Source organism: Crocodylus siamensis, chromosome 15, assembly GCF_052110815.1.
Source record: "Crocodylus siamensis isolate JL-2025a chromosome 15, ASM5211081v1, whole genome shotgun sequence".
In the NCBI taxonomy this organism is placed as follows: domain Eukaryota; kingdom Metazoa; phylum Chordata; order Crocodylia; family Crocodylidae; genus Crocodylus; species Crocodylus siamensis.
In genome coordinates, this window is record NC_143409.1 from 44,230,137 (window position 1) to 44,374,315 (window position 144,179).

The 144,179-nt window shown below is 45.6% G+C and overlaps 2 protein-coding genes across 3 annotated transcripts; one reads left to right on the forward strand and one right to left on the reverse strand.

Annotated features, from left to right (window-relative positions):
• Positions 1 to 797: 797 nt before the first annotated feature.
• Positions 798 to 88,948, reverse strand: ARIH1 (ariadne RBR E3 ubiquitin protein ligase 1). 2 transcript variants are annotated; one of them, XM_090028680.1, is made up of 14 exons: positions 88,379 to 88,948; positions 53,952 to 54,019; positions 41,469 to 41,613; positions 33,579 to 33,671; positions 33,201 to 33,256; positions 25,405 to 25,471; positions 23,512 to 23,618; positions 19,791 to 19,833; positions 18,987 to 19,058; positions 9,210 to 9,340; positions 9,042 to 9,100; positions 6,959 to 7,230; positions 4,775 to 4,887; positions 798 to 1,561 (listed from the first exon to the last, which is right to left on the reverse strand). In XM_090028680.1, the coding sequence occupies exons 1-14, from the start codon at positions 88,748 to 88,750 to the stop codon at positions 1,477 to 1,479; spliced, it is 1,683 nt and encodes a 560-aa protein (XP_089884806.1). In that variant the 5' UTR covers positions 88,751 to 88,948; the 3' UTR covers positions 798 to 1,476. The 2 variants fall into 2 exon arrangements, with proteins under 2 accessions (XP_089884806.1, XP_089884807.1); XM_090028681.1 differs by having other exon boundaries at positions 6,959 to 7,219; positions 9,043 to 9,100; positions 88,379 to 88,946.
• Positions 88,949 to 109,546: 20,598 nt separating this feature from the next.
• HEXA (hexosaminidase subunit alpha) lies at positions 109,547 to 129,958 on the forward strand. The gene is made up of 14 exons (XM_090028836.1): positions 109,547 to 109,819; positions 116,307 to 116,405; positions 117,111 to 117,176; positions 117,322 to 117,368; positions 117,917 to 118,027; positions 118,463 to 118,564; positions 119,683 to 119,815; positions 120,312 to 120,492; positions 121,213 to 121,299; positions 121,775 to 121,847; positions 123,256 to 123,433; positions 123,884 to 123,974; positions 125,559 to 125,663; positions 127,964 to 129,958. The coding sequence occupies exons 1-14, from the start codon at positions 109,564 to 109,566 to the stop codon at positions 128,025 to 128,027; spliced, it is 1,593 nt and encodes a 530-aa protein (XP_089884962.1). The 5' UTR covers positions 109,547 to 109,563; the 3' UTR covers positions 128,028 to 129,958.
• Positions 129,959 to 144,179: the final 14,221 nt, after the last annotated feature.

A 144,179-nucleotide genomic window follows, 5' to 3' on the forward strand; every position in this document is an offset into this window, starting at 1 on the left:
ATTAATTACTTTAACATAGCTCTTGTTACAGAAATCATAAAAATGGATTCAATAGCTAAAATTCATTAGTTCTTCCCCCTTTTCATTGAAAAATAGCTCACTGACTTCAATTTCTACTGTACTAGATGGAGTGTTAAATATCTGCCAGGACAGTTTGCCCAGTAATTGAACCCAATACAAACACAAGGACAATTCCACCATCTTCCTTTTCAGTGTCACGATTTGTTATAATGCAAGTGAAAACAGCAAGGAACGTTCCATCTGACAGCTGCAAGTGGAAGGGAGAGGAGATCCACACAGTTGAAATCTTTAGATGCTCTTTGACAAGTCCTGTAAAAACACCCCCCCCTTCCTTTCCATCATTAAAAATTCCTAAATATACACTTCCTATAGGTTTGACCTTCAAGCTAGGAGCAGAGCGCATGTCCTAGGTGCATGGGAACAGCTAGGTTTGATTTGGGCAGATAAAGTGGTGTCATTCTGGGCTAAAAAGAAGAAAGGCAAAGCATTCTGAATCACGAGGTACATTCATCTCTAATGAAACACACACCAGGTTAAATCAGTTTGTAAGAAGCTGGAAGGAAAGGGATGGTTCTGTTGCCAGCAATGGAAACATATAAACCATGGAGGCCAAGGACAAAAAAGAGCTGCACGAAGAGGAGAAACCCAACTTCTCTGATAAAAACCTTCGACAGTCACTAACGCCAGCACACGCTCCCCCCACCCCTGTCCCAGGGAAGGAAAAAAAAAAAAATCAAAAAAAATCAAACTGAAAGAAAATGCACAGCAAATAGACATAATCTTGAAGATTTTTAAAGAATAAATATTTTTTTGTAATTAAACATTATGCAAACACGTGCCACGCTTGCTCTTTGTCCATGCATATGCGCTATATACAATTTTGAAAAATACTGTGTTGTCCTCTGTTTTAAAATTCATATACAAAGGTTTTTTTCCTTGCTGTGTACCCCCCTCCTCCCCTCCCCAAGAACGGTCTTTACAAGAGCCAATCAACATTCATTCATGTACTTGGGTGCGTGAGAGGAGGAGGGACGGGAGGGGAGAAACCCCTTCCCCCTTACCAAAGGTACATCAAAATGGCTGGTTTGGACATGAAAAGCAGTGTCAAGAAACTGGTTTAAATTTCATCTGTACTACACACAGGAAAAGATAGAAAAGAAAAAGGAATCGGCATGGAGAATGAAGCTACGTTACAAGTTAAAGTTGGAGGGTTTGTTTTTTTTTAGTGCGTCTGTCACACTCTTATTGGCCGCCTAGAATACTGTTGTACAATGGTTTATCTACCTTTTTTATTACAATATAATTTACTTAAATTTTCTGTTAACAAAACAGAATCCCGGTACTACAGACCCAGCGGTGTAATAGGCATAGTGCCTCTTTTGTGTGTGTTTTGTTTTAATTTCATGAGCACTCTAGATGGTAAAGTTTTCAGAGTTCGTTTTATGCAGGCCCGTCTCAGTCCTCAATGTACTCCCACAGGTCTTTCTCATAGCCTTCATGCACATGCTGCAACAAAACCCTTCGTCGGCTCTCGCAATATCTGTAGCAAAGGGGGAGAGTACGCAAGAGAAACAGGTTAGAAAGAGTACACTATATCCACTAGTGACTGTACAAGTGACCTGCCTTGGAATGCAGGCCTATTTTATACCTGAGCTTAAAACGGTGGTGCCAGGTGTGACCTATGGACTCACAGGGAATTTATAGTTTACTATAATTAAGACCTGGGAGTTCCCCACGGTCACTCTGTCAAGGTGTGCACCAAATGCACATACTTAAAAGCACTTCTTACCCAATGATCTCAAAGCTCTCTGCAAAGATGGGTAGTATTCTCCCTATGTCACAAACAAAAATGGGCACACAAAGATTGTGATTTGTCCAAATTGAATGGCAGACCTGGGAACAAAAGCAGGTTTTTCTGAATGCCAACCTGGGACCCTACCCAAGGTTGCTACATTAAGATGACAAAATAAAAACCAACTACAACAACAATTATCCAACTGCACTGGGCCTAGTTTTGTTCAGCTCCAGGACTTCCACCTTTACCATTCTGAAGGAAAGCACTACTTGGCTGTAAAAGTAGGATACTGGCCTAACTGGACCAAGCCTCAAAAGAAGTTATTCAGTAGGTCTGTTTGCACATGTTTCTGTCATGATAATTTTCCTGTCAGGGATGGGACAATTAAACTGAGCCCAGAGACAGGGACACACCTAGCAGTAATAACACCAGCTGTATCAAAGGAAGCCATACTCAATTCAGATGTATTACAACTAGAAAGAAGAGAAACAGACTTACAAAGATCTAAGTGCAGTTTATAAACAAGTTGAATGTCAGGGTCCCTTTAATATTTATTAGCACATCTTTGGTGACTGTCCCTGTTCACTGGTTATGCCTTATTTCTCCCACCTCTTCTTTGCATATGGGAACAAAACCATAACCCCTTAAGCGCATCCCACTGTGCCAGGTACAGCCATGCCAATGAATCGGTGGCAAACAGGTGCAGCCAGGCAGCACAGGCACAATACCACCAGCAGCAGTTATTTGAGGCAAACCTATTCAGATGTAATATGAGAAACTGGAGTTCAAGAGCCAGTCTCCCAATGGGGGTAGAGGCATGCTGTTCAATTTCCAGACGTGTATCTGTCACTGTCAACTGAAAGGCTCTCACAGCTGTGAGCTCTCTCAGCAAGTCAAAATCGTTCTTCTCAACTAAGTCCAGAAACACATTAGCAAATTAAAAAACGCATCTCTTGCAGACATTTTGGAACACTGGGCAAGCTATGATTACCATATGTAGGCAGATAAAAGTGAAAAGAACATCAGGTTAGCCTGAACTCAGAATTGCCTTGCTACAAGTTACAGCTTTAACACTTAACATTCAGTATCTGATCCAGTTGACAGATTTATTCAAATGAACTATTCTAGTTCTTATTGGTATCAGCTGTTGCAATACGAGAGCACACAAAGTTCCATTCATTTCATGAGGCATGTGATAAATGGAACATGCACAGTAATTGCTTTCCAAACTTCAGTTAATTTTGCTAGGTTTTTAAATCCCATTTTCCAGAAATGCCACAAGCATCACAAGCTGAAAGACCAAAAACAATCACCTCTCAGCTGAATGGACAGTCAGTGCAGTTTCTTAAAGAATTCTCTACATCCTGCAGTTCCCCTTGCAATTCTTCAGTCCTTTGTTTCATCGTGGCCTTATAAAATATGGCCAGCAAATGATGGACATCAAGTTTAAATATTAAAAGCAGGCAACAAAAGTAGTATTTGTAGTGCATGACCAGATTGGTGAATTAGGGTCTCCTGCATACCTAAAAAGCTCACCATTTTTCCCCAAAAATAACAGTTGATAGGTTTGGGAAGCTGTGTTTCCATACACTCCAGCCCACGTTTATTTTTAAAATTGCTTTGGGTAGCTGCTAATACCCCTAAAAGAATATTCAATATTAAGAAGTCAATGGAATCAGCAACTCTGAATCAGAGCTGGAATCTCAGCCTAACACCAACCTAAATGGTGCAAGCTCCTCACAAAAACCAGATTCTCACAAAACAAAGTCCTAGCAGCATTCTAGACATACAACACAGTGGGCAGCAGCCCCACTAGGCATATTATTAGCAAATTAATTTCCCTGACAAAGCTCCAAACACTAGAGCTCATTTTACTTGCAAGTTTCTTTCTCTTCTGATAGACCTAACAAATGCAGCAATTGAGGCCCGGTACCTCCAAACTAAAACTTGTAATCCTGTAAACTCATTTACGTTTACAGTCCTGTATTTTTCCATACTGTAGATGAGTTTCTCTAGAACACTGGTCCCCAATCTGTGGTACAGGTACCACCAGTGGTATGCAGACAACCTGTCCGTGGTACGCATTAACAGATTTTTTATAATTACTCTATATGACAAAAATTTGCTGGTGGTACATAAGGTTATATTATTTTAAATTGGTGGTGTGCAATCTGTCAGTGTAGGAACCACTGCTCTAGAACATTAAGCAGCCACTGAATGTGTGCTATCTGAGCTTCACTGCTCCAAAAAGATGCATTTGGGGGGTGACAGTTGGTACAGAAGGGTTATATTAGTCTCTCCACTTTCTTTATAATGCATCTCTCTTCTTGCTATACCCTATTGACAGGTTAATTTGCGCACAGGGCAAGAAGCCCCCAGTGAACACACAACCATCTCAAGGCAAACGTGTTGGCCAACAAAATTAAGTGTCCTCCTCCCTTGTGTTTTGCCCTCATCTACGGCCTTTTCCTAATGCTGTTGTTCTCTGGTTACTCCTTTTTTACTCCTACAGGAGAGGTTGAAGGCAACAGTAGTTAATACAGACATACTATACAGGGACTGCAAAACTCTCTCTGTTATTCAACAGAACAGATGCTCACAACTTGGGAAGCTCTGTATCCCCTTAATTAAGACTCATTTCCTAGAAGGTCAGAGGACATGGGGTTGAAACCAGATTAGGATCCCAGCATTGCTAATGCCTATTTGATTTTATGTACTAGAGAAGATCAGTGCTCACTCTCTACCTCTGGCCTCAGCTGCCTGGTTACAGGTTGGCTGCTGACCAAGAACTTTGGCTAGAGGCCCAAAATGAGCAACTCTCTAGAGATTTGACTGAAAAATGTATAATGAAGCTATTACATTTGCCTTCCCTCTAGACTGTTACCTACCATATCAGAAGTGACAGAAAGGTAATGGTACAATGTAGTATTTGAGTTAGTGTTTACTTCAAAAACATACCTGTACTTATCTTGTACTTTCTGCTTTATGTCTTGCAGAGAATCTTGGGATATATCTCGCTCCAGGTACCCAGAAAGCACCTCTGTAGCATTCTCTAAGTCTGCTTGGTTATTCTGCAAAGAATGAAAACATGCCAATTTCTTTTAGCGAGACACTTCTTCAAACTTACTAGCATCATCATGACCTAAATAAAAAAAAGTAAGAGGGGAAGTTCTGCACTGTGTTACACACCAGAGTGAGCCATTAACTCCAGATATCAGAACTGAGAAGGCAGAGAATTCATTTCATGATTTGATGGGCAGAGTCACCAGCAAACATTTACATTTTATTTTACAGTCTTCCTTGATTTGCAACACACCTAAAAGAAACAAACAGCTCTTTCCTTATTTGCTTTATCCTGTGGGAAAGACAGGTGCCTCTCTCCTTCTGTCCCTTTCACACTTAACTCCTCGAAACGTGAGCAAGGCCTTTGTCAAACCTTCAGCGCTGTGCTTGGTTATTAATGCGGGCACACCAATGGTCTGCTATGCCATGTGGCTTTGACTGACTACAGATGTAAATAATGATGAAAGGCTATTTTAATTAGAAAAGGCCCAAACTGCTTCAGTCTTTGTAGCAGCCAGAGGCACTATTTTACTACCATTGTCTTAAAACCAGGAAATATTGGACACATGTAAGAGATTAAATCCAAGGTCTAGAAACATTTCCAACTACCTCAAGTCCCAAATTTGATATTTACTTTTGTAGGCCTGAAAATGCAATGGCTGTGTTATGGCATTAGACTGTGGTTAGCCAGTTATCTATTGTGTAAAGGCAACTTTCCTTTCTCCAGGAGGGAATGCTGCATGCAATCCAACTCCTACACTACTTCATTATCATCCATGCTGTGGATGTAGTCTTTCTGGACTTCCGGAAGGCTTTCGACACTGTCTCTCACCCTGTCCTCATCAAAAAGCTGGGAGACTGTGGTGTCGATGCCCACACGGTCAAATGGGTCGCCAACTGGTTGGAGGGCTGCACCCAGAGGGTGGTAGTGGATGGGTTCTTCTCGACCTGGAAGGACGTGGCCAGTGGGGTTCCGCAGGGCTCGGTCCTCGGGCCCGCACTGTTCAACATCTTCATCAGTGACTTGGATGACGGGGTAGAAAGCACCCTGTTCAAGTTTGCTGATGACACTAAGATGTGGGGGGATGTGGGTGCACTAGAAGGGTGCAATAGGCTACAAGCTGACCTTGACAGGTTGCAACGGTGGGCGGATGAGAATAGGATGGGGTTTAACACTGATAAGTGCAAGGTGTTGCACATGGGGAGGAAGAACCGGCACCACACTTACAGGTTGGGGAACTCCCCTCTTGCCAGCACGGAGACGGAAAAGGATCTTGGAGTCGTCATTGACTCCACGATGAACATGGGCCGGCAGTGTGGGGAGGCAGTCAAGAAGGCCAACCGTACCCTGTCATGCATCCACAGATGCGTCTCGAGCAGGTCCAGGGAGGTGATCCTCCCCCTCTATGCGGCACTGGTCAGGCCGCAGCTGGAGTACTGCGTCCAGTTCTGGGCGCCACACTTCAAGAGGGACGTGGACGATATGGAAAGAGTTCAGAGGGGGCCACTCGTATGATCAAGGGTCAGCAGGGCAGGCCTTATGAGGAGAGGCTACGGGACCTGAACCTGTTTAGCCTCCACAAGAGAAGGTTAAGGGGGGACCTTGTGGCCTGCTACAAACTGGTCAGGGGGGATCAGCAGGTATTGGGGGAGTCCCTGTTCCCCCGTGCTCTGCCAGGAGTGACCAGGAATAACGGTCACAAGCTGGCGGAGGGTAAGTTTAGATTAGATATCAGGAGGCGCTACTTCACAGTCAGGGCGGCTAGGGCCTGGAACCAGCTTCCAGGGGAAGTGGTGCAGGCTCCTAGCCTGGGGAGTTTTAAAAGGAAGTTAGATGAGCACCTTGCTGGGGTCATCTGACCCCGGTGCTCTTTCCTGCCAAGGCAGGGGGTCGGACTAGATGATCTACCTAGGTCCCTTCCGACTCTAGCTACTATGAAACTATGAAACTATAAGAAAGAGAGAGAAAGAACACAACTCTGTCTTTCCAGTTTCTTACCAACTGTGATCAAGTTTCCCTATTGCATCTTAGTAATGTAATCTTTATTCCCAACAAGCCAAAAGCACACATTTCCCTACCTCAAAGATAATGGACTGATTATTCTTTTTGAGGTAGAAGGCAAAGACGTAAGTGTACATGAGTGTGGCACGACACTGGCAGAGGACGTCAACTGCTTTCTTCAGGAACTGCACCTCGATCCATGACATGTTGTGCTGCTGCATCTCCTCCATTTTCTGCTTCACCTGAGCATAGAGTTTGTGCTCAAAGCGCAGGCTTTGCATGTGGTTCATATAGCGGTTGCAGTAGAACAGGTACCTCTGCAGGGCTGCTCTGGATCGCTGTGTTAATTCCCATTATATAAAAAGAAAACAAATAGTTAAAACAAAGTAGGGGCTGATAACTAAGAAAACAAGAAGTCTCATAAGGGTTCCAAATCTGACCAACAGAAAGGAGTTTCCTTTCTGAATAGGTTCCTTGGCTCCTTAGCTGGTCACATTCAGATACAAATGTAGCACTACTCTATACAACTCTGCAGAAGCACACCAGTCATTGTACAGCTCTGAGTAGGCAAATCCACACCCTCTGCAGTGCTAAACAAGATCCCAATCCATGACGTTTGAGAACTGAATCACACTTCCAAAATAATCCATGCAAGTAAGTATATATATGCCCGAATCACCACCACACGGCTCCTGCTAACGTATACCAACCTCAAATCTCCATTACCTGCACACACACAGGACAGAGTGCAACACTAGCACTAAAGAGCCAAAATAAATCTAGATGGGAAATGTGTCCTACCATCCCACTCCTGACAGGAGGCCCTCTATTCTCTTGCTGGATAGCTGAAGAGTTGTGCCCTAATTTTAAATCCCTTTTATGGCCCTTACTGCCAAGTTCAAGCACCCCCAAATGAAAATGGTTATGAACAACGCAAAGCCAGATCTTTTCCTTCCCTAGTCCATCATCCTTGTCAGTCTCTAATATTTTAAAAGGAGCAAAACAAGTCCAGCCAGACCTTTTATGCAGTTTATTTGAAAGTCTACAGACTACTAAACTAGTCAAAATTCTCTTTTTATGGACACACATCTACTTCCTCAATTTGGCAATGGAATTGATCTACTTCATTTCAATTACATCTGCTTATGTAGGTGGCTCGGGGTCCTATTACAGAAGAAATGAACATCCTTATTAGGATTTTAGAACGCTGATTTATCTGTCCAATTTAATGTTGTTTTAAAAATATTACTTCCAGTATGTTTTTAAGTAAACACCGTGATTAAGGAATGGGAAAGAGGTTTAAGATATTAAGCAGCCTAGGATAAATTATTGATCATTATTATAGGTACAAGTCATATGCATAACCATTATTCTTAGTAATTTCTTTGTTGGCAGATTAACTGAAGTATTAAGGATGCGCACAGGATAAATCTCTCAATGTGAAGGTGATGGCTATATTCTACTTCAGTACATGCTAGTATGGATTTGTATTAGAATGTATTTCAAGAAATATTTAAGTGCTTGGCTACAGGAATGCTTAGCCAAGGCGCATAAAATAGATTTCTGCAACCCACAGTATGCATGAAAGACAATCCCTCCCTGTTTACAAATGCTCTGGTATGAATACAGGCAAAGTAACTGGTATTTAAAAACACAGCTAAACCTATGTCCAGGACTTCTACTCACTGAGCCAGCCTACTTTCCAAGAACAAAGCAATCCAGGAAAGCTCTTGAAAGACCCATTATAGACAACTGCTATGAAAAACCACCAGGAATTCCACTACATTTACATGCAAAAGGTCTGCTCCTCCTCAATACACAGGGCCATAAACGCCAAGAATTTTGCTATACAGAACACTTTACAAAGCACTCAGGACCATCTCGGATTCATAGCTCTGTTGAGATTACATTCCATAAGAGCCAACTATATTTAACGCCAACAGAAAACAAAAATGACAAAGGCACCTATCTTAAAGTGTTCAAAGGACTTTATATATCAACCAAACAAGATTCCATTGTTGTGATGCAAGCTAAATGCCTTTTGCTCTCTGTCCAACAGTTCCACGAGTGGGTACATCTCTCTAAAATGCAGGTTTAGAGCCAAAAAGCACTTCCCAGAGCAAGATATTCCTCCAGACCCCACCAAAAGTTGTGGACTCACCTCCTGTGCATCCCTTGCTGCCTTTGCATCATCCTCATTGTAGCGATTACAGTTGTACCTGTAACAAACAGACATCTGACGCTTAAGAATTGCCTTTCAAAAAATGTACACAAAGGTCTGTAATGCCACTTTCATGTCCAGCCATTAGGTTACTGTTCTAAACCTACCAGGCAGATCCATGTGGCTCCCAAGGGCCAAGACACACCCAACAGAACTCTGCTTTACAGTTCTGGTTCCGACAGACCATGTGGTTGCAGCCGCCATCCTTTTCGATGGTCACATGACATTTTGGGCATTCCTGTAAACAGAACACAGACAGTCAGCGTTAAAATCAAGGCAGGGCTTTTTAATCCTCTTAGAAAACCTGCTGCTCTCACTCTACCTTTATTCAACCTAATGAGCCTCACACAGCTGAAAAACTACCTCCCTTGGAGAGCTGATGATCAAAATAGATAAGAGCAAATTTTAAAAGATCTTCTGCCCTCAAGTCAGGGCCCAAATGCTTTCAAACACTAAAGATGCACAACAACACAGTTTTAAGGAATGACTCATTTTGCTTGTATACCCAATTATGGTTAGCTGGTTGGCCAGTGTCACCTTAGCAGTCCAGCAGAAAGGCAGTTTTAAGATCATCATAGAAAAATAGACCTAGAAGGGATCTCAAGAGGTCCTTTAGTCCAGGAGACAGGAAGTACAGCAGCAGGTAGGAAAGGAAGCAGAAAGCAGAGCAGGAGATCAGGCAGGGAGGAAAAAGCAGAGAAAGAGATTGGGCAGGGAACACAGAGCAGAGGAACAGAAGCAGCAGCAGACTAGACAGAGGAAAGAGACTAGAGTGGTACTCCAGGAGGGTATGGGGCTAATTTGTGACACTTCTGCCAAAAAGAGTGACCCCCACTGCTCCCCTTGCCCAAAGTAGGATCATCCCTATTTAAACCTTTATAGTCAAGTGTTTCTATCTAACTTCTTAGAAACTTCCTAGAATAAAGATTCCACAGCCTCCATCATTAACCTATTCCAATGTTTAACTATATTTATAATTAGAGCATTATTGCTTTCTGTAATAATATAACAGTGGTTCTAGTGGAAGCCAAATAAATGGTCTACCACCAGCAGCTCATGGCAAGGCTAACAGAACAGGTGAGTGTTTTGTACGATGATGACATAGCCTGCTTCATACATGTTAGAAAACTTTTTTTTTTTTTTAAACTTAGCCAACGCCGCAGTATGCCAGCAACACCAACTTGCCACAGGCCATCTTGGATTGGCTATGAAAAGTGAAGCAAGGAATGCAATCTGGCTGCCAACTGCTGCAACCAATCTGTGTATACAGACACCTCATTTAAAAGTCACCAATATGGGAAGAGTCTTTATACTCAGAAATTTCCAGTCTGTTTGTCTAGGTACCTTTATCTTCCCAGCTGCAAGTGAGAGGGAAAGTTTTTTGCTGGCACTTTCTGCAGAGAACACCAGAAGTGTTTTTTGCAGCCTCCTGTTTTCTTTGTAGAATACATGCTGAAATGGACAAAAATGTTCCTTAATCAGTTTAATAAGGTGCCCTGAAGGCTGTTTTGGATCAGTGACACAGCAGCTGCAATGAAGCCCCCCTTCGTGCCCCCCCCAAGTATCTGAAAATCTCAGACAAAGAAAGCATCATCCTGCAGTTCAAAAAAGCCTCTATCAACTAGAGTAATTATTTGACCCAGCATGTTTATAATAAAATAAAACCCACTTTTCCCACCCAATACTCCAATCCCTCCATGGGGCCTTTGCACTGCTGTTGCATATTCCCTCCTCTCTGTGCACTACCCCTAGACAAAGCTTTTATTTACAGCACAGGACAGAATGGGAACCCGGCTGGAATCCATTAGTTGGCTATAGGGTCACTGCTGAACAAAGGGGGGCTAGAAAAGTAGAACTGCACATAGAAAACATTTCCAAAACCAGATTTTTCCAGAATCTGTGTCCTTCCTATTCAGCAGCCACATAAGCCATCTCATCTTAAAATATCCATTTCATTAGCAAAATGCACGCTTTTCCTTCACTGCATTCACAGACTTCCGCCACTCAGGAAATCACACATTATTCTTATAAATTTAATGTTTGTTACATATGACATATGAGGCAGCTTAACACAAAATAGCGAATAGCTGACGTAGGATTCAAAGCAATTCCCAGATAATCTTATAAATCAACATACAAACTGTTAGGCAGCTGTTGGGGCAGGCAGAGTATATTATGCTGCCATTATAAGCTACAACCCCGGCTCTGCAACGCGTTTTCCAAACTAAAAAAATGTCAAGAATGTGACTTCCCTTTTTGTGCACTGCTGGGGCACTTCTGTGCAATACGGACGTTCTCCCAAAAACACAAAAGAGGCTAGCAGTTAGTTGGTTTATAGGTACAAGTTGGCAGTCACTGAGTTTACTTTGAATTACAGAATAAAATGTAACCTACTTTATCCAAAGCCCCTTTTTACAACCTATGCTTAAGTTCTGCTCATTTAAAATTTCAGAAGAGAAAACCTGCATTGGCATTTTGAGACTAACACTGAATTCCTAAACAGACCTGGCTTGGGAGCAGGGCATGAATGCCACTTCCCTACTTCAGTAACAAGGTAACAAGCCAAACTTCATGTTACTTATGTCCAAGGCAACAGTGACATTTTACAGAAAGAGTGAACAAGGTAGGTAACCAGTTACTCTTTTCACTCACTTCCTCCACTCAAGAGCAGCTTCTAGTTTAGGCACTTGCATGGCACATTCCCCAAGTGCCTCAATTTTTTCCCATCTTCTGTGTTTCCTAGAGGTAAGTGCTGACGCCTCCTTTTTGCAGATGGTGGAACTTTAGGTATTGATGGATTAAGAGATTATGAAGACTTAAAAAGGTGCCAGGGAGAGTGTGTGTGAGGGGGAAGAAAGGAGTTACCACAGGTCAGTGAACGTGTGAACTGTTCTGTATCTGTGCTCTATCCACAGCGAGACTCCTTTATCCAAATTTAAACTTTGACTTGAATTCTTCCTCAGAGAATTCAAACTAAAAGGTTCAGCCTATCAAGCAGACCAGTGATTTTCAACCTGTTTTGTACCAGGACCCATTTGCAATCAATGGCCAGTCCTGACCTAGCACCCCTCACTCCTGGCCTGGTGCCTCCCACCCTCAGGTCCCAGCCCTGCAGTGTGGGGCATGGAAAGCCCCAACCAGCCCCTTGCAGGCTGGATCTCTGCCAGTTTTCAAGGGGGAAAAGCCACCGTTTCCCACATTTTTCATCTTTAAAAGGAGAATCCATTCTTAAAAGTTTACTGATCCATTTTTAAAGCTTGTTTGTGGCCCTTTTGTATATTCTTGAGACTCACAGGTTGAGAAACACAGGAGTAGACAGCTTCGCTTTTGCTTCAGTCTACTGCTTTCTTCAGTACCGTTAAGTGCCTAGCCACTTTGGCCACCACCACACACGCTCTTAAAGCTCAGGATCAGTGGCCGGTCTTCCACATCAGCATGTTTGAAGTCAAAGCCCACCCTATTTTCTGCCTGCTTCCCCTTCTTCCTGGGGGGAGAACAGGGCTTGCAGTGTGATGTCACTGAAACAAAGTGTCTCCTCTGTCAGCCTAAGTTCTTCTGTTTTCAACTGCTACAGTACCAGCCCACAAGAGAAGCATGCATCTCAAGCCAGAATGTAATGCAAGTAAGGCATTATTCGGGAAAGTCAACTGAATTCAAACCAATTCCTGGGTACCAACTGTGAAGTGCAAAGTCTGTTTGTACTGGCGTAACATCTGCCAGCTCTAGCCATGGAACAGGCCAAACCCTGTTCAAGAAATACCATTCATCTGTCCATGGCGCTCCACACCAGTGAACTTCAACTACTCTGCAGATGTAGATCCACTTCTGGCACACTGCAATAATTCAGTCTTAATAATTTGTACTACCATAGGGGGATCATAATCTTTTGGTCAAAACCACACAAGCAAATCTGAAAGAACCAGACCCCCCTCAACTGAAGCAGCAAAACTTAGCCCTGTTTTTTTCCAGCTGGTTCTCTTATAACATGTTCCTCCAGCTTGAATTGTTACCAGCTTACCTTAGTCAAAGCCCCCAGTGTCAGCAGGGCTCTAGCCAAGCCAATCAAGTGGAGTAGCTGGATCGAAGGTAGAGCCAAACCATTTAGAAGATTCTCACCCTGAACTACTTCAGTATCTCCCACTGTAAGGACCCTGTAAGGCAGATCAGGAACACTACTATGGTCTGATCAAAAGGAATCAGGTCCTTTGCACTTCATCAAAGACCACCAGCCATGAAACCAATCCATTTTAGGCTACACATGAACTCAGAATTGATCCAGATTATGGAAAACTGAGTGCCCTGTATACCAACAAAGATATTTCAGTACCACCACTTCCACAACTGCTTCTTTAAAAAAACAAAACCATAACAGTTCAACAGGACAGTAACTGGCGATACTTTAAACATTGAAGCAATTGCTTGAAGAAAGGCCTGTTTCTTTAAAATAAGTTGGTAGGATATAACTGCATCTGTTTGGACAGTCACCCCCTTCCAATACTGTCTCTTGTGTCTTAACACCTAGGAGGGATTCTGCTCCCGTAAACATTTGTAGCTCCTCAGCAAGAAAAGTGGATAGTAACTGAGTTTTCACCAAAGATAGAAGATCATGGAAGGTGACTTCTACAGTAAAGTTACACAACCCTGGAAGTGGGGCCCCATTAGGCTGGTGTTCATAAGAGTACAATTGCTCAATGACATTAAGAAAAACCATGGGAGGAGGTCGGTGAACACCAAACGCTGAAAAAATGCTGAGCAGTGGCAGCAATAGGACCAGAAACCGTTCAAACTATTAATACAAGGAATGGAAAAGCAGTATTTCTAGATTGAAGAGGTTAGGAAATGAGGCCCCTACTAAGAACTGCAGCCAAGCAACATTATGAAAAGGAAGTCAAGTTACCAAACCAGAGGATTATTCTGGATGGATCATCATCATGCTCTGATGCAAGGGGTCACCTAATTAAGATATTCATAATCCGGAGAATTCTACTATTTTAGGGTAGAAAACTACTATTTTAAGGTTATAAAAAAAAAACCCAGGGCAAACCTGTCCCCTTTTTGCCATGCTTAGTCTTTATTAGCTTTATATTTTGAATACAGCAATTATTACCCTATTCAGGAACTGCAGTTCCAATATCAGCAAAGGTGAAACAGCTCGAGTGCTTCCCATAGCCCAGGGATGTCCAACCTTTTTGAATGTGGGGTTGAATGAACTTTTTATCACCCAGTGGGCCAGCAGGAGTAGGCGCTCATGCGGCTTGTCCGGTCCGACCACAGCCTGGGGGCGCAGGGGTCAAGGGGTGCCACCTGACCCCGCCATGTCCTCCCTGACACCTGGGATGCTCCCACAGCTGCGCGCCTGGACTCAGCAGCCAGGGAGACATGCAGGGGCCCTACAGGAAGGTGCAGGAATGCACAGGGACACCCCCCTCCTCTCTCTCCCCTGGGGCAGCCCGAGCCCAACCTGCAGGGCTGCCTCCCTCCCTGAGGCCTGCAACTCACCACCCCCAGCACAATGTCTGCAGGCATGGGGGGATGTGGGGAGGCAGGAGCAGTGCCAGCTTCCAGCCCCGACAGCCGCAGCAGCAGCAGCATCTTCCGCGGGCCCAGCCGCAGCATCCCTCCGAGCCAGCATCCGCGCCCCCCACAGCACAACCCGCTCCAGTCCGCATGGCCAGCGGGGGACTGGTGCAGGGCGGGGCCGGCATGCAAATGAGGAAGGGATGGGCAGGGCTAGGAAGAGACACTGTGAAATGAGGGGGGAGGGGAGGACCTGCACCACACTGGCAATGTCAAGCTGACATGGTGTGTGTGGGAACCTTGTCCCTTCCCCAGCCCTTCAGCAGCCATTAGGAAGCTGCTGAGGGGCTGGGGGAGGGACAAGGGGCATGAACGAAAGTAAACACTGTTTACTTTCGTTTCCTGTTGCAGCACCTCAGGCCTCAGAAAATGGCTTGGCGGGCCACATGTTGGACAAGCGTGCCATAGCCACACTATGCTAGGAGATTTGCCCTCATTGCTTTTCCAGAAATCTCACAGGGAACTGGAGTTATGTCAGTACTCCTGCTCTGCCCAAAGATACCTGCACTTAAGTTCCAAACTTAAAAATGGATTGTTCAACGCCCCAAGGATGCTCAATGCCTACCAGCGTTCTCTTGACGTTCTGGATTCTGCACGTTCTATTATACATGCTCATGCAAGACAATTTAGTGTAATTATATGTAGAAAACACTGAGCTAAACGGGATGGTTTAAATGCTTGCTCATTCGAAGAAAAAAAAAAAAAGAAAAATAGCAGTTCTACATCCGAGACGAGCTACTTTGTGGCTGTAGCACTGAAATGTATTGGCATGAAACGAAAGAGATATTCTTAAAAAGTCTGAAGCTGGTGCCAAAAAAAGGACTTGATGGGATGCCAAATTTATAGGCACTAACACAAATGCAGCTTTTCCAGACAGCAGAGAGAGAGTGGAGCACGCAGTCAAAAGGGCCTGAAAAGGAAGAGAGACCTGGGCTTGTGCCCTCTTGCATTTCTTTATAATGGACGAAGGCCTGAAAGCTTTTCTGAAAAAAAAAAGATTCTGCTCGTTATGTACGCAAGAAATTCAAGTCTTGTCTGGCCTGGAAAATAGTAGAGAAGTGACATCATGTCAACCAAGAGAGCAGAGCAATAGCAAAGGGAAGGAATTTTTACTTTGGTGACTCATGTTTCAGATGGAGGAAGCCTGGTCTTCAGTGCTGAATGCTTCTGCCCCTTCCATTTAGCACACTCAAACTGCCCAGGCACCCTATAGTAACAGCCAAGGAATTCTTTTGATAGTCCTGATATTTACGGCTAAAATTTCTACTGGTTTTTATAAAGACTCCTAGTTAATATTCTTTGGAGGGTTGCTTTAAAGAAATAATTCACCTTTGTGAATAAGTGTTTCATGTCCCAAGCTATGCCTAATAAATAGAACAAGAACATTAAGGATTTAAGGCCTTAACATAAAGTTGTTCTTGGTTTAAAATTGCACCTGAAGTGAATCAATGTCCATCACCATTTAGACACATTTCAGTTTGAAGTCAATTTGTTTTGGATTAAACTACTTAATCCAGATTTTGTTCTGTCTATATGCCACATTCTGTGCAATGGGCTCCTGTGAGGTATAATCCTACAAACCACATTACTATCCCTCAAACTGAAAACAGGAGTGTCAATACAAGGGACCAGAAAGCTCCCTGCTAAGCCCAACATCGATTTCAATTTCATGATGCTCTGCACATAAATAAATTAGATTATCGATCAAGTCCATGTAAAAGTGACTTCATTACACCACACCAATTTCTGGAGACAATCTTTTAGCTTGCTTTCGTTTTTGTGTTCTGTCATAGGGCAGTTTTCTAATTTTCCCTCATGGCACTCCTGTCTCTTAAGGCAAGCATGGACAAATGTATCATATTATCCCACTGTTCCTCCAACAGGACCACCAATTGAATATACAGCGCGTAAAGACTGGTACCCATCCAATTCTTTGTTGACCTACACAGGAGAGGTCCTGAATCCTGTGGGTATTCAGAGTAGCCAGTAAGGCCTTATTTGATGGAATTTCTCACAAGCTAAAAAGCTGCAGCAGGAAGAGGAAGAAATGTGAAGGCACACACAAAAAGCAAGATTAGTTAAAAGACAATGGAGTCAGGTTTTCTAACTCAACAGGGCATTTCATAATTGACTAATTTCAGTTTCTTTCACGGTTCTTTACTTCAAGAAATGTCTTGCGTTCCTAAGCTGCAGTATTAGTCTGAGCCTGAATGCCCTTCTGAGGTTTTTCTTTGCATGGAGTTATTTCTCCTACACCCCTACCACCTCCCGCCATGCCCGAGCAGGAAAGGATTCTTTAGGATTATACAAATATTTGGGTCCATTTTGAAGGGTGGTAAACACGTGCCATGGTCAGATGCACTCAGATTTCTTTGAGAATTTGGACTGCAGCCAACAGGCAGCTAAGCCAGAAGAGGGAGGCTGTTGGCAGGCACGCTGCTCTGCTGGAGTGCTGTGCTGTGCTGGTCCTCCTGAGGAATGCCAATAAGTGCTGGGCAGAGCTCAAACTGTGCGTGTTCCAACAGTCACTATTGCTAATATTTAAACCATTAATAGTGTAAAATTACACTCTTCTACATTGTCAATACCCCTGAGAAGGCACAGAGGTCATTACCGGGGGTGGGTTACATTTCCTGCCAGCTTTTCCTTCAATTCAATCTACCGTGAGGTCTGAGAGAATAACTGACATTGTCCCATAGTTAATCTAATTGATACAGATGCTGCAAGACTCCGTGACAGCGGGTCTGCTCAGATGTCCGACGCAAATACTCTGGGTTCGTTTCTACTGTACAGTCTGGGCTCTATCAAAGTATTTTCTTGCTGAAAAAAGGGTCTTATAAAATATTACCAAGCGTAGTTTAACAGATGTTCTAGGACATTTCCTTTCACTAACCTTCTCAACATGTGGATTTACCAGGGATTCTCCCGCTTGCAGCTAAATCCTGATTACTGACAGCCTGCACTGGGTTCCAGCTTCCTGCCCACCCCACTACCAAAATGGCTCCTACTAGTAGATTTAGGATCCCAAGAAAGTTGTCTTTTCCAATGTAAACGTTATTTTTTTCCCCCCACAGCTGAAATTTTGGACAAATTGAGGGAGGAAGGCCCACATCTTTCAGCATTAGAGGAGAGCCAGGAATAGTTTACTGAAGTGCCTCGTAGTACCCCAAGCTATTTTAGATTAAAAGGCAATACCAACTCAGTCTACTGAGCATACTTCCCTCTCACCTTTCAGCCACAAGGCAAACAGAAGCCCACGGAGGATTACAGCAGAAAAGAAATCAATCACATCAAGCCCACTGAATCATTGCTCTCTTTAGTAATATTTAAGGATCAAGCAAAGTTTGAACAAAAACCTGAGTAACCTCTCGAGTGAAATGAGGAGGTTTCTCAACACTGTATGAAGCTTGTTAAACACGCTTAAAATATAAATTTTGCTGAGTTTTCAGAAGTTTGCTTCCGAGCAGAGACCAGGCATAAACACTTAAAAAAGTGAACGGAAGTACCTTCAACCATGCATCTCCACACAGTGGGAAGTTCTTCACCCGCTACCATGCACCCAATTCTACTTCACTGAAAAAGATGCAAAGTGCCCCAAACCAGATCCGCTTTCTCTACAGAAAACAATGCCCTTTCAGAGATTACACAGCAGAGCTAAGAAAAACAGAATGGTCATTTCTTAGTTGTCTTCCCCCATCACTTTTCTTTGCCCTTCTGGCTTGGCAGCCTATAGGCCCAGGTCTGTTTCTAAACTGGAGTCCCCACATGGCAGTTATAGGCTTTGTTTCCTTGCCACTGTGTCAGCCTCTCTGTTTTTATTCCTCACAAAAGCAAACAAAAAAGAATATTTAAAGTTTTATGCAGAGTTGGGCTATCTGGAACCAATGGATTTACATAATAAAATCTTAACAGCTGTTCTGCCAGTTTCCATCTGGAATTCTGCCCAACGGAAATGAACAGCCCCTGAAAAGGCGAATGTAAATTAACACAGCCTTACCAAACCAACAGTGCTGCATGTTTCTCACACACAGAATCAAATACAAATTTGTTAGACAGAAGACTTTACGTTGCTTTGGGTTTCCAATTAACCCTTTTAGTATGAAAGTGAAACCCTGAACTGGAATTCAAAACATTACCTGTCCACAGGAAGAAGCATTTTAAGTGTACTAGCAACTTCAGCACCTTATACTGACAGCAGCACAGGGCTGGGGAGGAAGATTCCCCTGGTAGCAAAGGATTACATTATTGTGCTAGCTTGCATCAGGGTTTCTGTAGAAAACAGGTTTCTGAGAGGAAGTGAAACCAACCTTTGTGTTTGCTGCAATCCAATTGGAAGTTTCACTGTCATCATCACACTTCTTAATCCACTTCTTTAACCACTGTTAGGAAAAGGATGAAACGGAATAGACTTTAGATATTTCTAGTAAAATTAAAAAGGTCATAATAAGCACATAACAAAAAAAATGTGCAAAGATATATTTACATACTGAATGCCACTGCTTGTTAATCAAGGTGGGTATGGTTTTTAAAATTTGTTCATGGCAGATAATGTATCAGAATCACTTGACACTTAGCAGAAAACAGTATCACAGTACCACAAATCTTAGGCCCAGCTTTTGGGCACTGTCCTACTGTAACAAAACAATCCAACCCTGCAAAGCTCACTATACAGCAGCAGTCCCTGGAATCAGGGCCAGCAAGATTAAGTATGAAAACCGGAAGCAACCTGTGAACCCACTGAGGTGCTAAGCACCTACCTGAACGCTGTGAGCATGCCAGTGCTCCCTGGAGAGCAAATGTGAATTTCTGAGGCCATAGCTTTCTACTGCCAAAGGCAAGGAGAGAGACTACTATAACATCATAGGTCAGAAATTTCCCAAACAACAGTAGTAGCTCTGCCGTGAGTAGGGGACATCAGACTACTTGCAGATTTCAAGTGCTGTTTGTCCCTTTTTTTTTTGGCCCAAACAGGCAGAAATCTATTACATACATTGATGTAAGTGGTTTAAGGTTCCCTTCTACTTTGCCAGATGACATACACAAAATAGGACTATATAGTCCTTTAATGCCACAATGCCCTAGATTCAGTGAGGAAGACAGATGGTTCTTACCTTGCACTTAACAGGATCATGCCAATTTTCACCACAATTAAAGCTAGAAATGAAAGACTCTGAGTTAGTTTACAGCATTTCATCTATTACTTTGTGACAGTGATTGCATTAAAAGATAACTCCAACAAATTTACTTCCAAAGTGGGTTTCTTCTTCTGGCTTACTCTAATGAAAGTATCTCGCCACCAGATCTTGCTGAAGGCAATATGCTGTAAGCGCATTTCAGATGAACCGAAATTCCATGCCCCCCAACAGGTGTATGCCATAGTTTAAAGTAGAGGTAGGCAACCCTCACACAGGTGCCAGAGCATGGCACCCAAAGGCATTTTGCTTTGCATGTGTACCTCCAGGCAAACGGCAGGGAAGGGGCTGGGGCTGCACTGCCAGAACAAGGATTGGGCCCCTCGCAGCTCCCCCTGTCCACCCCTGGCACACCAACATCTTACAAATTGAGGCTATGAGTGTTTTTGGCACTATACCCAAAAACGTTGCTGACATCTAGTTTAGAGCGTGCTCAAGAAGGAGCCTGACTACTAACATTCATTTGATATGGATTCATTTTCCATTTATCCATAAGAGGCAGCTTTGTATGTTTTACTTTACATCTGTGCTATTATTCATAAACCAAGCATATTGGTAAACACAGAGGACTATGCCTGTGCATTATACCCCAAAAGGGTAATAGGTGTAAAAGTAGATGCTTAGAATAAGGGATTTCCTGTGTTAATTATTCACAAATTGGCTTAAACGCATTTTCTCTAGTGAACACACCCTTGGTGATGTTCATAACCTAAATAAAAATGCAACCTTGCATCCAATTCAGACCTCAGTAGGGGTGCACCAATAAAGATTTTTTGGGCCCAATTTGATACCAATGGCCAATTATTGACCAGCCATATTGGCCAATACTGATCCAATTGCTGACATGCAGCCCAGCAGCTTGGAGAGCAGAATCCAGTTGGTAAGGCAATATGCTGTTAAACCAAAATTCAGTTAAACAAGTTAAAATTCAGTTAAAATTCTATTCGGGGGGTGGGGCGTGCAGGAGACTGATCAAGGACCCCATAGTAAGGAAGGGGCTGGGGCTGAAGCAGGGGCAGGTGCTGTCCTGCCATGGCTTGTTTGGAGGGCGTGGTGGGGAGTGGCATGGGGAGGCTTTCACTGCTGTGCACACCCCTGGGGGAGGCATGGGGGACATGTGTCCTCCCAGATCTATGTGTTGGGTGACAGCAGGCTGCCTGCTGTGCATATGGGCCAGGGGCTGCGCCAGCCTCATCCAAGAGGCTGCGCTTGGGCCAGGCAGCGGCAGGAATGGGAGGAGGGCTATGGCAAATTTTGGGGTGGCTACAACCCCCGCTCCCAGTGCCACTGCATACCCTGCCCACCCCAAGCACAGCGACCTAAGCACACAGTTCACCCTGGCCCCACACACAAATCCAGGGGGCACGTGCCTTGCACACCTCCCCCAGGGATGCACACAGCAGTAGAAGCCCTCCCCCCACAAACAAGCCGCTAACTCTGTCCTGCACCCTGTCCAGACAGCATCTGCCCCTTTCCCCACTCCCTCCCTCACCATGAGAGCCTCAACCTGCACCCCCTTCCCTCCCCCATGCCCCTTAACCCCCAAACAGACCTACCCACTGGACAACGGTCTTCAAGCTGCCGGGCTGCTCTCCTAGCCGTGTGCATGCTGCAGCTGTGCACATGCATATGGTATTCATCAGTGGCATTAATCCATCACATCAGCCAAAAAAAGCCAATTGCCAATAATGTAAATTTTCTTTTTATTGGTGCAGATACAATATTGACTGATGCACTGGTACACCTCAGTGTTCCTTGCCAAACCATTTAAAGAACATTTTAACTTTTTTCTTGCTTTTTGGCTACAGCTGCCATTTCTTATCAACAGAGTGAAAGATTTTGTAGTTGGGGTGAAGGCCATTTAATAATAGTTTGCATAGGTGGTGGAAGAGGGGGCTAACCAGGCTCAGCCCCCTCAAACACAGGCAGGAGGTAGGGCCCCATGGCCTGGCTGCAGGCTGCTGCAGCAGGGGTGAAGGAGTGCCCACACAAACATACCCTGCACAGCCAAGATCGCAGCCAGCTGAGCAGGCAGGTTAGTTTCTTTCCATTTTCTTTATCTGGGCTTCAGGGGGCAGATCGAGACCCCTGCCCTGCCCCCTGCTGCACTGTGGGGACTGCCCCATGACCCGGCCTGGCCAGGCCCTCGTTTATGGGACAGGGCCGGGTCATGGGGCAATGGGAACCCGGCAGCTGGTTCAGGGGCACGGACAGGCGGCTCTTGCCTCTGTGCGCACTGTGGGGGAGCCAGGGGAGGGAGCACATTTTCCCCCTCTTGGCTCCCCCGTCCCATGCCACAACCCTGGACGAGACACGAGGCTCCAACTGTTCCGCAACCCAGCCTGGCCAGGGCTCTGTTCATGGTGAATGGGGTCCCGGCTGGGCCAGGTCATGGGACAATCAGAGCCCCACTGCCCAGCCCGCCCAGCGGTGGGACTCGCATAGCACCGCACCACTTTCAAAGGCAGCAGCAAAGCACAGAGCAGGCAAAGCGCAGCTTGCACCTTTAACCTGCCTTGCCCTGTGCAAAGATCCGGGGGGGGGGGGGGGGGCACCCCTTCGGCTGCCTGGTGCCGTGCCCCTAGAGGGGGTGCTGGGCTCTTCCCGGGGACAATGTCATGTGGGAGCAGGGGGCCCACAGGCTCCATCCCCTCCAGCCTGGTGGTGCAGCCGAGGCTGGCTCTGGGCCCCTCTGGGCAGTGCAGGGCCAGGGCTCCGGCCAGTGTGGGGCAGTGAATTTACAGGGGTCGTTGGCACCGATCAATGACTTCAGGCACAGGGGTTGAGATGGGTGCAAAGGGCCCCAGCCACAATCCCAGGCCCGGCTCTGTTCCAATCCCTTCCTAGTCCCAGCCCCATTCCCCCCAACACCCCCATGGCCCTTTCTCTTCCCCCTGCAGACTTTGCTTTGGTGGGGAGGAGAACGTGCATGCATGCGCACACATATTCAGCCCCCCCCCCCCAGTTGTTTCTCTCTCCTTCCACCTATGGTAGTTTGTGTACTAAAATAAACAATCATCTCCCACAGGACAATCTCCCCTGCTTTGGAAAAGAGGGGCTCAACCTCAGCCTCTCTGAGCTAGAACTATCTCCAATTCCCAGTCCTGTGCATTACAAGCTATCTTAAAAATGGTCACATCAGTTCAATTCTAGAGAGAATATTCTATATATTTTAATCTATGTCAACTTCAGATTTTATTTCATGAAGGCCCATAAAACCATCTCTTAGGTAATGAAGGAGCCAATTTATGCTTCTTCAGGTGCCGATGATGGCTCCCACTCCCTGGTTAAATGAATCAATCGAGGAGAGGATGCAAGGGGGTCAGAATGGCTCCAGTAATTTCTCCAGGGTAGAATATTCAATCTCTTGTGGCTAGCATCATGTCTGTGGCAGATAGTTTCAAGGGGAAGGAGATGAACATTTCGGGCTGAAGCATGAGGAAGTATACACAAAGCTAATTACAAGCTACTTTGAAAATCTCTCCCTCGCACCAAAATGGTGACTCAGGTTTCCCTCCTTCCCGCCATACTATCTTCTGCAAAGTTTAAACTACCTTTTAAACTAGGATTCTTTTTGTTTGCTAAATAAAGTAGCCTTAAGGTAAAGTAGCCCTGCATTGACTCATTTGAGTGCTCTTACCAAAACTGACGCCCACACTTGCAGCGAACAGGTTTAGCATCAGGATACTGAACTTTAACAACATGGTGGCAGTCTGGGGCAGGACACCATTTTAACAATCGATTACACTAGAAAATATGAAGAAAAAAGCATGGTGCAAAAATTACTAGGAAAAAGAGATGCCATTTATTTTAGCCTTTCCCCTCCCAACATTGTTCTTGTGTCCTTTAACTTCAAGGATCTTCCTGTCAAACTTTGACACAATGAATTTAAGACCTCCTTATTCCATGCATTTACTTCATTAACTACAGGAAGGAAGGAATATAGTGTCTTTAAAGTGATACTGTAGCTAGTTCTCCTTTCTGGATATACAGAAGAACAGTTACTTTTGTCTCCTGTAATTTATGTACAAAGTTATCTGGAGGACACTTTTGAGACAAGTGTTAAAACTTTCCCACTGAAGTATTATCAGTGAAACTTGCATCCACAGAATAGGAAATTTTGTGGAACTACCATATAAATTATCAATTATCATAAATATTAAATTTAAAATCTAATTCTCTATTCTGGTAAGCATTTTTGGGGGTCAATTCCATGGGAAATCGTGGCCAGCATCATTTTTGTGATAACTGTGAAGACTCATATTTCATGGTTTCTGCAAAAATCGTGAAACCATGATTTAGTTAGGTAGGCTCCTACCCAGCATGTAATATACCAACTTCCTGCCATGTCTGTATTTTCCTGAGGCTACACATCGGCCTGACAGCACCTAGGACCTTTCCTAACCTTTAATAACCCTTCTGCTTTTTAACCACGGTGCAGCTCCATCACTACATTTGAACAGGTAAGTGGCCAATAAACAAGTGAGTTATGATTAGATTGCGACTAAACTGTACAAACTACTTCTAAAAATTACTAGACAGACTAGAGTAGCTAAATACTGTCCCGACCCACAACTTTGTCCCAATGGATTTCATGCAAGTTGGAAAATTTTCCTGCATCTGTGTTACCTTTTTCTGCACACTTTCAGCAATTTTCAGCTGAGGAGCCACTGGTTAAAACACACGAATATTTATTCAAAGCAATTCTATATCTTAATGCATTAAAAACTGGCCTTTGAAGTACCTGCCACAACTTCAGTGGCTTCCAGTTTCGAACCAGCCCCCTTGAGGACAGGCAACACAGCACACAAGTCCTAGGAAGCTTTTATTACCAACTGCATTTTCCTCATCTACCATAACAATGCTTTCCTAAATCTTCACGTAACATCCCGCTGTGCTTCCCTCTGGCCAGCATGTAACTGACGGGGTCATGGGATTTCCCACCGCTTTAGAGATGGCTACTAATGTTTCTCCCATAATTAATTGGCCATAGACTAAATGGTCTATAACAACTCACTGCAAGATTCTGCCTTGTAGCTGCAACTGATTAAGTCATCTCCTGTATAGCTGTCTGTATCTATTAAAAACTTAAGGTTCTGAAAGCTTCATTTTCCTGCCAGCTTACTGCATACTACCATACGCATGAGTCAATACTAGCTCATTTAGTGACAAACGCCTGCCTATTTCAAGAAAAATGCACCAACGTAAAGGGAAAAATGTCACCACTGGCTCATTTATGCATATATATTTCTACCATGATTTAGAAGTTTACACTGTCAGCAAGTACCAAGCCCACCAGCACTTGATTTATACTGAAAATGTTTATAAGTGTGCCTTATATCCAACCAGAATCAGCCCCCATAACACCAATTCAAATCAAAAGCTTGTTCATGCCACCACTAAAAACCAAACCCTAGCAACAATGTCAAAAACTAGTAACTAACAATCCCATATGGTGGTCTGCATACAAAAACAAAAGCCTTAGGCCCACATTAAATAATTTTCACATAAAAAAAGAAAAGAAGAGACTCACCTCTACAAAACTATTAGTTATTAAATGCTGGTACTTTAATTTAACCTTTGAATCTGTGATCAGACGCCTACGGAAAGAAGAAAAATGCAGAAATTACTAAACCTGTAAGCTCATTTTACCCACATAAAAAAACCCAACAAAAAGCCAACAACCAAAAAAAGATATTGTATAACAATTCTACCTGCTTTATTATGCTTGCTGTTACACTTTGGCTGCATCAGGATCCCCTGATCATAAATAGTCACCTGTTTCCTATGTCTTTGCCATAGCCATACTAATTCTGTGACTGTTTTTATTTTTAACTATACAACTTTCAGTCTTGATTCTAATTTCTGAAGCCCAAATGAAAATAATGCAGGTCAACAATATTTGGAGGATGAGACCTGGATTTTTTCTAAGTTCAGGAAGTGTAGTGGATAAATCTCCCAGTTTTTAATCATATTAGATGTAGTGGTTTGTTGCAACCTATTTTCAAAAGCCCCAAAACATATCTGCAGTGTTGTAACAGCACCAGGGATGCCAAAATGTTATTTAGATTTCAGTGAAAATTAAGGATTAGCTGCTGAAAAAGTTAACAGCTAATACTGCACTGTACATGCAAGGAAGGAAAAAAAGCACCAAAATGGGCATAATCTGGGATCTCCTACAAAGTGTGAAAAGGAAAGAATCATTTGAAAGCTAGTAATTTCAGTTTTGCTACTGACTGGGTGATAACAGGGAGATCAGGAGGCTTGAATAGGTGGGAAGTCTTTTGGGGATACAGGGAGCATTTTTAGTTATGGACATTAATGGAAACTTAATGCTTCTGGATTTTATGCATATGGAGGTTGGGTTCAGTACGTTTGAAATAAGTATATTATGTAGTATGGAAAACAACTTAAATATACCCAAAAGCACTTTAACACTGAATTTTCCTCAAGTGTTAGAAATTTCAACCTCTGACATTGGACTGGTACACACACCACAACAAAGAGGTTTGTCTTTATTTAAAGAGAGACTTTGATAGTACACTGAAATAAATACCCTAATGGCACTTTTTTTTTTTTTTAATCTGGAAGGCCACTCAGTAAGTAGATCTTGAAACTAGTGCAGGTGTTCACTTCTTTTCATGGTATAAATCGGAAACAAAACGTTCTTCTATCTGAAGATATGACACCTAACTGAAATGCAGGCGCATATATGATTATTCAGTGCACTACACCAAAACTGACATGTAAAAATACTGGGAGTTTCTTATCTACTGACAAGCTGAGCACTGTATAGTTACAACACAAGATACTCAGACTTTAATGCTGCTAAACTAAAACATCTTCTAATCTATCCAAGCCATTTACCATTGTGGACCAAATCCACAGCAAATTCACAGTTTTAAAATTAAGATGTTAAAGAATTTTTATTTTGTAACAGACCGACTTCCCTTGCCTATTCTCATCATAAAGATGAGCTTCTTAACATAATACCATTTCACTCCCCAAATTTCCAAAGCTAGAAAACATCTACTCTTGCAAAGTAAACTCTTCTATTTGCTTAGTATTTAAGCCAGTTACACAAACAACCTTTACAACTACACCCTGCTACTGTCTGCTGGATTTGATTGCAACACTTCAAATAAAAATGGAATTTCTACAGTGCTGTTCATTTCAGAATCCCCAAATCCTGCAAAGAAGGATTCACAAAACCAAGGCAAAGAGAGTTAATACTTGCCCCAAGTCACAAGCAGTTTGGAATAAAACTCTTTATTTTTCCATTCCCAGACCCTACATGTGCTTAATTAATGAGCAATGCTACACATACAGGAGACTGACCTCACTATCCAGCTGAAAAAGCCAGCTGTTTGATAAATCTCTAATAGCAGGACCTGCTACATCACTGGAAATTCAGCAGACTGCATATATATGGAAAGGTGCAGCCACCTTGCTATAAAAGATCTTCTAGCAAGTACTCAGGACAAATGTCCATTCTGTAGTAGCCTTCTTGCCATACTTTGAGGGTTAAGTGGCATGACAGCAACTAATTGCAACTGCAGACAGGCAAGGGATAAAAATAAGGCCACTGATGCTGGAGAATCAGTAGTCCATGACTTCCATTCTGCTGTATCATAAATGTAACCAGAGGTTGAACAGAAGCTGAGTAGGTAGATTCTTGCAGGTTGCTGTCGGCTGCAGAGACATGACAGCAGCAGCTGTTCAGCACCAGTAATAAAGGCAGTTTGCTGTGCTTATTAATTAAATGAACAACTCTGCACACCTGTTAAAGCAATTACCACCAGCTTTATCAAGGGTGAGCAAGGGACAGAAGCAGATTACCTTCAGCTGGTCTGAAGGTCTTGAAAGATTTCAAAGACCCTCTCCCCCCACACCCTCTTCCCTTGAGTTCACCAGCTGAAAGAGAAAGTTGTGGGGGAGGCTTGTTTTGGAAACCATCCTCCCTTGCTGAAGCTAGCCTGTTCACATGCAACACTGCTTGGGACATTCCCTCCTTCACTTAAGGTTGGGAGGGAAGAGGAGAGATTTGGCTTATGAATTCTCTACATTTATGTCAGGAGGGCGGATTTTTAAACTATTTAAACCTTTTATGAATACCTATTTAATGTAAATGGATTTAGTATCTTATCTGTACAATGTCAGTTATAAGTTACGCCCCCCACTCCAATCCCATCAACGAAGATGTTAGGACTCAAAGTTCCTCAAATGCTGCGGCTGTGAGTGGGGAAAGACCCTGTTCACTCTCCCTTTCAACATCCACTCTCTGCCACCATGTGATACATGATACTGGGCAAGATGGATCTATGGTCTGACCCACTAAATGGTAATTCTTGTGTTATTATGAGCCCTTTCAGATATCCTTCTGGGAGACCTAGGAAAGAGTGGCTTTCATACCTGATGTTGTGAAGAGCTTACTAAGATAAGGTAAGATGTGTATATACAGTTAAACTAATGAATCACCATTAGGTGCTTGCATCTGCAAAGTTACGAGACAGCGGTGCATTAGTCAAGTCATCCTCGTGCAATTTCCCTCCATTTCAAACAAAACATGGAGGTAAAAAGCAATGGTGGCCAGTCAGACCTGTTCTTACTCATCGAGCAGAAATCCAACCCCAACCTTACGATTATGTGGAGTTACTGAGATATTACAGGACTGGGTTATTCAGAAAGCCAGTTGGGGGGTGGGAAAATCAAGGCTACTAATCATCTCTTCTGCAGCAACTTTCAGTACAGGTTGGCTGACCTCCTACATCGGGCTTTAAACTAAGTACAATGAGGGACAGGGAGGCAGGAAATGGAGAGAGTCTAGAACCTACAAACTGCGAGACATGCAGCAGTACACCCAGTTAAGTACTAAGGGGCCCTTTGGGCATCAGAATGGGGGGGGGCACTAAAGGCATCATTTGGAGGGCTCAAGTGCCTCTATACTAATGCAAGGAGCATGGGGAGGAAACAGGAAGAACTCACACTTCTGCTTGCAAATAATAACTTTGATTTAGTGGGGCTAATGGAAACCTGGTGGGACCCTACCCATGACTGTGTGGTACACACTGAGGGCTAACAGGTTGTACAGAAGGGACAGAGTACGGAGGAAAGGGGGTGGGGTTGCTATCTATGTAAAGGAGCATTATACATCTACCCTAGTCAAAATGGGATCAGAGGAAGAGAAAGTTGAGGCATTATGGGTTAGGATACATGGAGGTTGTGGGCAAAGGAACTTTGTGGTGGGGGGCAACTCAGAGGCCATACAGTTTAGGGATGTGGTCGTCATGGGGGACCTAAACTACCCTGACATCTGCAGTCAGCCAAATCCAACTGTTCACGTAGGTTCTTAACCTGTGTGCAGGACCTTCACCAAACGCAGGAGGTATATGGTCCCACTAGGGGGAATGCCTTACTGGACCTGGTGCTGGCTACGGGGGAGGACCTGGTAGGGGAGCTGAAGATTTGTGGTCACCTTGGGGACACTGACCACCAATCAACTGAATTCACCATACGGCATAGGGTGGGTAAAGTAACTAGTAGGGTGGAAGTGCTTGACTTTAGGAAGGCTAACTTGAATGTGCTCAGGAGTATAGTCAATGGTGCACTGCAGGATAGGAGTATTGGCGAGATGGGAATCCAGGAAGGGTGGTCGTTCCTAAAGGAAGTGATTGTTAATGCACAGAGGGAGACTATCCCAGTAAGAGGGGAAAGAGGGAAAGGAGCCAAAAATCTTCCTTGGCTAAAGAGGGAAATCCAGGGGAGCCTAAGGATAAAAACGAAGGCATATAGGCAGTGGGAGCAGGGGGAAGCTACCAAGGAGGAGTATACCTACTTGGCCCGCACTTGCAGGAAGGCAGTTAGAAAGGCCAAAGCAACTAAAGTGCTGAGGCTGGCAACACAAATTAAAGACAACAAAAAGTCTTTTCTTAGGTATGTAGTAGTAAAAGGAAAGTGCAGGGCAGCATAGGACCCCTACTGAACAAGAAGGAGCAATCAGTGACAGAGAGGGGGGACAAGGCTGAGCTATTCAATGAGCTTTTTGCCTCAGTGTTTGTTAACAGGATTCAAGGTAAGTCGCCTAAGGGGTTCTTAAATGGGCGTCAGAGAGACATAAACCTAACAGGTGTCAACACTGACTTGGTGCAGAGCCACTTGGGTGTACTGAATGTGTTCAAGTCAGCAGGCCCAGATGAGCTGCATCCAAGGGTACTGAGGGAATTGGCCGGTGTCATAGCAGAACCAGTGGCACAGCTGTTTGAGTGCTTGTGGTGCTTGGGTCAGGTCCTGGAGGACTGGAAAACGGCCAATGTGGTCCCTATTTTCAAAAAGCGGAGGAAGGAGGATCTGAGTAATTATACGCCAGTCAGTCTCACTTCCATCCTTGGAAAGGTCTTTGAAAAATTTATGAAGGATCATATTTGTGGCAGTCCAGTGGGAAAAATAATGCAGCAGGGAAACCAGCATGGATTTGTAACAGGTAGATCATGCCTGTCCAATCTGGTTTTGTTTTATGACACGGTCACAAAATGCTTAGATGCAGGAGTAGAAGTGGATGTTGTTTTCTTGGACTTTAGCAAGGCCTTCAATACAGCATCTCATCCTATTCTCATAAATTAATTAAGAGGCCATGACATAGATGTTTACATGGTCTGGTGGGTGGCAAACTGGCTTAGTGGTCACACCCAGAGAGTGGTAGTAGATGGGTCAGTATCGACCTGGAAGGATGTGGGTACTGGGGTCCTGCAGGGTTCAGTCCTTGGACCTGTGCTCTTCAATATTTTCATCAGTGACTTGATGTGGCTGTGAAGCGTACTCTGTCCAAGTCTGCAGATGATACTAAATTGTGGAGTGATGTGCACACTCCCGAGGGTAAGGAATGATTGCAAGCAGACCTGGACAGATTAAAAGTGGGCAGTACACAATAGGATGCAGTACAACAAGGAAAAAAGCAAAGTGCTGCACCTAGGGCACAAAAATATCCAGCACACCTCCTGCCTGGGAAGTGACCCTCTCAGGGTCTTGGAGTCATAGTGGACTCCAAGATGAACACGAGTCACCAGTGTGAAGAAATCATCAGCAAAGCTAACCGCACTATCATGCATCAGCAGATGCATGACAAATAGAACCAAGGAGGTGATACTTCCCCTCTGTGCGATATCAGTCAAGCCGCCATTGGAGTACTGCATCCAGTTTCGAGGGCCATACTTCAAGCAGGATGTTGATAGACTTGAGGGGGTCCAGAGGAAGGCCACTTGTATGGTTAGGGGCTTACTGGACAAACCCTATGAGGAGAGACTGAGGGACCTGGATCTCTTCAGCCTCTGCAAGAGAAGGCTGAGAGGTGATCTTGTGGCCGCCTACAAATTCATTAGGAGGACACAGCAAGGGATTGGATTGGAGATGCTCTGTCCACCAGGGCGCCTCATGGGGTAATAAAGAACAGTGGTCACAGACTGACATACAGCAAATTTAGGCTAGATATCAGGGAAAAAAAAACTTCTTCACAGTGAGGGTGCCTAAAATATGGAATGGGCTTCCAAAGGAGGTGGTGCTCTCCCCTACCTTGGGGGTCTTTAAGAGAAGGCTGGAGAGGCATCTGGCTAGGGTTATCTGACCCCAGCACTCTTTCCTGCCTAGGCAGAGGGTTGGACTCTATCTGTTGAGGTCCCTCCTGACCCTATCATCTATGAATCTATGAATGTGGCACAGTATGACTAAAATGGCATCTGATCAGTTGGTATGAGCAAAGTCCTTCCTGAAACTTGTTGCACTGAGTAAATTAGGATCCCCCCCACAAAAAAGGGATTCTGATAAAAGGTTACATCTAAAGTACAAGGCAGGGACTAAAATATTTAAGTGCCATTTAAAAAACAAGCTAGTTGCTCTTGTTTTGCACTTCAGGTTCCCCTTCATTTTCTTCCCAATCCTGGTAGGATCTAGAGGCACATAAGCAGTAACTTTCTACGTACATTCAAGCTTCCTTCCCATTTTATACCCAACTCAATAATGTCTCCATGCAGAGCGACATGGCAATTTGCTACCTTGCAAGGAACCGATGCAAGACAACAAATGAAGACCAGACAACAAACGAATGCCAGCAAATGGCTCCAGACAGAAGGTGGCTTAGATTTAAATACTATTTAGCATGAAGAGTAGGAACAGACTGGGTTTAAGATTATAAATAGGGATCTACTGAATTCCTGCTGAACTAAAGTAAAAATTATGGGCTGTAAGCAGTGCCATTTTTGCAGTGGTCCTGCCCTCACTACTGATTGGCCAGAGGGCCCAAGCAGCCCCACCCCTCACTGTTGATTGGCCAAGAGGGCTGCCCATCACGGAGCCCCAGCCCCCACTGCCGATTAGGAGAGGGGTACAGCTGCACAACAGGCAGTCCTCTTGGCCAGTGAGCAGTGGGGGGGGGGCACCATCTTTGCTGCTCCTCTTCAAGTCAGTGGCTCCCCCACCCTGGCAGGCTGTGAGCCCAGCCTGCAGCAGCCCCGAGGACTGCTAGTTCTCACTGGGGAGATAGCATACTTTTAGTAAGTGTCTGCACTCCCACCCCCAGTGATTCTACACCAAAATTGTGGAGACTGCCATTTTTGTGGGGTCCACAGAAACCACCTTTCCCCCTGCATTTTTCACAAAAAACGTAAAATCGTGAATAAAGTAAATCCCTAATTATAAAACACATTGCTCGTGTAATGCCTTGCAAATGCCAAGCCTTGCAAAGAAAGGGAAGCCCAAAGAAGTTAGTGCTGCATGACAGCCACCCAATATAGCTTAATAATTGTTTGAGCAACACCACTTAGAGCAAGAGACTCATGCAGACAGTTAAATCAAATCTCATGACTCAGGGTGTGATTTTTTTTTCCAAAGGGGCTAGGAATGCACCTCCCACATCATCTGGTAGGCGTAACTCTGCATAACTGGCTAAATGCACTATGGCAGTTTTCTCTCTTCCTCTGAAGCATCAGGAATTTGCTGCCCAAGGCAGAATACAGAACTTGATAAACCAGTGTGCTGACCTACCTTGGGAATATAGGACTTCCTAATCACAAGTGCACATAGTAATTGAATGGGATTTTAGATGAGTGCATGGTGTTTATTTTTTCAGTTTCCCAAACAGGTCAGAAATCCTGTTCTCTCAATAACTGAAGTAGGATTCCACAGCTAAGAGTATGCACACACAAACACCAATCAGGGACCTTAACAATGTCTTGACACCTTGAAATTTTAAAATAGGCTTTGACCTAGGCAGATCATACATAGTGTTTAAGGGACAAAATGAAGAAACAAAGAAAGGTTACCCATCAACTGTGTACTTACATAACTGTGTTGTCATCAACTAAGATATCACAGCCATGAGCTGGGCATGAAATAGTCTGAAAGAGAAGAGAGGGGTCAAATAAAGCCTTGAAACAGTTTTCATGCCCATTTCCTTGAAGCAAGAACCCCAGGGCCAGAATTTATTGCAAGTAGAAGACTTTGCACAGCAAAACTAGAACTCAGGATGTTTCATCCAGACACGCTAGCAAAACGCTCTTTAGCACTGAAAGTTTTGGTCCCACAAAGCACCATTAGACACTTCAACAGGTCTGTAAAGAACTTGTCTCCTGCAGTATTATTCTTTCAGTATATGCAAAAAAGTTACACTTCTCCCCACCTACCTTCCCCAGCATAAGGCACACAGAGATAAATCCTTACCTGTCCCATGCCTTCCTCCATTATTTTGGTAGTTAAATATTCACTCCAGCACTGCATACAGAACTTATGTCCACACTCTAGGCCAGTGAAGTACTGCAATGACAAAAAGCACATGACATTGTACCCATTCTGTCCTTCCTGCTGCTGTGAAGTTTAATTTCACCTTACTTACTCCCAGGACAGAATTTGTAACTGCTCCAAGGATACTGCATTGTTTCCTTTGCATTGCCACCACCTCAGTATGTTGCTATAGCAGCTCTAAATGTGCACTCTGTGTAGCTGCACTCTGCATCGCTTAACAGCAGCAAGAACGTAGAGAGAGGATTTTCTCCTCCCACCCCCACTGCCTTTAAATTATGGCAGACGCATGAGTCTAAAAGAAAGGATAATTGCTTTCCTCTACCTGTATTACAGAAAGTTGCTAACAAATGCTGCATCTTGGAATGAAGGTTAAAGCAGTAAAATGATACCCACAGGATTTTTCCTGCATTTGCATCTCTCACATAACTGTTCAGCTCCAGAATAATTACCAACCACATTGGTAAGAGGCACCTAAAATATTGCCCATGCAGGTGAAAGCAGCTAACAAACAGAGCAAGTAGTAGGGATTATGCATTTAATAAATCATATGAGTTTAGAACATGGGTTGGAGGCACCTTTGTGCTTACAGCTTATCAAGCAATATAACTTGCTCTAGAACCCAAATGTCTATCCGATGGCAAGGCTGAACAGCCTAACTGGCTGAAGCAGTACCCAGCTAAGATTTTATACAACTGATTAGCTGACTGTCATGCAGAGAGCCACCTGGCAAGGATGACATCAGCTTTGTATGCATCATCCTCTGCAGTGTGCCAAGACATCTGACTGAACAGTTATGTGAGGGACAGGGAAACAATAAGACAGCTAGAGAAGAATAACTTTGAAATGAAGGTGGTGTATAAGTGAGAACTATGGGCAGGACTAAACTATGTCTGAAGCCTGGGGGGAGGTACAGACATGCCGGACATTATGCTGTTCCAACAATGGGATGTTAGTCATGAATTAAAGGTTTGTTCACAGCACAGTAATTTCATTTAAAGGATTCTTTGGCATCTGTAAAGATATCTGAAAATCTCTACAGTATTACTATGATATCTCCAAAAACATACGATTAATGCCCTCTCTCTCCTTCCACTATAAGCTATGAAAACTCTATTCCAAAAGCAAGTCCGTTATATTAGTCAGTTCAAAGGCAATCCCAGTTCTGCTGAGCTTGCTGTATGTAAAACTCTTCAACCTCCCTACCTAAAAACTGAAAACACTAGTGCTCATGTAGTGCTATAAACAAACAGCATTATAATCTAGGGTCCTATTTTAATCACCGATCATGAATGATTCAGTAAAAGCTGAAAAGTTGAAGTCAAGCCCCTCCTTGACAGAAATGTATTGAGATAGTTTATCTTCCTGGTAGAGATGCTTTATTTCTTAACTGTAACATTATGAAGAATTCTGGAAGTCATCAAAGAAACTGGCAAACAATTCAAGACTATTTTTGGTGGGTTTTCTTTTTGGGAGGGGGGAGAGAACTCAAACCCCAGGGTGCAAAAGCAATACCCTAATGCCTTCGCTCTCTACCTTGAGCTTCTCCAGCTTTATCTGCTATCAGCATGGTGTACTCAGTCAGGACAGTCCAAATCAATGCAGGGTATGTTTATGTAAAAATATTATTATCATCCACAAACATAAGATGTGTATAAAAAGGATGTGGAGGAAGAAATATGGAAGGTACCGTGATAATGGGGAAGGTACACAGAGATAGTAGGAATGGATGTAATAGATGTAAAGAGCTACTTGGGATGGGGGCTGCAGATGAATTTACTATAGTCCAGTTCCTTGACAAAGAACACAGAAAGAATATTTATCCTATGTTCTGAGAGTTATGGTGATCTGTTAGAGGGAAAAAAGCAGGACTAGTGCCCTTTCTGTTGCCTTTTGATGGATAAAAGGCATCAGATTAAAGAAGGTGGTTTCTTTGCTTTAAAATAAACTTTGTATTAATGGCAAGCCTGGTTATCTCTAGGAGACTAGGAGGTTTGCTAGGAGACTACCTCAGTACCCCCAGTGCCAACATCCCACCAGTTTGAATTATCAGCAGGGATCCAAGGTTTTCAATTTCCCACGGGAAAATGGAGAAAATGGTGGATTTTACCTTTCACTGGAGGCTAATGCTGATTTCTCATTTTACTGGAGAAACCCGCAGGGAGCAGGAGGGCAGCCCCAATGCAGGGGGCACCATGTGCATGTATAGGCACATGACCTCCAGGGAGCCTGGAGAGCAGCTCCTGCAGGTAAGTCATGGGGTGCGATTGAGGCCCCCATAGGAAGGGAGGGGAGGAGTTGGGTAGGGCAGGGCAATGCCTAGGGCTTGGGGCCACAGCCCAGCCAGGCAATGCCTGGGGCTTCGGGCCCAGGGCTGCAGTGCATGGCCACAGGACCCCAGCAGGGAACGGGACAGGGCCACAGACAGCTTGTCTGGGGGAAGCTCACTGCTGCTGCGTGGACTCTTGGGGGGCAAGGGGGAACCACTGCCCCCCAGATCTGTGCACAGGGCATGAGCTGCCCACTGTGGGCTTCGGCTCCTGCCCTGCTGCCCTCCCCCAGGGCTCTGCAGTCTGGCAGGTGTGACCTGGCACCGCAGACCAGAGCGGGGCCATGCAGGAAAGCTGCTTGCCGCTGTGAGCTCCACACTGCCCTGGCAACGTGTCCCTTGTGTGCAACCCTGCACCACCGCCCCCACTGCAGCCATGTGCAGGGGACATGCCGCCAGGGCTTTCATTTTAATCACGGATTTTGGGGTTTTTACCAGAGAATTTGCAAACTTTTGCCAGGAAAAACTAGGATCCCTGGTTATCAGACCTTATCCAAAAATCTCTAACAAAAACCACAAGGTTGAAGGCTCTTCCCCACCCCCTTTATGCAAAGCAACCAACATGACAATTTCCTTTTTGCATATCATTTTTACAGGGGACATGGGAGTGCTGAAGGAGAGGGGAAATGAGAGAGGGGGAGAAGTCTGTCTTTGTTGAACCACTTCTTTGCATTTCTGAGGACAAAAGTTTTCTTGGTTACTGACCAATGCCTAGGAAACGTTTCCAGCACAAAATTGAGACTCTCAGCTGAGAAAGATCTGCCCTTAGATCAATGTTTCTCAACCTGTAGGTCATGGCCCAGAAGTGGGTTGCAAGAATGTATGAAAGGGTCATGAACTAACTTTAAAAATGGATCAACAAACTTTTAAAATGGATTCTCCTTTAAAGGAGAAAAATGTGGGAAATGGTGGCTTTTCCCTAGCAGGCTAGCAGAGTTTCAGCATGCAAGGGGCTGCTTGGGACCCCCTAGGGCCCACACACGCACCCCTTGGCACCACACACGTGGGGCTTGGGCCTGGGGGTGGGGGCAGTGGGTCAGGACTAGCAATCTATGTTTAAAAATAGGTCCGGATACAAAATAAGGTTGAGAACCACCGACTTCAAATCACCCTTCCACATAAGGTCTTGTGCTGCTCATTCCAGGGAAGGGAGTCTTGCCTCCACAGCTAGTCAGCAAAATAGTACTTTAGTCAAGGACACTCCTAGACCCAAAGTGCACAATGGAAACCTGAAACGTAAGCTAATAAGACACACCCAAATTAAGAATGGAAGCTTATGTAAATAGTTTAAACACACACACATGCGCGCGCGTGCACACACACACACACACACACACACACACACAGAGTCAGGCATAGGTGTCACAGTTTTGGGATGATTAGAACAATTTACGTAATTGTGAATTCAGGAAAAAAGAAATAAGGGGGAAAAAAACAACAAGTTTCTGGCAAATTTAGGCATGTTAGCTGCTAGCAAAGCCATGGTCAAAAGAGACTTATTTTTCTGAAATATTTCATCTTCCTACTTCCTGTTTGTTTTATACCCATGTAATAATTCCAGAGGAACATCATGTTACTTGTCTGTATAAAGCTCAGAAGGGGGGCCTAGGTCTCAGCTGGTATTCCTGAAGCCACCAGAACACAACTGGCCTACATCTCTGAACTTCTGCAAAACGCAGCAGGCTGGCCAACCACTTCAGGAGGATGAATGAGTGTAGGACCCAATCCTCTAAGGCAGGGATCAGCAATGTATGGTGCATAGGTCAGATGCAGCCTGCTAAGCAATGTTATCCACCTGAGAATCTAGGGTGGCAGCAACAATTTGGAAGCGGGGGAGAGAGAGGGAAGGAGGGCTGTGAACAATAAGGCTAGGGACAGACATTACACATAAACCAGTTTAACTGGTCAGAAATTGGTTTAAACCTGCAACAGAACAGTTATTCAGTGCACATAAACCAGCCTGAAGATGATTTAAGATAAACCTGGTTGAATGTAGTATCAGACTTGAGTGATATGGCTCAAACTGGTTTATGCAATGTCTGTCCCAAATCCCTTAGCGGTTTAAGTTAAATCAGACTCTCTCAGCTTGCTCTCTGGGCTGGGCGGAGTTCTCTGCTCCCCAGCAGGGCTGGCCTCTCCCCTCTGCTCCCTGGCTGGAGCTCCAGCAGAGACTTGCAGGCACACCAGGGTCTCCTGCCTTCCCCATGCCTCCCTCCCCTCCCACCACTTGCTCCTTAAGCAGAGATCCCTTCCTCCTCTCTCCCACAGCACATACTGTAGCCAGCAGAAGTGACCTGAGCAGGGTGCAGGGCCCAGGGCAAAACAGCCCAGGTGAGGCCCTGCCCCCACTCTGATCCCAGCCCCAAACAAGCTGCCATTGACAACAGCAATGTCGGGGGTGGGGGGCACGTAGTAAGTGGCTGGAAGCAGAGCCACTGCTCCGCCCGGCTCTGCAGGGCCCCCCCAAAACACAGGGAGCAGGGCGATCACCCTAATTCACCCTCTTGCCACCCCCCACCCCGCCCCCACCTAGGACAGCCCTGGTAGCCATCATGTGGTATGCTAGTGAATGCCGTGCAAGGCAGATAGGACAGTTTCTGCATAGGTCTTTTTGGAAGTAATCAACAGCTCAGCTAGTAATGTCCCTGCATTCCTTCCTTTGGAAAAGGCAGACAAAGTTCTCTGGGTAAATTTGATCTCTTTTATTAGACCAACCAACTTGGAAAAATTCTTAGCAAGCTTTTGGGTTTAAAAACCCCTTCATCAGGCTGAGGAAGCATCTGCAGTTGGTGAGTGCTCTTCCTTGATGGAATGAACAGTAAAGTAGCCAGAGGCTGATATGCATTTTGCTTTGGAAAAAGCTGTTTAAGAAGAGCTTGTAATGAGTGAGGTTTTGTTTTCTGATGGGGTGTTAAATCTGATAACAGAGCTGATAAATGCTCCATTTATCAAAGGGGAGGACCAATCACAGTGTCCTGCTGGGGCCTGGCCACATCCCCTCAGCTCAGCCTAGTGCAAGGGAAGGGAGAGCTGCTCTAGTGCCCCCCAGCTTGTAACCTCAGCCACTGCAAGCATGTGCCTGCATTTCTGGGATGTCTGTCTGGTTACAAAACTAATTTAGCCTAGCCAGGTTAGACTAACCTGCAAAGACTGAATCAATTCAGGCTCAGGCTTTTTGAATGTCTGTCCCTAGCCGAAGAAATATTCAGCAGTAGCTGGGTTCCATATGTATCAGCAGAGAAAGTGTTAGCAGTAGCCAGGCTGCACACAATGGCCCACTTTCAGACCAAGTTGCATTATTTTGGCTGGCTGTTCCTAAAAGGTTACCAACCCCTGCTCTAGGCCATTTTCCAGGAAAAGACATTTCCCCAACAGAGCAAAGATCATATCGAGGACTTTGCTAATTCCAATTTTACTTTTCATAAGCCAGTTTTGGGCTGCTCTTTGCTCAATATAAAGACCTTCCTATATGGCCCTAGTCTGTTATGTTCCTTAGTTTCTCCCTTTTTTCATTTTTTTTCCTTTGCATTTCACAAGGATGTGACCTTTTTAAACATAAATTTGCTCTAATGCTCACTTTAACCTGAATGGCTTAACTGCACTGCTCCCACAACTTCACACCACTTAATGCATACCATGCTCAGATCTCCACAAATATAGTAAATAGTCAGTACATTGGAAATAAGCTTAACTCTGGACATATTAACATTGTTTTGAATACAATCCCCCTGCCCACTTTTGTTACTTAACATCTTCATTACTCAAATATCCCACGACAAATCTGAGATTATCCTAAACCTTTGCTCATAAATGTGGTTACTACAAGTATCATAAATTAATTACAGTAAATGTGCTATGTTTCTGCTATATCTGCCTGAACAATTAGAACTACCATTCTTAAGACTCCAGAGGGTTAACACAAACTTGTCCCCACTTTACTTCTTGACACAAATACAAATCAGTGTTGGTGGAATGGAAATTATGGTGCAAACATTAAATATTCAACTAAAAATAACAGCCCCTTACGTCAATCTACTAGCAGGGAAGACCTAGTCAGACTGGCCAATATAGAAGAATTTAGAGGAAATGCTGCCTTGTTTTAGCATCCTCGATTCCCTTGATCCTGCCTCCCCCACCAACATCATCCTATTTGACAAACTTGAAGCAAGAAAAAGTATTCACTTAAAGAAACAAAACAACAACAACAAAACCTACAGATTTCCCTTGTCTGCAGTGTCACCAATCCCCATGTTCCAACCTTCTGCTCACATATAAGATCCTAAACTCTCTGAAGGTTGTTTCTAGTTAGTCTGCTTTCACTATAAATAACAAGTGCAGAAGCAGAAAAGGATCTTGGGAGTTGTCACTGATGCCAAGATGAACATGGGCCGGCAGTATGGGGATGCAGTCAGGAAGGCCAACCGCACCTTGCCATGCATCCACAGATGCATCTCGAGCAGGTCCAAGGAGGTGATCCTCCCCCTCTATGCGGCACTGGTCAGGCCGCAGCTGGAGTACTGCGTCCAGTTCTGGGCGCCGCACTTCAGGAGGGATGTGGACACCATGGAGAGGGTCCAGAGGAAGCCACTCGCATGATCAGGGGGCAGCAGGGCAGGCCCTATAAGGAGAGGCTATGGGACCTGAACCTGTTCAGCCTCCACAAGAGAAGGCTGAGGGGGGATCTAATGGCCTGTCATAAACTAGTCAGGGGGGATCAGCAGGCATTGGGGGAGTCCCTGTTCCCCTGAGCACCGCCAGGAGTGACCAGGAATAACGGTCACAAGCTGGCAGAGGGTAGATTCAGGCTAGATATCAGGAGGTGCTACTTCACGGTCACGGCAGCTAGGATCTGGAACCAACTTCCAAGAGAAGTGGTGCTGGCTCCTACCCTGGGGGTCTTTAAGAGGAGTCTGGATGAACACCTTGCTGGGGTTGTTTGACCCCAGCACTCTTTGCTGTCATGGCAGGAGGTCGGACTCGATGATATGCTCAGGTCCCTTCCGAACCTACTAACTATGAAACAAGTGAAAATTTTCGTTTTAAAAATGTATTTTTCAAAAATCTAACTTTTTGAATGTATGCTGTACCAAACACAGTGTTTAAACAAAAGATTTAAGGGGAATGGTATGAAATTTCATATAACCAAGTTGTAACATGGTATATACAAACACAAGGCCAAGCACGTTTGGAATATTAAACATAAAAGTTCACTTTACATTCAAAGATGGGAAGTGTTTTTTCCTAGATCATTTTGCAGATTAGAGGTTTCAATCCTAACCCTCACTCGCCTATTCCTTTTAAAAAGACAATTTTAAGGCCTACAGAGTAGAAGTCTTCATTCTTAAGGCCTTATACAAGGTTTAAGAGGCTAAACATTGCAAGCAAAGTGTCCGCTCTGAAAACATGCAATTACAGTCTTACTAAGAAGAAGAAACTTTGTGAACTAGAAACAAAAGCCTTGTGCACGGGGCTACCATACTCACCGAGTTTGGGTAGTTCAGATAGCAGATCTGACAAGGCATGTCCTGGGCTGATGACCTTGTATTCATCTGGCGCGTTCTAGACTTTTTACTTGGATTAATTACATGACACTCAGCAAAAAGCTTCTCCAAGTTGCCATCAAAGTACCTGCACAAAGCACGCAACAAAAATAGGATGGGTGAAGTCATCACAGGCAAATATTTAATAGGCAATCATCTTCTAAACAATCTGCAATTGAAGAACAAAGACCAGGAGCACTGCCCAGTAGCATCAGCTGATGGGACTGCAGAATTCTGCTTGCCCAAATGACATTTTAATCCAGGTTGTCTGAAGCTTAACATCCAGCAGGTTCTGTTCTGGAGTTAAATGTGGTAGGGTCACAGTTGCTTTTGATGCTTCAGATGTAACTGGTAACTCTAACTTAAAAAAATATATAAACCTCTCCAGAGTAGCAGTTAGTAATTATCTGGTCAAGACTGTATTGTAAAGCATAGGTCAGCTGATAAGCACAGAATTTAATTTGGGGGCTGGAGCTCCTTTTCTGTAGAAGTCTAGGGGAGTACCAGCAAACTGACAATTCCTTCAGTGTATTTCAGCCAAGCTAATACAAGCCTGAAAGATGGGATGGTCAGACATTCCTACAATTAATTTAGCTGTCACTCAACTAATTCATAATCATACAACCTTAGTGTTTCACAAAAAAACCTTTGATACTACTAAAAATGGAAAATTGAAACAAAAGCTTCTAGCAATAAAATTCTGATAGGACAAGTTGATTTGAGGTCAGTTAAAGTGAAAGGCAGAAGCAATAACCTCGTATGTGGGAGTTAAGACAAGGTAACAATGGTTAGATTTTCTGAAGAGGGCACCTGCTCATAATAACGGAATTCAAAGGCAATTATGAATATTGTAGTGACAAACAGAAGATGGCAGAACAACGTTCCCACAAGCAGGAGAATCTGCCCTGGAAGCATCAGTACTAACAGGCTACTGGAAAAAAAAAAAAAAGGTTTTAATGAAGTCACAACCAAGGAGCACACTATTTCAACACTAATTGATCTGAAGGCACTTAAGTTTTTCCACTGCTCCTTTAATAACATTCCACATAATTTAATTTCTTTAGGCCCGTCCGCCATACCATAGCCGTTTGGTGCAAGATCCACAGACTGAAATAGAAAAGCACAGAGGTGACTTGGTTAACTTCGTGTGCTCCAGCCTCATCAATGGGCAAGAGATCTGGTAATAATAGTTTTTCTTTTCTAAATGCAAAGACTTCTCCATGCTTCAGAGGAAGAAAATCCAAAGTAGACGAAGGGGTGGATTCTACTTCACCCATTTGATGCTTAAGTAGACTTGAATGCTTAAGTGGGATCCTATTCCACCTTATTCAAGTGCCTGAACAGATGATAACACACTTACTTTTGCAACAAGGCATCTTAGCCCTAAGGCCAAGTCACAAAAAGCAGTCAGTAGGAGGACAACCCATCCACCTTTCACATTACCAGCTTTTCAGGGACCTGAGTTGGCTAGAGTAGGATCACACTTAGGTACTTAAATAGGTAAAAAAGGATTTGGCTTCAAACACATATTGCCAAATCCATCTCATACAACTCCCCCTCCCACGTTCCATTTCCAAAGATCATTGACATAACTGGGTTCAGAGTTGCAGCAGGTGAAGTGGCTGCCAACAGAACTGCTAGGAAAATACTGACCATTGTAAGGCCAATCAAAAAGTTACTTATTAGCCAAAACGTGATGAAAAAAATTTGCACCAGTGTCACCTTAACATTAAGGTAGTGAGAGACCTTTCACCTGAGACTGTGCCACAATTTGTTTCCCGGATAAATGTAAGGCATTTAAAGCTCAAATGAAACTCAGACTCTATTCATTTAGGGCAAAGAACAAGCAACTTGAAGCCCTTTGCTTGGTCGCAGTATCTCTCCTTGGGATTTCACGTTACAGGAATGCTACAGACAAGACCAGTCACTGAAGTGGCTTAAGGTCAGGATTAAGGAATCCCTTGTGCCTGTCATGGTCTTTGGAAGGTTTTCCACCAGGGTATACGGCCTTGCACTAGGAACTTATTAATTCTCCTGGTGCAAAGGAGGAGCAGAAACTCAAGGTACTCTACAGAAACTAAGTTATAAAATGAACTACTGAAAAAATCTCTACGGCCCTCAGCAAGGATTGTGACAAATTAATGCATTATTTACAGGCCACCATTATCACTGCTTTAGAACACTTAAACTAGTGAATTTATCTGAACAGCACTTGTGGCACTGAAGTGAAGAAGCAGAGACTTAATAACTTGATCACACTGGATATTTGTGGACAAGTTGGAAAATGAACATTACCTCTAAGTCATCCTAACCATTAGACCAGTGGTTCTCAACCTTTTTTGTACCAGGACCCATCTGTAAACATGGATGGCCAGTCCCAACCCACCACCCCCAGGCTCCCAGTGCACGGGGCAAGGGGCAGGTGTGGGACGTGGGGGTCTCCAAGCAGCCCCTTGCTGCAAATGTGCCAGCCTGCAAGGGAGAAGGCATGGTTTCCCAAATTTTTCTCCTTTAAAGGAAAATCCATTTTTAAAGCTTGTTGATAGTTTGTCCATGAGTGATCCTTTCATACATTCTTGCGATCCATTTTGGGGTTGCGACACATGGGTTGAGAAACACTGCATTAGACAACCTCTCCTCTCTAATCCATTATACAACATTCTAGCATAAGTTTTCTAAGTAAATATGCTTTGATGTTTGGAACCAATTAGCAATGTAAATGAGAAGGCAGCAAGGGGGAAAAACTGTTATTACTCTTCATTGCCCCTGGCACTCCTTTAAGAAAAAGGCCCACCACAGAATTTCCACTCCCTTTCCCCCCTACAGCATGAGACTGTCAAGCTGAAAGGATGGACAATCTCTTTGTCAGTCATGAACAGCAGAAAGGGGATTCGACTTTAACGCACATCAAGATATCACAGGATCTTCCTTTTGCCTGCAGCGGATGCAAGTGGCCTGTCAAATCCAAGAGATAAGCAGTGGAACCCATTTCATTGCAAGTGCCACCAGTTATTGTAGTAGGACGCCAAACCACCGTGTGCCGCCACATTTAGTTTCAACCAGGTAAATTCCTTCCTCATATTAAAGTTCTATAAAGAACCCTTGATCCTTTTTGATCAGGAAATCTCTCTGCTGTTTGAGAGAGCTTTAAAATACCTGTCTAAATTCCCTTGCATGCCAATATAAAGTACTTAGAAAATGCAAATCTCCACTCTGGACTGAAGTAAATTTTAACAGCTTCAAAAGGGAAAAATTAGTTGCCATTCTGGAGCTGTTGCACTGTTACTTAACTTGGGTGCTTCCTGTTGCCATACAAACAAGCTGCAACTATAAAAACTTTTTTAAAAGGCTTTAGCTGCAAGCGTTTTGTTACACTTGTATTGTGACAGAGCCCCCAGAGATAAGTTACAGAGTTATAAATCAGTAGCATGGTCTCATAACCACACAGGGGTCCCACTTAGCATGGTGGTACTGTAATAGACTGCATTAAGAAGTTATTTGCAGATGATTATAACTACCTGAAAGAGGAACCTGACCATGCAAGTAATTCTAGTCAAAATCTTACATGAAAAGATTCAAAGGAAACATAATAATTCTAATAATAATACTAATACTCTGTCTGACCCTCTCTAAAAGCATTTATCTTTCACTGATTTTCCCTTACTTTAGTCAACTGTGCCTCTGAATAGCTTACATTACATCAAGTCAGATGTTAACTTTAAAATGAAATTAAGATTGATTACACATCATTTAGAGCAAACAATGTAGTATGGATTTTGAAGTCCCTCCCAAATAAAATAAATAAAATCAGGATTACAAAGCCAGGAAATTCTAAATTCAAGTTTAAGAAATACAAACTCTAAAGGGATGGAAAAAGTACACCTGAACAACTAACTCTGCTCTGTAGTGATGTTGTCTCATGCCCTTATCACATTTGCTGCAGTTCACTGTTCCTGATCCCAGACTAAACAGACCAATATATTTCTTTGTTTTTCTTACTATAGCACTATAGGAGTGTCCACTTGGTTCCTTCTGCACTTTGCTGAAGCATTTCCCTTGTCATTTCAAGCCCCCAAATTATCTAGAAAACACTGTTAGGAAAGAAACGCACGTACTCTTGAAGATGTGAATGTATGGCATGCTTCTTGCATAAGGAGATTAAAATCCTCAATTGCTGCATGCACAGTACACAAGCAATGCTCCATTTGTACATAGCCAACAATCTCAGTCACATGGGCTGTCACACCACCCCTACAGGTTTTGTTTTTATGTACTGTACAGGCTAATTTACAAGTCAGCAGTCAAATGGAGCTTGGCCACACAGAAGTCATCCTAAGATGATCAATGAACAAGCAATTTGGGCCTCTGTCTCTCTTGGGCTTGGGGACAGAGATAAGGCATGGTCTTTTCCTGAGAAAATGCTCCTTTGATTAGACCAGACTGATGTCTCGCTACCAGAAATGCAGGTTCAGTATATTCTATTTGAATGCCATTGGAATAATACATTCTCCTACCTTAGCAGAAAATATCCACTTCTCATCCTGATCTGGGGTCATTACAGGGCATTTTGACTTTTCTGTGTTTCAAGTTCTAGCATTAAAGCTGGAAAGAGAAACTGCCTGCCATCCTGGACTTCAAGGAATGGGCACGGCAGTCCCACACATTAGAGAAATGAGAACAGTCAAAGAGCCTGAGGTATATCCCACAGTTCAGGCTGAGACCGGGAAATGGGTGCAGAGGGGCTGTGATCATCATCCTTTCCTGATGGTTAGTGTCTTAAGTAAGGGAGGGGAGATGTCACAGAACTAACAGGAGGTCTCAAAGTAGAAGGGGAGGAGGAAAAAAAAAAGGGGGGGGGCTTGCAACTGTTGCTTCTGCTTCATCCCTGCTACCACACAAACAAGCTCAGGGATGGGCAATTATTTGGCACAGGCCACATAGGGAGTTTTAGTGAGCTGTTGCAGGCAGGACCAGAATCCCTCCCCAACCCCTCTGGCAGCAACTCCCCAGAACTCCTAAAGCAGCCCCATCCTGTCCACCTGGCTGTGCACCCTGCCCAGGTGGGCCCCAGACTCCATGGAGACGCCAGGATCGCAGGGCAGCAACAGCACAAGGCTGGGGGCTGGGGCAGAGCCACGATCCACTCACCACATACCCCTGTCATAGAACCAGTGCCTGTAGCAGGGGCATGCAGGAAGAGGATCATGGCTCTGCTTCATGCTCAGCCAGGATGGGGCTGGGCCCAGGGGAGCTGCATCTGGGAGTGGGACAGACAGGCAGGCAGGACCAGGCCTGGAATCACAGGACGGTGACAGCACAGGGCTGCGGCCCCATAATGCCAGCCCCGGCCCTGCCTGTCCCACTCCCAGATGCTACTTCCCCGGATCCTAGCCCTGGCCAAACATGGAGCAGAGCCGTAATCCTCTGTCCATAGACCTCTGTGACAAGGGCCGGTTTTGAGGGCTGTGGCGTGCACAGAGATTACAGCTCCGACATGGGACCCTGCCCCGTGCTGTCACCACCACCCCGCGATCCTGGGATCTCCATGGAGTCTGGCTGGGACCCTCTCAGGCAGGGCGCACAGCCAGGTGGACAAGATGGGCTGACGGGCAGGGAGTTGTGCCTGGGATCACGGGGCAGTGACAGCGTGGGACCAGGACCTAGGGCAAAGCTGTGATCTGCTCCCCACACGCTCCTGCCCTCAGAACCTATGCCCATTTCACGAGCCACCACTATGTTCAGCTGGAGCCTTTTTATTTTAAATTAATGCTTTCATTAGAATTTAAATAGTGCGGAAGCATTTCAACTGGAACTGCATTTTTTTTTGGTCTTTCAAAGGCCATCTTTTTTAAAAGTTAAGCCTAACTTGATTAAAAGCATGACCAATGTAATCCAGAAGATTTAAAGGGCAACTTCTACAAATCTAAATAAAACTAAATAATGTTAAGGAACACTAGAAGTTTTCCCTTGTCCCCCACCTCTCCCCAACAGAAAACAAGACTACCTTAAGAGTTTGTTCCTTCGTTGTCATGAGTCAAGCACCTAGTACGAGGAACTAGTTGAGGCTGCAGCTAAATCTAACGTCATTGAAGCATTTAGTATTAAAACTGTAGAATTAAAAAAATTAGCATCCGATTCATATAGGAAGTTTACTCCAAATGAAAACTGCTGCTATTTTTCTGTTCAGTGGGAAAAAATAGGACCTCTAGCAGTACATCAATGGACCTAAAATGGAAAACCCAGCCTGACTTTCAGAGCCCAGCCTAAGTTCATATAGCTGCCAGCCAACACTGGAGATTCCAGCTTACAATTTTATTTTAATTTTTTAAGTTAAATCATTAAGAATGCAGAATCCCACACTGCAATTTTCACAATCTTTACGAGCTGCACTGAATTAATAATTGTGACAAAACATATTCCATTTTATTATCAAAGAGTGATGTAAGGCAACTGTCTGCTTCACAATATTTCCATGCTCCACAAGCGAACAAAGTTTAACTCAGAATGGCCCAGAAAGCTCTGAACAATGGCCTAGCTCTGTGCTGAGGGACGGTTTAGGGCAGCAAAGCCAACACTTCTGGGAGGTACGTCACATATTAAAGCCCCATGCCCTCCCCAGGTGCAACTCTTAACCCCCTTCCCTTGTCCAATCTGCTGCTCTGTTTTCTGCTCCCTGCCCACCTCCTCCCTGATCTGTGCGCCACACACACAGGCTGCCCATGCCACTTGAGGCACTTGTGCTGCAGCTTGGTCACCTCTGGTTTAGGGTTTTGAAAGTGGTAGGTGGTATCTAGTATCTTTCATTACAGTCCAGCTAGTCTTAAGAAATAGAAAGATTTGATAAAAGGCAAAATGAGGAGCATAGGTGAGGTCTTCAGCTTTTGATGTCATCAGGCTAGTCACACACAAGGTATCATTTGGAAGATCTTGAACCTTAAGGGCCGCTTGTACATGTGATAGGGGATTAGTTCCCTAAACTGAAGTGGTGGGTTTTTAATTGTGACAATTAAAAAAACCTCACCGTTTTAATTTAGGGGCTTCAGTCACTGTTATGGCAAGGGGCCCGTTTCTTTCTCTTTTTTTTGGTGGAGCCTGCCTGCAGCCAGGGAATAAGCTGCCAATGGGCCCTGTGCTGCAGGGGAGCCCTGGGCCTTCCCTGCACAGCAGCGGTGCCCCCCAGGGCCATCTGGGTGGGCTGCTGCAAGTCAGGTGCTGGCTTTGAGCTGGAGTAGCACCTGACTCAATATCAGCCTGCCTGGGCAGTCCTAGTGGGCACTGCCACAGTGGAGGAAGGACCAGGGCTCCGCCACAGCTCAGATGCTGTCAGCAGCTCCCCCTGGCTGCGCGTAGGCTCTGCTGGGGAAAAAAAAAGAAAGGATTGGGCCCTTTGCTACTTTTTTCTTTCCCCACGCTGGGGCTTCTAGCACCCTGTGCACCGTCTCCGCTGCCTTCCTGCCTCCTGGGGCTACCCAGGAATGGGCTGGCTTGCCCCTGGGGCAGTGCAGAAAGGCAGCTGGGGAGCAGCTGGGTGCACTAGTGACACATAGGGGGTGCACGTGCACCCCCTAACTGGCTGCGCTTGTTGCTTAAGTGATGGGCGGGAGGGCAGGTGGGAGTGCTGGTGCCCCCCTGCAAACCATGGCTGATCTCTGCAGCTGCTCCCAGAAGCAGCCACAGCCACTCCTGGAAGCAGCTGCAGCGATTGGCTGTGAAGGAACTCCGGGCAATGAGATCTGTCATGGGGGGGACCTCCCCATCCCAAGCAGTGACACTGGTCACGGGGGGTAGAAGGGAAGGAGATGGACCTGCCCCCCTTGACTAAGGCAGTACCAGTTGCCGATGGCTGGGTGTGCTGGTGGCCATAGAAGGTGATGGGGACAGTGCACAGGGTGCTAAAAGTCTGCCAAGCCTAAGCGTCCCAAAGCCCACCCAGGCTTCCAGCACTCCATGCACCATCCCTGCCACCTTCTCTGGCCACCAGCATACCCAGCTGACCCTCCCACCTCCTTCCTCCCCATGCTGCCTCAGGGACAAGCTGGGTGTGGTGACAGTCAAAGGAGGCAACAGGGACTGTGTACAGGGCACAGGAAGCCCAGGAGGGCTCAAGGATGGATGTATCACTGCAATTTATTAGGCAGCAAACTAAAATACATCAGGATGCATTTTAGTTTGCTATGTAACAAAGTCATTTACATCAAAATATGCCGCCACATATGTACAGCATGACAAAATTAAATTGCAATAACCTGCCGCGCATGTAACATTTGGTGCAACTAACCACTATAAAAAGGGCAATGAAACTGCTAAAAAGGGCAATTTCCCCACGTATACAAGTGCCCAAAAAGTCTACATCCATCTCCCTGGAAGAGACAACTGGAGAGGGTGTCACAGATGTGGCTTTTCCCATCCATGACATACATGGAAGTGATGGATGATAATTCATCTGCAAGCATTTTCTTTCTTCTTTTTAAGAGGTATGAACTCATTCTGTATATGCTATTTTCCTGTCAGAAGCTGAGTTCACTGATTAAGATACTAATTCAGCACCAATATCCAACCACAATGACAGCATGAGTCAAAAGTTCAAGAGGCTGGAATAAGGAGAGAAGGGAAGGATAGACCTTGTGCAAGTCTCTGAACAAAAGTGTATATGTAAACATGAGACATCAAAACTTTCCTGCTAGGCCTAATATTACCTTCTACACAAGCCTCAGTTCTCCAGCAAATGCTTTTTGAACACCACATTTTGCTTACAGACATATCTGGAAGACAGTGAATGCTTAGTCACTGGATAGGATGTTCTTTGGCTGGAGATGTCTTGACATTATGCCTTCACATAATCTGCTGAAACATTTCGTATCATTCAAACAAACTCCTGATGTGATTTTAATTGCATGCCATGATGCAGAATCTAAGAGCTAAAAAAGTGTTGCACAGATATAAAATTAGCCCGTTCAATATAAGATATGAATGACAATCACGGAATATCCTAAGGGATAGGGAGGGCTCTTCATATGCTAAGAGGCAAAATAATTTTCAACCATGTCACTGATTCTGATTGTAACTAAAAATATTTTATAATTACTAATGTCAACAGGATGTGGAAGTGCTAAGCACTATAAAAAAAGGACAGACCCCTTATTTAAGGTGCTTTATTTCATTTCAAGCTGTAAGGCTAGTTCTTTAAACTTTACCTGTTTATGCTAATTTATAAAGGAAAAACATTGTCTTCTTTGAGCTCACCACCCCTGTACAAGGATGTGTAAATGGACAATGTATGGAGAATTCCAAGATTTAAAATGGTATTTGAAAGGGTTATTTTCTTAAAGAAACATTTAATACAAATCAACAAAATGCAAATTGCATTTGCTCTCCTTGGACAACAAACATTAGTTTCATTTTCTCTCATCTTCACCAGCACAATGTTCTATTAGGACTTGCTGGAAAACAAACAAAGGTAAGACAAGACAACAGTTTTTATTTATTAACCAAATCCTAAACCCCTAGATTTACTAGCTGGCTACATTTTCTAAAACAGAAACTTGTTATGGGAGATGCACTTTGGAGCTGGCTCCTGGCTTTGTTTTCAACTCTGCCACAATGTTTCAGAGCCTGACTGCTCAAAGGATCCTATCTTCTCCTTCATATTATATATTGCTGTTGCTGTGTGGGTACAAAAGTGTTCACACCACGACCTTGGCATAAAAAGAATCTGCCAGGTTGTTCTCTATGAAGAATCAACTTAAAAAAAACCCCTTCTTCTCTAGACTTCCACTCCTTAGCTTGATAAAACAGAGCTTTAGTACAATGATGCCAAACTAGCGCAAATGCTTTTCCAGGGAGACAAGGTTGAGCACCTGGGAGAAATTGGCTTAGCAGGAAATATTGCTGACATCTTGTTGATATTGAGCAAAGACACTAAATGCCAATGGCTAGTTGTTATGCATCTTGTTTATAGGTGTCATTCTGAAGTTTTGTACAAATCCTTGAGTTTGTAAAATCCTCTTAAAATTAATGACTAAAAAAGTCACAGTGTTCCTTTTGTCTCACCCGTGGCCTTCCATTTGCAAACTGATGCTACTGGCCTTATAGTCCAGTAAGTAAAACTAGGTGAGAAAGCCACAAGGCAATTTTAAACGAGTGCTGGTGCTCCAAAGAATACCTAGAATACAATAAAAATCTTTTCCATAATTTCAACCTAAACTCAGAAACCTATGCAGTTACATTGAGACAAAAAACCTCAACATCAAATTTCAGAGGTGACTAAAGCTTTAGCTATACACCTTAGCTTCACTCCCTTACCACTGACCTATTATATATACACACACACACACACGTATATACAAATTTACAGCTACTGAAAGGCCTGCTGCCCTGGAAAAAAGCTGTATCAGGACTCCTGAACTGTAAAAACCACTGAAGGAGGGAAAAAACAAACAAACCACAACCTAAAGACCATCTTCTATACTGATGGAACATAGATCCCATAATATGGCTTGTGTGTCATACAAGACCCTGACTCAGCCCACTATATGGGTTGGACATCTGCTAACATTACCTCTCCCATCTATCCCAAGAGAGATTACATGTCCCCACCATATACCAAGCTACTTTCATACATCTAGTAATACACTAAGGAGCATCCTACCACCTTACGTTCCTGAACAACCTTAAAACGCAAACCGGAGACTCCGCTATAACCAGCAGATACTGGAAAAAGTGAGCCTATAGGATACCACAGCATTGTATATATACACACACACACCACTAAAAAGTTGCATTTTTTCAGGATAGATGTCTAATTTTATGACCAACCCAGCTATTGGCTTAGTAACAGGACAAATGTGTCACTAACCAAATTGCTCAAATTTGAACTTAGATAAACAGCAGCAGCAAAATAACTTAGGAAAGTCTTACTGCACCATAGACCATACAACAGGGGTGGGAAAAATGGTGGATCCAGCTGGCCTCCATTTCCTAGCAGCCCCTGCCCACATTGGTTTCCATGGAGACCCCAGCAGCAGCAGCAGCAGGGGGCTAGGGTTTCCATGGAGGCTGGCCCCATCAATGCTGGCAAGGTGTGCAGCTGCACAGGAAGATGCATCGGGACTGCTCTCTCACAGCGGTGGCAACGTGCAAGCAGCAGATTGCAGTTCTGCCCTGGCTCTAGGCTACATTCTCACCACAAGATCCTGGCCCTGGAGCAGCTCCCCACGAAGCCATGCACCCTGCCAGCACTGCTGCAGCCCATCTCCATGGAAACCCTGAACCTGCACTGTCATAGGCCTGCCGCTGCTGGGTTCTCCATGGAAACCAGCTGCAGTGATGCAGGCAGGGGCTGCTGGGAAGTGGAGTCGGCTGTGGGTCCAACTCGGCATAGGCCAGACTTTGCCTGCCTCTGCCATACGAAGATATTTATTTCCATACACAAATGACCTCGTACTAGGCACATGGTTTTGAGCTTGAAGTTAAAGGAGGGATATAGCAGCTAAATCTCTGGCCAAGAATAACTCAGGATTCAAGTTGCAACTCCTTCCCGTAAAAAGCGAATAATTTAAAAAAAAAAAAAAATCAATAGAAAGAAGTCTGGCACATACACCACTGCCCTGTATCAGTCAAGAGGAGTAAAATCTTAACCCAATTAATGAATGTTTCTAGCCACCTCAAAACAATCATCAGAGACAACAATGACTAACAGACCTCCACAAGGCACCCAACCCTGAAGATCAAATATTTGCAGGAACTTAGTAACATGTTCATTCCTGTTTCTATTGAGAACAGGTAGAAAAATTCCTAAGCCATACATGTACTGGTAAAACTGAAAGGGATTTGAGGGATGGGAAAAGACAGCCAACACAGGCACCTTCTCTTTGAAAGGGGTTTTTGAAGTGATAAAATTAAGTTTTGTAACCTAATATGCAAAATAAAAAAATGTCACAACAAGGAGTGACCTTTCAGTAGTTGGTACATGCTGCTACGTAAACTGTTGTGACATCCATAGCTTATCCAAAAGGTTCTCTTTATATATTAAGCATTAGGGCTGTGCGAAGCTTCAGTCCCTGATTTGATTCGGCAGAGATTCATCCTGTGTGGTGCTCCATCCGCCCCAGCACTGCAGCGTTCACAAACTGTGCTGGTACCTCGAGGTATGTAGAAAAATATTTAAAGTTGTGTCTGTGGTCAAATTGCTGATTCTCCGAATCAGCATCAAATCTTCAGATTTGGCTGAACCTAAATCAGGGACAGTGATCCGAATCAACTAATCAAATCACTGTCCCCGATTCAGGCCAAATCTGAATTGAATAGGGCCCATTTCACACACCCCTACTAAGCATTCATATAATTCATTAGCACATCAAGCCAGTAATCATCACACTTGTGGGTTTTAATAGAAATGTGTCCATTATCGAAGAGGCATCTGCTTACCTTTCCATCAGTTTCTCTTTATCCCAGTTGAAATGGCTAAGAAGTATTCTGGTGATAGTTGCTGGATTCTAGAGACAGAAAATAATGAACACCAGTTAATGCAACAATACATACCCTAACCCAGTCCTCTGATGACCTGGGACCAAAATAAGACTGTGAATAAGCACAGGAAGACCAGCAAAACTAACTGTTTGACAATCCCCATTCCGCATTCTTTAAGGACGCTTGAAAGTAAAACGTGATGGTTTTAAACATTCAATCACAAGTAGTAAAATACAGATAAAATGAGAAGGGCAGATCTGTAGACTTAATGAGCCACCACAGCAGCCAACTTCATGACATCTAGCATTTATAATAAAAGACAAGTCTTTTGTAAAATTAAGTCAAACTGGCTTTGAAAGCAACACTTGTACCCGGAACGAAAACTGAACGAGGAAACAAAAGGCCACAACAAACAACCCTGTGCCTATCTAAAGAAATAGATGTAGCGCAACACAAAAGAGATCAAAGTCAGGATGTTCTCTAACTTAGGACCTGGAGGAAATGGCAAATGGTATCCTCAGCACCTGTCTGTGCCAAACGCTTCACGAGCAACTCGGCCAAAGGCTGAAAGCTGTCACTTAAAGGTGGGAGTTTCCTATCTGTTCCAATATATTCGGCTTGTAAACTTTTCTGGCCAAGGACAGTTTAGCTTGGTATACTACATAACCATTGTACAGTAAGGAGTTCAGCCAAGGCACTGAAGTGATAATAAAATACAAGTGACAGAAAATACTCTGGGTGCACCGACAGATTTGTTGGGCTGATACCAATGGCTGATTTTTAGCAAGCCATATCAGCTGATACCAATCAGATTCTGATATGCAGCCAGGCAGTGTGGAGAGTGGCGACCAGCTGATAAGTCTGGTGTGGAGAAAGGGAAGGGGTAGGGACAGGCACTGCACAGCTGGGCCAGAGGGCAGAACGGAGCCATGAGTGGCTGGTTTAGGGGATGTGGGGGCACAGCTCCTGCTGCTATGTGCGCCCTGGGAGGGCATGGGGGGAGTGCCCTCAGACAGGATCTGTGTGCAGGGTGAGGGCGAGCTGGGGCAGCAGGCTAGGGCAGCACTGAGCTCTTCCCAGTGGGGGGCTGGACCAGACTGCACTCTGGGCAGGCTGATCTGATATGGTGCTCCTCTAGAAAATACTAAAAATTGAGAGGAGCTACAAACCATTGAGAAAAAGTCCCAAATAAGTTGGAAAGGTTAGTGATAAAGGCCTGACAGAAATTAGTTTTTGCTTGTTCATGTTTACTCAGGAGGAAAGTTTGTATACCAAGGTCCAAGGCTGGTCACGTGGGAAGGGAAGTATAATGAAATGCTTAGTCCCTTCAGCAATAGCCAAGATATGATTTCAGGTACTCGGGCTCCCGGACAGCAGGTCAGCCTCTGTCCTCAGTGTGCACATGCCTGGCAAAAGCAGCAGGCACTGCAGGAATGCACACACTTATTTGGCTAGACTTGACACCCACACCCAAGTTTGTATCTTGGGGTGACAGCCAAAAGGAAAGGATGTAGAACAGGGCTCCTCCTTCATGTAACTTTGACAGGACAATGGTTTTCAATGGGCACTAATTTAAAGCTGGAACGTAAGGTGCCTCAGCTATTTTTTCCTGAGTCCTTTGAGTTAAGGCTTTGTACGACACACTGCTTTTGCCTCAAGCTCCCTCTGATGAAGACCCCAGGTAACAGCAGGATGCCACAATTCTGCTACAGCCACGCAGGTCACATAACTAGACAGCGAGGCAACACCACAAGCACAGGCCTAGTAACAGCAGCTCCTCAGCATCATCTCACTGAAGGGTCTGCCTCCTTAAAGGATTGGGAAGACTTTCCTTTCGACTCAATTTGGCTAAGTAAAAACTAATCATTCTAACGACCTTTCTAGGTCATTTCATATTTTAGTTCCTAGCTGTGTCTGCATACCTGCCTGGCTTCATTTATTGTAATTTTTATTTGTAATACAGTATTACCCACCCACAGTGGGTAACCGTGTTATTGAATCATTGCATCTTTCTGACTTTGGTTTAAATGCGAGAGAAAATGGCTATCTCAATACCCAAATACATTCCGCCTCCAGCCTACCCAGAGTACAAGTGGCAATTCCAATACCTACAATCACTAAAAGCTTTTATTTCAGAAATATCATTCCCCTCCATTTCAGCAAACTATATCAGATAAATGCCCTACAATGGGTCTCTCCAGCTAGTCACCAACTCAGTATCCTCACATTTTAAAATAATAATAATGAAGTGCAGTGATTTAGACCAGGGCCAGCCCAAGAAAACTAAATGCATCTCAAACAAGAAAGCACGTAGCTCTTCACAAACGTAAGCCTGAAGTATTTCCTAATATGCCCCCCTCAAAAAAACAAAACAATAAACTGCCCCTATGATTTGCAAAAAGGATGTAAAAGGAAGAAACATTCTCTTAACTTACTTTTTCCTACTGAAAAAGGATGTTCTTAATTACCTTGAAATTCCCCAACTATCCACTGCAGCTTTTTGTTTGGCCGACTGAAATTATTTCTGGAAGTACCTGTTAAAGCACTTGAGATCAACAGGCCACAGAGTTAGCAATCAAAGTTATGACATCTGTGGAGCACAGCAAACAGGGGAAGGTAGGATAGCTTTATGGGTCCAGAAGCAGGAGATGCCTGCCTTTTGTGACAGCTCTTATGGCATGTCAAAAGAATGAACAAGTTTGTTGCAATTTTTAGTCAAATGTTTGGAATACAAACAGAATCTTTTGACGAAAGTAATGTTTAGACTTGATATTTTAACAGTAAATATTTTGATAAATAGACTAAAAGGGGCTAATTTTTATTTGCAGCTTCTGCAGGTTTCCTACTACTTTCAACTTCTAAGAAAGTCTCCCAGTGGTACAATACTACAATGTTACAGAGAGATGGGCCACACCAGGGTATATACCCTGATACACAGGAAGGCCACACTGTGGTCCTAGTGTACTCCAATCTGACTATGGCAAAAAAAACAATGACTTAAAACAGTTAGGCTTCAGTTTCCCATAATTCACGACTGAGCAGGAGCAAGCTTTTTAAGTAAAAAAAAAAAAAAAAAAAGAAAGAAAGAAAGAAAGAAAGAGAGAGAACAAGTGCCTACCAGACTTAAAGAGCTGGGTTATTTGTTGAGAGTCTGTGTCAAGAATCAGAACTTAGCTGGCTGGTTTTTTGGTTGTTTTTTCTTTTTCTTTCTTTTTTTGGGGGGAGGGGAGGGGGTGATAAAGGAAATGAAATATTACAATTTAGCACTGTCAATACAGAAAGGCAATCAGAAAACCTGTATCAGTTAAGACAAGCAAAACAGTTTTTAAAGAGTTGCATCCATTTTAGACACAGCTGAACAGGCAAGTATCAATCTGACATTAAGCACTGCTCTTTCTTGAAGTGACCATCTGCTTAATGCAGAAAATTCAAATCTGTGTAACTGGTGTCTCACCATACAGCTTGAAGATAGTCCCTTTTCATGGTGAAGCTCTATTGCAACAAGCATATTTCTAACCTTGCCACTACTACATGAGTGTGTGCATACACACTTCTAGACTTTTACTCTGTAAAATGAACAGAACATTTACAGAGTAACTGAACATTGCTGTATTTGAAACCTCTATGCTATATCATCTTGCCTTCTATTTCCACACTAGCAGAGTTGCTTCTCTTGCATACAAGATAACAATCTTTTGCAGCACATATTTCTGGTGCTACAAATAAGCAAGCTGTCATGCTGCAAAGATAAAGATTATTACTTGGTTTGAAGCAGCATCAGCAAGTGGGTTGTAAGAATGTCTCCTGTTTACAAAAAAAAAATTTAATAACCGAATAAAAGCAACAGGAAACAGATGCCAAGCAAGGGAGAGACTAACATGTTTAGAGGCTAGATTTTCTCTCGAACAATGTTTGACAGCCAAAATAGTAGATCTAATTTACCACATAAAACCAGTCCCTTATTATATTTTACTATATTCAAGCTTAGGAAGGCAACCTACAGCTCACAAATCAGCCAGCCTGTTGATATCCAGATAGTAAAAGAAAAACTTAAGGAAGAGGAAAGCAGCCATCTTGCCAAAATACATTTTAACAGCACTTTCAGGATTAACTCTGACAACTCTAGTAGAATGCACTTACACTGAAACTGTCTTTAGAGAAGAGGAACTGAGTTCCTAATTACTTCAATGAATTCAAAGAACTGTCATTTGACTCAAGTTTCATTTTCCTTTAAATGGATTTGACTGAGCTATTTCTTCCTGGTGTGCAGATACAGCAGCAAGTAGTAAGCAAAGGCAAAGAGAAGCCATGCAGATGCAAGCACAGAATGACCATCTCAAATCAACAAATCCCTCAGGGTATGAGCACATTACAGCACATCACCACGAGGTAAGCTGGGGCATGAACTTTTAAGCACATCTACTTCACAGTAACCGCCCACTATAAACATGCTCTCATGCTGCAGTACAATTGTGCTCTTTAACAACAGTGAAGCAAACTCTCCTATTCTACCCTAGAATAAAGCATGCGCAAGAGTATCTAATGCAGAATAGCTGACGCATTTAAGTTCATGCCCTAGCTTACTTTGTGGCAACCTGCGCTCATGCGTTTTAGAAGAAAACAACAGCCAACAAAAGGGGGAAAAAAAGCTACTTAGGGTGTTAAACATCTGTGCCTTTGCACTAGATTCAATTTATTCTGGCTACCAAATAAAACCTTCATCAGTAGTGATGACCACCACCGCTATGCTTCTAGATGGAAAGGAAGATCCTTCTCCCTTGCAGAGAAATAAGAGATGCTTGTTAAAACTATAAATATAACCGTGACCTCATTTTAAATAGAAATTAAAATATCAATTTAAAAATGGCAATGCTTGTAAACAGTATTAATGGAAGAATGCTATTGTTCAGTATTGAACCTGCTTTGGCATTCATCTCTTTCAAGGTAAGTTGTATAAAGTTTAACCCTTTCATTATAGTCAGAGACGTATATTGAAAGATAGCATCTCACTGGGAGAAACCTGTTCTCATCTGTTCAGTACAGATAAATAGCATTTAATGAGTAGCTCAGTTCGAACAGAGTTCCCTAAACAAAATTCTTTCCACCTTCCTAGGATGCAAAATTGATTTAAAAAAAAACACCACCACCAAACTCAGCCCCCCTCTCACCCCGCCCCATCTCTTCATTTTAAATACTCCCATTACAGAGCATTTTTGCATGTAACAGTTCTTACATTTTATCAGTTTGTATTACCAAAGACTTAAATAAAGAGGTGGGAACTTTTTGCCACTATGGGTCACACCCCTGCAGCCTCCTCCTAATCAAACAGATGCCAGGAGGGGAATAAATAGAAAGCAACAGGCGTTAGGACCCTGGGGATTCCTCCTCTGCCGCAGAAAGTGGATAAAATGAATAATGCAGACAACAGGAGCCACAGGACATCTCCGCTGCTGCTTGGGTTGGAGCTTGTTGCCAATTCCCTAAACTGCTGTGGGCCAAATATGGCTCATCCTGACTTAAACAGCCAAGGATAGAACATACCAACCACTGCTAAGCTTTGGTTGAACTCAAGGTGGTCAAGCTGATTATACTTTATTTGCACCATCATTTTCTTTGCAATTTATTGGTCCTACACAAATCACCCAGAGACCCCCTGAAACACTGCCTCTCTCTGACCCAAGTACCTGAATGACAGGTCTCAGCTTTGTTCCACTGACATGTGCAGTTTGCAGGGTGGTTTTAAGTGTCTGGCAAAAGGCAGCCCACTGGTTTCAGAGCAAGTGCACACAGAATGCACAGTTCTACCTGGCAATGACATGTTGTATACGCTGGTGAAATAATAAGCAATTTAGAAACCGGAAGGGCTTGAAACAGGTCACAAATGTTTAGCACCAGAGACATTTGCTTTCCTAAAACAACACTAGGCTATAATCAAAGGAGCCGATCTTTCTGGCAAGCCTGCCACAAGGAAAGCCAGACACCCTGCCTGAATACCTCTCTGGATCCCCTTCCTGACTCATATAGTCTGTTTTCTGTTCCCCGCACATCACAAAAAGTGGCTGCTCAGGCCACTTGTGGTCCACATGCTGCAGACTGGCCACACCCAAGATAAAACAACCTCATCTCTTATACTATAAATACCGCATTTACTCAAATATAAGATGCATGTGCCCTCCTCCAATCAAAATGGGTTGGAAACCCTGTATCTTAAAGTTGCATACAAAGCAGTGGGGGAGCAGGTAACTACTACAACTGTGACCCAGAGCCCAGGTCAGGGCCATTCAGATGCACAGCAGCCTCCTGCCCCCTCTTCTGCCCATCCCCTTCCCTTCTCCTTACTGTCAGGCGCAGCTTGGCTCCAGCTCAGTCTGGGATCTCTCCGGGACACAAAGCACCTGGAAACGCCTTCCCCTGCCCAGCCAATCAGCAGCACCAATACTACTGCATTGCCTGCCCCACCAATCCACAGCGCTAATACTGCTGCATGGCCAGGCAAGGGCTGAGCTTCCATGTGCTGTGCTCTAGGACAGTGGTCTCCAAACTTTTTTGATCATGCGCCCCTATTGGTAAAAAAATGTTGAGCATGCACCCCCTATCAGTAAAAAAAAATGTTGAGCACCCACCCCCTATATATGTATATTTATATAAATAGAAATAGAAGTTCTAATATTTTCTTCCCTCACCCCAATGGATCATCTTGCGTACCCCACTTTGGAGACCACTGCTCTAGGATCTGACAGTGGGGGGAGGGAGAAGCAAAGTGGGGGGGGGCAGGGAGGGGTTACAGGAGTGAGGTGGGCCAGGAAGCCTCCAGGGGGAAGAAGTGAGCAGGGAAGAGGGCAAGAGCCACAAAATGTAGAAATTTTCCAAATGATTGGGGAAGGGGGTCATCTTGTATTCAGGGTTATCCTTTAAGTAAATACAGTATTAAACTAGTGTCATATTTTCCAGTCTCGGAAAGCTAAGTGGAAATGCTTGCTGCCATTTGAGCATGGGCAGCTCCCTTATCCTCAGAAGTCTCTCACCAGAGAAAAAAAACACTAATCTGTCTCAGCCAAGTATCCAAGTCAAGCCATTGACTAAATGCAGCATTGCTCTTGGTCCTCAATACTCACAGGAAATTTTACCCCTCTTTTTAAGTGGCATAACCACTAAGAAGCCAAACTCATTTATATCTGGCAAGTGGAGATGAAAATATACAGGGTAGCAGGGAGTCTTGATGAAGCTTTGTCTGCCTGGGCACTTTCAAGAGCTCTATTCTCAACCACCACTTGCCAACCATTCACGGGTGACCAATTCAATGATGAGAGGAGCTTCGGGACACCTAAGAGCCACATTAAACACCCCTCTGTTACTCTATTGATACTATTAATGTGTATCAGTGTCAACAAGAGCAGCTCAGGAACTAGAAGCATCCCATTAAAGCCTTACGGTTTCCAACTACGATAGTAAAGGTACTTCTATTTCTGGCCACTTCTCTCTAGAAGGCAACAGCTACGTGACAGAAAGAAAGCAGGACAACTGGCAAAAAAACACAAATGATAGCTACCTGTTTCTCTTGTTTGGTTGGAGCATTTGAATGCAACTTTCCACTGCCACGCACAACAACCAAGTCATCTGCACTACCACCCACAATAACCGGGTCATCTATACTGTTTTAGCTTCCCCGTCCTGTCTCCCTCCACCCCCTACACACATCCCTGAATTAGAGCTTAAACATGACGTGTACTTGCTGATCTATGCATTTAGGCCGTCTTTCAGAATTAATCATAACACAACACTGTTAAGGTCCAACTAGTATTTCAGCGATATACTGTGTGACCTTTAGTTTTAAAAAAAACATTTACATTTACAGAGGGCTTGTAGGATACCCCCAGGCACAGGACAACCAAGTTCCTTCATTCTCAAGCTTATTAACAAAATTCAATACCCTTTATGGATTCATTTCTTACAGATGAAAATATCTAGCACTTGAATACTAAAAGAGAAGATTCTTGGAAGTGTGCAGATTACTAAATAAAGGAGTTCCTGGAATTGGCTTAAAATATTCCACCTAATAATCCTTGACATACTAAAAATGTCAGCTGGTTGGCCACCACGGGTTCCTGTAGCTTCATTTTCCCCTTTCCTATTTGGATTACCAGTTTATCATTCCTTTCTTAAGCTGTGTTCCCATTCTCTGCCATTCCACCAGGCCCACGTTTCTCCCAGTACCAACTACTCGCTGGTCTACCATAAGTCTGTCCTTTTAACCCAGAGGTGGGCAATTATATGGGTCCAACATCCACATAAGGGAGTTACGGGGAGCTGTTGCAGGCTGGGTTAGCACTCCTGCCCTCCCACACCCCCCAACAACTCATCGAACCTCATGTGGGATGGGGCTAGGGGCAGGGAGGGGGAGCTGGTGTGGGCATGGGTGGCAGCTTCAGCCTCTGGCAAGAAGGGGCTCAGGCTGATGCCCCAATCCCCAGGGTGAAGCTGCAGAGCCATGCTGTAGGTGTCAGACGGCTGGGGGTTGAGGGGGAGGGCAAGGAAGGGAGAGACAGAGAGGTGGGCCTGCCTACGATGGGCCAGCAGTGGGCTGGTGCTGGGTGCTGGCCAAAAGCAGGCATTCACTGCTCCCAGGGCCTGTCTGGCAGTGGCTGCCCAGAACCCATGCCACGCCTACCCTGGGGCTCCTCCCTGCTGCCTCCACCCTGCTATCACCTCCATGCTTCCCCAGGCCTGTAGGGTGGTGATAGCAGTGGCAGAAAGGAGCTGTAGGGCAGTCTTGGTGCGGGCTCCAGGTAGCTGCTGCCAAAAGGGCCCCAGAAACAAACAGCACACTCACTGCTGAGTCCTGTTTTTACCCAGCTGCCACACTCACTCATCATGAGCAGGGCTGCCTTCCCCCCACAAACCTTTCCGCACCTACAGCATGGCCTGCCAGCTTACACCAGACCCTGGTCTGTGCACCTGAAGCAGTGCTGGGCAGGTGCTGGCATCAACTGTGGACACAAGGCAGCAGCTTCCCCTGGACCAGGCAGTCTCCCCAATCCTGGGAGGGAAGCCGATTTCAGCGTGTACTCGGCGCTGCTTCTGGTACATGGGAAAGGAGCTGGTATAAGCTGTGGATAGGACCCACCCCACAGCACGACACAGCAGCTGGAAATGCCAGCAGCCTACAGGCTAGATATGGCCTGCGGGCCATATTTTGCCCACACATTTTAACCCAAGAACCTAAAATTTCACCCCTGCTTCCCTGCCTTTGAAACCCCAACCACCTCCCAAAAAATCCCAAACCAAAATATTGTGCCATCCACACCCTGACATGCCCTCTGCCCTGCCCTGCCCTGCCCTTATCAGAACTTCCCCACCTGACACTTCCTCTGCAGCCATACTTTTCATGGCATCTCCTGATTTGCCAGTTCTGAGTTGCCCCCAGTACGGCTGCAAAGGCATGTTTTTATCTCACTACTGCTACCTGAAAGGTCCTTCCCACTCCTCCAACCAGCAATGCATCAGGTATTTCAAACTATGCTCCAATTTTTGTATCTGGCTCTCTGCTCAGTTTCCTACAAACATTCACACTGACTTCAACTTTGATGATGAACACAGTCTCATCCCTCAGCCTCCCACATTCTCATCCTCATTTCCTGAATTTATCCTTAACACATCATCAGCCCTCCAGCTCAAAAAGAGTGCAAGCTGGAGGGAGCAGTTTTCACTGGTACTGTGCTCTTTCCCCTGTCACAGGTCCTTCTTTCCAGCCATTAATCTATATCATTATGCAATACTCCTTTTAACTCTGTAGCTCTTAATCTCACCACTTTGTGATCTCAATCTAATCAGCATCAAGTATTCATCAGCCTAGCATAGCCTTCTCAAATGTTTCTACTCTATTCCCTCCAGCTCTACCTTTAGGCTCCTCATCCCCAACAGAGTCCTATCTACTAAAATAAATCCCAATCCTAGATCAATCTTATAACTGCATGGCTGCTATTGCTGTACTGTTGAATAACTATGCTGTGCAAGAAAACTTCATCTTGGCTGATACCTTCTGGAGTTGATCTAGCTGATCACCCGACTACAGCTGCTTTTTTACCTAACTTTTCTCCAGGAATTCTACAATTTTAACTACAAAGTTAGTACATCTCAAACATTCCAGCAAGCATGTTTCACTCTCAATTTAAAAACTTAAAATTGCCAAAAAATGTGCCCCCTCACAAAGGATGTCATCCCATTTCCTGTTGGTTTGATGACATTACTCTGTCAGGCATTTAACCTGAGGATCATTAACTCCTTCTCACCTAGATAGTTATACACGCCCAGACCATGAGAAAAATCTTGATACTTCTTCCTTATCAAGAGGCCTTCTTTCAGCCCTCAAATTTGAGGGCTCAGAGCTTGTTCACGCCCTTATTTCTCATTTGAATTACTGGAACCAATTCCTTCCTGACCTCTAAAAGCAACTCAGCTCAGTCCATATAAGTTGTAGTCAGGAGTTAGGCCCCTCTGAACTTCTCCAGTGGTCTCCTGTCCTACCCAAGTTATGCCTGTTAAGATTGTCAAAGCCCTGCTAAAACCCTAAACCTTTTCCTTTTCTAATTTTTACACTGGCATAAATTCCACGATATTAATTAATATCAGTGCCCTTATCTGGGTAAAACACAGTATAGGGTGACTCCAACAGCAGAGCCTTGATCACCCAGCCTACTTCCCAATGGCCATCAAAACAGCCATATTTATGAACAGGCAGAGCAGCAAGCATTTTGTTCATAACAGAGGACCCATGAGGATTGCATGACTAGGTTCAGATCCCACATAGTGACCAGCTCTCGTATCAGAGAGAATCCCAATTAGAACCTCAAGGAATTTTAGCACTACAAGGTGAGAAAAGATAGACCGACCCTCCACTGGCAGATGGAGCACTGAAACAGCAGGAAGGTATTTCTCGACAAAGCTGACATATAGGTATCTAACATTCCAGTTTTGGTAGGCAGTCCAGGAGAGTGTCTCTCAACCCATGGGTCATGCCCCAAAAGTGGGCTGCAAGAATATGTGAAAGGGTTGTGAACAAACTTTAAAAATGGATTCTCCTTTAAAAGAGAAAAAGATGGGAAACGTGGCTTTTCCTTTGCAGGATGGCAGATTTCCAGCCTACAAGGGGCTGCTTGGGGCCCCAATGCCCCACACACCTACCATATGGCCCACACACTGGGGGCCCGAGGCCTGGGGGCAGTGGGTCAGGACTGGCCATCAATGTTTACAAATGGAGTGGGACAAATGGGTCCTAGAACAAAAAAAGGTTGAGGACCACTGGCCTAGGACAGTTGGAATGAAAGCCTCATGGAGAGAAGAAATCCACTTAGCAGCAGGCAGAAACATACTTCATTAGCCAGGTAAGCCCATCTAATAATCTTCCCTGGTGTGGATGAACACATCCGAAAGACTAGCAGACTTGCTCTACTGCCAAGGGCCATCCATCATCCACCTTGTGAGACAAAGGGTATGTACATCCAAATGGGGTATTCCCCCCACCCCACTGGGGGAGAGTAGGACCAGATGTAGCAGCAGACTCCTGCAAAGAAGATTCAAAAACCATAACTGCCTCAGCCAGACTGAGGCTGGTAGGATCAGCTGTGTAGATAGTTGACTCGCACTGCACAGAATCAGAGAGGTAGGCAGATGGCATCAGTCACCCTAATGACAGGATAAGTGAGGTTTCAGGACAAGGAAAGGCTCAGCTCTTTCCCTGGAGCAAGAGGGCAGCACTTATGTATTGCAGACAAAAAAGGGGTCACAGCTCCAGTTTGCAAAAACATCCGGTAGGACAAAGTCCTTGACCTCTCATTCATACTGCACGCAGGGAGAGGCATCTGCTTCCCTCCCCAGCCCAGGTATTTTAAAAGCTTGGAGGTGACTGACACACCCATTCCAAAGGCTAACCACCTCCTGTTAGAAGGGATGAGAGGAGAGATCTCTCATTGCCTTGTTCGTTGATGTACATCATCTCACAATACCATAATCTGGAAGCCCTGAAAAATGAAACGTGTTCAGCTTTCTCTAGGGCATCATGAGCTCCAGGATGGCAACAGGTCTTCCAAAGTGACAACAAGGCTATAAGACACCTTGCACTTGAAAGTTATTCACACATGGCCCCTCCCATCTCCCACAGTAGTCAGCAAACATTGGGATGGAACAAACAAACAGGATGTTCCCCAACCCCAGTGCAAGGGGATTCTGTGGCTAATAAGATCTTGATGAGTGGGTAGCCCAAAGCACACTCAGCAAGGACCAACTACATGGAGGTGTGGTAGTACACACACACTTTAAAGCAGGAGTGGCCAACCCACACCCAGGTTGTAACATCACACCCATAAAAAATTAAGCAGCACTTTGAACTACCTGGTTAGGAGTTTTGGAAAACCCTGTGTGTGTCAATCCTGAGATGGAGAAGACCCTTATTTCTAGTGACTACTGGGGCACAAGGACACCAGCAGCATTCAGTCCCCAACATCCTACAGAGATGTTCGTGTGAGGACGTGAAATAAATTAGTCACAATATTTAGGGTCCATTTATTGACAGAAAAGGGATGCAGTCCTGTTTCCTTTGATGCAGTAGAAACAGACTGTTTCCTCTTTCAGCAACAACTAAGCATTACCATTTCAGCAAGCTCTGTTTCCAAGTTCTCCTCCGTCTCATTTTATAGTAATAGTCAAAACTGCTCTACAGCACTTTTCTGGCTTTTTTGCCCTCTAAACACAAACGCTGCAAAACCAAAGGCTTATTCTGCCTACTTACCATCCACAGCCTCACCCAACGAGGCATAGTTATGATCCAACATGCACTTGGGGCCATCTACTTATCACCTGTAGCAATGTCTTATGTAAAGGGACTTAACCTCTTTTTCCGTTGAATATGGCAGAATGTCTGGCACAATCAACATCTTCATTGACATCTGAGAGTCACCTACTGGCAGTTTCACAAGGACTTGCCTAATGGCCATTGTTATTGTTAAAGCCTTTCAGCTTAACACTTACTTTGGTCCATTAATATTTTTATTTATGTTGTGCCAACTGCCTCTTGGGAAAAGAACAGGATAAATAAATAGGAACCCTTTCAACTGCCATCTTGCAAAACCAATATAAAAGACATGAGAAAGGCTAATATGAAGTCCGAACAAAGCTCAGAAAGGTTTTTCAAAGGCAATGCAAAACTAGATCTTGCTGAAAAAAATTAAGGAGCAGAATTAAAGGACAGATTTAGTTCTTAAATAGCATACACTTGAGCCCCTTATTGTAAGGGAAGAACAGAGGCCTGTCATTGATAGGCGTGAGCTAATTAAATCTAATTTATTGTACAGGATTCTATGCTTGGGCTGTATGGATGTCATTATCTTGGTGCCAAATTTATCTTTTGCCCATATAAGGTACCAAGTATCTGGTAAGTTCTCTCTTTTTCTCTTAGTAAGTTCTTACTTTTCTCTGTATTTGGCATTACCTACTAACCCTAATAGGAAGCCCCATAATGGTACACACTGAGGAAATCCATAACAAGAGTCCCTGCCCCAATCCAGAGAGGAAAATCCTGGAATTCAAGTCTTAGTCTAGTTTTGGCCTTAAGTATCACTTATAAGACATCATTTCACTACGTGTTTATGTAAGGGACTCCTGCTTTGATGGATTCATACCCTTCTACAAGGGAAAGAGTCCACCGTTTGAAGCAGTTGTGAACCACTAGTCTGACTGCACATCTTAAGTGGGAAATGAAAGATCAATGTGCAATGACAATGACCTCAAACTGCAGCACAAACAAAAATCAGGCTGGAGACCAGGAAGTATTTTCTGACTATGAAGGTGGTTAAGCATTGGAACAGGCAAGCTGAAAACGTTGTAAACTGTACATCCTTGGAAATTTTCATGAACAGGTTAGAAAGAGACTTGGCTGAGATGGTTTAGTCAGGGATGATGTTGTCTTGAGCACAAGGCTGGACTAAACTTCATGAGGTCCCTTCCAGACCCATTTTCCTATGATCTGTGAAAAGAAAGACTAAAGCCACAAAAATTGGCAAAGGAAAACTATTTTTTTTCCACCAGTCTCATGGTGATGGATTCCCACAGTTGTTCATTACAGTGCTCCTCTGGACTCTGGAAAAACTACTTTAAGTTCTTTGTTCTCACTGGCACTCACCCACATGGCTGAAGTTGGTGCAACTGCCTAGACCAATCCAAGCCACTCCTCAAAAGACTGGCATTGTTTACCCATCAGATGGTAATATCATGATCTCTGCCAGCTGACATTTCCAAAAGCTACTGCAAGAGAAAAAAGGAACAAGCTGTGCGCAAATCTTGCCCACTGAAATACTTTCAGGAAGAGACTTACAGTTGGGATGCTTCCACAAATCCCTTCACCCTAAAGATGGCAGCACTTTCCTTTCACTGCCATCCACAAACAAGAGGGATTTAAGATGTTAAACTCCAGACTACTTGGTTTACCTGCTCTGTGGATAGCCTTTGTCCAGGCTATATACTAGGCATCAATGCTGACTGGTTGCTATTACCATCTCCTGCATTTTATTAGAGCCTGAAGATGTGGCTAGCTCAAATGAAAACCATCTAATGCAGAGGTACAAACTCTAGAGCATTCTTACTAGCTACTGAGAAGAGGCTGGATTCTATAAATGTGAAAATCCTTCCAGGGTTACCAGGTCTCCAAGACTGACTGCCAGGGTGATTTCATCTTAAGATGACTAAAAAGTAACTGTAGAATGAATATTGTTCTACAAACCACTGCCTCGCTCCAAAGCTGTTACTGTATGCAATAATGAGTACATCTTATAGAACGGCTCACTCTGGCTCCCATGAATCTTTCATATCATGAAAGAAGGTACAGCATGTGACTGTTTTGTTTTGTTTGTGCAATACTTACTTTTGGAATAAAGAGTACTGTTACCTAATCATGGAAAGAGCAGAAATTAAGGGGTGGGAGTTGAAGGTGGGGAAAATCTCCAATTGTGGCATTTTGGGGGGCATGGAAGAGAAAGTAAGAGCTAATTTACTTTTGAGATCATGTTTATGACAGCTGGCATCACAGAAAAATACGCTTTGGAAAGGATAAGGGAGTGTTTCCTGGGTGGTATGAAGGGAGAGATTAAGAACAGGCCATTTTCTATGAAAGATTTGCCAAGTAGCTCAAAATGTACAGCTTGTTTGCAGACAGACAATTAAGAACTACAGCAGAATGAGGAAGGAAGACCTCTATAGTCTTTTCTGAAGACAGCAGCAACCCTATCTGACTTGCTGGTCTGAGAAAAATCACTATGAAACTCTTATTAGATTGGAGAGGAACAGGAAAGTCCCTCAAGTTTTTCACTCCTTCAGATTTCAGAAATGCAACTGATACTCCTTATAATTCACAGTGAAAAATGCTTAAGATTCTGCTCAGCTTAGCAGACTCTAAAAGAACTCTTGCCAATCTTAAACCTTGCAATCTCATGCACTGATGGAATCTCAGAAGTCCACAAACCTGAATGCTTAATTCACCACTAGTTTTGGGCTTGAACCTGGAATACCGACTGCATCATCATGGACTTGAACCTCTACATAGATGATTTCAGGAAACAAGTCTACAGTCCCAGGAAAGTGATGTCCACCTGGAAAAGTGCTCACCATTTACAGAGTCACCCTTGTGCCTGATTAACTCCACCCAGGGACACCTATTACTGTTGGGACCTTCACCCCAACAGGCGGCCAGTACAATTGCTTAGTTCTTTTCCTTCTGCGGTACTCCGCACCGCTGACAGGACATTACTTCATTAAGCTACAACCAGAGGATGGCTCATCCCCTACGGTAACAAAAAATCAAGAGCTCTGAACTCTAGAAATGGCACTTCAAATGCATATGTGGTACGTGATGAAGTCACCATCTATTACTTTATGGGTAGGCTTGGCAGGATTCGATTTTTAAATCGATAGACATCAATTTCACCTGACACTCAGACTGATGGAAAAATGTCTGTCTGTATCATTTATATTTACATAAAGGAGATGTAAAAAAAAAAAAAACAAAACACCTTACAATCTGGGATGGAGGTATAGAAATCTGGGGCAGGGGGCACTGCATGTGCACGCACACACACCAGTAGTGGTCTCTGCAGAAGCTGAGGGCTATGCTGCTAAGGGTGTGCTGGGAGGAGGGACTGAAGTGGGGGCTGGAGAAGCCTGGCCCCCACAGGAATTTGACCCCTGCCCCAATCACACAGGGGCCAGGCACAGCTCCACGGCAGTTTGGCCACTGCCCTAGCTGGTACTTGGGCACAGCAAGGGACCAGTGGCATCAGGCTCCTGGGTGCTACCAGCCCTGCCCCTTCAGCCCCTCCTCAGCACAAGGTTTACCAGCATGGTCCCCAGCTCCTGCAGTGGCCACTGCGTGCACATGAATGCGTTAAGTCAATAAAAATCAAAGCACACCCTTAATTGTGTGCAATCCTGAAAACTTCAAATCAATAAAAATCAAAATAAATGCTTAAAAATAAACATTGATTTTAGCTATTGAAGTAAAAAAAAAAAATCAAATTCTGCTAAGCCTATTTATGGGTTTGCAATCTTAAATGTTAAAAGAACATTTTGTTACAATTCTTGAACAAGGGAGGCACACAATTATGGAAGCAGTAACATTGTTACACATTTCCCATTAGTAATAGTATTAGAATAGCACCCAGAATCCAGGTGGTAAATCTTTCACTTACCATTAAATAAAAGCCTTTAAAAGAGATCTCAAGTAACAATCCTGTGAAGTTTCCCAATTATAGTTTCTCATATCGTTATCAATATTTTGTTAAGAGTGCAAACAACAATACACTAAGAGCAGCACCAAAAATGCCTGTGAGGGGGAAAACCCATGAAGTAACACTGGACTATTTCAGATTTCTAAAAGCAGTAATAATAAACCCTCTGGTATTCCAGCTTGGCCCAGATCCCTTCTCTGAATGGACAGTGCTGTAAGCAAACCCAGATGCTGGAATCTACATACTTCTAGGCTAAATGAGTCTAGGTAGCAAACAGTCACTGCTCTGACCCCTGGATCTTGTAGGTACATCCCCACCTGCAGATCTCTTTTAGGAGCAGTGAGCCACTGACATTTCAGCCACCATAGACCCTGCAACCAGTATTCCCATATTCCCCACCCCCCAGGTGCTCCTACATATTTGCCTAGAATTTGATTTCATAGGTGGGTGGTCAAGCTTCTCAAATCAACCCTTCAGGGACTGCCACAGACAAGCAAGGGTAAGTAAAGAAATTTCTCAAGCCTTAACCAGCAATGGACAGTTCATAGTTGGAAAACAAAACCCCAAATACATTTCTTTTAGATTAATCCTACCCCCTTCTCCAGTAAAGTCTTGAGCTAGGTGTCAGCCAAAGGCTGCCTAACCCCTTCTGTCTTCTCCTCTTGCATTTGTAAAGGTCCAGCTCCTTGCTCAAAAAAAGGCAGCATCCATAATTAGTGAAGTCTATTTCCCTTCTCATCATGTGCTTCAGCCAAAGGCATTTCAGGTCCAGACTCCAACAAAAGATAGCATTCATGATAGCCCACTCTTTGGAATTCATTTTTGAGACAAAACTCAACTGCACAGAAGTGGCTTTCTCTCACCACCACTGCAATGCTCACTCTAGCACGTGGCTCATTAAGCTGAGCCTGTAAATAAATTCTGTGGTACAATTCCATGGTAGATACACAATCTGATCCAATATGAACATTAAACAACATCAGGTAGAAGTCTGTACAGCGAAAAGAACTGAGTCCTTATTGCTACCCTTCCAATTTTTCCACTTCTAGAACCAACTCATCTGTTATTTTTATATCACTCAGAAGAGAAAGACACAGATGTCCTGCCAAGTTTCAGCCACACTGCAGTAAAAAAAAGTGAGTATGTAACCCCTTGGAATACCTATTAGTAGCAATGGAAAAAAAATACACATGTATGTTTTAACAGGATAGACTGAGTGCCAATACTGTAACCTGCAGTTCTTAATAAAGTTAAATCAATGATTTTAATAAGAGTTGGGGGAGGGTAAGGCAGGCTGCATAACAGTAACTTTTTCCCAGTATTGCAATGCTTAGCAGGGGCAAAATTAACTCTTCCCTGCAATCCTTGTTTTTATATACCAGCAAGAGCCCTATTGCAGATCTGGTTATACTGGCCCAGAAATGCTTTTGCTGCTTTAGCTTATTTTTGCACAGAGAACTGGTACAAGCTACCCCAGCAAAATAAGTATTTTTGCTGGCATAAGCTGCATTTATATTAGAAAGGTTTGCCAATGCATCTATTCCAGCAGCCTTTTTACCTTAGACTACGCTTTAGTGATGAGTCTGCAAATCATTTAGCAAGACCCTGTAACTCAGTTTTATAGTCCCTTAAACAGATGGAAGTGCTTCTTATTCTTGAGCTGGTATTTCCAGAGCCATTAGCCCATGTAGGCCCCAAATGTATGCCTGCACTGCTAGCTCAAGTCAACTGTATGGCAACTGTCAAGCCCACAGCTACTCAATCACCTAATCAAAAACCCCCAAACTCAACCCCAGAAGCCCTGCTCAACTTCAGGGTCAGATGTTATGCTTGGCTTAAGTCTGTCTGTAATTCAGCTGGCACTAAGCACTGCAAGCACAGGCACCAAAACACTGGCAAACCCGGAAGTTCCTGATCCTGACTTCTGGTTCTCATGTACTCCCTTTCTTCCTGTCTCTACTACCTGCAATTACAGTCAGGTAATCCAAAAACAACTGCTAAGAGGCCTCTGCTCAAGAAGCAGGAAGCACTACATACAACAGACCTTTAAGATATAGGAAGGTAGAGGTGGCTCACACGGCTTGAGCTAATTTAGAGATGCATAGCATCTACCTTCTATATCAAAGTACACCTACCCAAAGAGTCTCTTCAGAAGAAGTCAGTTCTCCACATGGTACAATCTGGGGTCTAAACAGCATGATAGCTTCTCTTAAACTCTTCACTGCACTCCCAAGAGTCTACTCACTATACCTGCAGTTTATCCCAACTGCAGCCATCAGCTGCTGCTGATCTTTCTGTCGACTACCCAGGCTCATCAAGAGAGTGGAGAATACATTCTTCTGCAATGCAATACAGCAAATGAAGAACTGTGAAGAGCCAAGAAGCTCCTGGCTTTCACTGAAGCATTTCAGAAACCCCTGTCTACACACAGGGCTTGTACCAGTTTAACTACATTGTTTAAACAAGAATACACATCCTTACTAAGATGAACACACTCATGTATGTTCATATGCAGTCTAAAACTGATCTATATCCAAATTGCTTTTCTTTCTTCCGTTCAGTAGTCAGATGAACTCATACATCTTGCACCTGATGAGCTGAACACCAGCTGACACACCTGTTTGGAAGCCTTTGAATCGTCTTGGTGATAACAAAAGATAACCTGGCATCAGATCCTGGATTTAGGAAAAGAAAATCCTAGTATAGCCTGAACTGATGTGTGGAAGCTCCTTAAAGACAAATGCCCATGCTGACAACTGGTAAAAAATTCAGTGCTTCAGAGGAACACCTTCCCAACTTCTCCAATACTTCACTGTTGGGTGATGGATGAGATATACAAAGGATAAAAAGTTAGTTGAGCACAGGAGGCAGCACACCTTAACATATCTAGGCAGGAGCTCTTCTCCCCCACAAAAAAACTCAGTGATGGATATCTTGGCCCAGTGCCTAAGAACATGTATACAAACTAATTTCTAGAAAAGGGCATGTCTGCAGCCAGCTCTTCCTTTAAGCTCATCTCCCTTTCTAAGCAGAACAAAGCCTTCTGCTTTTATACAACCACATGAACAATAACTGGTAGCTCACTTGGATTTACTCAAAGTAAGATTCTTTCTCTCGTGCACTGAATCCCAAGATGCATCCGGATTTTTACAGGCATCCATTAAATAATGCACAATGGCGTAAACAAAACGCATCTTTCAGATATAACGGGACATGTGAGGAGCAGACACAGAATGCATTTCTGAAGCTACAGAAAAGGTTCTGTTACTGCCTTACTGCTTTTCTGGATAAGCAGCACTGCTGGGTGAAGGGACACTGCAATTAGGACTAGAAAAGGAGATGCCTCCTATTTAGTAGCTCATAAAATGAACTTGCAAAAAAAAGAGTCAATGCAACACACCTTGGCATGGGCTTTAAAAAAAAGATCATACTTTCTTGCACTCAGTGAGTTCCAGAATAACATCTGCACCTTGTTTTTGAAAAGTAGAATGAAGAAAAAAAAAATCTTTCCTTGTAATAACAGCAGCTAGAAAGCTGTGTATGCTCACTTCTGCTCCTCATAGGTAGTGTTGCATACTTTATTTTTGGTTTCCCCTGATAAGCAGCAGAAACAGTTCTTATGGTATTTCACAAATATAATGCACACTCTAGTTGCCAGCATCTGTTGAGAAAGAAAGTGTGCATTGTATGCAAGAAAATACAGTATGCTGCAACCATCAGACCAGCGGTTCTCAACTGGGGTGCCATGCCATGGCAATCTGGAGTGCTGCAATGCAGGTGCTGTCACAGCCAGGGTGAAGTGCCACATGTCTTCCGTGGAGGCAGATAGGGAAACAGCTGCAGCTGAAGCACACACTCTTACCACAGACCTTCTCAGTCCACCCCAACAAGCTCCTCCCGCAAACAGAGGTGCATCACACAGATGACAGTCCTATGCCTCTCTGTTTCTGGGAAGAGCATGTGTGGTAAGATGAGGAAGAGCTGTGGCAAAAGCGTGCACTTTAGATGCAGCCCTTTGTACTCAGCCCAGGAAACTGGGTACAGGGACAGCAAGGGCAGATAAGACCAACTCACCCCCCACAGACCCTCAGGGGAACAGACACATTTTGCCCAGGGCAAGAAACTTTTTAGTTAAGCCTAAAACAGTCAAGAGCAAAGGCACAGTCAAGAGCAAAGGCACATCAGAAAGCTTCAATAAAGGTAGGAAGAGTATGCAGTAGGGCCCTGGTTGAAAACCACTGGGGTAAGCAGAGGCAGTGACAGTGGTTCTCAACCAGGGATGCCACCAAATTCACTCTGACTCTAAAAAGGTTGAGAACCATTGGAGACAATGCTAGAGCAGCACAGCCACATGCATTTCAATAGGGGGGCTGGAGGGGACTGAGTATGAGTGCAAATACATACACACACACACACGTTAGGGGGTATTAGAACAAGATTTGCTTTACTCTATAATTATGCAGTGAGCAGCATCCATTCAAAGAAGAAGAAATGGATGGTTCCATTGAGAAAACCAAAATAACAACAGGCGGGGTGGGGTGGGGTGGGAAGGGGCCAACATGAGAGAAAGCCCAGAGGGAAGAAAAAAAGCAGCCTAGAGAATCAGGAAGAATTTATGAGCAGAGAAGCAACTGAGCCAAGAAACTAGTAGAGGGCTAGTTACATAGCCAGTATGCAGCATGAAACTCTGGGTCCAATTACATTAGCATAGTAAGGAGTTTTCAAATGACACCAGTCCCAGTGCAGAGTAAAATGTCTTATATTTAATAAAATAAAAAACAGCCCTTAAGATCTATACCATGTTGTGCACAGCTTCTTTGGTAGAACAGGTTTGGCTCTAAAGTTTATTTGTCCAAGCTGTTAACTAAAGAGCTTGGCCAAAATTGGATTATGCAATTCATTATGTACCAACAATTTTCACCGCCCCAGCTGACAAATGCAGAACGTAAGCATATCATTTTCAAAAGTCAGTGTTAACATCAAACATTAACAACACAAGCAAGGAAACATGAAATTATCTGAACTGATGCTGATCCTTCACAAACTGAAATAAAGATTTTTCTTACTACTAATAATAATTATTTAAATACATTAAAGCAGACGTACTGAAGAAGAAAACATTAAATGACTATTTGCTAGTTCTCATAGATAGATTCACAGAGTTGAAAGGGACCTCTGTGGGCCATCTAGTCCAACCCCTGCCCCTGGCAGGCAAGAAGAGTCACCAACCTTAGGGTTATGTGATCCCAGCCAGGTGCCTGTCCAGTCTCTTCCTGAAGACCCCCAAGGATGGGATGAGCACTGTGGCAGGCTAGAAGGGGCGCTCCTGCGTTGAGCCACCCACCTCCCTGCACCCGACCACCTTCCAGGCTCCCAGTGCCTCCCTGGGGGTGCCTCGTGTCCGGCTGACCCTCTTCGGGGAGCACACCCGCTGGCCTGGGGGTAACATAAGCTGCCACCACCCTGAGAAGGGACTGTCTCGGCCCAGTGTCCTCAGGGAAGCACAGGCCTAACAGTCCTATGGGTACTCGACCCAGTACAGGCACTTGGAGCACTTCCCCAAGTCGGGGCCAAAAAGGAAAGTCTCCTTTAGCCCGCAGACCTAAGGGGCCTCTTAAGCATAATTTAGACCCGCTCCTCAATACATCTCCTACACCAGTCACAAAGGAGAACTTTACTGATTACAGGGGTAGGGTGAAAATAGGGTACAAGACAGAGCAATATCATAGAAATCCCACAGAGCAAAACAGTCTGGCTGAGGTAGCCTTTTGATCACGCATCTGAGTTACTGCCAGCTATACATCTAACAAGATCTCGAGTAGCTTATTCACAAGCATCATCCCGAGGCTGTTGGAGATCCCCTTTGGAGGCAGGCCGTTCCTAGCTCATAAGCTATGGGGGAGAGAGCCAGTTTCAGATGGTAAAGCTCCTAAGTCTGAGTCCCCTGCATGGCTGCTGCCCCCTCCTCCTGGGCAGTCTTAACTTATATAGCTCCTGTGACCTCGTTCACCTGGTCCAATGGAGGCCAGCACCTGTTTGCTGTCGGCCAACCAATTTGAAATACATCACTAGTTACCGGGCAGACTCTAGCCCACCAGGTAGAAGCCCCTCACCCAGGTAGGCAATACCAGTTACGTAGGCAGAGGGAGCAGGTTTCCCCCCTCCCTCAGGACTGTAGCCATCTCAGGTTACCTGAAGAGATAGGGTAAAGGTGCATCTCCACTGCTGGGCCCATCCTAATCAAATTGTGACAGAGCAGAGATTTTGGGGAGAAACAAAGGGGTGGCTTCCTGCCAAAAGCAGCACCTCCCTTGGGAGCCCATTCCAGATTCTAGCAATCCTGACCACGAAGAACTTTTCCCCTAATGTCCAGCCTAAACCTTCTCTCTAGTAGCTTATGGCCATTGTTCTTGTCTTTCCAAGGGGTGCTCCAGTGAACAGATAATTGCCTACTTCATGTTGCTCTCCCCTTATGAATTTGTATGCCACCACATGGTCCCCTCTCAGCCTTCTCTTGGAGAGGCTAAAGAGGTTAAGGTCCTTTAGCCTTTCCTCATAGGGTCTTCCCTGCAGGCCTCCAATCAGATGAGTGGTTCTTCTTTGGACTCTCTCCAGGTTGTCTGCATCCTGCTTGAAGTGCGGCGTCCAGAACTGGACACAGTACTCCAGCTCCGGTCTGACCAATGCCGCATAGAGAGCGAGAATCACTTCCCTCGACCTGTCTGTGAAGCACCTATGGATGCACGACAAGGTGCGACTGGCTCTGCCAACTGCTTCATCACACTGACGACTCATGTTCATCCTGGAGTCAACAGTGACTCCAAGATCTCTTTCTGTCTCAGTGGAGCTGAGAAGGTCACCCTCCAGCCTATAGGTATGATGGTAGTTTTTCCTCGCTAGATGCAGCACCTTGTACTTGTCCTTACTGAATTGCATCCTATTGCTCTCTGCCCACTTCCCCAGCCTGGATCTGGTTCCTCCTCTCTAGGGTGTTAATTGCACCCCATAATTTTGTGTCGTCCGTGAATTTGGACAGGGTGCTTCCCACCCCCTCACCGATGAAGATGTTGAACAGAACTGAGCCCTGAGGGACTCCACTGCCCACATCTTTCCAGGCTGACACTGACCTGTCCACTACCACCCTCTGAGTGCAACCCTTGAGCCAATTTGCTACCCAGTCTACCTAGACTGTGGGTTACACCTGTTCTATCAACCATGTACTAGATGAGGATTTTTTGGAACCATATAATTATCCTTTAGAAGTTAAAAATGCGCATGATAAGGTTTTGGAGGTGGAGCATCCACAGATTTAGAGATGAAATCCTAGACCACTAACGAGATGCATCAGCTTTGTGTATTCATATCACAAAGACTCTGCATTATTTGTCAGGATTGGAATCCCATGCCTGAAAGAGCTAAATACCGGATTAACAGGTGCTTGCTAGAGCTAGGAGCAAAGCTGTAACGGGAAGCTTATCAGTAAGTTGCCAAAATCCTCGACTTTCATGCTCAGACTCCAAGGTAAAAGATGAAAGTTAATTTGAGTCCATCTCTTCCTCTAAGCATTCTGTCGCTTCTACACACAGATCTCAAGAGGAATCATGAGACAGTGATGGAAGTCAGCTTGAACAATTGCTAGTTCCATACAACAGCCTTGTTCAAACTTGTGAATGCTTAAAATAATGTCACCTGTATGGATTTGGGGTTCAGCCATCATCTGATTCAGTCTCCAACAATATCAATAATGTCCTTCCATTTCTCAGTTGCTCTCAGTTTTCTCCAGATCATTTCATGTGAACAAGATGCACTTCCAAATTCACCTTCAAGACATGGACTCAGCTGCCCTCAATCAAATTGCTCCTAAATATCTCCTCTACACAAGACCTACAGGACAGACAGAGTTTGAGTGGCAACATAGGAAAAATGTCTCTGCCCGTCATGTTAATATTATATCCCCTTATGTTTGCACTTTTAAGTTTGGAGGTCCTGAGGAAACTGACCAAGTTGCAAAGGTCCTAGCAAAAACAGCAGCTGATTTTTAACAATTAAGGAACCAGGAGCCTCACGTCCCAGCCTAGGAAGATTCAGTCTGAACAGACTTGAGTATACCATGCAGTGCGTTTCAACTCGTCTAAGTATCCACTTCTGTATTTAAATGAAAAGCTCCTACAGAAATAAAGTTAAAGGAGGATATCACAAACACAGTGAAAGCAGTCATTCAATTTAGCAAGAGGCTTAACTCTAAATAAACAAACATGTGATAGCCATTGCACCTTAACACATGCATGAGAATTACGGTAACTAAAACTATGAATTAGTAACTTTTACCAGTGTAGCCATATTGATCAAGGGAGTGATGAAAGAATGATCTGATTGAAGGAATGATCTAATTGAAGCCATTAAGTCTAGAACAGGATGTTTTGCTGACAACTCCAGTGACAAAACTATGCTTCTACCAGCATAACTTATTTTATTTGGCTAGAATAACCTATACATCAGTAAAACTGCTGTTACAGATCAAATACCTCCATAACAGGAACATTTAGCTAGTATAGCATAGCAGTGTATTTCAACAAGGCCTTAGGCTATCTTTACTATGATATATAATTTCTCCTCCCCCTCCTCCTTCCCCTTGGAAAGCAAAACAATTTTTTTGCTTAAGTGCCAATATCCTAAGCGGGGGAGGAAAACAGTGTGAAACTGCACATTTCATATCCAAACCAACATACTGGAACTAAGCTTTGCTAGCTGAAACATGGGGCTAAAACAACTTAGCTTTTTCTGCAACTCTCTCACTTATCCAGTACTGACAGCTGTATCATTCTTCTTCTCAGAGTACTAAACAGATAAATAAAAGGCAGCAAATGTGTTAAGCAGAAGTGTTTGATGTTTTATATTTCATTTTTCGGAAGAATCTTTCTTCCTGAATTCTCCTGAAGAAGGAATACAGTAGTTACAAGTATTAAAATACTTGAGAAAGCATTCAAAGTAGTTATGGGGTTTTTTTTCTTTTCACTTTGCCAGTTGGCTACATCATGTGGAACTGCAAGAATTACAAACCAACTGCTCACATGTTTTTTTATAAACAGACAATGCTCCACTGTAAGATGGTGCTGGTTTATCCAAACACAACTCCCTTAACTCAGTGGGGAGCCATTTATATTACCTCCTGGAGAACAAGGTTAAGAGCCTGCATACCTTAAAAAGATGAAAAGTTACTGACAATTTGAAGAACAGATCAGACATGATGTTACTAGGAATAGCCAAAACCCTGAATTAGCACATATCCATAAGCAAACTGCAACTTTTTTCTGGATTCCCACAGCTGCAGAAGACATCCTCTGAAAATTCAGGCCAAGCCACAAAATCTCCTGATACTCACAGCTGCTTTGCATGTGCCTGACTCCCACCCCTGCCATTCTGGCAAAACTACATTAAGTTACTGAACGTTACTGGTATATTGGCTATTTTACTCTTCAGGAAGCAAAGGCTATGCTAAAGCATAACTCTATTCTTCCATTTTCCTTTAGTCTCACCCCCTCAAACCCTGTTCTAGGAGTACAAAGGTCAAGGCAGGTACCCATGATGCTCTCTCCAAAGCCTTCAGGAAGAAAAGGCTGTGCTAAAGCACTATATCAAACTGCTTCTCACACCAAGTTCAGACACAGACCAAAATCTTCTGCGAATCACCAATGGTGAGAAGAGAGAGACCATGTTAGTGCAAATAAGCACTTCATCCACTGCATTCAGTGCTAGACCTTATTCACTAGGTATGTGTTCACAAAGTAGTCTGAATACTAAGAATAAATACTCCACATAATATGCCAGGTAAATGATACAGCATTTGAAATATGTCAAATACTCCAGACATGGAAATTTAAGATTCTTCAGAAGAGACTCAAGAGTTGCAGTGAAATACAAATGTTACTGAAAGTGAGCTTGTGTTGAGCATAATGTTTTGAAGCAATCTGAGTATGAATATAAAATATGATTTAAGTTACTGCTCAAGACAAAAATAAACCAATACAAAACTGTCCCCCTCCCCACAAAGCTGTGAAAGAAGAATAGCAGATCAAGGAACCAGACAGTGGTCAGATAAAACTTTTGGAGTCTCAATATTTCAAAAGGAAAAAAAAAAGGGCAGTGATGCTTTGAATGGTAAACCAGAAAAATTTACCTATCACGCCATAAAATAAAATTAGTATGTTAGCACAGGCAAAGACAGTCATTTCTTCTTAATGCTAATACTCTTTCATTGGCCCACACAAGCTTGGAGAGAGCTCTTTCTAATGCACATATGTACATGCAACCTGAATTGGTATTCTGGGCCTTGTTCAAATGCGACACTAAGAATACAGAATATCTTATACTCCCCCTCTGTGCGTGTTTCTAATCAATGAGATGGCAATTTTCTTGCAAATGCAGAAGCTATGAATAAAAAACAAAACAGCAGCATTTTCCCTTTGCATACATACCAAAGATTCTTTACATTCTGTGTTTAAGCACAACTCTATCATTTAGCAAGTCAAAAATTAGTGCCATCACACTTACTATTTTTTAACTACTTACAACTCACAGGGTAAGAACATAAATGTTCCAGGGGGTGGTGGCATAATTCCGAAGAGGTAAGCCACAGGCCTAGTTGTGCGTTTCGCTGAGGCTTGGCTGCTTTCCCTACCCAAGCAGCCAACGTAAACTTGAGTTCAAATAAGTAATGTTGGCCAGTAGACCAAGGACTACATTCTGCAAGACACCACATCAAAAAATTCTCTCTATATGATGATTTATTCATTATTTTGTTACAGTTCAAAAGTACAACAGAAACATTACAAACTTCTTTCTTCAAATTATTTTAACGTATGTCATCATTGTCTAAAAATCAGTCTCTCCAGAACTGGAGCTAATTGGGAAGCAAATCATTTGAAAAATAGAAGACTAGAAAGGTCCAAGAGTTGGCAGACAGATGGCGGGAACGTGTAGTATTTGAAGCCACTTTTAACCTTTGAATTAATGGTTTCACTTTAGATGAATGCTGTAGTTTTCTAGGCATAGGTTTTAATATGCTGTGAACTAGACCAGCATATTGAAACTCAAACTCTGGCGATATGAAAGAAGAGGCAAAGGCCAAACAAATTAGCTCAAGCAATTTCATGACAGCAGTTATTAACACACAAACAGGCTCTGCAGTGGAAGGCACACACCTGCGAGTTCAAGATAACTGTCCCCAATACCATCTAGTGATAAATTTACTGCTGCTGGGACAGGGTTACATCACTCTAGGGGTTGTGCCAGGTGTTCACAGTTCCCCCACCACACATTCTTTATATTGGGACAGCTTGACTTGCAACAGGTTAACACGCTCATGATCATGAGTCCCTAGGCTTAGGCCTTCTTACCGCTAAGCTTAACTTGTCTCATTATAAGTAGAATGCAATGGAACTGCTTTATATCATTGCCTTACCAGAAGAATACGAGAACATAATTTATTGTAAGGAGTACAGCCAAGTACAATTCACACGTTTGTGGGGGGAATGGATGTTAAATAAAATGAACAGACATCTTTTATTTTCTTAACATTCCACTGCTAAAAAAGGGTTTGATCTTCAAAATCAAGAGCCTGGTCAGCCAGCTGAGGAAGCTGAACAAATAAGAACCATATAATTAATTCCTAAACTACAATAATTACATACAACAGAACTTAAAGGAAAGCTTTGTCACAATGAAGTTTTCCCTTCCCAGGAAACACTTAATGCATTCCTGCTATAATGAAACACCTTATAAACACCATGTGACGGAATTGTGAAGTTGAATAAGCATTTCCGTCTAGCATCACAATGTTCAGAGTCCTAACAGTATTTCATTATACACTACCTAAATACTCACTGAGACTACTCCAACAGGTCACCTGTTTAGCTCGTACAGATTAGTAGGCTAGACCAAAGCCTGAGTCAAGTTAGATTGACATATGCTTGTTTCTACAGACATCTACTTTGACTACTAAAGTCAGGCAGTTCTGAGCATGTGAAGTCATTACGATTCAAATTTTATTTATTTATTTATTTTTAAATCAAGTCAGTAGATTGCCAACATTTTCTGCAACTCACAGGCCAGTCAGTCCTACTCTGGGCAACACTGAGTGACTGTGAGGCTAGCAACACCAAGTTAAACCAACACTGAAGAAATATTAAACTTGAGGATGAGAAACTTGTAGATTCTGTTTCAACAGAAATGTCCAAAGGAAAACCTATAGTTTAAATGCCCATTTCCCCAGCATCAATAGTTTCACCCTTGCCATAAAACAGCTCTATTTAATGGCACGGGAGCATTCTAGAGAATACCTGGATAGCCCAATTTGTACTGCCGTCTTGAAAAAGCCGCTCCTCAATACTTTTAACAAATACTGCATTGTAACCCAGAAGCGGCCTGGCTTTTAGTGCAAAAACTTTTATCTGGAAAAGGTCTGACTTTGACAAAAGAAACCCCCAAGATTTGTGACAACAGAAGGATTGGTCCCAGAAAGAGGCACCCATTTTCAATAAAGCAACTCAAAAATCTCTTTCTTTTAGTAGGTTATTAAGAATCTAGTAACAAGCCTCAAGTCAAACCATGTTCTTGTGGTAGAGCCTCAGTTTTTGTAGGCCAGGCTCTGCCCCAGTTCTGCAAAGAACCTAAGTCTACACTTCCAGCTAAGCACATTCTACACCACTCGACTGGACCCGAGCCAGAATACTCAACATTTTGCACATGTTAAAGCTCTAAGTTACATGCTGTGCGGTTATGAAACCCTGCTGGATTCCAGAGAGCTTTTCCCTTTCTTACCGCTTGGTGGGTTTTTTAAGCGAGTCTTGGACAATACTTTTACCATATCAAGAATATGGGGAGAGAACAGTCATAGAATCTGGAAAAGATCAATTCCGTTAGTACTCACATATGCAAATATTCAAGACAAGACTGATAAACAAGTCCAGAAAGAGACTGAACTCACACAAGCCTCTGCTTATGATGAAAAGCAGAGAAACAAATTTAAATTGAACAAAACTTCAACGGATCAAGTTACCAACTCTTCTATGCAGAAACTTTAAATAGAATGTGGCTCTAAAAATTAAAACTTAATTTCACAATTGCTTTGCTTGCACAAGCTAATAAAATGCAAGTGGAAATAAGTGGGGACAGAATGGAAACAAGTATATAAAAAGCCTCAATGTTAATAAAGTTGGTAAATCATTCATTCAAACATAAGCTTTTTATTGAAAGATGTGATAAGAGAGAAACCTGATGATATTCATTCACATCAAAAATGTCCCTTTTAGCAAGAAAGCCTTTTGTCTGAGACTTTATCCATGAACTGACATTCCCCACTACATGTGCTGTTCATTAAAAAAAAAATAAAATAAGTCAGTTCAGTAATTTATTCTGCCAAGGCCTTGGAAAAATGTGCAAAAAAAGTTGGTAGTTTATTTTGAAGATTAAAAGTGGTTTATAGAATGGACCCCTACCCTATGTAATCAGTAATCACATCAAGAAAAATACAGACAATATTCTGACCTACAGGTATGCCTGGATGTTTTAGCTAGTCCAAGGAACTGTGCGTGTTAAAAAGGCTTATGCACATCTCTCCAGTTACACTAGTTGAGCCCTACAACAGTTCTTCCTCCAAAAAAGAGAAGCATATGAATCCAACCATATAAATTGGCAACAGATGCACAATAATCTATAGAAGTCATTAACAAGCATTTAAAATTCTACTTGTTCCTGTGCAAGTGTGCAGATACAGTAAATACAGTGCACTTAAGACAGAGTAATTTGACAGTGTTTTAGTTTTACCATGCACTCTGTTGTATCAAGCCATGGAAGTCCCAGTCAGGTGGGGAGTGGGGAAAGAGAGGAGGAAGAGAAGGGCAAGATGCATCTCAGGATGAAGATGGCCAACTTCAGAGTGAAAATGCAACAAGCACCTACAGGTTGCTGAATCCCAAGACACAGGGCCAAGAATGTATGCCCAATAAAAGATCATCCTTTCCCCCAGTCCTAGAACAACATGATCATGTTTCACATGTTTGGACAAAGCAAACCAACTGATGTTTGAAGATAGCAAAGGATATCATGGTTTAAGAAAAAGAAGTTAAATCCTGACTAAAAGCATCAAAAGCACGTTAAATCCTACCATTAAGAAACCAGAAATTTTGTTTCCTGTGCTCAAGGCCTGTATTTTCATATCAAGTTAGTTGCAATTTCAGCATGGGCTAAAATCAGATGAAACCACTGACTAAATTCTTCAAGATTTTTCTGTGTAGCTAATATTCAGAAGGCAAGTGGCAGGGGGAGGTAAACTTATTTAATTTCCATAATAAAACTAATGAACTTAGGTACTAAACTGCTATTCCTCAATTGCATTGTATTTTAACCCAGCTGAAGACCTACTGTACCCATTAGCCCATGGATGCTGTACCCATCATAATCTGTTTTATCAAAGCATAATGTTTTCACTCCAATTAGTACTTTTTCCTTTGCTACAGTTGCAAGGCTGATCAATGAAAAGAGCTTACATAGGTAACCTTTGCACCTAGTTTTTGATCAAAGACCAATTTTACTGCAAGAGTCAATGCTAAACCTTTCAAATATAGTGCACTTCTGCATAAAAAAAAAAATCTTACTTTCATCATTACATCTGTAGTTTATATAGTTTGAGGAGCCATATCATATCACTAATTAATCTACTGCTTAATATTTGACACACAAGCAAACAACCTGGATGGTGTTTGGTTTCTCCATAGCTAATCCTAAACTGGAACAAGCACATCACAGGATGACAACTGCAGAACCGCAGCAGGATACTGAATCAGTATTACTACATGACCCTAAAAAAAGGTTTATTGAACCAAAAAGACAGGAGCAACAATCTTGGCTGAATGCCAGACACACAAAAATGGACAAGAATCCTGGAAGTTTTCAGCAGAAGTCAGAAACAACAAAAGAATGAAAAAGATAAAATATTGGTAAGATCAATTTTGGGTATGGGCTTTTTTTTTAAGCCTCTAAGTACTGAATTAAGTTTACTTATCCCCAAACAGATAAGCAGTCCATTAGTAATAAGTTGGCATTTGAATGAACAATTAAACGTTCTCCTTTCCCTTAGCCCTCTTCTGACATACTTCACTGCTTAAGCTGATAGTAGGTCAAAAGTTTATGGTACTATGCAAGCCTGAACACCAAAAATAATTTTTTGAACTCATGCCCATTCAACTGGCAAAACTTGTTGAAAACAACTGAGGACTAATTTGGCACCAAGAACACATATAAACATCAGTAAAGACAGCGCAAGCCATTTAAGTGTTGATCCTATAAGTTGTTTTGTACTAGGGGGTCTACAGTGCTCCTACAGAAAGCATCCCACTTAAAGAAGTACAATGCAAGATCAGGCCCCAGTGATTACCTGCACATAAGGGAATTACAGGTTACATTACCCCTTAGTAACATCTATCCTCTGGCTGTATGGACTTCACCACAGAAGGCTAGGTGACCAGGGACAAGACTCCTATGGCTTTGCAGAGGCAGTAAGACCAAGAAATTAATGGAGAATGAGGCAGAGGAGCAAGTGATGTTGAACTGTTAACCTAGAAAGTGTCACAAGAAAGTATTCTCAACCTACTTCACACTGGCACCAGCATTTTTCAGTGTTTTACTGATCTACTTGGGGTACAATTGCCTGAGACTGCCAGCACCAGATCAGACTGCAAAAGAATCACAACTGGTGAGTTACCAATTATACATTTTAGCTACTTTCACTCAAGGAAGCCTGATCTCTTAATAGCTGGTAGAACAATTAAAATGTTGATTTACAACTAAATATAGCCCTTGCCAAGTACTATTTTTTTGCTAATCAAGAAGCTATATTCCGTATCTATATTTGTGTAAGTAATAAGCTTAGCATACATATATTTGCTTTATGCTTCACCTTTTTAAATAAACATGAGAATACTGTGCACATTTTCTATACAAGCTATTGACTAGTAGCTTCTGTCAAGATACACGAGTGGAAACTGTAGTCCAATTTAATAATGTAAGATGCATAAATTTGCATTTTAAAGTGTAACAATGTACTAAATTAATATAAAAAGGTTATCAAAGTATTTATTTTTAAAGAAAGAGCATATCTATGGCTGTTAAACAAAACCAATTGTTGCTCCCAGGCCACCGTCCTTCAAGATTTTACTAGTATATCTCAGCTCTCTCTCTCAAGCTTTCCTATTTTGTCCAAGTCCTAGTTGATACCAACCTTGAATAAACTAGTCGCTCAACTACAACAATTGAGCAAACTGAGATAAAAAATTATTTTCTCTACAGGCAGAAGGTACAAAACTTATATACTGCTTCAACCAACTCTTTTTCCAGGTACTTATTCAGTGGCTTTGAATGTTCCTTAAAGAAAGCCAAACCACAGAACTGGTCGGCAGCAAATATCCAATACTCAATTACTTTTCATTTACAGTATTTGATCAGAAGACAGCAAGTTAGTCAATTTAATTCAAAATTGGCAAAGTTTTGTTTTAAAATGTGAAGTGCTCAAACTCCAATTTAAGTACCAAAATATCCTCTTTGCAAGAGTCTGAATTTTTTTTTTTTAATCTGCCTTGCTGTGTAATATCTGCCATTTCCGTGCTGATCAAGATTTACTCTGTGAGCACATCTATTTAAAAAAAAAAAAAAAAGAGCGACAGTGCCTAGTTCTGTTTTCTGATTCTAGAGGCTGCTATCAATTCCTGAGCACTGCTGTTCACTTCATCATCCTAAATGGTCTGGCGTACACAGCAGTAAAATGCAAAAAGAAACACAAGAATGACAGCACACAATCATTTCTAAGCATTGCTTTACTGTAAACAGACTTAACCCTACAGAAGCCCGTCTCTGCAGGGGCCATTTGAAACCAGTGGCTTGATTCCTGTCATTATTGTGTAGCAAGAAGCTGACAGGAGGCAGCAAGATGCATCTGGTTTGTAAATAGTGACTCATCAGCTCTAAAATAATACCATCTTGTCTGAAGGCAGTAGAATAAACACCCCTCCCGACTGGAGCTTTTAGTGTCACCAAAATCCCTGCCATCTTCATCAAAACGTTATTCCTGCAAACCTCGGACAACATGAGAATTTCCGGTGCAGTGGGGAGGGGAGGGCCCTGACACCACTTACAGGAACACGGGACCTTCTCAAGGAAAACCGACAGCTGACAGTGGGTCCAGAGCCTGCTGCTGCCCCCCCCCCCCATCAGCCGCTCTCTAATGGTGGTCCCTGCCCTGCCTTCATGCCAACGCAGCTTCCCAGCACCTCTGCGGGACATGGGAAGCCACGTTTTGTCCGCAGCCCCTTCTGCTGCCACAGCCGGGCTGCAAGGGAGTGAAGGCAGGCAGGGGCGGCGGAGCCGTGGCACTCACGGCAGAGCTCCTGGGGAAGCGTGGGGAGGAGGCCGCGTGCTGCTGTGACCCCACAGCCTCCACCCCCCGGATGGCCAAAGTGTCAAGCCGGGCCTGGGGAGGGGGTGGGGAAGGGGGACGGGGAGGGGTCTCCTCCGGGCCCGGCGCTGTTTGGACGCAGGCAGGAAGCGCCCCCCGGCCCCGCGCACCTGGATGACCTCGTTGACCTCGCGGATGCACTCCACCATGTGCTGCAGGATCTGCTCGGCCGTCAGCACCTCGTAGCGGTAATCCTCGTCCTGCTCGTGGCCGCCGCCGCCGGGGCCCGGCCCACCGCCCAGCCCGCTGCCGCCGCCGCCGCCGCCGGGGCCCAGCCCGCCCGTCTCGCCGCCCAGCAGCCCGTCGCGCTCGCCGCCCACGCCCAGGCCCGGCTCCACCAGCTCCACCTCGCCCAGGTCCAGGTTATCGTCGTCGGGCTCGTCGTCCTCGTCCTCGTCGTCCTCGTCCTCCTCGGCGCCGCTGTCCTCGCTGCACTCCTCGTCCTCGTCGAACTCGTAGTTGTAGCCCTCGTCCGAGTCCATGGCGGGCGGCGGCTGGGCCCGGCCCCGGCCCCGGATAAACCCCGCGCCGCTCGGCTCCGGCTCGGCCTCGGCCCCGGCCTGGGCCCCGCCCGCGCTGCCGCCCCGCCCCGCCCGCCCGCGCCGCGCGGGACAACGAGGTGCCGCCGCCGCCGCTGAGCCAACAAAGGGACGCGGCGGCCCCGCTCCGTCACCGCGCGCTGCGCACGCCACGCACGCCGCGCTGCGTGCCCTGCGTGCCGTGCGTCCCCGCCCCTCACGCCGGGCTCGGCTCGAGACCGCCATCTTGGGTGTGCCCAAACAAAAACAATCCCCCGCCGGCCGCCATGTTAAGTGTGGCGGCGGAGCCTTTGGTGGAGCGAGCGCTCGCCTGCTTTTCCTCCGCACTCTCCGCCGCCATCTTGGTGGGGTGTTGCCCTCACGCTTGTCAGTGGATCCGCCATATTGAGTGTGGCGGCCCGTTCCTTTCGCACCCGTCTCTCCGTTTTAAGTGTGAAATTTGTGAAGTTTCTTTGTTGAGATGTATATTTTTGGCACTTTAATAAACAAAAAAAAAAAGTCTGTCCGGGGCTGGGTTGGGCTGTGGCCTGGTGTTTGGTCTAGGCTGTGCCCAGTCTGGGGGGCGCTGGGCAGCTCCTGGCAGCTTGAAGCTATCAATGCCCCTGGTGTGCGGGGTCCAGCAGCCACCGGAACCAGTCCTAAGCCTGCGGCGCCCGTGCAGGGTCAATCCCACGGGAAGATGCCAAAGGCCTCCAATGCAGGGCAGCACAGGGCAAACAGGAGTGACAGGCGCAGCTGGGGTCATCACCTGTACCGGATTGGGCGGGACAGTCGCAAAATGCGAACATCGAGTCCTGGACCTGGACTGCATAACTCTGGGACAGCATTTGTTCTGGGTTCCCCTGGACACAGTCGCTACCGTCCTAGGATCTAGGGGTGCCAACTCTGTTGGAGTCTGGGGAGGTTTCCAGAACGTCAGCGCGCCCGCCGCGCAACATGAACATACCAGCGCACCCGCCGCGCAACACGGACATACCAGCATGCCCGCCGCTCAACACGGACATGCCAGCGCTCCCGCCGCACAACACGGACATGCCAGCACACCCGCTGTGGAACATGGACATGCCAGTGCACCCGCCACACAACACGGACATGTCTGCGTGCCCGCCGCACAATACGGACATGCCAGCCCACCTACTGTACAACATGGACATGCCACTGCACCCGCTGTACAACATGGACATGCTAGCATGCCCACTGCACAACGCAGGCATGCCTGTGCACCCACTGTTCAACACAGACATGCCAGCGCACCCACTGCTCAACATGGACATGCCAGCGCACCCACTGCTCAACATGGACATGCCCGGGCACCCACCGCACAACATGGACATGCTAATGTGCCCACCGCACAACATGGACATGCCGGTGTGCCCGCCACTCAACACAGACATGCCTGTGCATCCACTGCACAACACAAACATACATGCCTGTGCACCTGTCACACAATGAGGACATGCCAGTGCACCTGTGACACAACACAGACGTGCCTGCGCGCCCACCGCTCAACACAGACATGCCTGTGTGCTTACGTAGATCAGTTATCATTGGCAACGTGTAGGGGGTGCATGCAGGTACATACCCCCTGAGATTAGCAGTGCACCTCCTGACAGAAGTGCTGCTGGTCCTGCCAGCAGTGCCCGCAGGCAGTCACCACTCACCACCCTCCCCTCTTGCGGCCAACACCACTGGCAGTGTCTGCAGGCAGTCGCCAATTGCCGCTGGCCGCTCTTGACACTGCAGCATCTAGGGTTGGTCACTGACTGCTGGTCAGCACTCATCACCCCTATCACCAACACTGCTGTGGGAGCTCTCTGCCGCCACACCCCACCAACACTGCCACCACCATCGCCTGTAGCCAGTCGTTGTGCCCCCCCAGCCTCCAGGGGCATGTCATTCATGTCAGTTATGGATTACGGTGCATAGACTTTACATCAGGAAGGCAAATACACATGACTGTTACATTTTAAAATCTACTGGACTACTGTATGAATCAGATTCAACATTTAACATTTATTTTAATGCATGCCCTATCATTTAATCACCCAAGTGACTCTCAGCATTCTCCTGGAGATTTATATCTAATTCCTGGAGATTCCAAGTCAATCCTGGAGGGCTGGCAACCCAACTAGTATCACATGTGGGGATCCGGGTTTTCTGTTCCCTGCGAAGAAACAGCAGGTTTCCCCTGCAGGTGGGCAGCGTTCCAGCCTCCAAGGGGCTGCTTGGGGCTGGGGGAGCAGGACGTTCAGCTGCATTTTCCCCCTACCTGCATCGGTCAGTCCCTAGCGGCACATGGCTCCGACACTGCTTCTGCTGACAGTTGCAGACCCAGCTGGGCTCACCCTGTCCTGCAGCACATGGGAAGCTGGCTTCAGGACTGACCGGTGCAGGTAGAGGGAAAGTGCAGCTGAGCCCCTGCTGCTCCGGCCAGGCTCGTCCCATCCCGAGCGGCACACGGCTCCGCCACTGCTTTTCCTGGCCGGTACCAACCTGGCCAGGCTCCTCCTGTCCCCAGCAGCACATGAGAAGCTGACTTCAGCTGCATGCTGCCTTTTCTGGCTGGTGCAGACCCTGCTGGGTCCATCCCATCTGGAGCAGCATGCGGCTGAAGCCAGCCTACCAGGTGCCGCTGAGGACAGAGCGAGCCCGACGGGGGTGGCACTGGCCAGCAGAAGCGACAGTGGAGCCTCCTCCTTTTTGGGACCAGCTGGCACAGGTAGGGGGAAAGTTCTGGGGGAGGTCTGATGCCCCTGAAGCCCAACTGCTAGGGCAGGATGTTAGAGGGGTCAACAACCCCTTGCTACCTGGTAATTTATGCAAGGGGAGGGCAAAGGTCAAGGGGCAGGACTTCTGGTCCCAAGGCCTTCGGCTTGCTTTCTGCAGGTCTCACGGGTTGGTGTCCCAAGCGCTTCCTCACAGGCCTGATTCAACATGAGGCCAGTCCCTTAGACTTCAGCTGTGCTACTTGTGTGCCTGGCATGAAGCCTGTGACTTACGTTTGGTTGCTGAGCAATTCCCTGATTCTCAGCATCACCTATTCCAAGTTATATGTGCTTGGAGTATGCAGGAAGCACTCCTGCTGTATGTTGCATAGGGCACAGTTGGACACCTGTGAATAGTTTGCTCAGCTGTGTGATTGCAGGGCAGGCCTGGCACCTATTTTGCTTTGAGGAAGGAAGGAGTTGTGATTTGAACACAAGGCTGGGAGTCAAGCAGGCAGGGTTCTGCTCCCATCCCTATTGCAGATTACCTTGTTCTGTCTCACTGAGGTTTCAGTGGATAAAATATGTAGGGACCTCACAAGAGGCCAGCTGATATCCTCAGCACCATGCATTCACACTAATTGGCTGACCCACATATTTTAGGAACATGGTCACAATGCCTGTGACAAAGGCTTTCGCTCATACCCAGCTGAACTACTGCAGTCTCCCTGCCAGTTTCTTTTCATGATGGAATGTCCTTCTCGCTCTATAGTTCCTAGCACAGTCCCTTGCATGTAGGGATGTCACAAACCTTTGTTCTACCCATGCTGCAGGGTCCTTTATACTAAGGGTTTCAAAAGCCCCAGAATCACTATCCATGGTTATAAGGCACATGCCATGTAGATAGGCGAAAATATTTGCATTAATGGTAATGCTGCTGTGTGGAGGCAGGGCAAGCGGTTGGACATGTCATCGTGCCATTGGTGTTTCCTGGGTTAGCATACACAGAATTTTGTGTGACCATGGCTCTGTGTCTCCGCTCCCTCTCTGTGTAATGGACATAAACATACCCATCTCACAGGAGCACTTTGAGACCTACTGCCTCAGAAAGGGTCATCTAGGGAAATGTAATGGAAAGTTAAAATCTGGTTTTAAAAGCCATGTCATTATTTATTAAATTACGAGCACAAAGAGGAATATTATTCATTTGAGGCCCCAGTGAACTGCTATTACACAAACAAATCCACCAACTTTTATCTACTGCAAATGACTGGTATCGATCAAGTTTGCAACTGAGGCTGCAGAAGATTTCCTACCTGCTAGAACAGAGATACTCAGAGCAGAGCCCCAGAGTCTTCAACTTATCACCTACCTGTCACAGGCCAGCTGGGCACTGTGATATATCACTTTAGTTGCAGGCTAACCAAGTACTGCAACTTATATTAGCCACTGGGCTTTTTGGCTCGGGATCGAGAAAGTGATGTTGGGAGGAAAGCAATGACAAGTCTGACTTATAAAAAAGAATTAATTTTACTTATATCAGCAAAATATATAGTTTACACATATGACAGTAAAAAAGTTAAGTTAATAAACAGATAACATAACACTACAAGTTAAAATTGACAGTGATCATAAAAACAGACAGACAAATCAACCAAGGGTTCCCACTTGGTTAGCAACTTATCCATAGTCCCTCAGTGTGGTACAAGTCGAGTTGAGTCAGCGAAGTCAGGTGTCCCCGATCCACACTGTCAGAGGGAGAACCGGGGAAAGGTCCCTCAGTCAGGATCTGGTCCTCGCTCACACAGGGAGTAAGAGATCCGGGGCCATGGGACAGCAATGACCCTTCTGTTCCGTCCTTCCTGTGGGTCACTTAATGTGCATGTTCTTTTATATCTTGTCTATGCTAATCTGTTGGCTTTTTAGCCACTCGTAATCTTATTCTATAGCTGTTATCCTATACGGTTAAAAGGTGTTAGAAATCATTATAATAAGTTACTGCCTAAGCTTGGGTTTACCCAATAAGCAAATCATACCACATCACTTTGGGGTCTGAGATTAACATGTCCCCACCCAAGTTCAACCCACTATTTTAATTATACCTTGTGGTTAGATCCGTTAATTTTTACTGACTCTAAGTGAAAAATTATAAAATTAGCTAGGTTTGCAGTTTTATTCTTTAGTTCTGCTTTTTAAAACTCATGCTGTCTCAAAACTAGTGCAAACAGCTATATATATAATTCTTACAGGTTATATTCCAGGCAGACAGCAAACAGTTTCATAAACTGTATTTCAGATATCTTCAAAAAGCATTTTCTTTCTGCTATGAGTTGCCTGTTAACCCTTTTGGTTCTGGCCATCACACCTACCAACGGATATTTTTTTCCCTGAATGAGTTAGACACCTGTTTTTCTTTCAGTCATGAATAATATGATATATGCACTAGTGAGCTGTGCATGTCTTACCCAAAGTACTGTAGGGTTTGGTTTGGTTTTGTTCTTCCTTTTGACCTGGAGTGTGTTTGTCACAGTTCACCCAGGAGTGACAAAACCAGCTGCTCATATGGCTCCTCAGCTGGTCAGGACTGCATCAGTGAGCTAGAACCATGATTCTCAACCAGGATGCCTTGAGATCCTTTCAAGGGTGGTGTTCAGTACCACACAATGTTAGCACTGTTAGGTGTACAAATATGATTCACGAGATAAACTCAGAGATTTCAGATAGGAATCCATCTGTTAAAAACATCTTGCCTGAGCACACACCAACTGCAGATGCTTCTTCAGTCTGATGAAGGGTATTTAAACCCAAAAACTTGCTAATAAGAATTTTTCCAAATATTTGAGTTGGTCTAATAAAAGATATCAGCTTTCCCCAAAGAACGTTTTCTGCCTTTTGCCTAGTGTGGTCTTTTTGTGTCTTCTGCAACAGAAGAATTGCTCTATTGTTTTTCCAGTCAAAAAATGAAGTGAAAATTAAGAGCTGGCATTTCCTGAGGAAAGCCTTAAGTCTATTGAGGGGTACCTCACATATAAAAAAGTTGAGAACCACTGAGCTAGAGAAATAAATCTTACATTGTCTGAAGGTGGTTTCTCTGCAGAAAGCTGTTGCCTGTCCTTTGGTTATCTGTCACAAGTGACAGGAGCTACTGACAGGGTGAGTGTTAAGGGGAGAGGTCATTGTTTTGGGGATACAGTAGCAGATAGATTTATACAGTACTTTTTCCTTCCAACCCTTTGGATAGAAGACAGAATTCAATTTGGCTTAGTAATACTCTGCATTTTGGCTCAGGAGAGGATGCTCCCAACTGGGCCTGACTGATAATATATCTTGTGCTCTTATCCTGTGTGCTGCAGATACTGTAAGTCCAGGCAGGGTTCAAGCCTCTCCTCCTCTAGAAACACAGGGTTGATTTTTCATTATTTGGTGCCTTTGGGAGTCTCTTGCACCCCTGCAAGATGACTACGTTCTGATTGGGAGGCTTTAGGCACCCACTCTGCATGGCGAGAAATAACAAGGTGTAGGGCAACAGGGAATCCAGCTCACATTATGCAGTGCAGTGCTGCCCCATGTTTGTACTGCACCTAGTACCATGGGGCCTTATCCTATGACTGGGGCTCCCAGGTGCTCTAATAATACAAAAAATCAAATCCTGCAAATAAGCTAGTGTGTTTGCATGAAAGTAGATCTTGTATGAGAAAACTAGAGAGAGATCTTCAAAGTGCATGAGCATCTACTATTCTTGAGGCTAGATTTGCAAAAGCATTAGATACGTAATTATATAGATGGGCACCCAATGGAATTTTCAAAAGCAGCTGATGCAAGTTAAATGCTAACCTGCTTTAGTCTCTTCTGAAAATCTCCTTGGGTGCCTGCCTGCACCTTAAAAAAAATCAGGCCTTCAGATAATTTACATCACTGAACAACTGAGCTAACAGAACTCACTAGGGATGGAGTTGTTCAGTGTCCTCACAATACAGCAGTCTCCCTGTGTAATCATAGTGGTTACCCAAATCTGATAGCCCCAGTCCAATGCCAGCCTTGTCCAATTGGCTAAAGAAAGAAAGGGGCTTGGTAGTATACCAGGAAGGGTAGCAAACCCACAGTGGTAGACTGAAAAAGAGGACTGATTTCCACAGCTCTGGACTCTCCATGGAAACTGCTGCATTGACAGTGCTGGCATTGAAAATGAGGGGGCTCCAGATCAAGTCCCTCCATCCATCACAGCAACCATTGTGGGACAGAGAGGAGCTGTATTCACTGGCAAGCATGCAGGAAGAAGCTCGTTGAACTCAACTGTCTTGCCTTCTCCACTCTGTAGAGTGGGGCTCAATCCCATGAGGTAGTGTACACCTAAGAGAACATGTTGCAGGGCTGAGGCTCAAAAGAAGTTGGGCCTGGTCCCTAGTCACAGGGACCTGGAGTTAGTAGTCAAACCCTAGAGGAGGAGACCTAGGCACAGCCAAGCCTTGGCAGATGACTTGGGTCAGCGTGTCTGCTGTTCCATGTTGCATTTCCTTGTTAATTAACTCAGCTTCCTCATTACAGTTTGGACGGATCAAAAAAACCCCAAGTGAATCATTCTGCCCTGTAGAAATATGACTCTCATGGACATTTCTGCTGGTGGGCTGTGTATCTCAGTTCTGTAACCTGGGAGTAAAGAATCTGCTCCCATTTGTTCTAGGGCTTCCAGGTTTTGTCAAATGCACGTGTGCCTTCTGTACAATGTCTGGATAGACAGAAAGCCAGTAGGAATTTGTCCACTCACACTCACAGGCTGTGCCACTGCTGTTTGAGACCAGGCTACAAGAGACTGGCACAATTGTCTTGGGTGGTTTATTGTTTCCTCCTTAACCTGTCAGTGATATACCATTAGTGGGAACGAGAAATAGACTTTTATAAAGAATGAGACCCAGCTGCCCAAGACAAGGTCACCAGGTCTTGACCTAAAGCTGAATTTCTGGGACTACGTTATGCCACCATGTAAATGAGAGCTGCCTTTGGGCACCCTCTTGTAGCCTGGAATGATCCTGCAGGTACCCTCACAGGTCATCAGTGATCATCACAGTCCAGCTCACAGTAGCGGTGGGGGTTTCTCAGCAAGCCCTGTTGGTTCTCTTGCCTTCTCCAGGCCTGACCTGCAGCTTTATTTCATTCTCTCCTTGTACTCGGCCTTGGTGAGGCCGCAGCTGGAGTACTGCGTCCAGTTTTGGGCTCCACAATTCAAAAAGGATGTGGAGAAGCTTGAGAGAGTCCAGAGGAGAGCCACGCGCATGATCAGAGGTCAGGAAAACAGATCTTACGATGACAGGCTGAGAGCCATGGGACTCTTTAGCCTGGAAAAGCGCAGGCTCAGGGGTGATCTGATGGCCACCTATAAGTTTATCGGGGTGACCACCAGGATCTGGGGGAACGTCTGTTCACCAGAGCGCCCCAAGGGATGACGAGGTCGAACAGTCACAAACTCCTGCAAGACCGTTTCAGGCTGGACATAAGGAAGAATTTCTTTACTGTCCGAGCCCCCAAGATCTGGAACAGTCTGCCAGCGGAGGTGGTTCAAGCACCTACATTGAACACCTTCAAGAGCAAACTGGATGCTTATCTTGCTGGGATCCTATGACCCCAGCTGACTTCCTGCCCTTTGGGCAGGGGGCTGGACTCGATGATCTCCTGAGGTCCCTTCCAGCCCTAATGTCTATGAAAAATCTATGAAATCTATGTCCACTTCCCTGTTCAGGTCTTGTATCTGGGCTGCTTGCTTCCTGACTGAACACTGTGACTTCAGATCTTCCTGCAGGTCAGTGATCTTCAGATCCAGGTTGTGGATTTCCTCCAGGGTCACATACTTCTGAGGTGCTTTTTCCTCCATCTTAGCTATAGCTGCTCATAGCTCTTTCTCCTTCCTGGCCAGATGCCTCCAGTTTTGTAGTCCAAGCTGGCAGTTCAGTAATCTGCTCATGCAAACTGTTGGAGTCTCCCTCTAGCTCCCCATGGGTAATTTCCCCCTTTGGTCACTATCTTCCTGTCTGACTAGGCACTCTTCCCAGTCCATGATTTTAGCTTTGGGTTTGTTCTTGAATTTGGCAATGCATTTTGGTTTCCCTCTAGCATCTGTTGTCTCCACCCCTTTGCATGGTTGGGCTGAGTTGTACTAGGTAATGCACAGCCACGTAGTAAAAAATAGACCATACATCAACACCCCCACTGCCAGTCATGTGTGGGCAGGACCAGAGCCCTCTATCTCATCCATAAAGTAGAATAATCCAGTGGCACAGCTGCTCCAAGACAAAGGTGCCATCTACTGGAGCAGCAACATAATTTTCAGAAGCACCCACTATTTGTATTTGGTAGAGGCTTGCCATCTCAGGATTAACCCTGCCCAGCCCCATTGACATGAGTAGAACAGAAAGTGTTCTTCAACTAGATCGTGCACTCCTGTTTATTCGCTGTCATTTCAGAGGCAGGACATTGGCAGTGCCCTTGTTTTCCCTCCTGTCATTTATGGTGTGCTGCAGGGTGTTCTCAGTGTTTATGGGGCTGTGCTTTGCAGCTGTAGGTGAGGGTCTGAATTGGCAATTTGGAGAATTCCTTGGGGAATGACTGCCTATGAACACAGGGGACTGGGCTCAAGGGGCCAGGAGGCTCCTTCCAGTCCTGTGTTAACAGAACTGTGAACACTATTCTAAATGTTCCACCTACATTTGCAATCTGCCCTAGGCTTACAGTGAAATAGCAGTGATCCTTGAGATATCTGTGTGCTTCCTGATGGGAGTATCCACCACGCATATGCGTACATGCGCGCACGCACACACACACACAAACACACACACATATAATAATTATTGACTGTCAAAATATGCATCATACCTAGGTTTCCAAAGCTGCCTGCATTAGGCAGCCAAATCCTTGTGATTGCTTTCTAAATTTAGGCTCAATGTGTTTGTTCTAAACCTAGATTTGTCCCAACGTTCTCATTCATGAATATGTTCAGAGATAAGAAGCTGCTTCATCAAAAAAATTGTCCTGCTTCCATATGTCCATGCACCTACAGCCACCCCAGCTGCTAAACTCTACCCAGGCCACCAAAAAAATTAACTGCATTCCTCTGTTAAAGCCTTTCTGGGGCAGAATATGATATAAGATGCATGTGTTTTATGTATCTGTGGGTGTCAATAAGTGACGCAGTTGCAGGGTCAGGGATTGTCTGGGTTTTTTTTTATTAATTAGTGCAAAATAACATTGGACTAAACTTTTCCATTAGGAGGAGGTCTCTTATGCTGAAGAAGGTAGGCAATTGTATCTCTCTCCATGGTCTGACACAGGTTTAGAACCATCTTTGGTTTAGGATCTTCTACATAAGTACACGTTATACTGTAGTTAGATGTCATTTATAACTGCAAAAGAAACAGCCCATTCATATTACAACTACTTAACCCTTCAGCCCCTGTTTAATAATGTAATCAGTCATTTGAGATATTGACCCACATTCCTGCACTTGGTAGGATTATCTCTAAATGGTAAAAACTCTTGTACAACTGGCTCTCAGATAAATCATTCCAAACCCAATGAAGGAAATATTGTTTCACTTGTTTCACTTCCAACAGAGCATAAATGCCGTCTCAATAACCTGAGAAGCAAGTATGTCAACACCAATTCATTCAGGTGGCTTGTTACATGTCAGCTCTGATGTGATGTTGCCCTGAGCTATCTTGTTCCTCAAGTGTAGATGTTTGCAATATAAGACTCTGGTCCTGCCAAAATTCAGGCACACGTCTAACTTTATGCCTCTCTGACTGCTTGCATGAGTGAGGTTGCTTAAGGGCATAGCTGTCTAGTGACCAGGAATTCGTTTTGTGTCTCTGCCAAACAGCAGATCCTCAGCAGCATAACTGGGTCACTGCTACAGCATTGACTGAAATGCTGCATAGTTGATGAGAGCTCTGGAGGTCAGAACATATATCCTCAATTATCTACAGAAGAGGTACAGGGGGAACAGGGACAGTATAATATGTCTCAGTGCACCACTCCTCCCCCCTGCCAATCTTACCTCATCCCTGATCTTAGGGATACTGTAAAATCAAAGGGGGCTCAGACCATTTATTTCTTCAGTACCTGCTCTCTTCTGAACAAAACCAATTAACACAGTCACTACTGCTAGCTGCAAACCTCTCCCTTAGGAAGTATAATAAAATCACTGATTGACTTCATATATGCCAAAGAGCTGTCTTCTGTCATAGGAATCATGGAGATGCAGGGTTGGAAGGGACTTCCAGAGGTCATCTAGTACAAAAAGGATGTGGAGAAGCTTGAGAGAGTCCAAAGGATGGCTACATGTATGATTAGAGGTCTGGAGAGCAGGTCATATGAGGAAAGACTGAAAGACATGGGACTGTTCAGGACTTAGAAGGGACTTGGAGGCAGCCTATTTAAGGGGTGTACATCAGGGTCTGGGGGAGCATCTATTCACCAAGGCACCCCAGGGGAAGACAAGGAATAACAGTCATAAATTTCTGGAAGATTGCTTTCAATTGGACATAAGGAAAAACTTCCTTACAGTTTAAGTGTCCAGGGTCTGGTACAGACTCCCCACAGAGGTGGTACAATCACCTACTCTGGAAATTTTCAAGAAATGTCTGAACACTCACCTTGCTGGTGTTATCTGACTGCAGCAGTCTTTCCTGCCCAAGCGCAGGGCAGTTGGACCTGATGATCTTGCGAGGTCACTTCCAGACTCTAACAGCTAAGAATCGATTAATCTATGAAACCTTCTTCCTGAGTCATGATTGTCCCTACTCAAGCTTTCCTATACAAATCCGTAATCTGAGCTCTTAAGGAAACTACTGCCAACCCTGACAGAACACAAGCCATCACACCCTAACCTGTCACACGTAAAGCAAAGGGACCGGGGCAGCCAATGTCCTGCTTCTCAACTAAAAGGATAATATCCGCTCAAGAGACTTCCAGCACCACTGATTTAGCACCACTGAAGGGGAGCCTTTAATTTTCATGGATTGAATCACATGCTTAGTACCCTCCCTGAACTAGGCACTTAACCTAGATTTAAATGGAATTTCTAGAGCATGGGTCAGCAAACTTCTAGGAGCAGTGGGTCAAAATTATGTAGTTTGGTTCAGTGCAGATCAGCACTTCCAAACTGGCAGCTTCTTCCTCCTCAAACCGCCAAATTGCTTGCTGATGTGTATGTGACCTTGCCACTACAGAATTCCCTGCTGCTGAAATGCTGCCACTGTCCAGATTTCATGGACCAGATGAAATTGCATGGCTAAAAACATATTTCTCCCAAGACAAAGCCTTGTATCCTGGGACCCTACAGGCGACCCTATTGTCTCATGTTAAATACTTGTGATGTATCCAAATTAACACTTTGCCCAAGACAGTAGCTGTTAATTGCCATTCAAACTGAGTGTGTAAATGACTGTCTCCCCTCCACTCCCAACTCTCCTCATCCTTTTAAGGGTCAAAGCCTGGGATAGTCTGCCCCAGATTTAACCCAAGGTCTGGTGGGCATGGGCTCAGATCAAGTGTAGTGCGCTTCTCCGCTTCTTGAAGGCTCAGATCAAGTGTAGTCTATGCTTACCTAGGGGCAATACTGTGATCACCACAGTGGCTTCCTAGTTGCACCTGGGGAAGACCACTCTGCTGGCATGGGATAGTACCCTTGTAGGTAATGCATAATTAACCTTGGCTTTATGCCCACTTTATGGAAATGGGAGACGCCTCCCTAGCTTGCTCCTGCAGCCTTATGACTAAGGGCAAGCAAAACTTGGGGTCATCTGAACCCCTCACCACTGGGCTTGGACCTGCAAGTAGGATGCCCGCCAAAGGATTTGGGAATATCTGAAGCCCAAGGTGGGGGATTCCTAGTAGTAGGGCCACTTCTGATTCTGGACTAGCTCACAGGTTTGGAATTGATTTGGCCAATTTGGCTTGGAATATGAAAAATAAAAAAAATAAAAATCTGGAACTGTTACCACTGTACAGCACTGTTACCACTCCCTGATCTAGAGTTAAAATTCTCTGAATCCTCATCCTGAACCATCAATCAAGTTCCTTAAAACCAATAACAACAGGCCAATTACAAAAAGGCATAAGGATGCTAGTTGAGGGCTGGGAGTAGAATGTTTAACTCAGGTCTGGTCTGTATGCAATGCAGCACAGATTTAAGAACAAAAAGGTTTTAAACCATGGCAAAAGTAAGTGTGACACCCCCCTGCAGTCCTGGGATTAGATTTTTTTTTCTCTTGTAGGTATAAACCAGGAGAAGATGCAGGATATCATTAGGCTCTCAGTGCTGTAAAACAAATGCAAGGGGGAGCAGGTCCCATTTTTCATAAGAATGTGAACGAAGTTAAGTTTACATGAAGGAAGAACTCGTTATTGTCTGGGAATTCCAGAGCCATTTCCTCTCACCTGGAGCTTCACATATCTTCTTTATCCTGATACTAATAATACACGTTAACTTAGGGGCTGCATTTAGGCAAGAAGTGGCATGGAGTTTCAACAAAAGGGAAGAAGCAAGTTCATCATCCCATAAGGCCAACAGTGATTTAATCCCACTCCTTGTTCCATTTTTCCCCTTGTGCCTGCACACTCTCTGTGCTGGCTTTGGAGGTATATCTACCCTGAGTAACCCAGCAGAGCTGTATGGGACTGTCATCAACAAGACCATCCCATGTGCAGGTAGGTGAAGGCAGGGCTTGTACTGGGTGCAGACCCTTTACTTCCCGCAGATACACCCGTGACCTGGAAGTGTCTGGGAAACAGGACTCAGACTATTTTGGTGTTCCCTCTGGCTTCCTTTCTGACTCCATTCTCTACTTGATCTCCTTACTTCCTGCCCAGCTTGTCTCTGGATTCTGCTTGCTCCTCCTGACCCTGGTCGGCGCCTCAATTCCCTGAACGGCCCCAGACCTGGCCCGTGACCCAGTGTGACAGGTCCCTTCCAACTCTATGATTCTAAGCATGCCAAACATGCACAACAGACTTAAATGGTGCAGCCCACTTGCTTTGGGGTCTGTAGTGCAATTTCAGATGCATTGAAGATATATTTCTTTTAGACACACACACTGTTTCCAACGCACCTAAGATTTGTTATTACATCCTGACTTTCTCTGTTAGCTGCTCATATCTGCCGACAAAGAAGGGAGCAGTCTTCTGCCCATGGCTGTATTCCAGCTACTCACTGATTGTCATGGTTGCTTTGCTGGGTCTTGCAGCCATTTCACAGTTTCTCCAGGAAGCCTTGTAGCAACTCCAGTTGCCATGTCTAGTTGTGTTCACTTGCATCACAAAGAGGGAGCGGGATGTCACACAAAGCTTTGATGCTTCTGGTAAGCCACACTGAAGGATTAAAGCTACAACACTTTATTTCTGACACCGTGTTAAGATTGCCATGGGAAGCACTACACAGGAGAAGCCATTAGCAGCACACAACACTTACAGGTCTCATAAAACCCACAAAACCATGTTCCATATTTTTCAAGGCCATCTCCTGACATGCTACCCTTACATATAGGCAAGTCTCTCACAGAGTACTCATGTGCTCAGCATGGCTCTCAACATATAGCTATGCTGCAGCCTGATGGGTTTTCACCACTGTGGTCATTTCTTATATCTGTGATTTGTACTCCTGATTCTCTTCAACTTAACTCTCTACTGGCTATGGAGGTGAGGCAGCCAGACACTGGTGTGCAATTCTGGCCCCATGGAAATTCAGGAGAGCTTCAGCCCACTGAATACCCTGGAATCAGATTCAAGTCCCAAAGTGGCAGGGACAGTGCTCTCCCTGTGCCGCAGACCCCAGAACATCCACAACGTGCAGGATGCTCCCAGTGAAGCAGGGGATATGGAAAGCACTAACAGAAAGACTGCTCTCACCACAGCAGGTTACAAAAAGGATCTATATAAGGTGTACCAGCAAGAAGCAGAGCAAATGGGAGTTCCAGACCCGTGTATTAGTTGGCTAATACATCAGTCAAATGGCATACTCAAGGACAAGTAGTGTGGCCTAATGGATGAAATACGTAAGTGGAACTAAGAACACCCTGCTTGTAGTCCTGATTGTAAGGCTGCCATGTTGAGTGCCCTTCTGGAAGTTACTTCCCTTTCCATACCTCAGTTTCTACCCCCAGTAAATAAAGACAATGATACTGACCTCCTTTGGAAAGCACTTTGAGATCTACCAGATAAAAGACCTAGATATGAGCTACGGAGTATTATTAATTATTACTATCAAAACTACTTAAAATGCCCCACATTAAGCTAATGTGGACAGCCATTTAAATTGCACAGATAGTGCATACCATTTGTCATCTCTCATGAATCTCAGTATCAAACGTACTACTTGAGCTGCAGGTGGACAGCCAGTTAGTTCAGCAGACAGGACACGTGCTCAGCTGTTCACACCTCCTTGTGCCTCCTCAGGCAGCAATTCCCTTGCTGTGGGCAACACCTGCAAACTCAGTTAATCAATCCTTCAGCTCATAGGCAGTTTCCATGCTGCTACTAGCAGCCCTGAAATTGAGGGCTGCTAGACATGTTCACCCTTGCTATTAGTAACCTTGAAACTGATGGCTCCTACTGCCTTTTATGACTGCTTGTGACAGCCGTGAAATTCAGTACACACCTTCAATTTAAGTATTCTCTTTCCAGCTATGTTTGCTGCAGTAGTCCTAAACCAGACACTACCGCACAGCACTGACAGTGGTTGATATGGGCTGCAGGAATTAACTGTCCACCACAAATAATTATTCCATCAGGCCTCATGCCAGTAACTGGTTAAAATCCTGGTGGCTTTAGTGTGAATAGTCCAGAAAACTCCAAAATAAAAAACTGAAGGAAAATATCCTGGCAGAAGGGCTGTTTTTGTTTAACTGAGGAACCAAATGTGTCATCCTGGGAACTTGCACACAGTTACTGTGCACCTTCTCCTAGCTGCTGGAATGAGAATGGATTCTAAATAGAAAGCTCTTACAGGTTAATAAAGACAATCTTGTTGTCTGTCAAGTCCTGGATCAGGCAAAATTCCAGTCAACACTTGCAGACGCAGGCTGATAATATTTTGTAAAGCCACCACGTACAGATTACAGAGTCTACAAAGGCAGCATCAAAGCTGTGTGCCTCTCTGCCAGCTGTCAGTACCTATTGACAGAAGAAATCAGAAACAGCCAAGAACTGAGTATGCAAAAGGAAGCATTTTGCACCTGACGTTCCTACTATAACCATCTTCAGTTGTTGCTTTGATTTGCTATACCCTAAATAAAATTTTCTCAGGAGACAGCTGAATGGACTCTGGACAGACCTTCCTGGGATGAATGTAATGAAGGAAATCAGGACTAATTGTCCCTACAACATCTTTACCTCCAGAGGTATCTGGGTGATGCAGTACTTAAGGGCCTGTTGTACACAGAAGGTGAAAGGCGAAAGATTTATGCAACTTGAAGAGTCCTCTCAAGCCTTAAGATGTATGACTAAATACATATTAAAAGTATATTGACCCATTAAGTGGATGACCTGCCAGCAGTTTGCTTTAGGATCCCACTTTCCTGGTTTGGAAGGGGATGAGTGGGACATGAGCCCACGTACATACTCCAAGCAGAAAACCTATCTCAAGGTCCGAGGGCTCATTGTTGGATGATGCATAGCGGTTCATTCCTGAGGTGTCAAGTTACTTGTTGTTTTAAATGTGGGCAGCACAGTCCTACAGTTTCTTGAGAAGCCACTCCTTTCGCATGATTAAACCCTAGCATTGCTTTCAGACAAACCAACCACCCAAGTGATACGAAGTGAAATAGGGGGTGGATTCCAGCCTCTGACACAGGGAGCAAGAAAAAGAGCATGGATCTGTAGGGGAAAATCCATATGAAATTGTAATAATGGTGGAAACCAATTAACTCAGCAGCTGCCAAGTCTGTTGTGCCCTGGATGTTGCTATATCACTGATCCATCACTCTCATGGCCATGGGGATAAGTCATGCTTCACATTCCAGTGCAAAACCACACATGCTTTATTTTTGGCTTGCTGGTCAAACTCCCCATCCCTTTGCAAGCAGTTTTTCCCCATGGCTACCATGCTGTTGGCACCACTGTTTTGTCACTGCAAGTTGAACCTGCAAACCATAAGAATATAGATTGCTCCCACCATCATTATATGTGTGGCTCCTTGCAACAGTGAGGAGTGGGAGTAATAAAAGATTGTACCTTGTAACAATACCCAGCTTTACTAAGTGTTTTTCCTCTTGCTGTCCTCTGAATGCTTGGTTCTGTGCAGCTATAGAAGAAGGTTTGGGAGTCACGAAGTGGGGGTGGGGCTCAAACAAAGTAGGTAAAACCTGTGAGTGTATGAGGGGGCAAAGAGAAAAGGGAGCTGTCTTGAGGGCAGGGAAGCGGGTCTACTGCTGCTGCCTCCATAAGCTGAATGCTCTGAGGAGCCAAGCAGAAGGCAGCGCGTGCGGGGTGTGGTGGAGGCTGCCTCTTACAAGGGAGCATAGGAGGATACGGGGGTGAAAAGAGAACCAGCAAGGCCATGAGAAGTTGTGGATTAGGGGATGGAGATGCTGAGTGTGGAGTATGAGAGGTAGGGACAGGGAGGCATGTTCAGAGATATGAGGGGGGACCCATGATGGGATGAGGGGGAAGGTGACCTGGTGACTGGGTACTAGTTTAGGGCTAGGAGGTCTGGTTCAGTTCCCTGCTCCACCACCAACATCATGTGCAACCCTGGGCAAGTTGTAGTACCAACATGTTGGAAATGGCTGTGATTTGTGTACCAATATAGTTATTGTGGCACACCCCCTAATGTGAATGAGTTTATAAAGCTGTCTAATTGCAGCACAACTTCTTTCCTTTTCTGTACAGGTATAGACTGGCATAAACCATGACATAGCATGAAATGTTATGGTACAGATGCCCTAAAACAAAGACCTCAAGCTAGTAATTCTGTCACATGCAAGGATTTCTCCAACGTCCATCTTCTGTGACATATTACCTTTGCATAATAGCCAAAACCATTTAAGAAAGTGTTGTTCAAAAATGTTTTACCAATAAACTTCATCACACTGGAAACCCACGTACCAGCAATGATGCGGTATTACATGTTAGTGATAAATGCACATTGTGTTAGCAGGAGACAGCTCTCATAGGCCAAACTTTACACTTAAGAGAGAGGTACATCCCAAGTACCTATAATTAAGCAAAAAGTCCATTGCTGATACACCCAAAATACTGTTTTCCCATCATTAATAGTCTCTGCAAACTTCAAATCAAGCAGTTAAGATTCCAAAAGAGTGTTCTATGATGGTCTTGAACTTTATTCAGATTTTACAGCCATTTTACAGACAGGAAAAAGGTAGACTGGGTCTAAGGCGTGTTATGAGATTACCTTAAAAAGAAGAAAAACAAAATTAATGAACTGATGTGCCTGCAATAAGGAATTCAGATTATAATTAAAATGTGTTAAAGTATATTAAAGTAACCAGTGAAAACCTACTTGCTCTTACTAAAGCAATGCAACAATTTCCTTTTTTCAGACTATTCAGAAAGGAGGGCAAACTCATTCAATCTGCCATACACAGTCGCGTAATCTGCACAACATTGCTTCAAAGACAGTCTTCAAGATTGACTTTTGAAAGATTTCTGTTTCTCACAATGACCTTTTTATTCCATGTTTCTTTGCAAAATGAAAGCAAGCACACAATGCTTCTTAGCTGTACTACACAGTATAAGCAGTTCAAAATTAACTTGCTACCCATCTGGTGCTTAGAACATAGCCAATTTTTGTCATTTGTTGCTCTAGTCCTGCAGTACAATATGCAAGTCATTGCTGGTTTGGAGGAGATAATAATATATAATCTGACTCTGAATGGATGAAATTGTCTCACTCCAACTTGGGAAAGAGCCACTAACTAACAATTTTAACCTGTGTTTTTTTTAAACAGTGCTATTCAGTAATATCTGTGTAGATTTCCAAAAGCTACACCTCCTGAGTTGCTACCAAACAACACTGGTACTAAAGGAGGTGTTTTAGGCACGGGTCATTAGATATTCAAAGAAACACTTGGAATAGTGTCCACTTTTAGATCTGAAAATTCACTGAGCACTAAACACAGGAAGCGTGATTCAAAGCTTTTGTCACTTTCACATATAAGGTACCTCCCTGGTCGGGATTTGACACTAGTAGGTTGACTCATCGAGTCGGTTGGTTGACTCATCAAGGAGTATGGAAAGCTTTCCATGTATGCTTTAATTGTGTTTGCAATTCTTTTTCTGTCTCATCTCAGAAGCAATGTGGTCATTTCCCTCCCCCCAAGTGCTGTATGGGATGCAGCCCAAATCCTAAATTGGTTCTACATTTGGTTAAAAGTTTCAGCAAACCAGAATGGTCTCCAAACATCTTTCATTCAGAGGCAAGTAGTATGCAACATAGAAAACTGCATGCATGGACTTTACATTAGAAGTATTCAGTGTCATACATTTTGGGGAGTTTGAAAGTTTTTTTTAATAATATGTTGTCACATCACAACTTCAGCTCTAGACTACCTGTTTTCCTTTATTTTCTTTTAATTGAGCAGCTTATTTTGATCTATTCTATACAACACTAAAGGAACACCATTCATTTGATAGGCTTGTTCCCTAACTTAAAAGCTTTAAAAAACCCTGAACACTTCAACAAATATTGCAGAAGTTGTTTCCACTCACAGGCCCGTGCGTCCTGCTCCACATTTCTGTTTGAACAGGTAACCGGCCATGAGAACGCTGATGCTGCTACAGGCAGCAGAAGCTTCAAAAAACACCTCACTTTCCACTAAGACTTTGGGTAGTTTCATCTGTGTTTCTACACCACTGGCCTCCATTTGTTGTGTGATTTTGCTTGAAATGACATTTGGTATTTTTTGTGTGGTTGGGGGCAGGGGAGGGGGTGGGACTGATGAAATACTGAACCACTGTAATGCATCTTGTGCAACTGAAGAGCGTTGCTTAAGCAAACCTTGTACAAAGGCCATGTTCTGAAATAAACTACATAATGCATGTGACTGAGGTGAGGTGCCTTTTCACCACAGTCTCAGATGGAGGATTGTGTTATTTTTAGGCTGAATGGGGGGGAAGGGGCAGGGGTAAATGCGCGCTGGCAGCTCCTGCGCTCTTTAAACTTTGGTCAGGGAGTGCCTCTGTAAACTGAAATGCTTTGAAGTCAGTGGTTTTCAATCCTTTTAGACTCAAAAACCTCCTCACTAAATTCAAGGCCCTCCCTGGAAAACACCAGCTCTTAGTTTCTACTAATTTTTTGGATACAGAAAAATACTACAGCAATTCCTAGAATCATGCAGAATGAGGGCTGGAGATCTCAGGAGGACACATGTAGTCCAACCCCAGCTCATAGCAGGACCAGCCCCAACTAGATCATCCCAGCCAAGGCTTTGTCCAGCCAGGTCTTAAAAACCTCCAAGGATGGGGAGCCTCCCCACCCCCCTGGGGAGCCTGCTCCCTCCAGAATTGTTCTGTTTGATGGGATGGATCGGTTAGGTGCCTCAGGACTAGATGCCCTCTGGGAGGGTCCCTTGCAGCCTGGCTTCTCCACCACCCTATGAAAAGTCACAGAGGGCAGGATGGCTTTAACGCTCCGGATCCCATGTGAAATCTCAGATGTCTCGGTAGGTCTTTTATTAGATCAACTAAATAGTTGCAAAAAAAAAAAGTCTTTATTTGCAAGCTTTTGGACCCACGCGCCCTTCCTCAGGCAAGGGAGCATGCACAGGGTGCAGCACTTCACCCAGGTAGAAATGAAACTTCACACTGAAGTCTCGGGTCTCTGGGCCGAGCTCCCGCATGCCGCCGTCACCCACGGGAGGGCGTCCTGGAGCGCCACAACCCTGCAGCCCGCGCCTGAGCCCGCCGCAAGAAGGCGGGAGGGAAGGGCGCACGCGCACGTCGGCGGGGCCCAGAGAGGCACCGCCCCACTCCTCCGCGAAGCCCCGCCTCCTCCCCGCAGGAAGCCGCTCTCGTGTCACGTGGCGGGATTGTCACGCGGGTGGTCACATGACCGGCACGGGCGGCATGGCGGGCGGGCTGCTGATGTGGTTGTGGCTGTGGCTGCTGGCGGGGCCCGGCGGGGCCGTGTGGCCGCAGCCGCAGCACGTGCGCGTGTGGCCGGGCAGCAGCTCCCGCCTCGTGCCCGCTCGCTTCCGCTTCGGCTATGCGCGCGACTCGGCGGTGGGGCCGGGCTGCGCCGTGCTGGACCAGGCCTTCCTGCGGTACTGGCGCCTGCTCTTCGCCGCCCAGCGCCGCCCGCCAGGTGAGGGGGCGGCAGGCAGTGTCATGGGGCGGGAGACCCATGGGGAGATCTCGGGGGCTGGAGGCCATCTCCTGCCCCCAGCCGGGCCTGTGGGTGCCTGCAGCTGGGCAGCCAGGTAGTCGCTGCAGGCGGCGGAGAGGAGATGCAGCACGGCTCCAGCCTGTTTCTGCTCCTCGTGCTTGCCAGAAAGGCGCTGGGAACCAGGTCTGCAGCAGGGTTGTGGTCTCCCCTCTCCTCTATGGCTGTGAAGTGTAGGTGACCTACTGTCATCCCTTCCAGAGCCTGTAGTTAACTGTCCCCAGCTACTAGCGCCGCATGGAGATCCTCTCCCTCCCATGGCATTGCTGGCCTTGAGTGGCAGATCCTCAAGCACCAGCTTTGCTGGGTTGGGTGCTGCGTGTAGATGCCTGGCTTGTGACTCCCAAAACAAGCGCTTCGCTCACAGTTTAGCTGCTTCCTGAGACCTCGCAGTGGCCAGAGGACACGCTGAAGGCAGATCTCAAGAAAATGGGTGTTGACATCCAAAGCTGGGAGGAGCAGGCTGCCAACTGGCTCCAGTGGTGCTGCAACCTCAACTTTAAAGCAGAGAAGGGAGAATGGGGAAAGAAAAAGGAGAGGGATCCTAGCCTATGGCTTACTCTCCTCTGTGGAAAAATCTGCAACATCTGTGGATGGGTCCGTAGCTCAAAGTTTAGATTCTTGAATCTTGTCAAGACCCATTAGTGAGCAGTGGTAGAGATCATCCTTGAATTAAGGGATTACTGGCAGCAGCAGTGGTTGACCAGCACACTTGCAGCCCAAAGGGAGGGGCTCCTTTCAGAGCACCCCTGTGTGCATAAATGACCCTGAAATGCAGCACTTTGCCTTTGAGTCTTTGTGTCACTGGAGCATCTGGATGTTGGTCCCCCTCTAGGTACCCTTTCTTGAAGATATAAGCACATGACAGCAAGGTGGCTGCCGTGTGTCATCTGGGAGCGCCTAGGAGATGTGAACATGACCCTGTTGCATTGGGTTCTGGGTGTGCACCTCCACAGAATGGAAAATTGGTACTTGCCTTAAGAAGATTAGCATGTTAACGTAAAAACAAAATCATGTTTGGACTGAATGTTTGTAGGATGTGTCCTTTGGCCTTAATACAGGATAAATTGGGGGTGGCCAACTTGACATGCATGTCCCACGTGACATTGTTGGATATAAAAACAACACGTGGGTTTAGCAAACTAGGGTTTATTGCATAGTAATGGGCAACAGCGTTAGCATATTTAGCAGCACACCACATACTCGTTTCATACACTCGACATGCACACCATTCGCACTAAGTCACCTATCTGCAGCTCTTGGAGTCGCATTGCGATGGCCTCACAGGCTTCAAGGTGAGGGAGGGCGCCGGGTTTCTCTCTCAACATGCCGGTAGGTTGGTGTTGGTGGTCAAGGCGCTCATCAGGCTGTCTCTTCACTGCCTTTTTATTTCCTTTTGGGCAGACTTGGACCAAAGCCTGGAAACTTATGGAGGCTTCTTTACCAATCACCATTTACCTTTTTGCATGTGTTTATTTTAGACTCTGTCACTAGTTACATGTTGTTTTTCAATCCCATGTTGTACCAGCTCCACATTCCTAAGACCTCTGTATCTTATCTTGTTACTTATTGTAGCTGGTTTGTACCAGCCTCCATTTAACCATTTCTCTTGCATTAGTCAGCCCACAGACTTGCACAGATTTGCTTGCTGCTTTTAAAATTTTTGACACAGTTAAGATGGCAACTTGGCATAAGCATTTATAAGCAAAGTCATAGCATAACATACTTTAAACAATAATAACATATTTCAATAATATGGGTAGCTTCTTTGTGCCAGACAGCAGATCAGGAAGGAGAGAGGTGGCAGGGACCAGAAAGCAGAGCATCAGATCTGGAAGGGGAAGGGAATGGGAGTGCCACTTGGGGAAGGTCTGGGGCGACTTTGGCATAGCAGACAAAAACGTTGGCCTTCAATGAGATAAAATATTGCAGTGATTTAGCAAACATACTCTGAACTTTTGTAAAACTCTAGCGTGTTTAAAACGGATTGTTCAAGCAGCAGAAGTTTCTTGGATGGGGGGTAGGGGGTTACAACAGTCAACGATCAGCAAAAGGATGCTTTTTTTGAGATTCCAGGCAGCTGAACAGAGCAGTTTTTCCTTCCTGTCTGGCTTCCTGTATCTTGTTTGTCAAACAGCCGCGCTAGAAATTCCCTGGTTACTCAGCAGTCCAGTCCTGATTTTAAGAGTGGTGATAAGGTCTGCATATATGACTAAAATGTGGAAACAATCTGTACCCATTGGCTGTCACTGTCATGTTACCCTCTGTTCTGTAGTACATCTTGCCTTTCCTTTCAAGGTTCTTAAAGTGCTTTACAAGTGTTAGTGAAATAAACTACACAGTGGAGGTTAGCTGACTTCTGCAGCATAGCCCAGATGAGTTGCCCAGCCTTGTATTTCAACTACTAGACTAGGGTTGTCCAATTTCTGTGTGGCTGGGTGCTGCAAGTCCCACAGCCACATGCTTTGCCTCTTCCCACCCCACACTTCTTCCCCTACCCATGCTGCGCTGTGTAGAAAGCAATGCCCCCACCAACCTCCTTCTACTGCATGGTGCCAGTGCCTCCAAGCCTGAAGACTGCACTATGCCACCTGCCTCTTCACCATGTCATGTGACAAGCACAGTCCTGCTGTACCGTGTGTAGGGTCCCTGGGTCCACTCGGCCACAGGCTCTCGGCCCTGCTGCCCTAACCCCAGGGGTAGGGGCTGGAAGGAAAGTCAAAGGAAGGAGAGAAAGCTTGGAGACTCCAGCAACAGCAGCTGAGTAGTGGGGCAGTAGTATCCAGAACAGGAGTCCAGGGACTGCAGGTTCATCTCTTGAGACCAGATGTGGCCCAGAGGTCCCAAATTGAACAGCCCTGTACTAGACTATAATCTGTTTCTGAAATTTAAAATAGCACTTAATCTGTAGTCTGTACACCCACTCTTTGCTATTTAAAATGGGTAACTTGTAACCTTAGCCTGGATGGTTGGGGACCTCAAAAAATTCTGGTAACTGACTGCAGCCCCAGTTTAGTAGTTGAGAAACCTGCCATTTACTGGAGTTCTCTTCTGGTAGAAATGTAGGAGATTGCATCTAGTCTCCTGTTCAAACAGGCTGAGTCAGGAGCTGTTTTCAACCCTTCATGCTCCCCATGTAAAGGCAGTAAGTAACAGGCTGCCTCGCTTTTATTCTGTTTTGTTCTTGGTGGTTTCTTAGTCTTCATGTCCCTCCCTTCCTCGGGGACTCTTGACCTTTCATTTGCTTCAAATCCTACCCCTGCCCATAATGTTTTTTTGCCACCTCACTTTGCCTGGGGATGGGTTGCTGCCAATGTTGTAGTTGCTTAAGCTCTGGTTCTCTCTGACAAGCTCAGGTCTTGGTGTTTGTAGCAGTGCTCTGTATTTCTCAGCTGCTAAATTGGGGCTGCAGGGAAAAAAACTCTTCTATGCAGCGCTCTCGTAATCAGACCTGCGTTCTCTGTATACTCTCTCAATTTGTGAGCATCTATCCTTGTAGGATAAGGTGCAAAAACACCCTAGTGCAAGAAGCAGGAAAGCAATTTAGTCTACGAAGTAAAGGATGTGATTTACTCTTAGGTCACTGTAGACTATCCTGTATGGTCAAATACTGAAGGGCTTAAACTTTAAACAGGGAGGGGTTGGTTTGGGACAATTGCCAGCTGATTTTTTTTTTTTTTCTTAAGCCAGTATCTCTTTGTGGTGGCTCAAGAACCTAAACTCTTTACAATAGTTCCCAGCTGCTGTTGTCACAAAGCAAGCATTCACAGTGTGAATTGGTATACATTGATGCTCTAATGTCTGTCCAGCTCTGCAGTTGGCCTGAAGCAATAAGGCTGAGAACTACAACAACTCCTTTTCATCAGAAGTAACCAACAACCGTCATGCTTAATAACTTAAATGTCAACATGAATGGTTTCCCTGCCGATCAAACCAAAAAAAAAAAAACGGAGATGATGATTTTAGAATGCATGATGCGGTACTTGAAGTACATCAGATTTTGACACAGCAAGTGAGTCAGGTAAAGGTTTGTGTTGTCTTGGGAGCAGCCACTTTGCTTTCTTCTCTTCTTCCTCCTCCTCACCTCTGTTCTGACCCCCTGTAAATATCAATAGGAAGTTAAGTTTAAATTTAAACTCAATACATGGGGGACTTCCACATTTCTAGGTTCTGCCAGGAATCTAAACTGAAATGATTATTCATGTTTTCCCACCTCTGCTAGAGGAAAAGGTGACTATCAAATTACTTGGAACAATTTCTTGGATGTTATTTGTTCAATTAAGACGTGCCTGCACACTCATCTCATCTTTAGTGAGTCCTTATATTCTTTCCAGAACACAGTTACTCCCTAGTGATGTGTCTGATTGCATTATTTATTTTTATAATTATTTTTATTGGAAGGATTTTTGGGAATAAGTGAAGAATCAAAATCACATATTGAAAGGAATACTGTATTTCATAAAGTAAGTGTGGAATTGGTGTTCTAATTAGAAGTGAATACAAGGGTCAAATTTCAAAGAATTAGGGAAACTTTGATGTCAATTAAACCAGCTAATTAGAATGTGCCCATGCAGAACCGTGGTTTGACTATTCTGGATTACTTGTATTTGGAACAAGTGCTGTGATTTCTAGACTAAACCTCCTTGGAGCTTCCCCAAACATTCCCATCCACTCAACCCACTCTTACCCTCTTTGAAGCCTGTGCAAACAGATCAGCTTTGTAACTCAGCCTTAAGGCTGGTATATCTGGCAGACCAAGGAGACAGACCTCTAAGTAGAGAACCACTCCCTGAGATCATCTTCCCAGAAGGCGTCTGGCATTCAACCCAGTTTCACTGAGCACAGCACAGTCTTTCTGACGTTCCTTGTAAAGCTGGAGTGGTATTGTCATTTCTCAGCGTGATGGGTTAGCATTGTACTTCGTAACAGGCTGGTTGGATGGAATATGCCTTGCCAGTTCTTGATTCATTATTAAGCAGTCCTTACTGTCAAGGTTTGTTAAAGAACAGTTGGTGACCCATTACATTAGGAACTATCCTACTTTTATTGGCCCAACCTTGACTACCAGAACTACAACTGTTGTTCTGTTCTTGGAAATTCCCATTTATATCTGAAACAGATTGCGTCTCTCAGTGGACGTCCTTTGCTTGCTTGGAAAGAATCTAAAATTTTGGTTTGCATAAGGGGTTTATGAGTCATGCAAATAGGCTGGGAAATGCTGTCTTTTGTTTCTCCATGTTCTGGGACAAATGGTGTTTCTTTTGCTGTCTGCAGGGCTCTGTCTCTTGTCTTTGCTGGCCCCTGGTATATCTCTTTTCATTCTATCTCCAGGTATAAGATTGGTTGAAAGTGGCTTGGTCCCTCTGGGTGTTTTCATTCCTCTCAGATTCGCGTAGTGTTTGCTCTTTCACATGGCTTAGCAACTGGTGTTATGTCAACGTGGTTGGCTTCATTACTGACTTCTCCCAGTCTGGGAGTAAGTTTAAAATTAAGGGAATGTCTGTTAATCCCTCCGACCCATCCTTTCTCTGGCACTTCCCCATCAGAAGGCAACATTTTCCTCAGATCAGAGTTTGTGGTCTTTTCATCTTGGCCAGATGTGGGAGGCTTCAAAAGTTCTTTCATCCTAAGGTCCAGAGCTACTGGAAACTGATGGGGGACTTGAGCAAGTTGTACATTAGGTTCTTGCTGTCATTCTGTAAGTCTGCTCTGTAAGCCTTTTCATGCACTCCAGGATTAACCTTCCTTCTGCTTTGCCTCAGGGTCTCTTCCTCACCTCCCCTGAGGAGAAAGAGTTAGAAAGAGTGAGGAATGTTCTCAGGTTTGTGCTCTTTCTTCCCAAAACTGGGGAAGGTTAGTCATTTGGAGCTCTCTGCGCCCTTGAGATTGCCTATGAAATATGATGATGTGGGTGATCTCACCTGTTTGTGTTCAAAATAGGTTCCATTGTTCAGAGTGTGCTGTGACATTTTGCTGCACTGGACTTCAAGTTCTTTCACACACAGTTGTCCCCCACCTCTGCTTGCTTATGTGTTTTGCTGCTATTTGCCAGTCTTCCCTGGGGCACTCTAGTAACAAGGGCAGACCCCACTAGTGAGGGATGACACTTTCCTGCACAGGCAGTTTTGTTTCTTTGTCCTGATCTTGCGTTACATCCACAATAGTACTCATTGAATGCTTCTACTACCAGTTGTGCTTCTAGAAGCCCAGATTAGACCTGGGGATAGAGGAGAGGGGACATCTCTCTTGTGTATTAGAAGTCACACTGGCAGTATGAGGAAGGGTCTGATGGCATTTCTGCTGCTTTGCAAACTGAATAAATGGAAGGTGGGTGTGCTGTGAGACACTGGGATTTGGGGCAGGGGAAGTGCATTGGGTTTGGTGTATCTGTTTTCTGTATGTGTTGCAGAGTATGAGCAACTGTGGGAGATGTCCTGCAATGAGCTGCTGGTCAGTGTCACCAAGCCGGGATGCGAAGACTATCCCAACATGGATTCTGAGGAGAGCTGTAAGCATCAGCCTATGGCAAAGCTGTAACTACTGTGACAACTGTTAAAATACTAGCATTGGGGCCACAGATCCCCGGCCATATAAATCAGGGAGCTTCCTTAGCTATAGCTAATCCCAGTAAGAGCTCTTGCTATGAATCACTTGAACAAACATGGTAAGAAGGTTATTGGAGGAGGGATGTGGGGGATGGCTGTATGTTGACAGTCACAGAAATAACAGTTTAAAGCACTGTCCATGTCTAGATTGTAAAGTGCTTTGAAAAAATGTGCAGTGGGGTATCATGCTTACTATATAGATGTGGAAAGTGAAGTAGGAAGCTGAAGGACCAGGTATCTCTTCCATCCAGTGCTCATGCACAGTTACTGTACCTCTGCAGAAGACCCCCCTCCACCTTCCCCCACTCCCATGGCAACCTCTTGTCTGAGTGACAGAATTAACCTTATCCCAAGTGCATCCCAAGATTGACAAAAGGTGCAGAGCTAGAAAAGCGGTGTGGGTTGGGGCCTGATAGAAAAGCTCGAGCTGACAGGGAAAGCCTGCCCAGTGGAACACTTCCATTAACCAGCAAAAAATTGTGAGTACCAGGTTCAGTCATGGTCCTATCCCAGACCTGTTGGGTATAATTTCCTATAGCCCAGGAACTGCTGTGTTGGGGGCACAGCTGCATAGATGCACAGGATTGTCCTGCATGATGCTGTTTCAGATAAGCTGTCCATTTCGGAGGACTCCTTCCTGCTGACTGCAGACTCTGTGTGGGGAGCGCTCAGAGGTGAGGTGTGTTCACCTTTTGAAACTATTTGATATTTACTACCCTCCCCCGAGCCTTCCTATGACCCCCACATCCCTTTTTATGCTCCGTCTCCTGGGCTGTGTTCCGTGCTGAAGGCCTGATGTTGTATGTGGTTCTCTTACAGGCCTGGAGACCTTCAGCCAGCTCGTTGGACGGGCTGAAGATGGCACAGTGAGTGTAGTGCTTGCAGTACTGAAGGGTGGAGACAAGGGCGGAGACATGGGCATAGCCTTCATTGCAGGCTGCTAGTGCAGACTCCTGTGGTGATGCCCTGCCCAGCCTCATGGGGCCAGTGAAGCCAGTAGCTGAATGTGGGGAACCCTGGGAATGAGTAGGGAGGAGAATCTTTTCCAGCCATGTGCCTCAACGTGTGAGGTTTGGAAAGACTCTGGGGGTGAAGTTTTAAATGGGAATCTTCAATGGGAGCAAACAAGTGTGAGTTCATAGTGAAAGACCCCACATGGTGCTTTTTCTTGGGAGGGGAGGAGTCATATCTTGGAGCTTTGTAGCAGGTCCTACTGGCTGGCTTGTCCAAAGGGCCATCTATGGGCTAATGGGAATGCTTCTGCCCAGCCTTCTTGGGCCCTAGGGAGGTGGAGGCCTCTGCTGAGAAGGAAGCTAACCCTATACAGTACGTGTGTTCATGGGAATATTACAGTGTGTTTGTGTGCTTACTTAGGGCCCTTTACTGAGGGGCTGACGCACTCTTTTCTGTGCAGTACTATGTCAATAAGACTGACATTGTGGACTTTCCCCGCTTCCGTTACCGAGGCTTGCTGCTGGACACCTCTCGCCACTATCTGCCTGTGAAAGCCATCCTGGAGACACTGGTATGTTTTCCTGGAAATGCCCTGTCTTGCTAGCAAGTTTCTCTGCCTTGAAAGCAGATCAAGCCATTTGCTATCCTCTCCTGGAGGATTCCTCAGGACTTCCTGAGTAGGCTTGTAGGTAGGCTGACCATAAGGACATCTGGGCTTGAATGGGTGTCAGAAGGATGCCACTTCATCTGCAGCACCTCTTAGCAGTGATGGTGCACATAGTGGGCAGTTCTCTGTGTGACCCTTTGATACTAGAGCTGTTGCTTGGGTGCATGGTCCTGTCCTTCGATTGGAACCTGTTTAGAAGTAGAACGCTGAGGGTGTCCTACTCGCACTCCGAAGTCCCTGTTTGGATGCCCGGGGCACTCGGAAGGAAACTGGCTGACCTTCCAGGATGGGACAAGGCTATATTTGTCTGTAACCCTGTTGCTCTCTTCTGGCTTCCAGGATGTCATGGCTTACAACAAATTAAATGTATTTCACTGGCACATCGTGGATGACCCCTCCTTTCCATATGAGAGTGCAGCCTTCCCAGACCTCAGTGAAAAGGTAGTATGTTCTGGTTCTCTCAACTCTGATGTAGCTAACAGTGAGGAGTCCCATTATCCAACCCCTGATTGATGGGGCTTTCTTTAAAGTCAGTGGGAACCTCTTGCAAAGGAGAATTGGGCTCCATATGTTTTTCATTTACTGATGCATGTTCTCCTTTGATGTAAAATGTGTTCTTGGCTTGGTACACAAGCCAGACGTCATGCTGCCCTCAGAACCAGGTCTTTTTAGACCCTCCAGTAGAGCCTATACTGTCATACATTCCTTGGCTTCATATTGCCAGGGCCCTTTAAAATAGAAGCAGCAACTTGGTTCACAAGTGGCATGAGCTGTCTCTTATTGTCTGCAGACCAGACTGCTGCTTATGTCATGTATGGCTTAGCATAGCTGTCAGCCTGTATACATGAAGGCCCTTGGTGGGGAAGATAGAGCCTGTGGATGAAGACTGAGGGGCATGGGCAGAGCTATGTGAAGTTGTGAGCTGGGCTAGTGGAGGAACTGCTGGGCCAGGGTTGGGAGTGAGGTGGTTGTAGGCCTAGACTACATGTTAGTGAGTGTGCTTGATCTCTGTTTAGTAATCTTATCTTTCTAATTTCATGCTAGAATAGAATGGGGAGTGTGAGTAGAAATAGACAAAAGTTGCCTTACTCAGTTTGAGGAGTGGCAACCAAACCTATGGTGCCATATGTGCCTCTCCCAGAGGCAGCTTTTCATCTCCCTTTGGTCTGGTGTGCCAGTGGTGTTAGCCAAGTAGATGTAAGGAGAGGATGTACATTTCCCTGGAGCTCAGCCAGGAAGGCATGTTGACCTGCTTTGGGGGACCAATAACAATTCTCAGCAGGAGTTGTCTGTCTGGACTTCTACATTCCCAGGTTGGTAGCAGCTGCCATAAAATTAACATTGCTGTAGATAGGAGGCAGAACAGTGGTGCCTCTGAGCTGTACCCAGGCTTCATAGCCATTGCAAGTGTCCTGGAGATGATGTGGTGTCTTCCCTGTGGGTGCAGAGGGGTCACACTGGCAAACGTCAGATTGGAGCAGGGTTGTTAAACTGGTATATGCTGAATTTGAAACCCTTGTGCAATAGCAGTACCATGGGACTGTTTGTGCCTTCCCCAGGGGGCCTACAATCCCATCACCCATGTGTATACACCAAATGATGTGAAGCTGGTGATTGAACATGCTCGGCTCCGGGGGATCAGAGTGATACCTGAGTTTGACACGCCTGGCCACACTCTATCTTGGGGGCCAGGTAAGGAGTAGGGCCTGTCCAGGACCCTAGATCAAAGGGGGTGGATTAGGGGTTTTGGGGCCCTGCTCAGAGGTGGGTTTCAACAGTCTAGATTTGTAGTACAGATCTCCAGCTAACTGTGCACCACCTTCCAAAGCCTGGCTCTTGGGGGCGACTGGTTTTTGACTTCTCTGAGTCTGTCGGATGCTTGAAGAGGTGGAGAGCAAGGCAAAGGACAAGGAGGTACCCCCACCCAACTCTGTCCATGCACCCCCTGCTGCCCCTCTTGTCCAAGTCCTACACCTATAGTAACCTCTCCCCATGCCAGGAAGGTCTTACATTGTGTCCCTAAACTTTTTTCACTCGGTGTACTCTGATCTTCTCTCCTGGGCCAGGCCTTGGGGAGTGATGAATGTGGTTTTGAGAAGCTAGGAACATTGAGTGGCTTTGGCTAGTGCAGGGAAAGCTGGGGTTGCTTAAACCCTTCCTCACAGCATTGCGTTTGGTGTTTACCCAGGTGCTCCTGGCTTGCTGACTCCCTGCTACATAGGCTCAAAACCCTCTGGGGCCTATGGGCCTGTGAACCCCATCCTCAACAGCACCTACCAGTTCATGGCCGTGCTCTTTAGGGAGGTCAGCACCGTGTTTCCAGACTTCTACCTTCACCTTGGTGGCGACGAGGTTGAATTTACTTGCTGGTTGGTTATACTTCTGTATCCTAGACCTTCTTGAGATCAGTCTGTGTTAGGGAAGGGAGAAGTGTTGGGGGAGGAGGGGATCAAGGGGGTCTTGATATGGTACCACATTTTAGCATAGGCAGACTCCACTTAGTGAAGTAACTGAGATATAATTGTCCAGTGGCTAGTGTCACAGCAGTGCTAAGAAGCCCAAAATGAGAAAGATGTTATAAGCATGCTTGCAAATAAGTTGTCCCTTCCCCAGTATAAATAGACAAAATGGGCACAGGGTGGAAGAGAATTCTTATGTCCATTCTTCAAAGATAGAAATGGGGCTCAGAGGGACCAAATGCCTTGGCCATGATCACACGGAGAGAATTTGAGGCAGAGCTGAGAATTGAACCCAAGTCTCCTCAATCCCACTCAAGTGCTTTGCCACTGCCGTCACCAGTGACTATCAGCTGATGGGATAAAACAAACCAGTTTGGAGACCCTGGCTCTTAGTCTTAAGAGGCTGAATGAGTTGATCCACACTCACCATGGAGCTGTCTAAGGGAAGCTGACGCTATTGGCTCAGTCAGAGGCAGCTCTTAGGCTTGGCTTCTGTTGGGATGCTGGGGCAGTGACTGTTCCCTATTGGATGGGTAGGAAAGGTGGGACAAGAATCATGGAACTTTCTTCCCTGTCAGTCTTGACACAGTCCCCATTATCAGACACAGCTCGGTCCTCTGTCTCTCACAGGAGGTCAAATCCTGAAATTAACTCCTTCATGAAGCAGATGGGGTTTGGCCAAGACTACACTGAATTGGAATCTTTCTATATTCAGAGGTAAGGAGAACCTTGTTCAGAGTCTGTAGAGAACAGCCAGTTGCAGAGTGATGACGGGGGTCTTCAGTGGATTATAGGTCCACCCTGTTGCCATAGGAATCCCCATACCACCTTCTGGGAGCAGGTTCTTTGGGAATCCCACTGACTGCATTGTCAGTTATGGGAGGAGCCCAGGCACTGGCTTGTTGGGCAAGTTAACCCTAAACTGGTCCAGGGTGATGCATATCAGCTGTGGAAGTGCGGTGAAGGGAGCCCTGCTTAGGATGGGGGGCGGGGAATGAAACAATTCCCTGTTTTGCTGTGATCACTAGGAATAGGTGTTATTCCTGTTCAGACCTCTCCTCTCTCCCTTCCCCACCCACCCCCCATGATGGAGAGTGGACTTGGGCATTACTTTGGCGGGGACAACAGAGGGAGAATGTTGAACATCGAGGAGCTATTTGTATTTACTTAATTACACTTCTTTCTACTTCAGGTTGCTTGATATGGTCTCCTCCTATGGCAAGGGCTATGTGGTGTGGCAGGAGGTGTTCGATAATGGCGTGAAGGTGAGACCTGCTTGCCTTTCCTGGGTTCCCCTTAATTTTGGCAGCGTAGCAACTAGACCTGGCCAGTGCACATCTGTTCCCTGCCCTTGGCATTCTTGGGAGGGGCCTGGCTGATTGGCAGTGGTGGGAGGACAACTGCTTTCTGTGTGGATCTTCTCCTGCCCTGTCCTGCCTCTGGAAGGATACCTAGATTGCTCTTGATGCTGGTGCTGCATGGGGCTAGTTTCTGCACACTCCCTCACCTGTTGGCTTTTTGCTGTTTCACTGATTTCTTGTAGCCTTTTCCCAACAGAGGCAAATCTGTAACCTTATCCTGGACGCAGTGTCCCCTTAGGCCCTTTGCTTCCTTCACAGCAGGCAGTCACAACCTGCAGTTGTTTAGTTATACCCTAGTATAACTTATTCTTTGCATGTGCCCTAGACCTGGTTAGGGGCTGGCTTACCCTAAAACTCACAGAAGGTAGGAAGGTCGTAATATAGAACTAGGTACTTGCTAGCACTGGATGAGGTTGTGGGGGAGGCTCTCCCAGTGGTGCAGCCTCTGTGCTCCTTGAGAAATGAGCTCCTACTTGCATAGCTGAAACCATCCACTTCCAGGTTCTCTGCTGACAGCTGTGGAGGAGATTGCAGTGTTAGAGGGAAAGGCCTCAGGTTGAGGGAGAGCAGCAGAGGCTCTCTGCCGAGGTGGATCTTGCTAAGTATTTACATGGCCTGTTGCTGTAGTAATTGAGGGTCTCAGTTATTTATGGATCTGTCCTTGAGCCAGGAGAATGCTGTTGTCCCTGCCTGTTTCAGGTGAGACATCAGGACATGGGGGGGGAGGGTATTCAGGACTTTCTGTGGACTGCGTAAGAAGTGTAAGCCAGGAACAAACCCCAGCACCACTCTCACTGCCAAACTGTTCTCCCTGTCCCTGCTGCCCCTTGATAGTTCATGGTATGGGGTGGGCAATACAACAGAATTGCCTTCCTTGGTACCTTGATTACACGTGAGGTCAGGCATGTCTGTTGGGGTGATTTAATGTCATGGAATGTGCCCAGTCCAAAAAAATCATCTGTCTGCCTCCCACTGCTACTAGTGCATCAGTAACTTCCTGTTTCTGATGTAGGGTATTGGACTGAATTAGCAGGAGGTAGACAAGTAGAACAAGACTGTATGTTTTGGAGGTGTGGGGGTTGGTGCATGTGGCACTAGGAGTGTGTTTTGAGAACTCTGTATGCTGCGCTTTCCCCTTTGTCCATTCCAGAGGTCCTCAGGTGGCCTGTACGTATACTGCCATGAAGCCTGCTAGTGTTTGCTTTCAGGCCATCTGGCTGCTGATGCTTGCCCATTAGGAGAATAGGGCTCTTGTAAGGGGGTCAGTTCACTGAATGTGCAGAACATGCACGTTTCTCTTCCATGGAACCAGGTGAAGCCAGACACCATCATCCATGTGTGGAAGGAAAGTGTGCCATACCAGCACAAGATGGCTCAGGTCACCAAAGCTGGCTACAGGGCTCTGCTGTCAGCCCCCTGGTATCTCAACCACATCTCGTATGGGCAGGACTGGCTGGCAGCCTACAAGGTGGAGCCTTTGCAGTTTGCAGGTGTGTACTTTGTGTGGGTGGGGGTGGGGGTAGGGGTGTGGGTGTGGGTGGGTTGCACCGGCATCCTTCCAGACTCTGTTGTGCCACCTTCTACACTGTGGTGTGGGAATTGTGGCCAGTCACTCATTTGACTGGTGCCTACCTCTAAAACAAATGAGTTTGAACATATCCTTGACTCCAGTCACTGGCAGCCACTGCAGTGGTCAGTAGATGAGGGCCAAACAGCTTTGTTGTGGGCATGAATTCTTCTTCAGCACATGTGTTGAGTTGGGTGGGGGCCTCCAGAGCAGAAAACTGAAGTCTCTCTGGGCTGTGTAACCTGGGGACTGTATCACACTCCACCTCTGGGCCTGGTAGGGGCTGCTGGTCCCAGGATCACCTGTTGTTTTCTGATAGCTGAACTGGGTTTGAATTATCACCCAGTGGACCTAACAGTGTCTCTTCTGATAGGGAGCTCTGAGCAGAAGGCCCTGGTGATTGGTGGAGAGGCCTGCATGTGGGGAGAATATGTGGATGCAACTAACCTGACCCCCCGACTCTGGTAAGAGAACCTATAGGAGGAGCAGGTGACTGGCTCCACCCCTTCCCTTCCCATTTGGAAGATTTTGGGTCTTATTCTCCGGAGTGTCATACACTGCAAGGAGCTCTGGTGGAGTTAGGTTGTTGCAAGAAGGGAAGCAGGGCGTGTGTGAGTGTGTGAGCACAACAGCTGCAGTGGGTGTGCCTGTGGCTGGATTTATGGCTGTGCCTGCATGAAAGGGAACAGCTCCCACATGATATGGTGAAGCTGTAGAGAGGAAAGTGGAAGGGAAGTCCCCAAGTTTGTGCAAGTTTATTGCAATTCAGAGAACAGTGAACCTGTGCCTAGCACAGTACTCCATAGAAAGTTGATGCAGTAGAGCACTCCCTGTGTTGGGAGTGTAGGGAATACTAGCAGATTCCACCAGCCAGTCGTCTTCCATCTGGGTGCATACTCAGTGTAACAGCAGAGATCACACACCTGAAATGGTTGTAGATGAGCAATCACACTTCAATGAGTACAGCTGGACCTCCTCACTTGGGGCTTTCATCATTGTGGATTTCTGTGAAGCCCACCTGCATGTAATTGCTTTAGGTTGAGTGTAAATTACTTGTGCCATTTTGTCTCCCTGGAATGGAGCTAACTGGCTGTTCTGGTCTGGCCCCAAGATTTTTCCTTGAGACATGTCAAGGGATTCATTTTACAATGGAAAGTGACCTTGCCCGCCTTTGTAAGGCTGCCATGCTCAGTGGATCTGGCTCCAGATTCTGTGGCTAAGAGTAGCTGTTAGTGGGGACACCTTTGTGGAGATGAGTCTTTAAGGTCTCCTTGGTGACTCTGCTTCCTTTTTGCTCGTCTGGCTTGCTGTTGGCCAGTACTTAGATTGTGACCTTTGCTCAGACAGGTCTTGGGAGGATTCACTGAGTTAGCTGTGCTGCATCCTCTACTCTGGGGCTGGTAAATCTCAGCTTAGATTTATCTTCCCCTCATCAGAACTTCTGTTGTAGTGGAGGATTTCAGATGCTTGCTATAGGACTATGATGTCTCCTCTGCCATCATACCCTGCTTAGTGGATGCAGATATGGCTCAGAAGGGTGTCTTGGGATTCACACAGCTGTTTATTGGAGAAATACCAGGGGGGAGAACCAGCTGACTCTTTATTTTATTTTTTTACTTCTACACGTGCTTGCTGTATAGAGTGGGGGCTGAAATACCATCCCATATGCCACTCAGTTCAAGGCTTCCTTTCCCCTTCATTTACCTTTTAATCCTGAAGATAAGCTACCCCATACTAGCCCTCAGTCTTCTTAATTCTTGATCCAGTTTCTCCTGGAGTTAGTTAAACAATGTTTCTACTGACTACACTTTTGCAAAGCTCAGTAGTCTGGGTCTAGCAGTGCTTCTCCACCAACAGTGAAAGCTACCAGGGCCCCAAGCATTCCTTGCAGTGTTGATGCACCTGGCTGATAGATGTGTATTTCTGCATCCATGGGAGTGGCTTTATCTGATAGGGCAAGGCAGAAGTGACCAAGTGCTGACCATCTTCCTCGTGGTCCTTTAATGTCCCAGAAAGACTAACCCCTTTCCATGCCTTATTTCCTGAAGGCCGAGAGCCGGGGCTGTAGCTGAGAGACTGTGGAGCAACGAGACAGTGAGAGATCTGCAGGATGCATATTACCGGCTGGCAGACTTTCGCTGCAAGCTACTCGGGTAACATCCCTGTCTGTTGTAACATGGCTAGGGATGATGACTGCCTTTTGCATAGTTCCTTCCTTCCCACTAGGGACTCTCACTTGCCTTAGAGATGGGACAAAGGGAGTTGCCCAAACACCTGGTGTGGAACACAGCAGAAGCAGTGAGAGGAATGGTGCATCTCTGAGGAGACCAGTAATAAGCTAAAACTTCACCAGGGTACTTGAGTTAATGCCATGCTCTTATGCCAAGTTTCCTGGGATCCTTAATGCCTGGGAGTGGGCAGGGCCTTCTTTGTCCATCTCCAGAAAATGGTGCGCGCACCCCCCCCCCCCCGCTGCTGTTTTGATGGTATTTCAAAGTGAAGAGTACCTCCTACATCAGAGGCAGGCAATTATTTTGGGCGGAGGGCTGCTTACCCAGTTTTGGTAGGCTGTCGAGGGCCACGTGGGTAGCCCTGCCCCTTGTCAGGTGCCCTGCCCCCTGGTCACCATCTTGGGGCCATCACTCGGACATGGGACCAATCCGAGCTGGTATGGTGGGGCCCAAAGCGGGACACAGGCTGGCAGGGGTCTGTGGAGCTGGGCTGGGCTGTACCAGTAGGGAGAGAGGGGAGCTGGTTTGGCTCCAGAGAGCCCCTGCCAGCTGGGATGCTGTGCTTCTGTCACCCTGCTCTGGGCCCCGCTGTTACTGACCCTGGCACACTGGTGTGGGCCCCGTGCTCCTGCTGGCTCCCTGTCCACTCACTACCAGTGTCCCTCAGCCCTGCGGTATAGGCAGGGGGCAGCGCACAGCCCTGACCCCCGGCTTGCTGGCAGGGGAGAAGCTGGTGCTGAGTGCAGGGAAAAGTGGCCCTTTGCCTGCCTCATGGCCGGCACTCCCTGCTGCAGTTGCTTGCAGCCCATGCGGGGCTATCCTGAGCAGGCACAGGCAGCCCCACACGGGCTGCAAGCAGCTCCAGCACGGGGCACCAGCCATGGGGCTAGTGAGGGGCCGCTTTTCCCTGTGCTCAGCACCAGCTTGTAACACGCACCTCCTGCCAGCCTGGGCTCTGCACCGGTTCTGGGCTCACCCATTGGGGCTGCGCGCAGCGGCAGCAGCTGCAGTCCCCCCACGTGCCACGCTGGATATTGTTGGCTGCTGCTGCCCGCCCAGAGCATGCACTGGGCAGCCCACAGGTAGCTGTGGCAAACACTTCCCTGAGGCGGGGTGGAGCTGCAGCTGCTGTCGCCATACATGGCCCCGATGGGCAAGCTTGGACCTGGCGCGGGGCCCAGGCTGGCTGCGAGGCCGGGTTACAAGGTGGTGCTGAGCATGGGAGGGGGGAAAGTGGGTCCATGCCCAGCATCCTGCGCTACAGCCACTCACAGCCCATCTGGGGCTGGCTGTGCCTGCTCCAGACAGCCCCGCATGGGCTGCAAGTGCCTGCAGCAGGAAGCACCGGCCACAGGGCGGGGAATCTGCCAGAAAGGAGCCCAGGGAAAAGCTGAGTGTGGTAGGGGAGAAAAGTGGCCCCTTGGCTGCCCCGTGGCTGGCGTTCCCTGTTGCAGCCATTCGCAGCCCACACGGGACTGTCCAGAGCAGGCACGGGCAGCCCCAGGCAGGTTAGCGGCTGCAGTGTGGGATGGCAGGCGAGGGGCCACTTTTCCCCCCCAACAGTGCTCAGCTTTTTCCCCGGCCACTTTTCCCCAGGCCCCTTCCCTGCCCTCCCCCCCTTATCTGTGCAGAGCAGTCACATGGTCCCAGGCTAGAAGCCCCTGGTAGGGTGGGGCCTGGTGGGCCCTGCTGTTGTAGAAGCCCGCTGGGCTTTCCCTGGGTCCTGTTGCATTTGGTTCCTGTCATTTTTTACAGGAACCAAGAGCAGAGAAGTATTAGTTCCCTAAATTTTTTAGGGGCCCTGCGGGCTGGATAGAATGGCCTCGTGGGCCAAATCTGGCCCACGGGCCGTATTTTGCCCACCCCTGCCCTACATTATTACCAAAGCCATTTCTTGCAACATCCTGATTATTATTTATTTTATTTTTACTTGAGGGTCTTCCATCCAGGTAGCAGTCAGAATGCCTCCTGCTTAGCCCGTGAAAACCAGCTTCTACCCTCACTTTTTGTCAGTACAAAAATTATTACCAAATAACTGAAAAATTCAGTACAGGAGCAAGAAGAGGTTACAATTTCCCTGCTTCACAAGTGTTGCATCTAAAATTCCTACCCCTGTTGGTGCCCTAAACGGAGATTTCTTCCCTTTTAAGGACCTGAAAGTTTCAATGCCTGGATTCTGTGCATCTGCCTCCACCTAACATCTGTGTCTCTTTCTCTTGTAGGCGCGGCATCCAGGCTGAGCCCCTCTTCATAGGTTACTGTGATCACGAATACAGCAGGTCCTGAGTGGAGGGCACTGTGTTCCCTGTTGCAGTGTACCAAGTGCAGTAATCTCTAACGAAATATGCTGGCCTCTGTATGTGAGAGGGAATCCCTGTTGCTCTTGTTCTGTTGCAATGAGCTGATGTAGATGCACTTTGCCTCTTTTATTTCCGTTTTCTTTTTACACTTTAAATATTTTAAAGAATAAGTTCAAAGAGGGAAGGTGCCTTCTCATCATCTGCCTGGGCTGTGGTAGGCTTTGTAAAGGAGCTTCTCTGTCTCCCATTGTCAGAGTATCTCTTTGGGATCAACTTTGTCATGGCAGCAGGATTTCACAGGACTTGGTCTGCAGAAAGGTAATTTCCTGGCCACTAGAGGACAAGCCCTGGCTGGGTCTGAAGTGCTGGCTGCTGACACCTTACCTTTTTGGTAGTTCAAGTGAGTGCTTTTTGCTGTGGAGGCTAGAGGACATATATGTGTGGTGCTGGTTGAGGTACTTCTTGCATGTCCTCGTCTCCTTAACCAGTTTAGAAGGTCCTGCAGACTGCCCTGCCTCTGCCATTACTAGTGACTTAGAACAGCTCCCTTCTTCTCTACCTCTATGGTTCCCTACCCCTAGAAGCAGAGGCTTCAGCTGAGGGTTTGGCAGCTGCTGCCTGACATAGCAACAGCACCATAAGCAGCCAAGTAGCTAGCCTGTCCTGGCTTGTACATGCTTAGCTCTGGATGTACATACTTAGCTCTGTTATTAGTGACTGATCTATATCTGTAGCTCAAACTTAGTCTTTCAGTGGGGAGGGGCAAAAGGGTCTGACCAGGTGAGTATGGTGACACTGTGAGGGAGATATGGCATCTGTAGTCCTAGGGGAGTTCAAGGTAAATCTCAGGCAACTAGGTTTTGGGTTTTTTTAACCATGGTCACCTAACTCCACAAGAATGTAGGATTTGAAGGCGGTTTCTGGGCTTTTTAGTCCAGTCTCCTATGTTAGCATCATACTATACGCATGCTGGACTGTGGGTTTACCACATGACAAAAACCCACCTATTCCCCCTAGGGAAGCCCAACCATAGAAGTGCAGGAGAGAAAATTACACTAATGTGTAAACCAGAAGTGTCAGGCAGCAGCTGCCAGGCTGTTCCCTCCTGTCCTTGCTCAGTTCTTTTTATTTTCTCGTAAAGGTCCTGCCTGCATCCTTGTTGGAGTTTCCTTTTCTTACTATTATCTTTCACGCTATGTGGCTCCACAGTTGCAGGGTCAGAGTCCTGGACTTGTAAACCGGGGGTTGTGAGTCCAAATGTCACTGGTGCATATGTCCCTTAAAGTCCCTTCTAGCTCCACAGTGCTACTGAATAGCAAACTCTGTGTTTGTGCAGGGGTTTAGACTAGATGACCCTCAAGGCCCTGTGATTTCTGGGGCCCTTGCCCTGGGCTCTACTGCCCCCTGTTAGGCACTAGAATGGCACCCTGAGATCATCATCTGTGAGATTGTCATCCAAATTTCCTTCTCATAGGAAGCTCTCAGTCCTGTGAATATTAAAAATCCTGTCTGAATCAGTCAGTGTGCTCAGCAGGTGTGTGGCACTGTCACTCCCTCCCTCTCCTGTACAGGACTTGACCAATTTCTCCAGTCTCCCAGGGTTAAATTCTCAGCAGGGAGACTGAGATCTGATTTCCTCCTCCATTCTTTGCTTGAATTTCATTTTGAATACCTCATGCAGAGTACATGGATAATACTCCATAAATGAGTCTAAACGTCAGTGCTTGCAGATGTTTAGCTCTCTCTACTGGGTTGGATACCTTGGGGAGACTCCTGTGGCCAGGCAGAGACATACTGCTATGGAACATCGCACACATACATGGGTATCAGCCTTAAATGAGAGATTTCTATGCGGCTTGTTCTGTGGTTGCCAACTTTTGGCTATTGTTATACTTTACATTAAAAAGACTACAGAGGCATCTGAGTTTGGGTTTATTTTTAACCTCAAGTACAGGGTTCCTAAATGGTAATTAATGTGCACTGCTGGTGGGATGCCAGCTTGTTGGAAGTTGTAGGCCACAGGCTTCTTGTTGCACACATGCAGCTATTGAAAGCATTATAGTGCATTCAGGAAATGCCTAAGAACCAAATACCCCTCCCCTGGCGCTGTTTCACCATGATGATGAATAACTGAGAACCTGTGCCAGCATAATAGTGTAAATGGTGTTTTGTGGCAGTGCAGGTGGGCAGATCGTAGTTGTGGCATGCAGCTGATTGACTCTTTGCTAGGTCTAGCAGCCAGTTTGCACCAGTCCCTTGGCTTCAGCTACTGAAGTGAACTTGAAGCTCGATATATCACTTAACAGTTGCTCTCTGAAAAGAACCACCCACATGGGGCTCATTCAGAGCATAACCTACAGCTACAGGGAGCCCTAAGATCAAAGAGGCCTCCATGCAGAAAACCATAGCAGAGCAGGAGCTCACTCGGTCCTTTCCCCTGGATCTTGGGTCTCCATAGAGCTGTCGAGGAAAGAATTTACTGTGTGTTCTCTGCAGACAAGAGCAGGGGATAGAGGGAGCAGTGTTCAGGGTATGGTGGAACTATGAAACTGGATAAAATCCCGGGTGAACAGAGCTAAGGTGAGAGCTGCCTCAGTTTTCATTACTAGAGTAGAGCTGCAGCTGAGTTTCTGCTCCACAGGAGTAGTCTTGTGCAATTTATGCAGCTTTGCAGGCATCTGGGGACATTGCTGGTGACAGGTGTTGGAGCTGAACCTACTTGATGCCCCAATAGAGGCCCCTACCTCCAGGCAGGGCTCCCCCACCTCTTGATCTCTTCCTTCTGGGTTCTGTTGCCCATTTACTTTTGCATAGGAGAGAGCCACAACTCAGTCACACGTATACTTGAAATAGCGCACATTTTCCAAGAGCCGCTAAGACGGTTCTTATCCCTGCTCATCGTTTACAAGTTTGAAGTCAAGAAAGTTTACTTTGCCTTGGGTTCAACGATAGGCCTAGTCAGAATCAGCAGGCTCTTCAGACTTAACAAGTTAAAGAGTCAAGCCGTTGCCTGTCATTCAGTAGGATACCAAAATATCCCAAGCTGTCACTTACAACACACTTGTTTGTAATTTGAACAACACAAAAGGCATAAATAATAGTGGTTGCTTCATCGTGTTTCTTCTTGATGTGCTGTCAAAACCTAACGTGTTTAAAAAGGATGTTTATAATTATACACAGTATTGGTTGGGAACTTTTTTTGATGAAACATTTTTCTTCAGAGTATGCTGATGTGTTGAAATGGAAACTTTTTTGTAGAAATAAGTTCCTGATGACATTTTGTCAAAAAGGTTTCTTGGGTCAAAATGGAATTTCTGGTCAAAACAGGAGACCAAGAGAGAACTTGTAATACTTCAGAATCAGGGCAGTCTACATGCTCTTTGAGACTAGAGAGCTGAACCTAGGTTTCTCATATTCCAGATGGGTGGGTACCCTGCTCATTGGATTATTGTTCATGCATGCCTCTGTCTGCCTGCTTCACTCCTTTGTATGAAAAATATTGAAGTTGCTCTCATTCTGCTCTGCAGCAGAACACGAACCAAGATGGAGTTCCTGTCTTTAGCCAGCCCTAGTATCATCAACCCTTATAAGCTTCATAAGGTTTTTTTTATGATGCAGTTCACGCATACTGAAGTCTGTTAAGGCTTTACACTGTTCACAGAAAGGATACATTTGCATGCAGTGTTTCAGATATAATTCCCTTTAAGCTGAGCGCTGAACCAGTGAAGTTTAAGGACTGCTATTCTGAAACCTCCTCAAAGGGAGGGTGCTGACTGTACCACTGGGAGAGAACAGATCTCCCTAACTTATTTATTTGCAGTTGTCCTACCATCATAAAGGTGCCCAGGAGGCCTGAAAGCCTCTAAAGGGCACAGTATTTGAAATCCAGCAAGAAATTGTTCTGACACGGTGAAAGCACCAGAAGAATGGTAAGATATCAATGCAGCTGCACAAGGAGCTTCTAGGATGCCTCAAATGCAAAAGGAAAACAGGCGATGGCAAACAGGTAGGTCACCAAGGAAGCGTACCAGGAAACAGCAGAACCTGTGGGGCCAAATCTAGAAAACAAATGAGCTGCACCTGGTGGGAGGGGTTAAAGATGACAGGAGGTTTTATAAGTGTACTGGCCTGAAAAGAAAGGAAGCTGAGAATCCACTGTTAAATAGCTAGGGTGAACTCTTAACAGAAGATACAAGGAGGCCAAGCAACTCAACTGTTACTTTGCCTCTGTCTTCACAAAAGGACTCAGCTGCAACCAGACACCTAATAAGAATTTTTTTGGATAAGGGAACAAACTGAGACATGAGATTTAACAAGAAACGGAGAGCTTTTGATGGGTCAATGAATTCAAGTCAGCAGGGCCTGATGAACTGCATCCTAGGTTACTGAAGGAGCTAGCAGAGGTACTGGAGCTTTGGCAACAATATTTATGAAGTTCAGGGAGACCTGGACTGGAAAAGGGCCAACATAAAAAATAGCGAAAAGGAGGATGTGGGGAACTAGAGACTGGTTAGCCTCACCTTGATGCCCAGGAAGTTACTGGAGCATGTCATAAGGATGTCCATTTGCCAGCATTTGGAAGAGGAAAGGCTGATCACAAGTAGCTAGCATGGATTTACTAAGAATAAATACCAAGAAAACTTGATCTCCTCCTTTGGCAAATTAACTGCTTAGGTGGATGAAGGGAACACAGTGAACAACGTCTCTGGACTTCAACAAAGCTTTGATGAAGTCCCACATGATCTCATAAATTGGAGAAATGTGGACTGGACAAAACTACTGTAAAGTAAATGAAAACTGGCTCAATAGCCACAAGCAAAGGGTAATTATAACTGGATTCATGTCAGAATGGGAGACTTGGCATGCCAGTGCTCCAAGCATGGAGGTTCTTGACTAGAGGGTTTTGCCCTTCCGTTCAGGGCCAGATCAATCGCTATACTTGACATCAGGAAGGAATTTTAACCCATGATCAGACTGCTACAGACAGGTTTTTTGCCTTCCTCTGTAGCGGGGGAGTGGCCCTCTTTCTTGGATCTCTCAGGCATAATTTCATAGTTTCTAGGGTTGGAAGGGACCTGAGTAGATCATCTAGTCATGACCCCCCTGCCATGGCAGGAAAGATTACTGGGGTCAAATGACCCCGGCAAGGTGTTCATCTAACCTCCTCTTAAACACCCCCAGGGTAGGAGCCAGCACCACTTCTCTTGGAAGCTGGTTCCAGATCCTAGCTGCCCTGACAGTGAAGTCGCGCCTCCTGATATCTAGCCTGAATCTACCCTCTGCCAGCTTGTGACCGTTATTCCTGGTCACTCCTGGCAGTGCTCAGGGGAACAGGGACTTCTCCAGTGCCTGCTGGTCCCCTCTGACTAGTTTATGACAAGCCACTAGATCCCCCTCAGCCTTCTCTTGTGGAGGCTGAACAGGTTCAGGTCCCGCAGCCTGTCCTCATAGGGCCTGCCCTGCTGCCCCCTGATCATGCGAGTGGCCTCCTCTGGACCCTCTCCATGTTGTCCACATCCCTCCTGAAGTGTGGCGCCCAGAACTGGACGCAGTACTCCAGCTGCAGCCTGACCAGTGCTGCATAGAGGGGGAGGATCACCTCTCTGGACCTGCTCGAGATGCATCTGTGGATGCATGACAAGGTGGGGTTGGCCTTCCTGTCTGCATCGCCACGCTGCCGGCCCATGTTCATCTTGGAGTCAGTGATGACTCCAAGATCCTTTTCTGCCTCTGTACTGACGAGAAGGGAGTTCCCCAGCCTGTAGGTATGGTGCCGGTTGTTCCTCCTTAGGTGCAGCACTTTGCACTTGTTGGTGTTGAATGCCATCCTATTCTCATCTGCCCACCCCTGTAACCTGTCTAGTTCCAATTGTAGCCTATTCCTCCCTTCTAGCATGCCCACATCCCCCTGCATCTTAGTGTCATCAGCAAATTTGAACAGAGTGCTTTTTACCTCCTTGTCCAAGTGGCCGATGAAGATGTTGAGCAGTGCAGGCCCAGGGACTGAGCCGTGTGGGACCCCACTGCCCACATCCCTCCAGGTTGAAATGACCCATCCACCACCACTCTCTGGGTGTAGCTCTCCAGCCAGTGGGCAACCCAATTGACTGTGTGGGTGTCAACACCACAGTTCCCCAGTTTCTTAATGAGAACAAAATTGCTGCAGTAGAACTTGGGCCAATGTTACCCTCCTGCTTCATTTGTGGCAGGCTAGGGTGCTATGTCTCATGTCAGGGTTGACTGCAGTTTGTCTAATAGATTAGACCAGGGATCAGCAACCCCCAGCAGGCATGTCAGAGCATGGTATGCGAGACCATTTTCCTTGGCATGCCGCAGCTGACCCAAGCTCTGGGAGGCAGCTGCCCAGAGCTCAGGTCAGCTGCAAACAGCTGCATGGGGCCCCACAGCCCTGGCACCAGTTCTGTGGCTATGGTAGCTACGTATGCACCTCTGGGTGCATGGTCAGGAAAGGGTGTGGGGCAGCGCAACCCTAGCTCTTCCCCCACTGTCATCACCGTGGATCCAATACCAGGGCTGTGGAGCCTCGCACAGATGTTTACAGACTTCCAGCCTCCTGGTACAGCTGCCCAGAGTCTGGGCCGGCTGTGGAAGGCAGGCAGGAGACTGCAAACATCTGCTCTGGGCTCCAAAGCCCTGGCATTGGCTCCATGAATGCTTTACTTGCAGCGTCTGGTGGGAAAGGGGCCAGAGCAGCATGACCCCAGCCCCTTCCCCACCATCCACCCAGAGGCATGCATGCAGCCACTGGCAGCAATGAGGATCGGGCCCCTCGCTGCTCCCCTGTCTCTGGCATGCCAAGTCAAGGCATGTGTGGAGGTTGTGGTGATTTTAGATGATGGATTTTTAGAGGATGTTTTGGACAAGAATGATCCTGCCTCAGGCAGGGTGGTTGGATTAATGATCTCTGGAGATCCCTTATAGCGCTACTTCTCTATGATTCATTCCATGATTGGAGTATAAGGCACTGACTTCTTACCTGATTAACCATAAGCATGTACATTGTCCCACTGAGGTTAGTGGGACTGCTCCTGTTTTAAAGTGAAGGGCATAACTGGGACTTTTGTCCAGATGTTGATGGTAGTGGGGAGATGTAATGGGAAGCGGATTTGTTCAGCTTTTTTTTTAGGAAACGAATGCTTCAGTGCCTCAGTCTTTTTTCCAGTACACAGTTTTGCTGGCACTTGCTTCTCTGTTTACCTACTGATGCCTAAAGGGAAAGGCAGAGATGGACATATCCTAATTGAAAGATGGTCAAAACTTTTTTGAGCAGAACATCTTTCTGTCAAAAGACATGGATTTCATTAAACTGAAACATTCTGTGTGGGCAAAAACAGTTTGACCTTCTTGAAATATTTTATTCCAACTTTCTTATTTTGACTCTGTTCCTATCATTGCTGCCCTCTTCCCTGCTAATTAGAAGGAACTGAAAGCAGGAGGGCTGGCCTTGCCTATCTTTGCTAAGCAGTTGAATTACCCTGGCATGATAACAAGAGCTGTCAGTGGTAGATGTACGAAAACAACCACCGCAAAAATTTTTTAAAGAGAGGTTTAGGGAGGGATATGTCATCCCTGCATCAATCTGTTCTGATCACAAGTGAAATGAGTCTGAGAGAGCTTCTTCTCCAAATGTAGAAGAAACAGTACCCTGGGCTTGCAAAGCTCTGTGTGGGGCATTGACAGGCCTCTTGGGCATTCTTGAAATGTTGATTTTATTTCTAAAATAACATGTCTCATCTGATTGCAAGGAAAATCTTGAAAATGAGACTGGCATGTAACTGCTGGAGTGACAGCTGCCGGAGTTCACAACAGCAGCTGTGACTCACTGCTGGTGCCAGTGCTGAGGCTTTGATGTCATCAGCACTGAACCATTGCACCGCTCTTCAAAACATAAGAAAAAGGGAGGAAAGTTCAAATTGTAAAGCTCTCCAAGGTGAATAGTCCTGTTTTTAGATGAGCCTTGACTAAATGTGGCAGGGCATCAGGTTGCTTTTCTTTTTCAAAAGATAGACTCAGCTTTCAGAGCCTGGGCCCCACTGGTATAGTTAGGGATGTCTCTGCCCCTGTTTTGTATCTCGTTCCAAAGAAGCTATGATTTGTGAACGAGTTTGAGATGAACAACCAAGTGTCCGTTTTAGTAACACAGGTATTTATTTGTCTGCTAAAAAGTTTTTGTTGAGTGTAGTCCTCTGCTTTCTCTGCAATGCAGCAGCCCCATGGAGAATGTAATTCCACAAGCCGTGTTCGTAATTTTGCGACAAAGCTTGCGCAGATGCAAAAATTAAGGCTGCAGCATCTCCTCTTTGGGATACAGGAGCCTGTTACCCCCATTCTCTCTCCTCATATGGCTGTCCTGTTTCCCCAAATATTATCGGCCTTTTTGCCACTGAGCAGAAGGAGGAGAGAGTGGGGTTGCACCTATTTGCAGAAGGGAGCCGTTTTAGCCTGGCACCATAAAAGCAGTGCTTAGATGCACCACCAACAGCAGCTCCTGAACTCAACCCCTACCCTGTTGCAGTGGCTGGGGCTGGGGAGGGAGGCAGGGTGCAGCAGATGTGCAGGGGCTTTCCTTTGGCTGTGGAGGGTCGGGCAATGTGGCTGAGGTGCCGGCAGGGGGCAGTGGTGGTCTGGGGATGATCTCCCCCTCTCCCATTCTGCTGGGAGCTGCCAGGCAGCAGCTTGGGCTCTGAGGGGGCGGCAGGCACAGAGGGAAAGGGGATTATTATCCCATCCTATTTTTAAAAGTTGCTGCCGCTTTTCCCATGCAGCGTAAATTGTTACCTGCCTCGGGCGCCATTGTTCCCGCAAGAAGCTGGTGCAAGCAGGCAGCTGGTGCCTGCCAGGCGCAGCCTTGTGCCCCGAGTTGCTCTGAATTGCTGGGGCAGCGCGGGGCCTAGTTGGGCTGTGCGAGTGCAGAGCCTGGGCACTGTCCTTTGTGCCTCAAGCCTGGTGGATTGGGCTGCAAACGGAGATCTCAGCAGCCCTTTGTGACAGGCGGGTGGGCTGGTCTGTCAGCAGTGGGCTTAGAGTGGCTGTGCCAGGTCAGGGTGAAACCAATACGTGCAGCAATAGGGTATTAGATAGGCAGCAGCTGGATACTAAATTGGGGAGTGCAGCTGCAGAAATGGGGTAGAAGAGCCCCCCCAGTGCTCTGTCCTTTCCTGGGCTGCTTCTGGGCCTCGTGGGGGTGGCCAGCTGTAAGGTGGCTTCACAACCCAACTCTTTGGCCACCAGTGGCCATCTGCTGGGGATGACTTCAGTAGCTGTTGGCTTGGCTGCCCCAGAGGACAAAGGCTGGCTATCCCGTTCTCCAGGATAGACTCGGGGTTGGCTTCCAGCCCTGGCTCACCATAGCGCCTGGTCTCAGTGCAGTGCTTCTCAAGTTTGGCTGGAGTTGCTGCAGAAGGAGGAGGGGACTGGGCTCACCCTCATTGCCACTGATACCTGTTGTTTGTGACTTCACATCAAATGGGGCTTCGGCTTTGGCTGAGTCTCCCAAACCCCTCTGTAGGCCTGGCGCCACCCCTGCTGAGTCTTGGGTGTCTGGAGAAGTGATTTTTAAACAGAGAAACTGTGGAGGAGGGTGACAGGAGACTCCTCCGCATGTTGGGAGCTGTATGGAGGAGATGGAGAGCTGACAACCAAACTGATCCCTGGTGCTAGCATAGGCACTGCTGGGTCTGGCTGTGTCACCCTGGTCCCCCATTCCCGTGCCCAGGACCCCCATGCTGCAGAGAGCGATACCAGGTAGCTACCCTCTGGGAAGCGGGTTCTCTGCCTGCTTCATGCTGGCAGCTAAGTGAAATGTGCCAAATTCAGCCACCAGCCGTAGTCCAGGTGATGCCTGCCGTGGCATGGTTTTTTGGTATGGGATTGGGGAGAGCAGAAAAATGGCAGTACTGTTCAGCTGAGGTTTTGCCGCACAGAGTGGCAGGGTCCCCACGGTGCTTGGAGGAGGGTGGGGGAGAAGCAGATGGGAGTTAGTCATTGCTGTGGCGTCTGGTGCGGAGGAGGGAAAGCGCAGCCAATGGTGCCACCTGGCTGCTGGTAGCCTTGGCGTCAGAAACACCGAGGCCCTGTCCCAGCACTGGCACTTCATGGTGGCGAATGACAGGCCAGCATGCCGACAGTTCAGCGGGTGTGAAAATGCTCCTTCATCTCTGAGAGGGGAAGGAAGAAAAGACCCAGGAATCAAATAATTATAATCCAGGCCTGGTAATAACACAATCGTCAGTGTTGTGGCCTCTGCCTGCCAGGCTGTACACCATGCTTGCCTATCTGTTGCTGTTAGGAGCAGCTTTTTCTCCAGCACAGGCTGCTGGGAGCCAGGATTTGCTCGCCATGAAACGCATCAGTGTGCTCCGTGTGATAGCCGAGGGCATGTGCAAACGGGGAGGGGCTTGTGCTGCTCTTGCCCTGATCTGTGCACACGTGCATTTATGGCCCGTGCTGATATATGCTTAGCTGTGCAGACATTTACAGCGATGTGGCCATCCCTGCATGCTTGGGTGCTACCATATGCATGCAGCCATGTGGGTACAGGCGTTTTATTGCTGAAGTAACCATTGTGCACAGGCCCTGGGACTGGCAGTGGTTTGTACCAGCTTCCGGTTAATGCACCTGCCTTGGTGTGGCACAAGTAGGTAGAGGTGGCACTGTAGAAAGGGCCATGTGAATCCAGCTCTGCTGCGTCCTGGTCCAGAGGTAGCATCCAGGTGCCTCCCTGACTGGAAGCAGCTTATGTGTGTTAACACAGTGCCAGGCAATGTCATAAGGTGCCTTTTCCACAGGCCTGCAGGACTCTGCCTGGTGTTCTGGGACTGCTCAGGGAGCAGAAGGTAGCTGGTCCAAGACTTGTTTTACAAATGTAGGAGTAAAAAGTTGTTTTATGAACTCTTCAGGCTTCTGGGATACGGCTTCAGCATTGAGGATGGCTTGAGGCAGTTGGTCACGTCGCATCTCTCACATTCAGGGAGGCTGAGGCACCTGCCTGTTCTGATATCACTGCATGGTCTCTCCTCCCCAGCACAGCTGCTTCCTTGCTGCCCGTATGGCGCACATGTGCAAACCGTCACTGTTGTATACCTAGAGCACGTATACCCTCCATGCAACCTCTCAGCCCACAGGCCTGCAATTTTCCAGCCTGTAGCAACACCTACAGTCTGACACGCTTGTGCACTCCACTGCCCGAGAGCCCTTTCACATGCACGCGTGTTTCCCGACCCAACCAGTGGTAAATTCTTTGAAACCTGAATAGGGGAAGGTGGTTGACTGCGGAAATAAAAGCTGCTGATCCCCCGGTTTTGCCGGTGGTCCAGAGCTGAAAGCCGGAGGGCACGGTTGGTGATCCTTGCCCCAGACGAGGGAGCCTGCTGATTCTTAAGCCCAAGCCTATTTGGACAGTGGGTGGCTGATTATCACCCTGATCGTTTCTCAGCATTGGGGTGCTGAGGGAAAAGTGCCCAAGAAAGAGCCTCACCAGTCTTGTGCTCTCCCCAGGTGCGGTACTGCAGTGCATAGGTACTGGCGGTCAGCTTGCCCTGTGCTCTCCTGCCAGGGTGCCCCAGTCCACTGGATCCAGGAGGGATTGTTCCTAGTGGGATGAAAGAGATCTCACCCTTTCCTCATGGCTTTCTACTGATGTTGGCCTTTGGGGAGGGTGTTGCCATAGGAGCTGACTGCGCAGGGATAGACCCCCGTCCTGGTAGCTCTGGACCAAGGCACGGATAGGACACACAAAGTTGGCTCCCCTGTTGCTAGCCACTCCGTGGTCTCCCTGCAGCCCTTTCCTAACATTTTCTTGGGCTCTCTTCCCTCCACAAGCCAGCTGAGGAGGGCTGTCTGGGGCAGGGGACTATGGGGGACCATGCCACCTTTGTTTCCCCTTGGCCCATCCAGGCCTGTATGTCCTTTCTGCCTCAAGACGACTCCTCTTAGGGGTAGCCCACGCCACCTGGCTTCGGGAGACCTGCAGCAGGGCGGGCGGGGAGCGCGTTGGGGTGCACGGAAGGAGAAACGGGAGCTCGGATGGCAGCTGTTCGTGTGTAGCATCAGTCCAGCGCCGTGCCCCGCTGCGGGCGCAGCCTCCCCTCGCGCCAGGCAGCGCTCTGCGGCAGCGCTGGTAGCCGCTGGCAAAGAAGGCTCTTCCCAGAAGGTCGGGTTGGCTTCTTAGCAACTGCTTGCCAATGGGATTGGCAGGGTGTCTCCTGGTTGCTACGGCGGTTGCTGTGATACAGCAATTACCGCGCCAAAGAGCTGGAAGGTGAGTGGCCTAGGAAGGGGGTGGCAGGTCGGGCTGCAGGTGGCGTCTCATTACCCCATCCCTCCGCTCTGGCTGCTGGTTGCCATGGCCACGCCGTAGGATGGCTCTCTAATTGCACACAACACCCACCTGAGGGGCCGTGATAAATACTGTGCCCAGCTCTTGCGAGCCTCGCTGGTGAAATGCTGCCCCCACACGCACCTGCAACGCCGAATCCAGCTCCCCCATCCCTGAGAGTGGCTGGTAAACCCCCTCCCGGCCGGAAGGGCACAGGTAGCTGGGTGCAGCCTCCACTTGCTGTTCAATGCTGCCCTTGCACCCCGGGGCTGGAGCCAAACCGCTTTCAGTCCCTCCCCTCTTTCAACTCACTCCCCTGCCTTCAGGGCTCAGGTTAACAGTTTGCCAATGGTAAGGAGTCAAAAGGTCACTTTCTTCTAACACTGAACAAGGAACTTTATTAGGCCAGGGGACCCGGCGCTCTCTCTAAAGCTGCCTTTATTTGCTTCACGGTACAGCTTTGCTGCAGTCTCCCCGGCCCCTCTCCTGCTGGGCTTTTATTTTGGCTACGGTTTCGAGGAAGCAGCATGCACAGCTATATAGCTTGCCCATATTCTTTCTTTTTCTGTACAAGCTGTCCTTAGCCAGAATGAATATTTAACAGCAGTGTATTGATCCAGACAAGTCACCTGCCTCTGCTCCCATACAGGTCTGCTCAGCTTCTGGCCCGGTGGCTGGCTTTGTCTAGTTGATGTGTTTGGATCTTCAGAGCCCAGAGGTGTAGTCATGCTCGAGAGGTCCAGGATTTGTCTCAACAGAGCCGCACTCCAGCTTTAGTGTGAGTGCCCTTTCTCTGGGGGTCACTGTGACTCAGCCAGGCTTCAGACAAGATAATGTGCTCTCCATTCCTGTTGCAGTCTGCCTCTCCTCTCGGTCTCAGGTGTGGGAGACCTCAGGGTGCAGTGACAACAGCTGATGACCAATATTTATGTGCACCCACTTATTTCAGCTTTGTGCCTCCTGCTGGCGGTGGGCTGCATTCCCACACTTCCAGAAAGGCTGAGTTTGTCTATCAGCTTCATATCATTGACTGTGAAGAGTACCTGCAAGTTATCCGGTATGATTCACCTATGACCCACACTTATTAATTGGTGCAAGGTTCTTTTGTTGCCAAAATTCATGCAGTGTTTTGCACTGCTTTCTCAGCCAGACCATTGTGGGCGGCTGGGATAAATATGCTTGAAGTGCTACTGTATCTGGGATTCAAAGCTGACAAGCTGTGACCTGTTATCAGTAGGAGGAAGTCACTTTTCCATTTCCCTGTGACCTGTTGATCCAAGGAAAAGGAGAATTTATACACACTTCCCCAGCAGGTATTTCCCTTTCCATTCAATGGCACTGAAGCTATTCTTCTCCAAGGCCTGTCAGTTAATGTGGACTGTGCTGGGCTCAGTAGTTTTGGTCGATCCTCAAAAGCACTTGATCTCTGAGCAACACAGACTTTCTCCTGCAGTTCATGAAAAGTTCAGTCCCTTAGGAACAGATCGGCTCTGAATCAACTTCAAAATTCAATCATACCAAGAGACCACCTTGGTTCTGCTGCATTTCAAGGTAGCGACATTTCAGCTGGGACTTTGAGTTTTTCTAGATCTGCTCATTCCTGCTCACTGGAGCAGCTGTAGAGTGGAACTTGACAGCTGCTTGTCATTTTCATTGACTATTAAATCAACTGTATTGATGAGTTGATCAATGGCTTTCAGCATTTGCTTCCCAGCTGTGTGCGCTTAAGGAACTGGCTCACAGTCCCAGATGCGGCAAGAGCTATTGAAGACTTAGACCTAGCTCTATAATATCTGTTCCCTGCTGTCTTCCAAACAGCTCCCCTGTTTCTACAAGCTAGTAGTTTATTTTTTAGCATTCATTTTCCACATTTTATTTTAATTATCCCCACTAGGATGCATAAGCATAAGAACTACCATATAGGGTCAGACTCAAGTCCATCTAGACAGTATCATGCCTTGGACAATGGCAAGTAGCAGGTGCATTAGTGGAAAAGTATAAGATACAGGCAGGGCATATGTAAGATAATCCGTCCCTTGTCATCATCCCCTCAGTCACCTGCAGTCATAGGTTTAGGGACATCCTGAAACCAAAGTTGCATTTCTGACTGTTGTGTGTTATATCCCCTGTGGCACCTATCCTCCAGACATTTCTCTAATCCTTCTTTAGGGCCTTGTTATCCTACTGGCCTCCATTGCTACATCCTGTAGCAGTGAGTTCCATAAATGAATTACACATTGTACAACAAAGGATTTGTGCTTGTTTTATACCTGCTACCTGGCAATTTCATTAGGTGACCTCTAGATCTTAGATTATAAAACATAGTGATCAATGGTTCCCTATTCATTCTCTCCACAGCATTCATGATTGTATAGATCCCTATCGTCTCCTCCCTCAGCTGTATTTTTCCAAGCTGAAAAGCCCTAGTCTTTTCCATTTCTCCTCATGTGAAGGGTGTTTCATATCCCATATATTACTTCCGTTACTCTTTCTCTACTTTTAGTCATACTACAAGAGCCTTTTTCAGATGCGGTAACCAGACTTGCACACAGGGTTCAAGATGTGGGTGTCCTATGGGTTTATATAATAGCACAATGATGTTCTGTGTTTTACTACTGATTTCTACTGTTCTGTTGCCTTTTAGAGCACAGCTCCATATTGAGCCAATGCTTTTAGAAAAACTCTCTACCATGACTCCGAGATCTCTGTCTTCAATAGTAATGGCTAATTTGGAGCCCATCACTGGGTATGTTATAGTTACGGCCATTTTCCCCCCCATATGCATTACTTTGCATTTATCAATGCTGAATTGCAGCTGACACTCGATTACCCAGTCCCTTGTGTAAGATCTTTCTGTAACAAAGCCATCCACTTGAGTTTTGACTATCTGGAATAATCTAAAGTCAATTGAACCCTGCCCACTCACAGTTAACTCCATTTTCCAGGTCATTTATGAGCATGTTGAACAGCACAGGTCTCAGCCAGATCCCTTGACAACCCCACTTTTTACCTTCTTTTGTTGTGAAAATCGACCATTTAATTCTGCCCTTTGTTTCCTACTTTTTAACCAGTTCTTGATCCAGGAGAGAACCTTCACTCTGATGTCACAGCAGCTTAGTTTCTTGAAGAGTCTTTGGTGAAGGACCTTGTTAAAAACTTTGATGAAAATCCAAGTATGCGGACCCATTGGACTAGTTTTAGAGGAGTCAGGACAGATTTCAATTACAGAGACAAAATCTTTCCCAGATGTACACTGACATGTGGAACTCCACTGACTTCACCATGATTCAGACTCCAGAGCAGTTATTTTTTCTTTGTTGGGAGAGAGAGAGGAGCTGGCACAGACTCAAGATTTCACCTGGTGTAACCTTCTCCCAGGTGTTGTTGGCAGGTCCATGACCAGGCCCTGGAAGTCTCCAAGGATCTTTTCTAACAGAGTCTCCTCTGTGTCACTCTACCATGCACATAGGCCCTACCTTGAAGCCCAGTGAAGTTCATAGGACCATTGGGCCAGGCGGTTGGTTCTGGTTACTGCTCTGATATGGGATGGCAGCTCAGTCGCTAACAGAGTGTCTGTGATGTGTCTCTAGTGTGTTTGTGTAGGGACAGTCTTGAGTACCCCCCACCCAACCACCCCCACCCCCCAAACCTGGAAATGAAGCAGGGAAGTCCCTTGGGAGTGTTCCCCTATGGCCACTCCTGATATGAGGTAGGGGTGTCATGACATGAGCAGGGGACCTCAGATCCCCATTCACAGCAGAGTGAAATCTTTGGCAGCTCGGCTAGGCCTGTGTCTTCCTC

What these genes read in the sequence shown, in the direction of transcription:
- ARIH1 (XM_090028680.1), bottom strand. Translation starts at nt 88,750, where the DNA reads ATGGACTCGGACGAGGGCTACAACTACGAGTTCGACGAGGACGAGGAG. An exon ending in AAAGAGAAACTGATGGAAAG is followed by an intron (nt 41,614 to 53,951) that starts GTAAGCAGATGC and finishes TGCTTTGTGCAG; the next exon opens with GTACTTTGATGGCAACTTGG. An exon ending in ATCTGAACTACCCAAACTCG is followed by an intron (nt 33,672 to 41,468) that starts GTGAGTATGGTA and finishes TTGTCATTGCAG; the next exon opens with TACTTCACTGGCCTAGAGTG.
- HEXA (XM_090028836.1), top strand. Translation starts at nt 109,564, where the DNA reads ATGACCGGCACGGGCGGCATGGCGGGCGGGCTGCTGATGTGGTTGTGG. An exon ending in TGTTCGATAATGGCGTGAAG is followed by an intron (nt 121,848 to 123,255) that starts GTGAGACCTGCT and finishes CCATGGAACCAG; the next exon opens with GTGAAGCCAGACACCATCAT. An exon ending in GGAGCCTTTGCAGTTTGCAG is followed by an intron (nt 123,434 to 123,883) that starts GTGTGTACTTTG and finishes CTCTTCTGATAG; the next exon opens with GGAGCTCTGAGCAGAAGGCC.